Raw genomic sequence first — 144,179 nt, 5'->3', positions numbered from 1 at the left:
AACTCAGGAAGCAAGGTATTATGCACAAGGGGTGTAAATTTGTGAAACCGGGTGAGGTCAAGCCTGTGGGACACCACGTCCCAAATGCGCCGGTAATGATATAAGAGAGACTTGCTGTCCCCCCTGGTCTCAGCCCCCCACAGACCACCCAACAAATCTGAGAGGGGGTTGGCAGAAGAATGGGACCACGCGGGACAAAGCAGAGCAAAGAATCGTGACCTGTCCATCTTGTCAACGTGAAAAAGCTGGTATAGTTGGGACGCCAGATAGTACAGGTACAGATCGATCAGCAGGGTTCTTAAGTTTTTGCCATGACAGTTTGTGCCTGTTACTCCCCCACACAAAGGGCTTGAGGAGGGATTCCATCTGTTTGAAATGCTTGAGGGGTAGATACACTGGGGAGTGCCAGATCATGTAAAGGATCTTGGGGAGAAGAACCATTTTGATTAAGTTAACTCGACCCATTACTCTGAGTGGCAATCTAGCCCAAATTTGCATTTTTGTTTTAATTAAATTAAATAGAGGCTGTATGTTGTCAGCGACATAGTCAGATGGTGTATTGGTTACCTGTATGCCAAGGTATTTGATATGGTTTACCCTCTGTAAAGGAAGGGTAGTGGTGTTGTGGGGGGGGGGGGGATTTCAATCGGTAGTACCTGAGATTTGTCCCAGTTCATTTTGAGGCCTGAGAACACTCCAAACTGTTCTATTAGAGTAAGGGCCGTAGACAGGGAGACTGTTGGATCTGCCAAATACAACAATGTATCATCCGTGTACATGCTAATTTTTTCGGTCAGGGGACCCATGGTAAGCCCTTGGATCTCAGGGTGTGTAGGTTTAGCAATAGCTAAAGGCTCTGCCACCATGGAGTACAGCAGGGGAGATAAGGGGCAGCTCTGTCTATTTTCCCTTGTGAGGGGAAAATATTCAGATTTCCACCCGTTAGCCAGAACCTTGACGCACGGGTTGTGGTATAACACCCACCGTACGAACCTAGGACCGAAGCCGTACCCTCCCAGGCATTCCCACAGGATGCTCCACTCGACTGAGTCAAAAGCCTTGGCCTTGTCGAGCGCCACCATGACCCTAGACCCTGCGTTGTCGTGATTGGCCTGCAGATTCATGTAGAGTCTCAGCGGATTAAAGGAGGTGTTCCTGCCTGACATGAAGCCGGATTTATCCTCATGGATCAAGGAGAGGCTCACACGGTTGAGACGAATGGACAGTACTTTGGCTAGAATTTTGATGTCCACTTGCAATAGAGAGATAGGGCAATAAGGTCTGGGGAATTGTGGGTCCTTGCCAGGCTTAGGGATTAATACTATTAATGCTTCCCGCATAGAGGGGGACAGGGTTCCAGTGTCAAACATATGGTTAAAGAGATTGAGCAGGTGGGGGATCAGTATGCTAAAGTATTGGGCGTAGAACTTGACAGGCAATCCGTCCAAGCCAGGAGATTTGGACCTAGGGAATGTCGCTATGGTGTCGGCTATTTCATCTACTGTGAGTGGAGCCACCAGTCCACGGATTTGGTCGTCTGAGAGCCTGGGAAGCTGGACGGTAGCCAGAAATTCCCTAAGAGCAGTGGTGTCCGCAAGGGCTGTGGAGTTGTAAAGGCCCTGGAAAAATTCCTGAAACCGTTGCACAACCACTTCAGGTTCCGTGACGGGGTCTCCCTGAGGGGAACATAAGGTGATAACTTCACTGTGAACCAAGTAAGCTAGGAGTTTACCTGCCCTTTCCCCATGCTTAAAGATTTTCTGCTTTTGAAAAAAAAGTTTAGTGCATGCTCTCTCAAATTCCAGCTGTTCTACCTTTCTAGTTGCTAATTTAAGGAGGGCAGCATTAGAGGGGGAATGGTCAGAGACAAAGTCTTGCTCCGCATAAGAAAGCAGACGAGCTGCCTGGGAGAAGGTCGCCTTGGAACCATTCTTTAGTTCCTTAATTTTCGCAGTATACAGGGACCTTATGATTTTGAACACTTCCCACACAGCAAGGAGGAAGGCAGAATCCTCGTTGTCTGCAAAAAAGAGTTGCAGTTTGGCACCCAGGCTGCATTCCTCTGAAATGAGCTGGAGCCAGGCCGGGTTGAGCCTCCAAGCAGCTGGCAGGCGATTTGATTGCAGATGAAGTGTTACCCAGTAGGGGCTGTGATCCGACAACATTGTAGAGGAGAAGCCTGCATCCTTAAGACTAGGGAGTTGGGTCTGTAACATCAAAATATAGTCAGTGCGGGACATGGAGTGGTGTGTGGAGGAGAAACACAATTAGGTCCGGGTAGAAGGGAACTTAGCGCGCTAAGTGTCCACTAGATTAAAGGCAGAAATCAGTCTAGCAAATCTGGTTCGAGTCGGGAGAGGGCATGCCTGTGAGGCCGCATTTAGTCTACCAAGTGCAGGGTCAAGGACATTGTTAAAGTCCCCCAGCCAGAACACCGGTACACCAGGATAATGTGACATGAAATCCAGACCCTCCAAAAGGATTGTGATCTGGAATGGAGGGGGCACGTAGAACGCCATAATCAAAAGAGGCTCCCCGAAGACCGTGGCATTAAGGAACACAAATCTGCCGAAGGGGTCCACTAAAGATCTCTGGAGCACAAAATGAACTGATTTTGCAATAATAACTAGGGATGATCGAACTTTTCAAAAGTTCGGTTTGACCAGAACACCCGAACTTCCCGAAAGTTCGGCCCGGATTTCAGAACCCCATTGAAATCAATGGGACCCGAACTTCGGTAATCAAAAAACACCATTTTGAAGCCCTAAAACCCAATAAATGCCCCTAAAAAGTGCCTAGGGTTCTGGGTCATGCCCCAGGGACTATTAATCACACAAAAAAAGTTCTTAAAAATTGTCATTTTTGATAGAGAGACAATTATTTAAAAAATTATTGAAAAAAAATTAGATTTCTTTGGATTTAGTGTCTGGGGGGTCTAAAAAGTGTACCTGTGAAGTTTCAGCTCTGTAGCATGTCCAGAACCAGAAAAAGAAGTTTGTTTGTATTAGAATTAATATAGAACAGGGATATGGCTCCGCTATTTTCACACCTTGCCGGTTTTGTAGCAAGCGTTTTTTTGGGCATTTTTTGTGGGTCTTTGGAGGCAGGCAAAACCTCTGAACTTCTGTATAGGGGTATATATACACACACACTTATATGTATTTATACACATACACACATATAGGTGTGAAAGTAGCAGAACACTATGCTTGCGCTAATGAAATAATTAACACCCATATGGCTTCTCTGCTATAACACCTATATGTGTGTATGTGTATAAATACATATAAGTGTGTGTGTATATATACCCCTATACAGAAGTTCAGATGTTTTGCCTGCCTCCAAAGACCCTAAAAAAATGTCCAAAAAAGACGCCTGCAATAACACACCTGGGCATTTTTTTTTGGCGCAGGCTTTTTTTGGGCATTTTTTGTGGGTCTTTGGAGGCAGGCAAAAACATCTGAACTGCTGAGCACACTGCAGAATTCTTCCCTCACCACCAGGTGTATTTCCCTGTCGGTAGAGTCCGTAAAGAGTCCCAAAGGATACGATCGTGCCTGAAAAAGGGGGAAAAAGGGGGAAAAAAAGGGGGGTAGAGGGGATGAAAAAAGATGAAAAAAGAAATTGAGTAATAGGGTAACTCCCTCCGTTCTGAGGTCCAGGTTCCATGAAGGCAGATAGTAGGAATCCAAGGCATTGCCAAGGACCCAATCTCCAAGGACTCCCGTGGAAGTGACAAAGTTCCAGTAAGGGACAGCATCAGACTGTGGGAGGTGTGGACAGTAGAAGTGGATAGGTCAAACTTTGTATAGTGTTCAACAGGGTTTGTAAATCCAAGGAGGTGAGAACTGACCTAGGTGTCCGGAGAGGCAGAGGTATCAATGAGACAAGGAAAAAAACTAGGTAGAGGAACACCTCATTTGCGTGCCTCCAAATGTTCGAGCCAGGCGAAGACTGCTTCAGGGTCTTCAAAAAAGTTGACGCGGTCCTCTCCTTCCAGTCGCAGGTAGGCCAGGAAGAGCATAGCATACTTGATATGTTTAATCTGGAGCCATCACTTCGCCTCAAGGAAGGTCCTGCGTTTCTTCTGGACCTCAGCGAAGAAATCGGGGAACACCGCAATTCTGCCGTTGCAAAATGGAATATTACCTTTCTCCCTAGTCAAACGGAGGATGGCGTCCCGGTCCCTTTAGTTCAAGAATTTTGCTATGAAAGTGCATGGTGGCACCCCCTGTGGTGTTGGTCGGCCCGTCAGTCTATGCGCCCTTTCAACCACAAAAGTAGCTGCTGTAGGAAGTTTGCTGGATCGGGACCCTCTGCTCCCTCCAGGAGTCCTATAAACCAGAGGTTGCAGCGCCAGAATCTATTCTCCATGTCATCCTGTTTTAGTAAGATTTGGCTGACCTGTAATTGTAGACGATCCAGAGTGACCTGCGGGGGGGGGGCAGAGTCTTCAACACCACTTATTCTATTCTCAACCTCGGTCACCCTCTCACGGAGCTTCTGTAAATCCTGCCTCCCCAGAGAGATGTCAATCTTTACTTCCTCCATCTTGGTAGTGAGGGTGGCTTGGCAGGCAGAGTTGGCCTCTAGGACTCTGGCTGTGTCTGCTCCCGATGTGCCCACCTCAGAGCCAGCATCGGCTCTATCTTGAGGAGAGAGCTCCTTGTCTTGCCAGTGAAACTTTTGAAGCTTGGCCCTTGTGTCTGAAGTTTTCTTTGGCGGGGACATGATCCAGTGAGTTCAGGCAACCTGCGGGGTATATGTAGCTGACTTTCAAGGTGCGTGGGGAGTCAGGATAGATGTAAATGGAGATCGGGCCGACGGAGCTCCCTTCACCCGCATCCTACAGCATGCTGCTCCAGGCCATGCCCCCTCTACTTTAAAGAAATGTCTTTAGATATGGTACTTTAAATGTCTTCTAGATCTTGTAAGGATCTGTGGGCCTTGTAAAATACTGTATACATACTATACTATTGACATAAACACCTACACACACACCATTGGTTGAACTAGATGGACTGGTGTCTTTTTTCAACCTCACCAAGTATGTAACAGTAGACTGTGTTAATCAGTCTTTTCATGGTATGCTTATTTTGTCATAAGCAGAGACTAGTGCTGAACTGTCAACATACTGTACATTTCATATATGTATAATGTTGCTTTATCAGTCTAACAATGGTGTGTATTCTTTAATCCCCTCTATGTCATTCGAAAGCATTGTATACATGCCACAAGTCTTGCCCTGCATACTTGTTTTGCTATGTATCAGTACTGCAGAGTGATCATTGTTAATGTTCATCTTGTGGTTTGTCATGTAAGACTATCTAGCTGTGGCAGCAGCCTCTACTATCTGAAGGGGACATTCCATGCAAGTGTCAGACTGTTACTTATTACCGTGCCGCCATTAGTCATGGAAAAATTGACAGTCTGTCATCACTCTAACACAAGTATTCATATTTCATAAACAGAGTGTGAGAGGGTTTAGTTCTGGATTACTTGGGGTTCATTTTTTAATGATGCTCCAGCTTCTGATTTGTTACTGCAAGCTATTCTCTGCTGCACCTTTATAAATCCCAGATAAACAGGAGACATCAAAAGAATCCTCGGGGAACTAGCTGAGGATTATATATGAGAGATGTTTAATGTGTTTCCATCCTTAGGTGATTAACTTTGAAATATGTATCACAGTGTATGATGTGTATCCACGGTAATTAATTAGGATGGTTCTTTGCAAATAAGGGCTTCTAAGTAAAAGGATTTAGGGTTACATGGGGAGAATTTGTAGAAAATATCTAATAAAAATAAATGATGTTAAACTTTACCTTTTCATGTTCTTTTCTCCCTAAACAACTTGTTTACTTTTTTTTTTTGAACTGCCAATAAATCATTCAACTATTACATTATTTTCACTTGTACAATTTATGTTTTTTTAATGTTTTTTTTGCCCAAAAGCCAATTTCTTTTTAGGCTAATATACATGCAGTATTTTTATTCGTATTTTATTATTATTTTATTTGTATCATAAGAATAACTCCTTGTTGACAACAGGATGTTTTTTCACAATATATGTGTTGCATACTTTACAGGTATCATAAGGATGGATTTTATAACAGGTGAAATAAATTAGTTTTGTCCACAGGTTTGTTTTAGACATTACACTGTTGTGCTGTGGATTGGGAGGCAGTTTTTAGCCTACATGTTATATAACTTTAGTACAGAGGATAGGGAGTAAGTAAGGCTTTTCTGTGGGCTATGCTAGGAAACAAGACCCCTTATGTTACATGACACAAGCCTCCCTATGTTTGCTTCTGCAATTGTGCAGCCCCTGGGGTCAACTTACTGTGTCAAATCATCTGTTCATTTATCAAGGGGATTTTCCTTTAGCTTAGTGCAGGGATCTCCAAACTACGGCCCTCCAGATGTTGCGGACAGGGATCTCCAAACTACGGCCCTCCAGCTGTTGCGGACAGGAATCTCCAAACTACGGCCCTCCAGCTGTTGCAGAACTACACGCCCTATTGAGGCATTGTAAAACTCTGACATTCACTGACATAACTAGGCATAATGGGAATTGTAATTCCTGAACAACTGGAGGGCCATAGTTTGGAGACCCTTGGCTTAGTGAATGAGGTGATGCTCTGTTGACTTTCATTATTCAATCGTGTGCACAGTTTTCATTTTACTTTAATGTTATTGGGTTTTCTTTGAAAAGTAGATTTTCACTCCTCTCAGTTAGCTAATAGAAAATGTCCCTGCAAAGTGAACAGCCTATTGGCCTTTAGTAAATTAACCTGCCTGTATCTGTTGCTGAGCAGACTACAGAAAAGTATTCTCAGGGCCGGTGCTTCCACTAGGCAAACTAGGCAGCCGCCTAGGGCAAATTGCAACCTAGGGGCGCAGCCATGAGTCGGCACTCTCTCCATCATGAATTATCCTTGTGAGCTGAGGGGAGGGGGCGGCAGTGGTGGAGGAAGAATGGAGAGAGGAAGATGCCAGGTGTCTGGGGCAGTGGCTGAACTACCAGGCCCTGGCTTTCCACCACTTTTGGGGGGGGGGCCAAGAGGCAGGAAGGGAGCCCACAGGAGTGCTGCCTGCATGATAAACCTCTTTGGCTGGAGCTGAGTGGTGTAAACCCTGGGCAGGAAGTGACTCTCTGCACTGAGCTGGTGGGCAGCCGTTCATTTCCCTGGGTCGGTATTAAGCAGGGAGCGGAGGAGAGCTGAACCTGACCCCAAGCTTGGCACTGGAGGGCGGCACCTTTACTGGAGCAGAAACGACGAGGCACCGGAATGGTCTGAGGAGGTTGGGGATTAGGGACGTGCGGAGTTCTCTGACTGCTGCTTCTCCCTTCACAAGGAGCCGGTTGGAGCTGTGGTGAACACTGTGGTCCAGAAGAGGAGCATCCTAGGAGAAGGAATCAGCAGGATCACGGTGAAGGAGGGCAGAGTGCAGGCCACTATCTTCATACCACCCAGTGAGTGTCCCCAGAACAGGGGATCAGGTCCCTGGGTGTGACATGGAGGTTCCCTGGCGTGAAAGGGAATCAGGGTCACCAGGTGCGCCATGGGGGATAGGGGTCACCGGGTGTAACAGGGTTTCGGGGTCACCAGGTGTGCCATGAGGAATTGGGGTCCCTGGGTGTGCCATGGGGGACTGAGGTCCCCAGGTGTGCAATGGAGGAACATCAGGGTCCCCAGGTGTGACATGGAAAAACATCAGGGTCTCTGAGTATGACATGGAGGAACATCAGGTGCCCCTGGTGTGACATGGAGGATCATCGGGGTCCCTTGGTGTGGCATAGAGGGACATTACGGTCCCCAGGTGTGACATGGAGGAATATGGGGGTCACTGTTTATGACAGCATAACATAGAGCAGCCTTCCCTTTTTATTTTATTTTTATTTTTTTGGGGGGGGGCACAAGTAGCTGGTCTTGCCTAGGGCGTAAAATAGTCTAGCACCGAGCCCTGAGTATTCTATTTCTGTAACAAGGTTCTCAGAAAAGTTTCTCTCTGTAACATTGCAGTTTGAGCATTAACTGTTGAAATAGACAGTCTCTCTGTACCCTGGCACACTCTGGCTAGTCCCTATGAATGTATCAGTCTCTGTGCAGATTCTCTGTAACTTCACTGTCTCTGACTTAACAGTCTCTAACCAACCAGTCTGTTATCTCTCAGTCTCTGTGCATATTCTCCATATCTCAGCAGTCTGTAGCCAGTCTTTCTATAATCAGTAGGTACCTACATGGGCTCTCCATAAATCTTCAGTCTCCAACCTATCTCTATGTTACCTAATGGTCTCAGTGTGAATTTTCAAAAACTTTACAGTCTCTAGGTCAGTCTCTGTAAGCAGTCAGTCCCTACATAGACTCTCCATTACTCAACAGTCTTTGATCGATCTCTTTGTGCCTTACATAGATGCTTTTTAACTCATCAATCTCTAACCAATCACTCTGTAACATGTCAGTCATAAGCTTTTCCTAATTCCACAGTCTTTGACCTTTCTTTTTTGTAACCCACCAGTCTCTGTAACCCACCAGTCTCTGTATCTCTCTTTCTGGTGTTGGACCAGCTGAGGGCCCAAATAGTGATAACGGAGCCGGAGAATGAAAGGTTCAGAGGTTTTTACCTGTTTTCAAGCATCCATAGACATCAAGGATGCATATCTTCACGTACCTGTATTCCAGGCTCATCAAGGGTTTCTACGCTTTACAGTGGCAAAACGTCATTTTCAGTTTGTGGCCCTACCCTTCGGGTTAGCTATGGCTCCAAGAGTGTTCACAAAGATCCTAGCTCCAGTGTTGGCTGTTCTAAGGTACTGAGGGATATCTGTAATAGAATATCTGGACAATCTATTACTTATAGATTGATTGGCTTTGACTCTAAGCTGAAATGTCCTCCAGACAGTACAGTTCCTAGAATGTCTGGGTTGGATTCTGAACTTGGCAAAGTCAGCATTACAGCCGGTCCAGCGTCTGGAGTATCTAGGTTTCCTTGTGGACACAGTACAGGCAAAGGTATACTTGCCAACAAGAAAGGTCACAGACCTGAAGGATCTGGTTAGGTCCGTAGTAAGGCTGAGATATCCTTCTGTACATTTTTGCATGAAGTTATTGGGGAAGATGGTGTCCACATTCGAGGCAATTCCCTATGCTCAATTACATGCCAGACTCTTGCAGAACAACATTCTGTCTACATGGACCAGAAAGGTTAAGTCTCTGGACTGGTCCATGTCTCTGGTACCAAGAGTACATCAGGGTCTGATTTGGTGGTTGGTGACCAGAAATCTGCAGAAGGGGAAGTCCTTCCTGCCAGGCCAGTCTCTCCGGCTAGGGAGCAGTTCTGGAGGAAGCCACTGTCCAGGGGAAATGGTCTTGGGTAGAGAAAGGTCTCCCTATCAACATTCTGGAAATCTAAGCAGTCAGTCGGGCTTTACTGGACGCCAAGACTTCGGGGTCGCCCTGTCAGGGTGCAATCCGACAGTGCCACAGCCGTGGCTTATATCAACCATCAAGGAGGCACAAAGAGTCAGTCAGCTTAGAAAGAGGTGGATATCATCCTCTCCTGGGCAGATACGTTTGTTCCATGCCTGACAGCAGTTTTTAATCTAGGAATAGAGAATTGGCAGTCAGATTTTCTGAACCTTCAACAGATGTTTCCAGTGGAATGTTCCTTACATCCTGAGATTTTTCAATCAATCTGCCTACGCTGGGGGGATTGATTCTACGTTCACACTCAAGTTTTTTTGCCCAAGGTGGTGTCCACCTTTCATTTGAATCAGGACATTATACTACCTTCCTTTGTTCCAGATCCTCACAGAGGTGGAAAAGTTATTGCATTCTCTTGATGTAATGCATGCACTTAAGTTTTACTTGGTAAGATCAGCTCAGATTCGTAAGACCGATCTCTTGTTTTTGCTTCCAGAAGGGGCCAGGAAAGGGTTGGCAGCATCTAAGTCTACAATTTCTCATTGGATTTGCCAGATTATTACCCAGGCGTATAGTTTAGAAGGGAAGGTTTCACCATTTCCTGTAAAGGCACATTGTACCAGAAGAGTAGGTGCCTCTTGGACATTTCCCCATCAAGCCTCTATGGCTCAGATTTGCAAGGCCGCGACCTGGTCGTCAGTGCATACGTTCACTCGTTTCTCTCGAGTGGATGTTGGGACCCAGGAGGAATCTGCATCAGTGTTCTGCAGGCAGCGGTGTAGTCCTTTTTGTGGTCTGTTGGCGGTATTTTTGATGTCCCCCTCCCCTCAGATGCATTGCTTTGCGACATCCCATATGTTATGATTTATGGCTCTTTGTCCCATGATGTACGAAAAGAATAATTGATTTTTAATACATACTCACCTGTAAAATTTTCTTGAAGTACATCACGGGACACAGAGGTCCCTTCCCTCTTTTATGGGGCCTTTATTGCTTGCTACAAAACTGAAGTACTTCTTGTGTGGGAGGGGTTATATAGGGGGAAAATCCTTTCTAATTGGTTGCCAGTGTCCTTCACCTGTAGGTGGCTATATAACCCATATGTTATGATTTATGGCTCTGTGTCCCGTGATGTACTTCAAGAAATGGATTTTACAGGTAAGTATGTACTAAAAATTAATTTATTTCAGTCTATAATTAGTCACTATGTAACCAGTCAGTCATAAAACTTACATTAGCAGTCTTTGACTAGTTGTTTTGTAATCCATCAGTCTCTGTATAGAGTCTCCATGCAGAATCTCTATGACTTGGCAGCCTTGGACCAGTCACCCTGTAACATATCATTCTTTAAAGCAGAGCTCCGGCCTCGGAAACTATTTTTCAATAAAAATACCCCTGGGACAGTCAGGGATAGTACATTTCATAATGGATAGCCTCTGAACTGTCCCAGGTTGCACTTACCTTTTAGAAGAAATACTCTTCGGTCCCACAATGTCCTGCACCGGCCCCGCTTGTCACTTCAGGGCAGGCGCGTCATCCCGGCACAGCTTCTGGGCTTGCCCAGAAGCTGTTTAGCAGGGAATGACGCGCCTGCACCGGAACTGACGAGCCAGGCCGGTGCAGGGGCATTGATTCCTGGGAACGATGACGTTCAGCTCCCAGGAATCAATGCAAGCAGGAAGTGACAGCGCGGGCCTCGGCCGCAGAGGGAGGAAGTGGAAGAAAGGTAAGTATATTTTCTTCAATATCAAGGCAAGTAATTGAAAAAAAAATTGGGACTATCCATTTCTTTTTTAGGTGACACTGAGCAAGCGGATGGCCCAAAGTGGATTTTGAGGCCGGAACTCTGCTTTAAGGAGATTCAATGTAAGTTTTCAGTTTCTGGGCAATATTTCTGTAATCCTAGACTAGCCAATAATTATAACAAATTATAATTCTTTGACTTGGCATTTTTTTTTTACCAGGGTTTCTTCAATTCAGCGGTGAACTTTTGCAACATGGCAGTACCAAAAATGTTTTTTTATAAGTAAGGTTTTGGGTACAAATCAATTGTGAGTTGATTTGGGTTACAGATTCATTTGGTTACACAAGTTGAGTAATTGATTGCAGGTTGCAAGTATGGGTTGGTTGCAGTTATATAGAAACAGACTTGCACATACACTATATTACCAAAAGTATTGGGAGGCTTGCCTTTACAAGCACATGAACTTTAATAGCATCCCAGTCTTAGTCCGTAGGGTTCAATATTGAGTTGGCTCACCCTTTGCAGCTATAACAGCTTCAACTCTTCTGGGAAGGTTGTCCACAAAGTTTAGGAGTGTGTCTGTGGGAATGTTTGATCATTCTTCCAGAAGTGCATTTTTGAGGTCAGGCACTGAGTTTGGACGAGAAGGCCTGGCTTGCAGTCTGGCTCTAATTCCTCCTAATTGTGTTCTAAAGGGTTGAGTTCAGGACTCTGTGCAGTCCAGTCAAGTTCCTCTACCCCGAACTCACTCATCCATGTCTTTATGACCTTGCCTTGTACACTGGTGCACAGTCATGTGGGAACAAGAAGGGCAAACCCCAAACTGTTCCCACAAAATTGGGAGCATGAAATTTTCCAAAATGTTTTGGTATGCTGACGCCTTAGGCGTTCCCTTCACTGGAACTAAAGGGCCAAGCCCAGCACCTTAAAAACACCACACCATAATCCCCCCTCCACCAAATGATTTGGACTAGTGCACAAAGCAAAGTCCATAAAGACATGGATGAGCGAGTTTAGGATGGATGAACTTGACTACTCCTGACCACAACCCAATAGAACACATTTGGGAAGAATTAGAGCACAGACTGCGAACCAGGCCTTCTCTCTGACATCAGTGCCTTACCTCACAAATACGTGTAGCACCCTACAGGTAGGTGCTAGGTTAATGTATAGTGGGCCTTGTCTGTCTAACAGCAGGGTTGTGATTTGTTTAGACAGGGTGTCAGGATTTCCAGATGTGCCTGCTGAGGGGAGAAGTATCTCCACTGGCTCCTGTGAGAGGCTTCTCATAGGGCAGTGTGGGAAGCCCAATCAGGGGACACATCCCAGCTTGTAACTACCCCAGAAGGCAGATTAGGCTGCATAGGATTCTGGGAGTGGGTATAGGTTTGGGGGGAAGTGCGTGGCACAGTGTCTTTGGTGGGAGCAGTGTCCCAGGAAGGAGAGTGCGGCTGTCTCTCCTCCTGTCTGAGGAAGGCAGATGTCTCAGGGTGTCGCCTGAGTGTCCAGAGAGTGCTGAGTTGAGCTGAGGGGATCCGGTGTGCCGAGAGCCTGCGGAGAGAGAGAGAGGGGTCCAGTCCCAGGAAAGCCTACACAGGTCGTGAGTACTGAGGGTCGCCCCTAGGGGTCTGCCTGAAGTTAGAGGGGACCCCTCCGGAAGAGGTTCTGGGATCCAGTGTCAGCTAGCTGTAAAGGGGGTACCTAGGTTGAGGACCCTGAAGCTACAGAGGGGGTACATAGTCAGTGGACCCTGAAGAGTTCAAGGTTAAAGGGGGCACCTGCAGTTTGGGCCCTGAATTGCACAGAGCATGCCAGTTAAAGTGACAGCTATACAGAGTTCTACTATATACTACCTCAAGCTGTGCCAGGCGGCGGAAATTATTCAGTGACTTTCATAGTACAACAGTGTCAGGAGTTCTACAGTTCTCAGTCTTTGATCTTCTGGACTATAAGTCGAGGATTCAGCACTTCTTCTGTTCTACAGAGTGTTCTCAGTATCAGTGAGCGTTGGCTGGCGCCGGCTGGCGTCAAGGAAGCGCCAACGGGCATTTCAGAAGTAAAGTCCCAATTATAATCAGTTTAAGCCTCAAGGAGTATCCCACTCATTCCCTTCTCCCATCCCCTTTATTCCAATAAAAAAAAAAACACAAACAGAGTAGCCAGAGTTGTCGCCGCTTCAGTTGTCACACCCAGGGTCGCAGCTCACATGGGCTGGAGAGATTACCGGTACTAATGGCAGACCCATATCAGGCCATAGGCCTGGAAATCTTGCTACATATACTTCTGGAAGAATGGTCAAACATTCCCACAGACACACTCCTAAACTTTGTGGACAGCCTTCCCAGAAGATTGAAGCTGTTATAGTAAACTTAATATTTAATCCTATGGACGAAGACTGGGAAGCCATTAAAGTTCATGTGCGTGTAAAGGCAGACGTCCCAATACTTTTGGTAATATAGTGTATATCCCAAGTATATTACATAAACCTAAGCTGGCCACCTTGGCTGTTTTCACACCATGCTATTAGCCATTCACTCAGCTCCAATATATCTCTTAAAAGAAAGGTACATATTTATTCTATTTTGTTGACTTTTATCCCTCTAAATTTAGCTTAAAGTGATTGTAACCTCTCGCCTTTGGTTTAAAAAAAAAATAACATGTTATTCTTTTCTGCTCTTTGCAGATGATTTTGCACAGAGCAGCCCAGGTCCTCATCTTCTCAGGTCCCTCATCGGCTCTCCTGGCCCCTCCCTCCTGTTGGGTGCCCCCACAACAAGCAGCTCCGTGTATCCATTCAGACACGGAGCAGCAACCCGCCCCTGCCCCCTCTCTCTCCTGATTGGCTGAATGGGTTTGATTGACAGCAGTGGGAGCCAATCATGCCTGTGCTGCTGTCTCAGCTAGAAGGAGGGGAGTCCCAGGAAGCCTAGGCACTCCTGCAACATTGCTGAATGAAGACAGGCTCGGGTAAGTATTTGGGGAGGCCGAGGGGGCTGCTGAACACAGAAGGTTTTTTTATTTTAATGCATAGAATGCATTAAGATAAAAAACCTTCTGCCTTTACAATCCCGTTAAGGTTATTATTAAACAGCTCTGCATAATCAGCTGATACTACAATCAGGTTTAAACACCTGGCAATAAAAGTAAAAGTAATAAAGTGTAATTTTACATTATACTTGGCATGTTGTTTTTTTTTTTTTTTTCTTTAACTCAGTGTGCTATTCTCCAGCATATTAACGTACAAATGTATGTACTAGGAACCACAGCACAGATATATTAATGGAAATTCTCAGCTTGTACCATGGCAAAATAAGATGTGCATTACCTTTGATGGACATTGTTAAAGCAATATCACTTGCTTTATGCTCATTAGCATGGCCTCAAATAACACAACTGGGTGCCACTAGTTATGCAATTTAATCTGTCTTGTTATAGCGATTCCTACATTTGTCACTCGAAACTTTGCTATGGTGTAATAAAGTAAAGGTCTCTCCACTTAAAAGAAAATGACTGTCCTAAAATGAAAATTGGTGAACTATTCTGCTATCTTGAGTTAAGATTTAGGTTAAAAACTGAAGCAGTATTCTTACATCAGAATTTAAAAATAAAAGTAAAATAATTTATTTTAAATAATATTTAAGTTTACATTTTGTGGTCATTTTTTTTTTTTTTTTTTTAGGATTAGCCATTTCATTAATAAAGCAGCTCATATTTAAAGGATACATGAATCAATATTAAGTGCAGAACTGTGATGAAGGAAGTATGTCAATGCTTCTTAAAGCAAAGTCTAGTAAGAATCATGTAGAAAAATGTATTTTGGGGGAGAGGAGAAAAAACGGAGATAAAGATTATCAGATTTGTCAGTAGGTCTTAACATGGGCTTCCGACCCTTAGTAGCCTATTTACTCAATCCTTCAGTTTCCCAGAACGTAACTCATCTATAACTGTCATGGAGACAGCAAATATTCAATTTGCAAAGTAAGGGCCGGTTTGCATCACATGCAGTCCAGTGCGTTTTTTCTGCATAAAAAAATGCATGGATAGTAGGTTGTATGGTTTTCAATGGCATAGTTCACAACAGGGTGTTCAGTTCCAGTGTGCTCCAGTTCCCTAAAAAAAGTAGAACACATACTTATGTGTTCACATACCATAAGACAGTGGTTCTCAATTCCGGTCCTCGGGACCCACCAACAGGCCAGGTTTGCAAGATAACTAAATTACATCACAGGTGATCTCATTTGCTGCTCAGTGATTGCAGTATTCTAGTCTGCATCCCCCAAGGTAATACTTAAAATCTGGCCTGTTAGTGGGTCCCGAGGACCGGAATTGAGAACCACTGCCATAAGATATACTAATACCTTTATTAATTGAAATAAAAAAAGGACAGTTCTCATTATTTCTACAGCATTTTTTTTTTTTTAATCAAAATTTATTAAAGTTTTTCAGACATTACAGGCATACATGAGAATAGAACATAACCTCCATCATGGACACTAGCTAGGTAATACAATACTGACAGAAAATTAGGTAGAGGTGAAATCGAACTAAACATATCATACGTATGACCTGTGGGGGGGGGGGGGGGGGTGATGGCAGGGAGATGGGGGGGGGGGGGGAAGGAAGGAAAGGAGGGAAAGGGAGGATATGTAGTAGCAGGGGGGGTTGGACGGGGGAAAAGGGGGGGTTGGGTGAGGTGGGAGAAAGGGAAGAAGAGGGGGTGTATAAGAAGAGGGGGGGGGGGGGCATGTCATTTGTAATATGATAAAAAGTCAACATCAACACATATAACAATCAAGAGCAAAGCTGGTGTCAAGTGAAGGTCAAAATGAACACTGAGTCGAGGCAATACCCTAAGGAAAATAACCTGAGAGTGGGCCTAAGCCCGAATATACCATCAGTACCTTTATGGGGAGTTAAACACCAGAGACGATGACTGTCATTTGAAGTCAAATAAGAGTGCACTGCATTAAGTTGCAAAGGTAATGGAAGGAACGGTGGACCCAGGAGGGTCAGCAATCAGGGAGTGAGCGTTGCACTAGTCCCGTGACACATAAGTACTAGGGTTTCCGAGAGAGGAAGTCTCAGGTTCGCTTGGAGGGGTCAGTGCAGAATGGACCAGGGGGATGGCTGTGGAGCAGAGCTGAGAGCCCAGGTGGAGGGGACCTTCCCACTGTATTTGCAGACCAAGGGACCAGGCCCCGTAGAGAGGTCTGTGGCAGAGGGTATTTTTCCACGTAAGCAATCCATTTGTCCATCAACCGCGGATTCGGGTGTGGAGAGTGGTAGGAGTCCAATAAATCCCTCCCCAGAAACTTGTTTAGTTCCGTAAGTACCTCACCAATCGTAGGGGGGGAGGTGAATATCCACTTGTTGAGGATGGCCCTTCTGGCTAACATGAAGAAAGTAGAGAGCCACGGTCTATGTTGTACCATCAGAGAGCATTGAGAAGTAGTAAGAGACAAAACTTGACCATCTAAAAGTCCAAATAGCAGCATTAAAGGGTTATGGATGATAGGTAAGCCCGTGAGAGAGGAAGCAAAAGACTCAATCTCACTCCAGAAGTTAGCAATATTTGAACAGAACCACAACCTGTGTGCTAAAGTGGGCCTATGAGCCAGACACCATGAGCATTTGTATGGGACATTTGAGGTGGTTGAGGTTGAGAAGGGTGTATAAGCCCTGTGTACGATTTTTAATTGCTGCTCCCTCCAAAATTCATTGACCACATATTTCCGCGTGGTATGATATCCTTTAAGTATATGAAGTTGGAGGTCAAAATGAAAGTCTTTGGACCAAGGTGAGGGTGGTGGAGGGTCCCGCTGTGAGAGTCTGAAGGATTGGAGAGGCCTGTAGATGTCCGAAATGCTCAACTTCGGAAGGTCCAGGAATTTGTTGAGGAGTGAGCTAGGAAAACGTTTCCATTTATCTGGACACAATCGGGTGATAAAGGCAATTGATTGGCGCAAATGTAGAAAATGACTTGAAGGAACGAGGTAAGTGTTAGTGATATAGTCCGTGGGAAGGGGGTCGCCCATTCCTGGGTCAAAGAGCTGGCGGAAAAATTTTAAACCATTGCTCGGCCAGAGGGAATAGGCTGAATATTTCCGAGGATGCGGGAACTGGGGATGACCATCAATAGGTAGGAACCTGGTTATGGTGGGAGAGAGTTTCAGCAATTTGCAGGTTTCCCTCCATGCCACAATTGTATCTCTGAGCAGGCAATTAGATCTAAGGACAGGTGGGATAGAGACCAGGGAGCAATGTAGAAGAGCTCCCAACGAAAGGGGTACAACCATACTTGATTCAATGCTATAATTGGAATACCTCGAAAGACCTGAAACCCAGTCCATCCCAATACGGAGGAGGCAAGCGATATTGTAAAGTTTAACATCAGGGAGATTTACCACCCAAAACTTTTTGGAAGGGACATTTTAGTAAGGGAGATACGGGGGCGTTTTTTCCTCCAAAGAAAAACCTGTAATGCTCGGTACAGCAGCTGGGTGTCCTTTTGCTTCAGTAGCAGGGGTATGGTCTGGAGAGGATATAAGAGTTTGGGGAAATACATCATTTTATAGAGATGGCATCTGCCAATGAGAGAGAGAGGTAGTTCCGACCACGCTTCCAACTGGGAAATGATCTTTTTGAGGACAGGGGGGAAATTTAAAGTGTAAATGGAAGAAGGGGATTTACCGATGTTGATCCCTAGGTATTTTATGTGGGACTTTGCAATTTGGAAAACTGAGTTTTGTGCCCAAGGCGGAGACCTCGCGTGAAAGAGGGGGAGGATTTCACTCTTGTTAAAGTTGATCTTTAGCCCCGAGCAAGTCCGAAAGTTTGTGAATATGTTGTGGATGCAAGGGATATCGGTGGATGGTTGGGAGGTAAAGATGAGAATATGATCTGCGAACATTGCCGTCCGGATCTCCTGATCACCCACCCGAACCCCGTGGAGATCCAGGTGAGAGACCAGGAACCGGGAAAGTGGCTCCATGGCCAGGTTAAACAAAAGGGGCGACAGGGGGCACCCCTGTCTGGTGCCCTTGTGGAGAGGGAAGGATTCCGATGGATGCCCATTGGTAATGACCATGGCGCTGGGGGATGCGTACATAGCCTTGACAAGATGCAGAAAAGGCCCATCGAAACCAAACTTCTGGAGCACAGTAAACAACCAGGAGAAGACTACATTATCGAAGGCCTTCTCCGCATCCAAGGTGATGATAGCTATGTCAAGGGACGGGTCCAACTTAGCCTGTTCAAGTACTGCCAGCACTTTCCTAATGTTGGTCGTGGCCAACCTACCCTTTGTAAATCCAGCCTGAGCCGGGTGAATAATGTCAGGTAGGATGCAGGCTAACCTGGAGGCCATAATTTTTGACAAGATCTTAGAGTCTAAATTTAGGAGGGATATGGGGCGATAAGGTCCTGGTTCTAATGGGTCCTTGCCTGGCTTCGGAATGAGTTTGATATGGGCTTGGAAGCCCGTAGGCAGGTAATTTCCCCCATCAAGGATATGTTGGTAAACATCTTGTAAGGTAGGGGCTATCGAGGTATTCAGCATTTTAAAAAATCGGAATTATACCCGTCCGGGCCTGGAGCTTTTCCGGAGGACAAGGAGGTGATCACCTCCGAGATCTCTTCAAGCGTGACCGGAGCATTTAGACGCGCCAGATCATTCAGATCCAGCGTGGGAAGCTGTACGCTATTCAGAAAGTGATTAGCCTGGTGCTCATCGACCTTGTCCGGGCCATAAAGGGAGGAATAGAAAGATTGCATCACCTTGGCTATATCCTGGGGTGAGGTAAAGAGGTTTCCCTTGGAGTCTCTAATTTTGGGAATGTGGACCGGGGCGTGGGAGCCTTTGCATAGGTGGGCTAACAATTTCCCTGCTTTGTTACCAAATTTATGAAAATTTAGGTCTTGGATCGATTGCCGACATTTCTCTTTGGACTCTGCCCAGTGGTCGAAAGCTAGTTTAGCTTCCTTCCACTGGGCTCTGTTGGCCGATGAATTGTGGTGGGAAAGTCGAAGTTGGGCTGCACGGAGATTATCACTAGCAGTTTTAAAATGCGCCAGGGTTTTCTTTTTGTGGGACGCAGCAAAGGATATTATCCTGCCTCTGAGAACCGATTTACCAGCCTCCCATAGGAGGATGGGATCTGAGGTATGCTGGGCGTTATCGCGGAGGTAGTCCGTCCACGTCTTCGTGAGGACATCCTTCAATTCCTTGTTGTCAGAAAGATACGAGGGGAATCGCCAAATCCTAGCAGAAGGGGGGATCGACTGGTCCTCCACCATCAGAAAGATCGGAGCGTGGTCGGAAATGGCAATCTCTCCTATGGTAGCCGAGGACGTGTATGTAAGCATGGGCTGGTTGTAGAAAAGATAGTCAATTCTAGAAAGGCTATTACGAGGGTGTGAAAAAAAGGTGAATTCCCTACCTAGGGGGTGGGAGAGTCGCCAAGTGTCTGTGAGTGTCAGTGATGATGTAAAGTCCGGGAGCGGTGAGACAGGGCCTGGAGAGGAGGGCGTTACAGAATTCCCTTTGGACCTGTCCTCGGAAGGACTCATGATGGAGTTAAAATCCCCACCTACTAGCAGAGCAAGGCGGGAGGTCAAATTTTGAAAGTATGATTTGGGAGTTGGGGGCATACACATTGGCAATGGCATATACTATGTCACAAAGCAAGGTGGGCGGAAAAGGGGGAATTTAAATGAGGGCATTGTATAATATACGGGAGTTTGCAGTGATTTCTTAGAAGGCTGGTGCAACAAAACACAGATAGGGTGACTAAAAAGGCTTGCCTCAAAGCCGATGGGATGAAGAAGGTAGTCTAGTAATAAGAACAACCGTAGTGTAAAAAAAACAATCACATACCCAAGGAGTCTTCTCTTTTTTCCCATTGAGACTCATGTTCCAGTCATGGCGTTACCGGAGTGGATCTGGTTGCGGCTGGTCTCCTGATAGGCGTATCCGGAGCCCCGGGGAGCGCCAGTAATGAGCTGACGTCTCCGCTAGGTGATGAAGAGAGGAGGGACAGCTTCCAGAGGGGGGCCCTCGAAGTCAGGCAGAATCGCTCCGGTAAGGCAGTGAGGGGACAACCGAAAACTACAATGCATGGAAAAACAGAGGAGAGAAAATCGTTAAATAATGCACAATAGAAATGGTAACGACATACAATAGACTCATGTCAGTATAGTAGTTGCGGGCAGTAGTAATGCGAGATATCGCAAACACGGCAATCAGATAAACCCTAAGGCTAACTGGAGAAAAAAAAAACAAAACAAACCATGATGTTCCAAAGATCTCTGAAAAAGAAAAAGGAAAGCTGAGCGGGGCCTTTCCGGCCGAGCTCAGCGCGGCCTGTCTCTACGAGAGTTGGAGGAATATCTAGGCCTCTTGGGCGAGTCCTTTCTGGGGCTGCGGAGGTCCCTATTTCCAGGAGAAGATGCTGGATTCGGAGAACTTTGCGTTTCCATTGCAATATGTAAGTGCGCTTTCAGGAAATTTGCAGCGTCGTCCGGATGATGAAAGGCTTTGGTATCGCCATTATCAGTGGTAAGACGTAGGAGTGCAGGGTAGGCCAGGGTAAATTTTATACCATTTTGGTATAAATCAGAACAGGTGGGCTGAAAGGCCTTGCGCCGTCTTGCGACTTCCTGAGAATAATCGGCAAAGAGAAGGAACTTATGGCCATCCACTTGCAAAGATTTGGCGTTTCTAAATGACCTCAATATAGCTACCCGGTCAGCATAATTGAGGTAGCGCACGATGACAGGGCGCGGAGTGCGCCGCTCGTTAGACGGGAGGCCAATTCTATGGGCTCTCTCAATTGTGCAAGGCATTGCGAGCCCTAAGGCCTGAGGGATGCGGGCTGAGCAAAGTTCTGGAAGTGCCCCAGGTAAGACAGTCTCAGGAACACCGATAATGCGCAGGTTGTTCCTGCGAGAGCGATTTTCTAAATCCTCCAGTTTATCAAGAACATACTGCTGGGCTTGCGCTGTCTTTTGATCCTGCAACATGTTCGACTGGAATTCTTCCTCCACATCCGAGAGCCTGTGTTCAAGGTCAGCGATGCGTTTGGAGTGGTCACCTAGCTCTCTGTGCAGCTGTGCAATGCCTGCTGTGACTGCTGTGTCCACTGCTGCATTAATTGTAGGCGATAGAAGAGCAGCCACAGCCTGGGCAATTTTAGCATATTGATCCTCCTCAGGCAGTGGCAAAGGGTTCCCTGCTTGTGGCTGTGTGAGCGGGACAGACCCCGCCGATGCCTGCATGCTGCTGGCGGCCATTTTGGAAAGTTCAGGAGCGGGAAAATCGGCGGCCGGGCGGGTTTCCCCAGAGCCCGGAGTACCGTGTATCACGTACCGGTCCGTCGTGGAGGTACAGCGGAGCGAGCCTGGATCGGTAGCGGGAGTCAGCGGGCGAAAGTGAGCCTGTAGCGAGGTCTTGTATGCAGAGTATGCCGGAGCCGCCGTACACACTGCCTACCTCATCGGGCGCTGGAACCGGAAGTCATCTCTACAGCATTTTTTGATATGATGAACACACATACTTTACAATATAACTCCAATTTTTTGGGGGATGGAGAAAGGTTTGTCAGAATTGTATTGCTTTTGGGGATACTTATCTGTGCTCTCTGTCCCCTAAGACACATCATAAAGGTAAGTGGGTATCCCCTCAAAATTAGAAAAATCCTTCTTCTAACAGTTGCCACTGGAACAACTGTCCCCACTGGAAGATATTACCTCTACTCCAGTTCTGGTGACAACCATAAAAATGTGAAATCCCAATCATATATACTCCCAATGGTAGAGGTTCCCATGACAAATAGTAGACATATGCAGAATGGAAAAATTTGTTTTGTTTCAGGTAGATTTGTAATGTTATTTTGTTTATTAATGAAATATTAAACGAATTCCGAATTTTCGGAACTAATTCTGATTCGTCGAAAAATGATTTACTGATTCAAATTCTGTGTAAAGAATAGCTGGTTAAGGATCATGCAGGGAAGCCAGCTGCTGCGTCCTTAACAAGTCAGGGGGGCTTCCCCCGCTGAGAGCTAAAATGTAAACAAAAGAATGCCGGCAGTAGAATATAAAAAAAAAAAAAAACGTGGGGTCCCCCCAATCCATTCCAGGCCCCTGCCCACGCCAAAACTTAAAAAGAAAAATGGTGTGGGGTCCCCCCCAGAATCCATACCAGGCCCTTATGCAAGCATGCAGCCTGGCAGGCCAGGACAAGGGAGGGAAGAGCGAGTGCCACCCCCTCCTGAACCATACCAGACCCCACGCCCTCAACATGGAGGTAGTGCTCCATCGTCTGACACCTGCCCCCTCCACCCCAAAGCACCATGTTACCAAGTTGATGGGGACAAGAGCCTCTACCACACAATCCTGGGCAGTGGTTGTTGGGGGCGGGGTCATCACAAGGTGACATCATCGGGTGGCCCTGGCTCTTAGCTATTTAACAAATGTCAGACGGCTGAGCAGGAGCATTTGACTAGATCAAAGGTTTTTTTGGGGGGGTCTGGTGGTGAGGCAGGTGCTGTTATTGATGATGCATCTACACTGGGGGGACATTATTAAATTTTTTTTTATAAAGGACTTTAACTCGTGATGTGTCTTTATTCACTTTTAACACTTTTTTGGTGAATGGGTACTCATTCACGTAGGGGAGGGTAGGATCCAGGGGGCCCCTTGTTAAAGGAGGTTTCAAGATTCTGATAAGACCCCCATCCACAGACCCTCACAACTACTGCCCAGGTTGTGGGAAAGAGGCCCTTGTCCCCAACATGGGGACAAGGTGCTCTGGGGTGGGGGGTAGAGCCTCCCTGCCCCAAAGCACCCCCTCATCTTTAGGGCATGTGTCCTGGTATGGTTCAGTAGGGGGGGCTCATTTGTTCCCCCCCTTTCCCGGCTTGCTGGGCTGCATGCTCAGTTAAGGGTCTTGTATAGACTTTGGGGGGGGGGGGCAACACTGTTTTTTTTTTTAATCCATACCAGCCCCGAGGGGCCTAGTAGGGATTAGGGGTAGCCCCGCCTGTTTTCTTTTTCTGAATTTTCTATTGCCAGCCTTCTTTTGTTTACATTTCAGCTCTTAGTGGGGAAGCCCGCTGACAGCTGATGAGTCCGTGGCGGCCAGCTTCCCAGCCCATTCCTTAACAACCAGCTATTCTTCACACAAAATTCGAATCGGTCAATCATTTTTCGACCGATCCAAATTCAAATCATTCCGAAAATTTGGAATAAATAAATGAAATGAAATTAAATGAATTTCAACTAAGTTTATTACTATTTTATTTGGAGATTCATATACTTTAGAATAATCAAAAATGTGTCCGAATTTTAATTCGGACCAAAACAAATTGAACATTTCTAACAAATAGTGAGGTTTGACTTTCCCAGTGGGGACACCAATCAAAATCAAACACTCTCACAATATATTGAAAACTATACAATTAAAATATAGCATGAAGTTAAACTTTTAGTAACATTTAGAAAACTTGGTAATAAACCTATCATTTTTAACCTAGATATTTTTGCATTTATTCACTGCCTTGATGTGGTTTTGGGATGTGCATTGCAGTGTATCTTTATTTATTTATTTTTTTTACAAATATTCTTTATTGAAATTTTAGCAGATAACAGACAACAAACAATTGAGCGTTAACAGATGCTCGCTCGCATAATGCACAAAGGGATGAAAGAAATTGAGCAATGTAGTACATACAACAGAATTTCAGTAGCATACGGAATCTATACAGACTTATTTAAGTATACCATACAGCTTCCTAGAATTGAGTAACAAGGCTTCCAATAGCAGATGTTCGTTAAATTGGGTTTTTAGGATACCAGGACACCCACGCTGACCACTGCTTGTCGAAAGAGTCAATAGATGACGACGTCCTAGCCGCTAACAGACGTTCATATTGGTGATTGAGGTTCACCTGGATCAATACCTCACTATGACTAGGGGCTGAGCTGTCTTTCCAATGCCTCGCTATAATCAGCTTTGCTGCAAGTAGGATGTGGGTAATTATGTTAAGGTATTCTCTTGGATATTCTTGAATCCCTATTTGAAGAACCGCGAGAGAGGAAGACGGTTGTTTAAATATTCCTGATACTTCCACCATAATTTGGAAGATCTTTTTCCAGTAACCAGAAATACCCACGCAAGACCAGAACACGTGGTAAATGTTTGCTGCTTGGCCACAGCCACGCCAGCAAAAGGTGAACAACCAGGTATGAATTTTGCCAGTATGACTGGGGTTTTGTACCATCAGGCTACTATCTTTTGGGATAGTTCACAGTGGTTCACACAGTGCGTCGCGGTTGCAACCGCCTGGAACGCTTGTGTCCATTGTCGCGGTGAAAATTGTACACCAAGGTCCTATTCCCACCGCGCCATCGGAGGAGTTTTAGTGAATGTGGACATATCACCTAAGATGTTGTAGAACAAAGATATACCTTTGTTTGTTTCTGCCGGGGAGGTGAAGAAATTCCGAACCCGGTCGTCTACTGTTATTTGCTGGGGGAGGGTATTTTGTTAATTATGTTTGTATTTGTAAGTATGAGTAGAGGGTTGAAGGGGGCAATGTGTATTTTTCGGCTAGATTCATCCAAGGTATTACCTTCTGGTTGGAGACTATTTCGTCCATCCAGCAGATACCGTGGTCCTTCCAAACCTGAGATTTCAGGTAGGGGATTAAAATTTCGAGGGTTTGTATGGGAATTCCTAGCGCACCGGAGTTTTGCATATTAGTAGATGAGGTGGTTATCTTTCTTCAAGTCAATATTGTGGCTTGAGTAGTTGGGGGGAGTGAGTGGATGTTAAGTGGTCTCCATGAGTCCGCTAGGAGCAGTAGGTGCAAGGAAAGAGCTTGGGACATCGCTGCCTCAAGATGTACCCTTAAGTGCCTCTGGGGACTCAAGAAACCACTTCTCTGCTTGCGACAGGAGTGAAGCAGTATAGTAGTCTTCTATCACCGGCCAGCAGGTACCGCCAACCTTTTTGTGCTTAACTAAGTGGGACATGGAGCATCTGGGTTTCTTTCCCAGCCAGACAAAATTTTTTAGGATAGTGGTTAGTTCCTTCAGGTGTTTATTATGGATAGGGAGGGGGATGGTTCTAAAAAGGTATAATATTTTGGGCAGTTCCATCATTTTAAACGATGTAATCCTGCCTATCCAGGAGAGTTCTACTTTTGCCATGCGTTGTAGGTTCTGGCGAATCTTGGCAGTAAGGGGTTTGAAATTGAGGTCAATGTTTTGGAGATGTCGGCCGCCAAGTTAATGCCCAAGTAAGGGATCGATTCCTCAGCCCATGTGTAGGGAAACTGCTTCATCAAGTGGGATTTTGTATGGGTGTTGACCCCTAAGTCTAAAATTAGGGACTTGTGAAAGTTCACCTTATAATAAGATAAGGTGCTGAATTGGTTGAGGAGATCATGGATGCACGGCAGAGAGATTATGGGATTGTTAACTATCAGGACCACGTCATCCGCGAAAAGGTTTATTACGTGGGGCATGCGGTTGATAGTGATGCCGGTGATCAAGGGGTGGGATTGGACAGCTTCGGTGTATCTTTATTTTTTCATTTCGTCCAATGAATGAATGGCAAAGTAAAGTTTAACCTGACCTTTTGGACAAGTTTCCTGTCCTTCCCTCTATTTGATAGATGTGCTATCCTCACTAAGCTTAAATAGGCTTCCTTTTTTCACCTCTTTTGGATAAGTGTCCTATCCTCACTAAGATTAACTAATCTTCCTGTCCTCATCTCTAATGGAGAAGTGTCTTGCCCTCAGGTTCATTGCATAGGTGTCTGGTCTTCAACCCAACTGGATAAGTGCCCTATGCCAAACTCAATCAGATAGGTGTTTTGTCCACACCTCTGTTGAATAGGTATTCTATTTTCACTTCTACTTAAGAGTTGTCCTCCTAACCTCTACTTAATAACTTTCCTGTCCTCATCTCTATTTAATATTCTTTCTTTCCTAAACTCTATTGGACATGAGTGTTCTGTCTTCACCTCTATTGGATAGGTGTCCCTTCCTCACCTCTATTGGATAGTCGCCCTGTCCTGATTTTTATTTTATGGTCAGTACAATGTGTACTGACCATGCCCCAGAAACATAATTTCCTGCTTGTGTGATTGGCTCACCAATTTTTCCAGAAGTCTGCTTAGATACAAGTCAGATTTCTGGCATCCCCTGCAACAAAAATGTAATTTTTGGTGAGATACTCCCAATAGGAACACGTCTAAAGGGATGCAGGCCCAGCAGCTTTCCTCATTAGAGCCCTGCAGCTGCCACAGCTGATAGATTATTATGAAACCACTCCCATTTGACCCACTCAGAACAGAGGTACAGAGGAACAAACAATGATTTCTTCAGAAAAAAAATAGGTAGGAATCTGCAACAAAGTTTGTTAAAAATCCCTGCAATGTACAGAGATCTCCCAGAGGGGAATGTTTTTTTCTCAGCAAAAGTGGAGTTACGGTTTAAATCTCTGTTACATTTACCAACAGCTATTTAGTACTAGAATGTACTGTATCAACATAATCCATTACTGTATATTATATCTTTTCACATAAGCCTTCACAATGAATAGTTATTGGTATTCTTCAATAAATTGCACAATCAGGTTGTCTTGTTCCCTTTTAGACCAGTGCTGGTCATATACACAATAATTTTCTGGCAAATTGAACCACTTTCAAATCTTTCCACTTTCCATATTTCTATAGCAAAAGTGACTCAGCATTTAAAAGCAACCTGCCACCAACAACGGTACTGAAATCGCGAAACAATGAAATGCTTAAAAACAGGGTGCCATCAGTTTGGTCATTTCTGCAGTAGAAAGCTTAAAGCGTAACTCCATTTTGTTGAGAAAAAAACATTCCCCTCTGGGTGATCTATGTACATTGCAGGGATTTTAACAAACTTTGTTGCAGATTCCTACCTATTTTTATTCTGAAGAAATCACTGTTTGTTCCTCTGTGCTGAGTGGGTCAAATGGGAGTGGTTTCATAATTATCTATCAGCTTTAGCAGCTTCAGGGCTCTAATGAGGAAAGCTGCTGGGCCTACATCCCTTTAGACGTGTTCCTATTGGGAGTATCTTACCAAAAATTACATTTTTGTTGCAGGGGATGCCAGAAATCTGACTTGTATCTTAGGCAGACTTCTGGGAAGATGAGTAAGCCAATCACACAAGCAGGTTTCTGGGGCATGGTCAGTATACATTCTGTGTGGAGAACTCCTCCAGGCAGCCATATTGCATTGCATTTTCAGAAAATGACAACAGCTGCAAATTGAAAAGGAAAGGTAATTTTTAATAACATTCAATTACAATATGATTTGTGTCGTAATTGTGTACGCTATATTGTTTTTTCTTTATTTGCTATTTTTTTCCCCAAGAGTTACCCTTTAAAGAAATTGCCTGTGTGCATGATCAGCATAAAGGTTTGAGAGCTTTTTTGGACCTTCTGTATTGTTTCTAGATATCAGCCTGTGGAATGTGTAATATTAACTTCAACTCCACTGCACATGTGCTAGTAGGCATATTATAGAATCTATAGAATTTATCGATTAAGGATTTAATAATATTTATTGATCATTTGTATCTTGAGAAACAGTTAAATCTGTGGGTTTAGTTTAACATGTGATAAGAAAACCCATGAGGCTAACGTGTTAAAACAGAAAACAAAATACACAGAAAAAAATGTGAGTTGCCTGTAGCCTCCATTCAGCTTCCAGCTGTCATTTCTACAGTCTGCAGATTAAAAATGATCCAAGGATTCTGACAAGTTGCTATGGGCACACTTTTACTATATCAGCGCCACTGTCACTAGCTAATAATTTAAATCTATGATGATAACTAACACCTTGGCAGTCACATGTGCTTGTTCTAAAAATGTCCATTTAATGTAATAGTCTCTTACAAGTGCATAATAATAAACAACTTGTTTGTGCTATTGTAACAAAAAAACAAGGGGCAGGGAAAACTGCCCAGCAGTGCATAACCCCCGGAGGGGTTGTTGTGAAGCTCACTGCAAAGCAAGTGTATGTAACACAATTCCCAGCATAGGTGCTGGCTTTGGGTCCCCCTGGGTCACCGGGTGCAACAACAGTAACTTTGAACATGTTTCTCTAATGACGCTTTTCCACTGCATGGCACAGCTCAGTATGGCTCACTTTAACGCTTTTCCACTGCATGGTACCGCATGGTATGTGTTTGAAGTGTTCGGTATGGTTTGGTACAGCGGCGCTTTTCCAATACATGGTACGGCTCGCTTAAACAGTACCACCTCGGTTGGGGTTCCAAGCGGGCCGTACCTATACCATATCCCACAATCCTTCGCATGCAGCCTTGATTGTTTGTCACTACTAGCCACTGATTGGTCAGGAAATCGTTGTAATCCCACCCACTTACTACTTTAGTGGAAAAGCAAACCGAGCCGAGTAGAGCCTATACAGTGCTGAAACGTGCCGACTCGCACCACGTAGTGGAAAAGCGAACCGAGCCAAGCTGGGCCGAGCTGGGCCAAGCAGTGCCGAGTGGAGCCGAGCCGGTACTCGCAGTGGAAAAGCGCCATAAGGGTGAGCACTGAAACAAGGACCAGTCCAGTATCTTTGGGTTTTTAGGTTTATTTAGGAACTTGGATGGGAGAAGGGATGAGTGGGATACTCCAACAACTGAACTCTACACACTTAGGCAGGGACTGGTTAACGCTGGCGGAATGCCTGTTAACGCTGACTTGACACTGTGACTTTGCCTTTGACTATTAAAGTCCTTTTTAGCTCCCTGAGGTATTCCTTCCTGAGGTAGCTGACTGTACACTTTGACTGTACTGCTGAACTCTTCAGGGCCCACACTGGTGCCCCCTTTCACTTCCCTATCTTCAGGGCTTTAAGACTTGGCACCCCCTTTCACTGCCACAACTACTGGCTAGCTGGCTCCTGGATCCCCTTGACCTTCTAGGGTGGTTCCCTTTCCTAGGCAGACCCCTGGGCAGTTCCTAAGTACTCAATACTGTTTTTCCTGAAGACTTCTGCCCAGCAGCTCCACTCGGTCAGCAACACTCTGGATCCCTCTCTGCAGCACAGCTCAACCTCTGGTCCCCTTAGGCCAACTGCCTGGACCACCTTCACTCTCTGACAGGAGGAAAGACAGCTGTCACCTCCTCCTGGGATTGATGCTCCCGCCAAAAGACCCGCTTTCACATGCTCCCCACAGATTTATATCCAATCCCAGAGAGCATTGCGGTAAACCCCGCCCACTGGCACAGTCATAAACCCTGGTGTGCTATTGGCTAGGTTTCCTCCATTGACCAACAAGATCCCTCATTGGACACAGTGGGGAGACTTCCCAGACTCAACAGGTCACACCTGGAAATATGTAACAGCTAGCTAACAAGTCAGGCCACCTGATAAGACAGGGCCACATATACATTTTCCTAGCACCTACCTAGGAAGGTGCTACATGTATAAAATGGGAAGATGTTAAAACAAGCTACACAACATCTCCTCAATCTCTGCCAACTGCCCTCTGAAAAGTTATCCCCTGCAAAGTGCTCTTCAAAGTCTGTCCAAAATGTGTGATGGTGATGTCCTTATTGATATGAATGAAAGGGTCTCAAGCAAATGTACGTGTGGCAATGTAACAACTTAGATGATTGCAGAAGTTACAAAGTAAAAACTGAAAGACAAAATATAAAAAATGAGGCGGGTTACCAAGTTGACTATAAACATTGCCACTGATTACTAGCTAGAAGGTGTGGTTTGAAGCAGATATGGGTGAATGAAAAATAACTTAAATAGTCTGGTGGGCTACAATGGTTATTCACTTAAATAATCAAAATAAGTGACAAATAGTAAAACCATAAGAGTAATTCAGCAAATGTGCCTTAAATACGCAAGTGTTAGTCTTAACATAAAACACTCCTAGTGCAAATAAAGGTCCAAAATTCTTTTAAATGTGTAAAAAGTCTCATTCACAGTGTTGCAAAATATAGTCCAAAACTTCAAACGATGCAACACTCAAGTGTGAACCACTCTGGGTGACGAAATGAAATACGATGAATGGGTGCTCCAAAAACAAAAACACGTATCAGGTGCCTGTGTCGGGTGTCCCACCACCATAGGGATTTACTTCTTACAGAGGGTAGAAGTTGTATGGGCAGAAAAACAGCCACCTCAAAGATATTGACTTCTGGTGTTGTGAGGGGTGATACACTTTTCCCACACCTCGTGATAAGGATGTGTAAAGCCTCTTACCAGATGGACGTAATCAAAAGCATTATATCTCTCCCTTTAGCAGGGCTCCCTCCTCCTGTCAATTCCTGGGTAAGGTGCAGGGGATCTCTTATGGCTAAAATTTCCTTTTCTGGTCTCCAATTACCTCACGGATAAGGAACAAAAGGATAGCCAATAGTGCATTATCCCAGATGATTTACTAAATGAAAGTTAAAAACACTTACATAATCACTGCACAAACTGGCCGTTTACAGTATATGGGTCCGCGGTTAGAGATGTCGCGAACATAAAACTTTATGTTCGCGAACAGCGAATGCGAACTTCCGCAAATGTTCGCGAACGGGCGAACCCGCCATAGACTTCAATAGGCAGGCGAATTTTAAAACCCACAGGGACTCTTTGTGGCCACAATAGTGATGGAAAAGTTGTTTCAAGGGGACTAATACCTGGACTGTGGCATGCCGGAGGGGGATCCATGGCAAAACTCCCATGGAAAATTACGTAGTTGACGTAGAGTTGGGTTTTAATCCATAAAGGGCATAAATCACCTAACATTCCTAAATTGTTTGGAATAACGTGCTTTAAATCATCCAGTGTGTGAACACGATTAGGTATGATGTTGTATCGATCAGGTAGTGTAAGGGTTACGCCCGCTTCACAGTGACAGACCAAACTCTGACAGACCAAACTCCCCGTTTAACGCACCGCAAACAACCGCAAACAGTCCGTTTGCAGTGGGCACAGTACAGTCTGTGGGCCTGACACTCACTGGCAGGCAACTGCAATTATATTACAGAGGAAAAATTAAATTAATTTTTTATCTGCAAGGTGCTGTGCCACCCTATACGAGTGGTGGGCAGTGGGCACAGTACAGTCTGTGGACCTGACACTCATAGGCAGGCAACTGCAATTATATTACAGAGGAAAAATTAAATGAATTTTTTATCTGCAAGGTGCTGTGCCACCCTATATGAATGGTGGGCACTGGCAGTGGGCATAGTACAGTCTGTGGACCTGACACTCATAGGCAGGCAACTGCAATTATATTACAGAGGAAAAATTAAATGAATGTTTTATCTGCAAGGTTCTGTGCCAGCCTATATGAGTGGTGGGCAGTGGGCACAGTACAGCCTGTGGACCTGACACTCACTGGCAGGCAACTGCAATTATATTACAGATGAAAATTTAAATTAATTTTTTATCTGCAAGGTGCTGTGCCACCCTATATGAGTGGTGGGCAGTGGGCACAGTACAGTCTGTGGGCCTGACACTCACTGGCAGGCAACTGCAATTATATTACAGAGAAAAAATTAAATGACTTTTTTTATCTGCAAGGTGCTGTGCCACCCTAAATGAGTGGTGGGCAGTGGGCACAGTGCAGTCTGTGGACTTCACACTCATAGGCAGGCAACTGCAATTATATTACAGAGGAAAAATTAAATGAATTTTTTATCTGCAAGGTGCTGTGCCACCCTATATGAATGGTGGGCACTGGCAGTGGGCACAGTACAGTCTATGGACCTGACACTCACTGGCAGGCAACTGCAATTATATTACAGAGGAAAAATTAAATGAATGTTTTATCTGCAAGGTTCTGTGCCACCCTATATGAGTGGTGGGCAGTGGGCACAGTACAGCCTGTGGACCTGACACTCACTGGCAGGCAACTGCAATTATATTACAGAGGAAAAATTAAATGAATGTTTTATCTGCAAGGTTCTGTGCCACCCTATATGAGTGGTGGGCAGTGGGCACAGTACAGCCTGTGGACCTGACACTCACTGGCAGGCAACTGCAATTATATTACAGAGGAAAAATTAAATGAATTTTTTATCTGCGAGGTGCTGTGCCACCCTATGAGTGGTGGGCAATGGCAGTGGGCACAGTTCAGTCAGTGGGCCTGACACACACTGGCAGGCAACTGCAATTATATTAAAGGGTAAAAATGAAATTACTTTTTTATCTGCAAGGTACTGTGCCACCCGATATGAGTGGTTTGCACACAGTACAAACTGTATATATATGTATATATATATATATATATATATAGATAAAAAATAAAAGCAGACTGATATACCAGCCCTAAAAAGGACTTTTTGGGGTGCGGTTAGGATGCTGTCCTTACAGCAGGAGTGGACACAGAACACTGGCCTAGCTAATGATTTCCCTATTAATTTAGCAGCAGCAGCAGCAGCAGCAGCAGCAGCAGCAGTAGCACTCTCCCTGCTCTAACTAACTCTGCAGCTTCAGAATGAATCTAAGATGGATGCTGTCCTTGCTTTTTTATAGGAGGTGGGAGGGTCTGGGATGGAGGGTATGCTGATTGGCTGGAATGTGCCTGCTGACTGTGAGGTACAGGGTCAAAGTTTGCTCAATGATGATGTATAGGGGGTAGACTAAACATTGCATATATTCGCCCACCGAGGCGAACGTGAACAAGCGATGTTCGCCAGTGAATAGTTTGGGACATCTCTATCCGCGGTTGCCTGCAGTGCAAGCCGTGGATACGCATTTCCTCCCTACATGGGCCTCCGCTGAGATAATAGTGGAATTTTAGCCATAAGAGATCCCCTGCACCTTACCCACTAATTGACAGGAGGAGGGAGCCCTGCTAAAGGGAGAGATATGCTTTTGATTACGTCCATCTGGTAAGAGGCTTTACACATCCTTATCATGAGGTGTGGGAAAAGTGTATCACCCCTCACCCCCTACTTATGTAAGTGTTTTTAACTTTCATTTAATAAATCATCTGGGATGATGCACTATTGGCTATCATTTTGTTCCTTATGCGTGAGGTAATTGGAGACCAGAAAAGGAAATTTTAGCGATAAGAGATCCCCTGCACCTTACCCAGGAATTGGCAGGAGGAGGGAGCCCTGCTAAAGGGAGAGATATAATGCTTTTGATTACATCCATTTGGTAATAAAACATTCATTTAATTTTTCCTCTGTAATATAATTGCAGTTGCCTGCCTATGAGTGTCAGGTCCACAGACTGTACTATGCCCACTGCCAGTGCCCACCATTCATATAGGGTGGCACAGCACCTTGCAGATAAAAAATTAATTTAATTTTTCCTCTGTAATATAATTGCAGTTGCCTGCCTATGAGTGTCAGGTCCACAGACTGTACTGTGCCCACTGCCCACCACTCATATAGGGTGGCACAGCACCTTGCAGATAAAAAATTAATTTAATTTTTCCTCTGTAATATAATTGCAGTTGCCTGCCAGTGAGTGTCAGGCCCACAGGCTGTACTGTGCCCACTGCAAACGGACTGTTTGCGGTTGTTTGCGGTGCGTTAAATGGGGAGTTTGGTCTGTCAGAGTTTGGTCTGTCACTGTGAAGGGGGCGTAACCCTTACACTACCTGATCGATACAACATCATACCTAATCGTGTTCACACACTGGATGATTTAAAGCACGTTATTCCAAACAATTTAGGAATCTTAGGTGATTTATGCCCTTTATGGATTAAAACCCAACTCTGCGTCAACTACGTAATTTTCCATGGGAGTTTTGCCATGGATCCCCCTCCGGCATGCCACAGTCCAGGTGTTAGTCCCCTTGAAACAACTTTTCCATCACTATTGTGGCCAGAAAGAGTCCCTGTGGGTTTTAAAATTCGCCTGCCTATTGAAGTCTATGGCGGGTTCGCCCGTTCGCGAACATTTGCGGAAGTTCGCATTCGCTGTTCGCGAACATAAAATTTTATGTTCGCGACATCTCTAACCGCGGACCCATATACTGTAAACGGCCAGTTTGTGCAGTGATTATGTAAGTGTTTTTAACTTTCATTTAGTAAATCATCTGGGATAATGCACTATTGGCTATCCTTTTGTTCCTTATCCGTGAGGTAATTGGAGACCAGAAAAGGAAATTTTAGCCATAAGACATCCCCTGCACCTTACCCAGGAATTGACAGGAGGAGGGAGCCCTGCTAAAGGGAGAGATATAATGCTTTTGATTACGTCCATCTGGTAAGAGGCTTTACACATCCTTATCACTAGGTGTGGGAAAAGTGTATCACCCCTCACAACACCAGAAGTCAATATCTTTGAGGTGGCTGTTTTTCTGCCCATACAACTTCTACCCTCTGTAAGAAGTAAATCCCTATGGTGGTGGGACACCCGACACAGGCACCTGATACATGTTTTTGTTTTTGGAGCACCCATTCATCGTATTTCATTTCGTCACCCAGAGTGGTTCACACTTGAGTGTTGCATCGTTTGAAGTTTTGGACTATATTTTGCAATGAGACTTTTTACACATTTAAGAGAATATTGCACCTTTATATGCACTAGGAGTGTTTTTCCGCCGACCGGTTGTCCCTCTTTTGTCCAGAGTGGTGTCTGTTGCTTGGAATGTACTCTAGAATGCACACGAATTTTCCCGCACAAAAGAATTCTACTTCAGAAGTGATGTCATGTGTTGGATTGCTTTCTTTGTGTTCTTTCATCTCTGAGCATGCCTAGTCTTGCTCATAAGATTTCCCCCCGTCAAAATCTGTACTATTGAGACGAAAATGGGACGTGTTTTGACGGTCGACAAAAATTATATAGCCTGCACACCAGGATTTTTTCGGCCGAAAAGTCGGAGTCGGTTGTCGGAAGCACCATACTAACAATCCGAAAATCGTCAGATCGGTCGTCGGACGAAATTTCCCGGCCGAATTTCTACTCGTGTGTACGGGGCTTTACACTTGTGTATTTAAGGCACATTTGCTGAATTACTCTCATGATTTTACTATTTGTCACTTATTTTGATTTTTTAGGTGAGTAACCATTGTAGAGCACCAGACTATTTAAGTTATATTTCATTTCCAAACCAATATTGAGATATGGGTGAATGATGTAACACTATGAAAACTAAAGGGAAAAAGACAAGCGCAACCTCCATAGTGTAGTAAACAAGGTGAACAATATTTATTAATGATTAACCACTTAACGACCGGAAGGTTTTCCCCGCTTAATGACCAGGCCATTTTTTTTGTGATTTGACACTGCGTTACTTTAACTGACAATTGCATGATCGTACGACGCTGTTCTCAAATAAAATTGATGTCCTTTTTTCCCCACAAATAGAGCTTTATTTTGGTGGTATTTGATCACCTCTGTGATTTTTGTTTTTGGCTCTATAAACCAAAAAATAGCGACAATTTTGAAAAAAAAAAAAAAAAACAATATTTTTTACTTTCTGCTATATAACATTCCCAAAAAAAAAAAATCAAAATCAAATTTTTCATCATTTTAGGCCAATTTGTATTCTGCTACATATTTTTGGTAAAAAAATCCCAATAAGTGTATATTGATTGGTTTGCGCAAAAGTTATCATGTCTACAAGCTAGGGGAAAGATTTACAGTATCTCACAAAAGTGAGTACACCCCTCACATTTTTGTAAATATTTTATTATATCTTTTCATGAGACAACACTGAAGAAATTACACTTTGCTACATTGTAAAGGCAACAAAAGTGAGTACACCCCTAAGTCAAAATGTTCTCAGGTGTGAATGGGGAGAAATGTTAAATTTGGAGTTATCGCTCTCACTCTTTCATACTGGTCACTGGAAAATCAACATGGCACCTCATGGCAAAGAACTCTCTGAGGATCTGAAAAAAATAATGTGTTGCTCTACATAAAGATGGCCTGAAACTGAGCTGCAGCACGGTGGCCAAGACCATACAGCGGTTTAACAGGACAGGTTCCACTCAGAACAGGCCTCGCCATGGTTGACCAAAGAAGTTGAGTGCATGTGCTCAGCGTCATATCCAGAGGTTGTCTTTGGGAAATAGACGTTAAATTTGGAGTTATCGCTCTCACTCTTTCATACTGGTCACTGGAAAATCAACATGGCACCTCATGGCAAAGAACTCTCTGAGGATCTGAAAAAAATAATGTGTTGCTCTACATAAAGATGGCCTGAAACTGAGCTGCAGCACGGTGGCCAAGACCATACAGCGGTTTAACAGGACAGGTTCCACTCAGAACAGGCCTCGCCATGGTTGACCAAAGAAGTTGAGTGCATGTGCTCAGCGTCATATCCAGAGGTTGTCTTTGGGAAATAGACGTTAAATTTGGAGTTATCGCTCTCACTCTTTCATACTGGTCACTGGAAAATCAACATGGCACCTCATGGCAAAGAACTCTCTGAGGATCTGAAAAAAATAATGTGTTGCTCTACATAAAGATGGCCTGAAACTGAGCTGCAGCACGGTGGCCAAGACCATACAGCGGTTTAACAGGACAGGTTCCACTCAGAACAGGCCTCGCCATGGTTGACCAAAGAAGTTGAGTGCATGTGCTCAGCGTCATATCCAGAGGTTGTCTTTGGGAAATAGACGTATGAGTGCTGCCACCATTGGTGCAGAGGTTGAAGGGGTGGGGGGTCAGCCTGTCAGTGCTCAGACCATACACCACACACTGCATCAAATTGGTCTGCATGGCTGTTATTCCAGAAGGAAGACTCTTCTAAAGATGATGCACAAGAAAGCCTGCAAACAATTGGCTGAAGACAAGCAGACTAAGGACATGGATTACTGGAACCATGTCCTGAGGTGTGATGAGACCAAGAAAAACATATTTGGTTTAGATGGTGTAAAGCGTGCGTGGCAGCAATCAGGTGAGGAGTACAAAGACAAGTGTGTTTTGTCTACAGTCAAGCATGGTGGTGGGAGTGTCATGATCTGGGGCTGCATGAGTGCTGTCGGCACTGGGGAGCTACAGTTAATTTTGGGGAAACATGAATGCCAACATGTACTGTGACATACTGAAGCAGAGCATGATCCCCTTCCTTCGCAGACTGGGCTGCAGGGCAATATTCCAACATGATAACAACACTAAACACACCTCCAAGATGACCACTGCCTTGCTAAGAAGCTGAGGGTAAAGGTGATGGACTGGCCATGTCTCCAGACCTAAACCCTATTGAGCATCTGAGGGGCATCCTCAAATGGAAGGTGGAGGAGTGCACAGTCTCTAACATCCACCAGCTCCATGATGTCGTCATGGAGGAGTGGAAGAGGATCCACCATGATCGCTCCCGAGGAACGACTTATGGATACGGTGATTCGTGCAGCCGAGCCACTTTGCCGCAGTATATCTGAGACGGGTGGTCTGCAAGAGGTTAAAAACACACTTACAAAACAGGAGCTCGTGCAAAGCAGTAAAAGTCAAAGCTGCTGCCTCTGGGGCCCGGAGCCGCTGTGGAATTCCCTTGCTTTGGCTGTGAGCAGGGGGAGAAGAGTACAGGCAGGAGGGAGCCGCTGCTGCAGGGAGACAACCTGACCAGGGATGGAAGCCGAAACCCGGATGGAGGGGATGCTTGAGACCGCTAGGAGTGCACTGGGAAATAGAAACGTGTTTCAAAGCATGACGCTTCTTCTTCAGGAGGATGACCTAGCCTGATTATTGGAGCGTAGTAATATGATAATATTTTGTATGTAACCTGCATATGCACATTCTGGGAAGGGAAGGTGGAAGACGTCAGAGAGACATCATTGATCATCGGTTTATGTGATCTAAATGAAATGAGCAATATCCTCACTGGACTTACAGTACATCTTCATCCCTGCTGGCATATCACATTGGTCTCCTCACGCTAGTAATATATTAGTATCCCAGGTATAATCATTTTACAAAGGTTGCAACTCATTGGTTAACCAAAAGATAATACAGGAATAAAAGATTGAAATGACCAGGACCAAAGATGGTAACCTGCACGTTCACATTTTAAACTAAACGGATAAATATTTTTTTTCATTTCTTTAATATGAGAAGCATTTCTTTAATTGTGCAATTTTCCACATTAAAGGATCTCATTGTTTAGTTTGGGGGGCCAAAGGCAATTTAACACCCATTAACCCCCTTTTGACCATAAATGTTTCTGCATTTTGTTGCAGCAGCTGGTGTTAAAAAGTTAATGATTAAAAATTACAGATTGCTCCCAGCTGAAACTCTAATAATTGTCCCTGTTGTGGTTAAATCACTTTGTAGAGCATCTTACACCTAATTAGTTCTGACATTAGTCAAGGTGAATTGGGTTTCAGACTGAAAGAGCAATACTGAGCTCTGATTTTATGCCAAGTGCTTAGCAAGTAAATCAGTAATCAAATCTGAAAGCTATAATCAGAGCATAATTCTCAATATCATACTAATGTTTATCAGATGTATTGGACAGCAGAGACAATCATAGAATAGATTATCTGCTTGCACAAAAGTTTATCGGCAGCTCACTACCTATTCAGTAAAACGATCAATAATACAAAATACAAAGTGTACAAATTTGTACTAAACAATTGCATCAAATCAGCAATAAGCATGTGTTTGTTTAAATAACAGAATGAAAACTCTGGCAACTTTAAGTGCCGGTTCACACTGAAGCGGCACGACTTTCGGGGCGACCTGTGAAGTCCCGTGCACCGCGACTTCGGCACGACTTGCACGGACTTCATAAAATGAATGTCTATGCAAGTCGCCCCGAAGTAGTACAGGACCCTTTTTCTAAGTCGGAGCGACTTGTGTCGCTCCTATTAGAACCGTTCCTGTACTACACTAGGGGAGGCGACGGTGCATGACTTGTCAGGCTGACCAAGTCGCCTGACAAGTCATTCTAGTGTGAATGGACACTAAGAGTACTGCATTGTTTTCTATTTGCAGTGTGCGTGTTGTGTTGTGTGTTTACTGCATCATGGCCAGATTTGGCAGCTCGCTTCATCACATGAACTTTAATGGTATCCCAGTCTTAAGGCTCGTACACACGATACGAAAATCGGAAGGAAAATTTCGTCCGACGAACGATCTGCCGATTTTCGGATTGTTAGTATGGTGCTTTCGACAGTCGATTACGATTTTCGGACGACAAAAACTGGATGTGCAGGCTATAAAATTTTTATCGTATGTCAACACAACGTCCGATTTTCGTTTAATTAGTACAGTTTTTTCCCGAAAAAAAACGTAAGAGTAAGACTAGGCATGCTCAGAAAGGAAAGAACACATACAAAACAATTCAACACATGACATCACTTCAGAAGTTGAATTCTGTCGTAAGGGAATTTCCGTATGAAAGTAACCTCTTCACTTTCCATATGAGACTAGCATGCAACAAAAAACGGACGACAGATCGTTCGATAATCTGATCGTGTGTACGAGGCTTTAGTCCGTAGGGTTCCATATTGAGTTGGCAAACCCTTTGCAGCTATAACAGCTTCAACTCTTCTTGGAGGGCTGTCCACAAGGTTTAGGAGTGTGTCAATGGGAATGTTGGACCAGTCTTCTGTGTTGTAGCAGAACTGTGTATATCTCCAAACTGGATGGACAGAAATAAAAAAACTTTTGGAAGGTAATAGATTCCATGTATTTCATTGATATTCTTAGTTAGTTGCCTAGAATTCACCTTTATAAAGGACTCCCATAATCATGCCAGTTTAGGGTTAAAGCTAGCATTTGCTAGTATTTGAAGCAGAGCTCCACCCAAAAGGGGACGCTCCACTTATTTGCACCCCCCCTCCTCCTCCTCCACTGCCACATTTGGCACTTTTTTTTTGAGGGGGGGGGGGGGGGGGAGACATCGCTGGATCCCTGGAGAGGGAAGTGTCCTTTTATTAAAAGTCAGCAGCTACAGTATTTGCAGCTGCTGACTTTCAATTTTTTTTTGCCGCCCAGACTGGAGCTCCGATTCAAGTTGAAGGCAGGTCTGCAACAATCAATATACTTTAAAGAGTATCTTTCTTTTTAGATAACAGCTAAGATTATTTTTAAAAATGCTTTTAAATCATTGTTTTGTATCATTGACCGCCAAATCCTTACTCAGTCTTCTTCCTAGTGTGGCAGTGGGAAGCTCTAATGATGCTCTTCTGTCACTTCCCAACGTTCAACGGAGGTAACTGGGAGCAGAAAAACAGTAAATGAAGCCTCTATATTGGTGAATGTGGCAACGTGATGATGTCTCTGCCTAGCTATCTGCAGAGAGGGAAAGCAGAGAGCTCACAACGCTGAAAATTCATAGTAGTATCATTGGCCCAATGCAGGAAATCAGGTCCCAGAAGGTGCGGCTCACTGTTCAGGGTTGACAGTGGGGGGATATTGGAGACACATGTCTACAACAATCAGCCTGTAAACTATAGGATTATCCACATGTGCTTGCAATGACTTTGGCGCCTGTTTTCTCCCCATGGATTGGCCCCTGTAGTCACATGATGGGGCCATTTCTTATATATATACTGCTGGGATTTCACTGCTGCTCATGACTGGTCAACATAGAAGTGGTCCTTGAGTTTTATAATTTTGTGAACTGACAGACCCCTCATTGGTAAGCTCAGGCCTTGGGGATTGATTCATATGCTCCCCTGTTTTTGTATAGCCACTCTGTAAATTACTTTGAGTCCCTAAGGCTTGCTTTTTATTTCAGATCTCTTAGGGCCATCCTAAGCTTGTCTCTCTGCTTAGGCAGGAGGATATGTTTTCCCGTTTGAGGCCTGAACCTTTTTCATGGGAGATGTAGATACTAAACTTCAGGTACCGACTCACCATATTTTGTCCATAGATATGCACAAATTTTCAGTCTATTGTCATTCTCTCTCATGAACCTTTTTATATATTCATTTGTTGGGAATATACCAGTTGTCCAGGCTGATTTTCTCATTACCCTTGTGCTTTGGACTTATGTCCGCAGATTTCAGGCACTCTTGCCCTATGCCCTTGGGAACTATTTAGCATAATATTGGGTGGTTGTAATTTTGATCATGTAAGTGTACTTTAAATATCTGCATTCTTCAATGAGTGTATTTTGAATATATGACATCTTGGATCTACTTATGTATTTTTTGCTTTGTTTACTTACCTATGTATGTATTTTAGAGATCCTTTCGTTATGCTAAAAGCTACCATCCCCCTGAGGAATACTGAATTAGTCGAAACACGTTGGGGCTCTTGACTTGGGTAATCTGGATCACCACACTATATTTTATGGTTGATTGTCATTCATTGATTAGGTAATATGTGATATTGTATAGATTTGTGATACTCTGTGCAATTTTTCCAGCTACATTTTTTTAGGTTATTTTTATTGATATCTTAATAAAGAATTAGATTTTCTCACACATGTCCTTTATCTTGTGGGTATCAAAAAGTCCCTCGTTTTCCCCTTTCCTCCCCTTTGTGGCTTTTTAACAGGTCGGAGGAGCACCACTGGCAAAAAAAATTGAAATACTTAGAAAGGGAAAATAAATAAATAAACAGCACATCGAAAAGTATGTAAGGAAAGGTTCATTTTTATTAAAGGAAATGTTGTATTTTGCACAGAGTTCCACCTCTTTTATTGGGATATATTGAGGAAAAGAAATTTTGTTAAAAACTCATATTCAATCACAGTCTGTTTAGCATTGTATAAATTATCCAGGACACTACAAGCAGGTAAATATATATGACACTTTCTGTAATTACACTTTGGTGTTATACCTTCAGATACTCTAGTGACATCCAGGATGGCACCTTTTGAATCACTTTCAGATAAACAACCCTTATGTGTCTGTCTGTACCATAAAAATTCAGCCATTCACTAATCGGCGTCAGAGAAAAAGCCAGTTGCTCAGATGTGCTGTACCATTCAATTCTCTGCAGCTTGCTATTTGCAGATATAAATAGCAATGTCTCCTGCAACTTTCACCGTCTCTGGACTTTCACTCCTATCTTTCTCAGGCTGTCCTCTTGCACTGTCCCTCCCTAACAGAAGGTCATTTATCTCTAACATACAATGCCAAAAAATAGCTGCCAGGCTGTTCCCAGTCCTTTATAGACAGCTCTGCCTCTTTTCCCTTGCAACCCCTCCCTGCTTACAAATCATTGACAATCCAGTCCATGCAGGGTCTCCATAAACTTCCCTGGTGCCTACACTGCTAATGGCAGCAAAAAGCACAGTGATACAACACTACAAAGTGAAAGGTGTTGTAGCTCAATGCTGTGCTAGCCCACAACAATACTGTATATTCCTAGTGGTAAGCAACAGGGTTAAAAAAAAAACGATCAGTCATACCATAATGGCCACCCGCCTAAAATTAAGTGTGGCGCCCCTGGCTAAAAGAGCCCTGACCCATTGAGGCATGGACACCAATGTAACATCCCACATGAATGGCAGGACCCAAGGTTTCCCAGCAGAACATTCCCCAAAACAACACAATGCCTCTGCCAACTTGCCTTGATATAACGCATCCTGCTGCCATCTCTTCCCCAGCTAAGTGACGCACACGCACCCAGCCATCCACATGATGTAAAAGAACATGTGATTCCTCAGACCAGGCCACCTTCTTCCATTACTCCGTAGTTCAGTTCTAATGTTCATGTGACCATTGTAGAAGCTTTTGGCTGTGGACATGGATCACCATGGGCTTCATAGCCCCATACACAACAAACTGCGATACCCATTTTTTCTGCTTCCATTACATCAACTTCATGGACAACATTTTCACTTGCAGCCTAATATATCCCGCCAATTTTCAGATGCCATTGTAACGAGATATTCCCTTTACCTGTCAGTGATCATAATGTTAGGGCCGATCGGTGTACACATCATGAGTGTATTACTATGGTAAAATAACACAGACAACAACTTGTGGACATATTAGATGGGCCATTCTTATAGTGTGCTATTTCTGAATATCATGTTGTCAGCTTGTTAAGGTGTTACTAAACTCAGGAGCCTGCATTCACTATATCTGGTCTTTCACGATACACAGAACATGGAAATGCAATAGTTTTAGTAAATATAAACTGCTTAATACCTTTTCTCAACAGCAATATATAGCAGTTTTGTGACATCTATCAGTGTCTGGTTAAAGCATGTAGAAGGAATTTTCATTCTTCTCTGACTGTCCTATAAAGCTGTGGGACCACTGACCCTCTCTCTGGACAGTGCTGATTGGCCCTGTGCTGATCACATTCACCCTTCCAAGAAAAAAAAAAAACTTTCTAGCTATACACATCAAACTGAGCATGTTCAGAGTGATTCCAAAGGCTATGTACTATCAGCACATGGATTGGGGACAGTGGAAGAATGGGAGGATAAGATAAACCAGGATCAAACAGCCTTTTTACCTAATACGAAATGATTAACCCCTTAGGTTTCACAGGGAGTATAACAAGCATGCTTTACTACATATACAGACTGATTTTACTGTTGTGGGTTTGTTTTCCACTTTAGGCAGTCACATGATCAACCTGTGTACTGCACTTTATAATATTAAAGGTAGTAGTAAGTCACATTAAACTAGCCTATTTTACTAACGTTGAAGACCTTTCGAAGTTCACCCAATTGGCTTTGCATTAAGGTGACTAAATGACCTAGTGAATATAAATGCTGGGGTATGATACAGGCACACATTATAGTAGAAGTCACGCAGGTGAGTGGCGAGACATATTCAGCATTACTAAATTAGTCTAGTTGAATGTAGCTTATTCTTACTAGTTAAAGCATGACCATCTCTAGCTTCAGTATTTTGAGTCTGTAACCAGGAGCAAACGTACAGATTAGCAAGTGAGATACAAATTACAGATTAGAGTGTGAAACCAGTACTCTGGTCTGCAAATTTGTTCTAGGTTTAGAAGTACCAAGGCCATCTCATCAACATTGCAGCCAGCCAACTAGCCATTTTAGAAAGGGATGTTAGTAGTGGCAGCCTATATTCTTTCAGTACATGCTACATTTAAGATCCAGGCCTGGCTAAACTGAACAATCTCATTTGTTTAATTAAAGTAGAATTAATGCCTGAAAAAAAATGGGCCCCAGGAGTTTCTAGGCATAATGTGATTATTAGAACATTATGGCAGACTTTCCTGCCACTGTCATCACTACCATCGGTCACAGGTTCTACCATGGCCTTCCAGTCTTCCTCCTGGGATCCGACTCTTTGGCCACTTGGTTGGCCAGTCTACAATGGTGTCATTGCCACGTATATGCACAGGAGTCACATCATCAGGCGTGACCTATATTGACACTGAGCTATGTATGCACAAACCCTGAAAGGCAGGGAAAGGGTTTATGACAGATAAGACTTCAATAAACTTTTCATGGAAAAAAAAAGACCGATAGGGTCCCTTCTGTTATAAAAATCTTACCTGTCAGCATTTCTTTTTTTTAGGTTTAATTCTACTTTAACTCCTTTCCCAGTGTTAAATGCTCTACTCTGACATGGATTGTTAAATTAAAGCTGAACACCAGGCAAATAGCTAAATAAACAAATAAAATGCATAAATGGAGGCCTTTTTTTTACCTGTTAAGGAATTTGTATTTTTGCCCATCTAGCCCTAAGGGCTACACAGCTCTTTCTGGCAGGAGCGAGACCTGATTTTTCCATGCATTGCAAAGTGACACATTGCTTTGATACTTCTTCCTCTGTCGCAGCTGATGACACCTCCCGTCCTTTCTAGATAGGGGCACTTGTAACCTATTCTCTGGTTACAATACATGGGCATAGCAGCCAATCCCAAGGCCCAAGGACTGGCACATGACCTAAGTAATAATGCCACTGCTTCGCACTGGCATCAGTTGTGACGGGGGAAGGAGCAGCAAGTGATCACAGGCCAGTATAACATTGCCTTTGCAGAGACAGTGTCATTTTGCCTTGCAAAGACAAGGTGAAAGTGCCTTTTTAAGTAAGGCCCCTTTCACAAAGGGGAGTCCGTCGGCGGACTCCGTTTTTCTCAGTGGGGAATCGATCTGCCAATCCCCCACTGAGCGGGTGGATGGCAGCTGAGTCTCCGCGCTGTGTGCAGAGACAGAGCTGTCAGGTCCACGCTGTTCTCTATGGGGGAATCAGATGAGAACGGACCATCTGTCCGTTCCCATCCGATCCGATCCGCTGGACGGATGGAAAATAGTGTTTCCATCCATCCAGATTTAACGGATCGAATCAGATGTCAGTGGACATGTCTCTGATGACATCCAATGCCCCATAGTGATGCATGGGGCATTTGTTCAGATCCGCCAAAAAAACAGACAGGCGGATCTGAACGGTCCGCCTGTGTGAAAGGGCCCTTACACATACTGGTCTTTTGCCTCCCCCAGCCTGAGACTGGACAATGAAAAGAAAAGTAGCAGACCAATTAACTCATCTCTCTTTGCTAGCTTGTGGTTGCTGCGGCATAGCTGACTGGCTCCTTGCGGTGTGTCTAAAAAATACATTTAATGATGTATTAAAAAACAGAGCTGCATTATTTGTGTTTTTTTTTTTTTTTTTTTTTTACAATCTGTGTATTTTATATCAGCCTGGAGCTCAGTTTTAATAAAGATTTAACCTTGGTTTCCCAAAATAAGGTAAACAGCTGTCAAAAAAAATACTAAGCAGTTTATATAAAAAAAAGATCCAACACTTGTATTCTTATTACTAACAAATGTAAAATACACAAGGGAAACAGCTTTAATCTTTCCAAGTTTCACATTAATATATTCATTTGGTTGCTTGTAACTTTCATACAGTAAGTAGCTCTTCTGTGCCAGAGGCGCCTGGAATACAGAAGTAAAACAATGGGGCCACACTGGCACCCTACCCAAGGCGTCACTCTTCATTTCCTGTTATGGGATTCTGGAAGCAGAAAGTAATTCATGGCTTGAAATATCCTCTATCAACAAGCTTACAACTTGCTTAATTTGGTTGTAAATGACAAAAGGACATAGCACACCTTATAAATATGCATGTTGAAGGAGCACAGGTTTATAATTTATTCAATACCGTAAACTAGGTCTTTTGTGTTTGGAGCAGGCTGCGGCATGAGAAATCGGATTAATACTGATAGTATCAGCTATAATATTAAAAAAAAAAAAAAAAAAGCCAAACACAAACACATAAGGCTTATTGCATGCGTGGGGCTATTTGACCCCATCATATTTGTATATCACCCACACAGATCTTCTAGATACTTGTCTGAATATGAAACGTTGAAAGAAAAGAAAAATGTTTTGTAGCAAATAATCAGTCTTGTAGTCATATCCTTTAAGCTGCCGTGTTTGCTTTGGGCTCAGGTTGTTTTGCATACAGTTGCCGCTTCTGTTCTTCTTGTAGTGACTGTAACATACTAATTCTGCTTTCCAGCCTTTGCTTCCATTCTTCTCGCAGTCTGAAAAAAGGAGAGACATTTTTATTGATCTGAAAAGGTGTTTTAGGAATATTACAGAATAACAGGTCATGGGCAAAAGGGGGTGTGTCATACTCCAAACATGGGGCCAGGGTCCGGTAACACAATACGAATGTAATGGTGGTATGTAAATAAAATAAACTGTTCCTCATTTTTTTATTAAATATTTAACTTTTAATCTCTTTAGTGCAAGTTTGCATGAGTAATGTCGGGGTTTCACACAACATTTGGCACCCAAAGCAACAACATATCAGGAACCATAAACCAGATGAAGACAAAAAGTGCAGTTAAGTTCACTCCTTTGTTCTATGCTAGGAAGGCCATTTTGCTCCGGTGGAAATCTGATAGAGCTACTACCTTGTCTCTTTTTTAAGCAATTAGTCATTTCTGTCATACCTCTCTATCAAGTCACTTATTACTCCTGGGACTTTCCTAAAAAGTTTGAGAAGGTATGGAATATTTGGAATAAATCTGATTCTACCACAGATGATCAAGCTGATCAGGGGCTGACTGGCAACTTTCAGCCAAGGGGGCAAGTACAAACCAGAGGCCCTTGGTGCAGCAACTCGGCCCCCCTCCCTCTCTCTTCCCTGCCTCCTCCTGACCCCCATTCCCGGCTGAAGCTCCGCTCCAAGTACTCTCTACTCACCAGACGAATCCAGGTTCCCGGCCTAGCCAGCAGGGGCAGTTGGGGGAAGCTGTGACAGCTCGGTTGAGGCTTCCTGGGGGAGGAGAACCTCCAGGGGGGCATGGAACCAGCCTCTGCTCAGACACAGTGTACATCATCCATGCTGGGGGGGGAGGTCTGCGCTCTCTCCTCATCTTTATCCCGCACCGAGTAGGTCAGTAGCAGGGACTTTTTACCAGGAATCCTTTAGGCATGTCTGTGGCAGAAGAGGTGCAACCTTTTTTATGGAGCATCAGAGTGGCCAGGGGGGGCAATTGGCCCCCTGCCCCCGTCCTACCCTGAAGCTGATAATCAGTAGACTCTTTGTCTTGAGCCATTTGTTAACTTAACTGGGTTGGCATTTTACTCTGCAGAAAGGTTTTCCAGTCATATTGTATCCTCATGTGTGTAGCAGGGAACTTCATTTATCCTAACATAAGATCCAGATGTGACAAATAAGGGATGGGACATGGGTATGACCTGTTATACTCCTTATAATTCCTTTAAAAGGGGTAGACCTAAATATCTAAGGTTTGCTAAGGGTAGTTTACTCTGTAACTGTTGTTGTGTTAGTGTGTTAAGTGTTGTGCTACAGCCAGGCAATGCCCCAAGGCCATGTTCTGTAACCACTTTCATAACTCTTGAATAAAGAGAAGTTTAAAAAAAAAAGCGAGCCGGGGTCAAAAAACCAGAAGTCAGCGTAGTCAGGAGCAAAAATTAGGAACAGGAATCAGAATGGAAGTCAAACAGGCCAAGTCATACACAGCAGCACAGGAAGTAACGCACTTGAAGATCAGAGCCCACGCAAGGGCAAGGAGGAAATTAGTTAAGCTGCTTAACCACTTTACCACTGAGTACCGTAGTACTACTGCGGCAAAGTGGCTCGTTATCGTCTGACGATGTAGTACTATGTCGTCAGACACTCCCCTTTCTCGGCGGCGCGCGCGCTCCGCCGGAGGCTTGCTCCCGCTGTATTCAGTCACAGCGGGAGTCGGGCCAGGGGAGGAGCAGCAGCGATCGCCTCTGCTCTTCCCCGATTGTCGGGGATCTAGTGTGGAGATCCGCCTGCTTGTGTATTGCACTCGGCAATCATCCTGCAGAGTCACAGAACGACTGTCTGCCTATATAAACAAGGCAGATGGCCATTCTGACAGGAGGAAAGGCATGGATCCTGTGTCTCTGCAAAGCAGGGACTAGGCTCCATGTCTTCCCCTAGTTAAAGGCGCACCCCCCATACTGTAGTAAAACACTGGCTAGGTACTCAGTTAACCCTTTGACCATCCCTGATGTTAACCCCTTCCCATTCAGTGTCGTTAGTACAGTGACCGTGCATATATTTTTGATGCTGATCACTGTATTAGTGTCACTGGTCCCCAAAAAGTGTCAAAAGTTTCAATTAGTGTCAGAATGTATACCGCAATATTGCAGTCCCACTATAAGTCCCTGATCGCCGCCATTACTAGTAAAAGAAAAATAAAATAAATAAAAATACCTCATAGTTTGTAAATGCTATAACGTTTGCGCAAACCAATCGATATACGCTTATTGGGTTTTTTTTTTTTACCAAAAATATGTAGCATATATGTTTTATAGCAGAAAGTAAAAAATATGTTTTTTTTTACCAAATAGTCGGCCTTTTTTTTGTTTATAGCGCAAAAGAAAAAAAAATGCAGAGGTGATTAAATCCCACCAAATGAAAGCTAGATTTGTAAGAAAAACAAGGTCACCTTTTTTTTTGTACAGCGTCGCATGACCGTGCAATTGTCAGTTAAAGTAACGCAGTGACTTATAACAAAAAATTGGCTGGTCATGGGGGGGGGGGGGTAAATCTTCAAGAGCTGAATTAGTTAAAGTTAACTGGGAGCCCATAGAAATGGGTTGTATAGTGATAAGTGTGCTGTGAAGGGGTTAGTTGTGTCAATAAATAAATTCATATATACAGTATACTTTACATTATATTGAATGGTATCAGAAAACATGTGCCTTTACTATGAAGGCTAAACCCTCGGTGTTAGTGGATGCTTTAAATTAATCCATGATATATGAAACAGTTTATCCTCCCCAGAGCGTTTTTTTTTTTTTTTATTTCAGCGATGTCTTAGTTCTGCAAATGTTAGTGCTTGTAGCCAACCCTAACATATTATATGTAATTTTTTTCCAGAAGGGATAGAGGTTGAGTTTGCTAGCAGAATTGTATAAATATAATTTCATAGCTTCTTTTGGAAAGAACTTCAGAAAAAAAATGAGAAAAAAATACATTTTCATGTAATTTTTCCTAGCACAACATTGATATCATTTTCACACCTCCCTTATCCCAAAATATAACCCTCAAAGTCTGCTAAATAACAAGATATTGAATAAGTGTGATTTTTATGTAAAGTAGCTGAATGGTAAAGCTCAAAATAAACGTAGAGCTTTATTACCTTTTTGACATTATATTGCGATGTGCGCAGGAAGAAGAAAAAAATGGTTAGTGTAAACAGTTGTCTTCTTTTTCTTTTCTTTAGAAAAAAATTAGAAAAAAAATAAATTTTCATGTAATTTTTCCTAGCACAACATTGATGTCATTTTCACACCTCCCTTATCCCCAAAATATAACCCTCAAAGTCTGCTAAATAAAATTATATTGAATAAATGTGATTTTTATGTAAGGTGGCGGAATGGTAAAGCTCAAAATAAATGTAGAGCTTTATTCCCTTTTTGACAATATATTGCGATGTGCACAGGAAGAAAAAAATTGGGTAGTGTAAGCAGTTGTCTTTTTTTTATTTAGAAAAAAGAGAAAAAAAATAAATTTTCATGTAATTTTTCCTAGCACAACATTGATGTAATTTTCACACCTCCCTTACCCCCAAAATATAACCCTCAAACTCTGCTAAATAAAATAATATTGAATAAGTGTGATTTTTATGTAAGGTGGTGGAATGGTAAAGCTCAAAATAAATGTAGAGCTTTATTCCCTTTTTGACAATATATTGTGATGTGCACAGGAAGAAAAAAAATTGGTTAGTGTAAACAGTTGTCTTTTTTTTTTCTTCATGGGGGGTCTGGATTTGGTCAGTGGAGACCTGATCTAGACCTCATTATACAGCGGTGCAGCAACAGGTAACTTCTAATAGTGATCTACTGCTGGCCTCAATCAGTATCTATTATAACAATGGTTTATTGCTGCAGGGAGATGCCACAGCTCTGCCCAAGCCTCCATACTAAGAAGAAGGGAAGATGAGACATGTCATCATTTATGACATCACAAGCCTTGTGTTTACAGTGATCTGTTACAAGTGCTCCTACCATTGCCAGGACAAGAGCATCTAGAGCCCAGGGCGAACATGCCAAACTGTGCCCCCCCCCTCCAAGATGTATGAGCATTATTTGTCAGCAACCCCCCCCCCCAAAAAAAAAAAATTGGGCTAATCTGGATGCTTACCCCCTAAGCATAAATTCTCCCTCCTCCAGTAGAAATCTTTGTCCCCTCTCCCCACCCCCAAAAAAATTAAAAAAATCCTAAACAGCCCCCTGAAGGGGAATGACAGGACCTCTTTCTAGTTGCTGGAAACCATTTTCTAGCTTGACCTGTGTAACACCATTTTCTTTCTTACAACTCTGACTTGTAATGACTTGTTTCAGTTAAGGTTACTTTAAGTCTTTAGTTAAACATGAACAATGACCTAAGTAAATCACCCGATATGTTCTGACCCTTCAAGATAAAGATACATCCCCACTTCCTTTGTACCTAACACATTCTGCTTCCTTTTATTCTAAGTTGAGCTATAGGGTCTAGACAAGGCGTATTTTGCAATTTCTAACGAACATTCTGTATTAACCCATTGTTCAACTTTTGTGAGAACTTGACTCTTCCTGAGAGTATCCACTCCCCCTCCCAACTGTATTTCCTGTTCAATACTGTGTATAATAGTTACCCCGCTTTGCAAATAAAGTTAAGAATGTTTTAGACTGAGCAGTGGTTGCACGTGTCTTCTTTAACAGGATAAAACATTCTCCAGAGCTCTGCTTTATTTTGCATAGAACAGACTAGATTTAGCCAATAAGTCAGGGACTTATGATATACATATACATTTAAGGTATCTAGGGTGAATATAAAGAGAAATCACCAACAATATTGGGGGCTCGTCCGGGATCGGAGAGAGAACGGCCATCACGGGTCCAAGGATTCACCAGTCTGGGTAAGGAGATATTTTATTTTATCTGTTTGCCTGTCCGGTGGGACTTGGCCGTTTGGCCCTGGTTCCGTTCTTTGAGCCATAGACACCAAACGCTCAGGGAGCGTGTTGGATAATAGAGCAGCTCTGGGAGATGCTCTGGATCTTTACATATATATATAGAGAAGCTTCAGGGAAGCTTGAATACTAATATATATATAGAGAGGCTTCAGGGAAGCCAGAATAATATTTTTCAGGGAAAGATATTATATGTTAGGTTGTTGAACCTGAATACGTTCTGGGAACGTATCGAGACAGTGTCTCTGGGAGACACAGGATTTGTCATTTATAAGGAAAGACAATATCCGGGGCTTCTGGGAAGTCCAGGGGATTTTTTCTCGAGAAGAATCCCGTTCCTCTGGGAGGGACAAATAAAACGTCTCTGGGAGGCGTTGAAGCTGTCTTCAACGACGACAGTATTTTTTTTTGGGTTTCAGGGAAGCCCAGGGGGTTTTAGGAAAACCCTGTTCCTTTAGTGAATAATAAATAGATGTCAGTCTGTTCTGTGTAGAAAAAAACTACCCCTTTTCTTGCTAACATCTTTCTATCGCATAGAACTGTAAGATTTAGAGTATAAGATAATTTGTTTGTGTGACCTAACAAAAGCTTATTTAGTAAGTAGATAAGTTCGTTCATCACGTGATTGTTTTGTTATTTCATTTTGTTATGCCATTTGAAAATATTGTCATATTGTATTGGAGTATTATATTGCTGGTTTGACATATATGGAAACTGTGTCTATAATTATATAGGACTTGTAAAAATTGCGCCTGCTGACTGTTAATATAACACTGATAGCGACAGTTTCATTATTACTGTAAAAATTGACTGACCGATCGTAGGTTATCAGACAAATCAAGATAAATGTTTATTATGTGTATTGTTTGTTTGTCTATAATGGTGGGAAAGCCTTCTTGATAGCCACTATACCTGGGAGTATAAGGTGTAATATACATACACCAAATGGCTTTTCAGGAGGGTTTTTAACCATAAAGAGGGTCTAATGACCCAGATACATTTAAGTGATTTTGTGAATGTGTAAATCTTAGAGACATGTTTTGTTTATGGTTTTGTGAAATTATACTGAAGGTTTAGGTCTGATGCTGGCCATACATGATACAATTTTCTTATAATTTTCAGTGCAGTTTTCTTGAAATTTACCTTCAGCTATGTAGTACAAACGTCTGCCTAATTGAATACAAATGAATATGTTTAATTTTGACCTCTTATGTGGTTTGTGGTGGATCTAACAGAAAATTGTACGATAAAGAGTTGTCCGGACATGTGTGGCCAGCCTTAGAGATATTAGGATACAAGTAACTCTTTTAGTAAATGTTTAGTTGTAATATAAAGTACATGGAAAAAGTGGGGCAAATTGGTTTATTTATGCCCCGTATTAGTACAATAGAATAAAAAAAAAAAAAACTACGTAGAGCTATTAGAAGTGAAAGTGAAAGTCTTTAAATACGTAGATATAGACCACAGCGATTGCCTATAGAAGACGGGTGAGAATTTGGCATTTTTGGGCAGTGAAGTGTCATTGCTGAGTAGCACAGTCTTAGAATTCAAACATTTGCCGTTAATTTAAAGTCACAGTACATGTTAATTGTAAAACAGCAAGTTTCTGATTGGGCTACTAAAACTTTGTAAGGTTTTCAAAAAAAGCCATAACAGAGAGCGATGTGGCTGGCTCTTTTGATCTGTCTAAAGAAAAGCAGCCTGTCAGGGCGCATTTTCAAGGGCGATATCAGAAGAGGCAAATAAAAGAGTAGGACATTTTCAACATAGGCCCCCCTATAATAATAATATTACCTTACAAATACCCCTGACCACACCTGCACCCCACAGTTTCATTCTCCAAGGCAGGTGTAGTTTTCTTCGTAATGTCAGACGAGCAGAAAATGTTTATGTGTCAGATACATTTAAAACTAGCACATTTCCTTACACGAGGGGAAAAGAGGGGGGGTCACTGCTGCAAATGCACTTCTGCATTAGTTCCCTAATTCAGAATAGTCGTAGAATCCCCATACATATGCAATTATTTTTATAGAATTTTTTAGAAGTTTTGCCATTTATACATTTGTGCCCATCTTGTATGAGCGTAGTAATAATGAATAAAAACACTATTTTACTAGGAAAAAATATAAATTGCCGTTGTCGGCAGGATATTTTGAAGTTATTTTTTTATAGAATTATAGATAATGAAAAATTATATTTTGCAAATGATCCCCTATGTGAAGGGGAGCCTTCCTGCAAAATTTTGAAAATTGGCTATTTGCCAAGAAAGCGTTCAAATGTCATATCTTTATTCCTGTTATAATTATGGAATTTATTTTTGGACAGAAAGGGTTACCACAATTAGTGTGACCATTGGACCCTGTTGGCACAGAGCCAAAAGTTTCAAATCAGATTAACTTTTTATCTGATTATAGTTCTTGAATGATATTTTATGGGTATCCTCTATTAAAAGAGGGGAACCTCTGGCCAGATTTTTGTTAGAATGGCACGGAAAAAAAAAGAAAAAAAAAAGTTTTTTTGGAAAATTGGCACTAAGCCAAAAAGTTTTTTAGTTCTTTATCTGATCATAGCATGCAAGTGGTATCTGATATGCCATCTCTACTGACAACCATACCATCCGATGCTACCCACTGTACAGTGATTGGTTTAAGTAGTGTGTTTTTTTTCAAGCGTCCTATTGGACGAGGAGACACAGCCATCTTTGTTTCTTATTTTTTCAGTCCAGGTAACTTACCTGGTGTAGAAATGCCTTAGGGCCAAGCAGACAATTCAATTGTCCGCTCTATAGTTCTCCAGACCATGCAAGAGGGGATGGACACCTGCTCATGGGTCAGTCCCGCTACAATATGTATATGACATATGTAGTCACTCTGTGGAGGCCAGTCAGAGCGAGTGAGTTTATTGAAGAAATGTACATGTATGTGGACACAAAGTGTCACAGGAATTATGACAGTGGTGTCAGGAAAGTGTTGTTTACCTTGGTTTTGTTCTCACAGGTGATAGTAGAGTCAGTCATATAAGAAGTGGGTCTTGCCAGCCCACAGTGGGTCTTGCCCGCCCACAGGATCATTGTTATAGATCCAGACTGCTCCTATCTATAATAACATTTTGAGACAAACCACAGGTCCAGAAATGTCACCAGAAATGTTAAATGCGTTTATATATCTGAAAAATGCTATGGTTGTAGCGTCTGCACTGGGCCTCCCAAATCATGGAAAAATGTTTTGTGTTTATGCAAGGGACAATTGTAAGACCATGACAGGTGTACTTGCCCAGGAGTATGGTGGTAAACTTTGCCCTATAGTTTTTGTCCAAAGATGGTCGCAGTTCAGGCCTAAAGGCATGCCTGAAGTGACTCTGAACATAGCACAAAGCATCTTGTGAGATGGTAATAGGGATGGCTACATCATTTGCCCTAGGTAGGCCCCAGTTTTAAATGGGCTACTGGTATTAAAGGGTGTGTTACTCCACAACATGATATATAGGCAGCCATAGAGGGAGCAGAGGATGTTTTTGTAGTTAATTTCTTGCTCCAAGCCAAAAGATCACACATTATTGAAGCTACAAACACATACTACAGAACAAGTTTTAGAAAAAGTTGAGAGTAGCCTTTTTCTAAAAGAGGGGAGATCTTGTGTGTATCCCCGCAGCTAGCACCCCACTGTTTATTGCCTAGTATTATGGAATAGGACACAGGGGGTGGGAAAGAACATATGAGGTATTTCTGACAGTTTAGTGCAAGCATATGTTGCTAGGGGCATCACCTGTATTAGGAGCAAACAATCCAAACATATAAGGCCACACATGAGCATCTCCAATACCCATCAAACCCATTCACACATCTACAAATAGATTTCACATATAGGCCCAAAGCAGGGAAGAAGTAAGAGTTCTTTTTAGTCAAATAGTGGACGTGTTCAGCAGATGAGTGGAAGCTTTTAGGACCACAAAAAGGGAGATGACCACACGGTGGCACACATTCTCAATCAGGAGATTATTCCTGGATGGGGGTGCCTGCCTTGAATTAGGTTTAATTATGCTCCAATTTTCATATCAAAAATATGCCAGGAACTAGTTAAAAAATCTTGAAAATAGATTATTATCCGCAGAGTTCAGGTATAATGGAAAGAATGAATAGCACAAATAAGGAGTAATTGAAACTTAAGAATCAAGTGGAACGGAACGAAAAGTTGCTCGCACCTTTTCTTTTCTTTTTACAGGAAAATACCCATCCTTTGAGGAAGGAGACGTGGTAGTAGTGAAGCTGTTGCCCAAAGCAAAGAAGCAAAAGGATTTCACTTACGGCCCAGAGACCACCGTGGTAGCAGTTACCAGGACCGCTGTTTTTGACCGAACACAGCCCTACTTGGATCCATGCCACTAGAGTGAAGTTGGTGCGGACAGGACCTGAGCCAGAGGATCCAGAAGCAAGAGAGGTACTAACGGGGGCAGACCGCCCTGACCTTGAACAGGAGGATCCAGAAGCAAGAGAGGTACTAACGGGGGCAAATTGCCCTGACCTTGAACAGGAGAGTCAAGAAAAGGGGGTACTGACAGGGGCAGACCGCCCAGACCCTGTAGAAAATGACTTTTCCAGTTGCACCGGACTCAGCCAAACTATGGCTGCTGATAATCCTGATTCCATTTTCAGTGTTTTCCCTTGTATGGACTGTTACTAGCTGTATCTATCACCCTGAAAATTTGGGTGTCATGAGAAGTATATGCAGACCATACCCTGCATATGAGACACATAACAGAACAAAGAGAGAATTGAGTATTGAGCATAATGTAGATGAAAATCCACCCACTTTTCATAGTGAAATGTTGCTAACAAAATTTAAATATGCTTATGCGAGGAAGTCAGGTTTTGAGAAATGTTGGATATGTAGCAAACTCCATCCAGAAACAGCCCGCATCCCTCTTATTGCTGTCCCTTTGAATATTACACAGTTCCTTAATGAAACCTCTGCTACTTTAACTAATGTGCCAAATAATAATATCACCTTCCCAGTAGATGGTAGAAGCCATTTTCCAGACTGGTGTTTCAGCCTAGGAAATAACACACGTGTTAACCCTTCCATTTGCAAAAAGTCAATTCTTAATATTACTTCCTGCCAAGTCCCATCAGGAGACTCATGTTCCCTGTTTGACATATCAAGTCCTAGCTTAAATAAGACCATAAGGGATAATTACCAGAATTTCTCTACAAACATACAACAAATACTGGACCACCTTGTGATTGCAGTACAAAATAGACGCCTACAAGAATACGTTGCCCAGAGACCCTTTTCACTGGGAAAGAGTATATATGTATGTTGTGGGAGGGAATGTTACCCCTGGGTCCCCCTCCATGTCTCAGGGTGGTGTTATTTAGCTTCAGTGGTCCCAATTATGGGAGTTGTGGATAATGACAACAATGGGCACATGCTTGAAGCAAGTGCACATCCAAGATACCCCTTGAGACATAGAATCAAAAGAGATCTGTTTAGCACAGGAGACCTCGCGTGGGTGTGGCTCCCTTCCTGGACTGGGTGGTCAATGGATATGATGAGAAAAAATTAAATAATTATTCTGGAATCATTGATGAGGTAATGGAAAAGAATTCAGATGATATTAAATTGCTAAATCTTGAACAAAGGGCCATTAGGAAGAAGTTAGAATTACATGATCTAGCTATAGAAAGTATGAGTGCTGCATTAACTGGCCTCTGTGAGCATACTGAGGACTATGAATGTTGCACTTGGATATACAATACCACTTTGGAAGTGCCAAATTATTATGACATAATTGCCCAACACAGAAAGGAGGTCAATAAGTTGCAAGAAGAAGCCCGTAACATTGCTAAAAGCTGGGATCCCTTTGTAGGTATGGGAGGTTTTGGTTTTGGAGGAATGTTTTCCTGGTTAAAAGACATTGCTATGATGATTGTGATGATTTTACTTTTTCTATTATTTTTATATGCATGTTTTAAGCTTATTGTGTGTTTAATCGCTAAAACCACAAAGAACCCAGACTCAGCTAGCAGAGGGGGATCTTATGTAAGTTTGTACTTTAACAGAGATGCTGAAAATGTTGACACATTTCTAACAGCTAGACAAGGTGTTCTGATCCAACAAACCCAAACCCCTTTCGATTACCAGGAATATGTAAAGTTTTATAAAGCTAAGAAAGCTAAGTCTACCATTTAGGTGGGCAGGTTTAGGTCCTTATTTGATTATACTAAGGAAACAAAGGACATTGTCGCCTAACCTGCTATTCCTTTCCAGAGAGGCCTGGTGTCCTCTGATGACACCGTATAAATGATAAGGAGAAAAATCATGCATATGAAATTATGATTTTTTAGAGGGGATTGAAGGGGAATGACAGGACCTCTTTCTAGTTGCTGGAAACCATTTTCTAGCTTGACCTGTGTAACACCATTTTCTTTCTTACAACTCTGACTTGTAATGACTTGTTTCAGTTAAGGTTACTTTAAGTCTTTAGTTAAACACGAACAATGACCTAAGTAAATCACCCGATATGTTCTGACCCTTCAAGATAAAGATACATCCCCACTTCCTTTGTACCTAACACATTCTGCTTCCTTTTATTCTAAGTTGAGCTATAGGGTCTAGACAAGGCGTATTTTGCAATTTCTAACGAACATTCTGTATTAACCCATTGTTCAACTTTTGTGAGAACTTGACTCTTCCTGAGAGTATCCACTCCCCCTCCCAACTGTATTTCCTGTTCAATACTGTGTATAATAGTTACCCCGCTTTGCAAATAAAGTTAAGAATGTTTTAGACTGAGCAGTGGTTGCACGTGTCTTCTTTAACAGGATAAAACATTCTCCAGAGCTCTGCTTTATTTTGCATAGAACAGACTAGATTTAGCCAATAAGTCAGGGACTTATGATATACATATACATTTAAGGTATCTAGGGTGAATATAAAGAGAAATCACCAACACCCCCCTAGCACAAATCCACTACCCCTCAAATTGCCTACGCACCCTCTCTCCAGGACCCCTCCCCCCAATTTCCCCTCCTAGCAGAAATACCTTCCAATCACCCCTACCAGCACAAATCACCCTCCCCCCCCCAAAAAAAAGTGCCCTCCTACCACAATGCCCCTCCCCCTCTATGATAACACCTCTTCTACAACAACCCCCCCCAAAATTCCCCCTTCCTCAGCACAAATCCTCTTCCCCTCCCAACACACATCCCCTAAATCACCACTCCTAGCACCCCCCCCCTAAATTTCCCCTCCTAGAAAAATTCTTGCCTCCTGGCCCCCCTCTCCCAACACAAATCACCCCCCGTCAATCTCCTTGCAGTGCCCCCCCACCTCACATGATACCACAGTGCCCAGGGCAGCTGCCCCTCCTGCCCACCACTTGTCCCGGCCCTGGCTCCTACTGCAAGCACTGCGAAGCAAGATCCAAAGCCCAGGAGCCAATTGTTTCAGCTCCCAGGCTTAGAGCTCATTGCTTGAATTCTGCATATAAACATATTTATATAGTAATATCAGGCTGCTCTAGCCTGCTACAAATGTACTTGTATTAAAGCAGATTTGCTGCTATCACCAGAGTTATTCACCGTATTAATCAGCCTTTAACACTCAAATTGCATTCATTTATAAGAGTACTGTGTGCTAGTCATTGTAAAGAGTTGCTTTCCTTTCTCATGAAGCTTCAAGGGAATGGCTGAAATGACAAAGCAGAAGAGTTGATTGGAAAGTATCTTGTCATCAGGCTTTGCATTTAAATAAAGAGTAAAATGATACTGTGTGTGAGAAGTGGCAGCACGCTGGAAGGAGATCACGATGACACCAGTACATATTACATATTACAAGACTGCTTGTCAGCACAGTCATGAGGATGTGTCACTGCAGAAGTCCAGATGACTATCGTGTACCAAGTTTAGAATAGTTTTTTCCCTTGTTTGTTAATGATGACAGCATGTGAAAGTACAAGTGTATATATTGGAAACTATTTCCAGATGCATTCAATTGATTGTCATCAAGGCCAAGTGTTCTTCCTTTGCAGGATCAGTCCCAGGGCTGAATATTCCTGGAAATCTCCCTCTGTTTTGACACTTTTCACACCAAGGATATACCTATCCCTGAGGACAAGTATGAAGGCGGGCCTTTGGCCAGCCTGTATTTGTAGGAGGAGTCTGGGGGGGTATATATTCCTCCTTCTCCGGCAGACACATGTCGGTTTGTTTCCTTCTGGTTCTCTCCCATGGCCAGATTAAGAGTATCATAAACTTGGTGCTGAGGATTTTGAAGGGCCTTAAGGGCCGTGCCTCAGAAGGAAGGGTGCAGCTGCGCAGGCCTAATGCAACAAGGGATGCCCTCTCTGAAGCCCATAAACACATCCATGTATTGGCAACTGTCCCTCTGTAGCCAAACTTTGTGCTGTGTGGAGAGGTTCTGAGGGAGCTTCCTGGAGAAGCGTGCTTTCACTTGTAGCACAGAAGCTAGACTTGTGACAATAAAGAGCGGTAACAGTGAATCTGGCCAGCCCGACCCTATGTTAAGGTAGGGGCCTGGAGCTGCAGCTCCAATAGCCCCTACCTTTATCCGACCCTGACTTAGAGTATGCCCTCTTTTAGGTATACTGAACAGCACGACTTTGGCACACCTCAGGTTGGGGTAGTTACTTGGAACACCTATTTTGGGCAGTTTCTCCCATTCTTCTTTTCAGGACCTCTCAAGCTCCAGAAATGTGTATGTGTGTTTTCAAAAAAATGTACATGAGAAATAAGATGATTGTCTATTGTTTTGTTAGGAACTATTAAAAACATTTTGCATGCTCTTTGCTTTGGTCTTGATTAAGCATTAAATACTGTGCACTGATTCCCAAAAGTAGTTTCTGTGCTACTTTTGACGACTTCGGGGGCGATTTCACTAGACGTCTGTGCTGGAACCCTCACTGATGTCTGTCAAACCCACCCTCAGTGTGAACCTACCCTAATGCCTCGTACACACGCAATGATTATGGGCCAACCGATCGGCCGTCTTTTGTCCAGTGTTGTTGTGTTGGTTGAAATGTGCTCTAGACTGCGCACAAATTTTCTCGGCCAACAAAAACCAACTTCAGAAGTGATGTCATGTGCTGGTTTACTTTCCGTGTGTTTTTTCTTCTCTGAGCATGCCCAGTCTTGCTCATCAGATTTTTGTCTGCCGAAATCTGTACTGACTGACGGAAAAAAAGGCCGTTATGTTGACGGCCAACAAAAATTTTATAGCCTGCACACCAGATTTTTTTTCGGCTGAAAAGTCGGAGTCGGTTGTCGAAAGCATCATACTAACAAGCCGAAAATCGGCCGATCTGACGTTGGCCAAAAATTCACAGCCAACTATCGATGCGTGTATACGAGGCATTAGGCCCCTTTCACACCTTTCTGTTTTTCCGTTTTTCATCCATCCGTTGACGGATGAAAAACGGACATCAATGCATCTCTATGTAAAAATGGATGACAACAGATGATCATCCGTTAACATCCATTTTCATCAGCTTCCGTCAATGTCCGTTTTTTGGAATGGATGAATGCCCTATTTTTCATCTGTCAAAAAACGGATCGGACGAAAAATGGATGTAAACGGTCCGTTTTTCATCCGTTTTTGCATTGGTAGTGGATGTAAAAAAAAAAAACGGATGAACTGAACGTGTGAAACGGAATGTGTGAAACGGTCTTAGGTTGATTTATTACAATTGGAGAGTGCAAAATCTGGCACAGCTCTGCAAAGAAACCAATCAGCTTCCAGGTTTTATTGTCAAAGCTTCATTGAACAAGCTGTAATTAGAAGCTGATTGGCTAATATGCACAGCGGAACCAGATTCTGAGTGCTCCAGTTTTAGTAAATTTCCCACACAGTCAACTTTGCTTCCCTAGCTTTGTCCATTCCGCAGTTCCGATTAAACAATGCAGTCTCCTCCAGATTTTTTAGCATTCGTTTTTTTTTTTTTTTTAAGCATGTTGGATATCTATGTTCCCAGTTATACAATGTGGCTTTATCCCCCAACCCCTAAGTCACTGATCTATCCTGTATTGATGTAGGGATTAATGGAAGGCACTATAGCATGTGGTGGGGGACACATATAACTCCTGTAAGTGTCAAAGGCTGAACTGAGGCTGCAACATGTAACAGAAGGAAGGTAGTAGACATAGGCCGCTGGAGAGGTAAGTATAATACCTCTTCTATAGTAGGGAACTGCCTGTTAGAATTTGTTAGGCAGCTTCTCTTTTACCTCCATAACCTCTTCCTTGTGCACAGACAGAGAACACATAAGTTATCAGCCCACAAAAATTTTGGCAAAATTAACAGGTATTTTTTGTATTTATTAAACAAATTTAACAAAAAAATTAATCGGCATATTAACACTAGGTTCACACCTATGCGCTTTTTAGTGCATTTCCTCCATAACTGTTAGCAGCCGATTGCTAATGAGTGGGCAGCCGCTGCATCCATCCTTAACAACAGATAAGTCATCAGCTGTCAGTGGTGTTCCCCACCGGAAGCTGATTGAAGAATCGGATCGGGTGAGGACATTGCTGGATTCCTGGACAGGTAAGTGTCCTTATACTAAAGGTCAGCAGCTACAGTATTATTTTCCAAAGGAGCCTGGAGCTCCTCTTAATGAAAGAAAACAAGAGAAGTGTATTCTTAGAGTTTACAAACACTTTAACATTTCACGTAATGTTGCTTGGATGGGCTGGGTTTAAGTGACAGAGCGATCACATGGTAGTGGAACCAATATCCTGTACTTCTTGAATTCTTTAAAATGAGAGTTGTATTTGATAAGACAACATTGCCTGATTACTATGAAAAAGGTTAGGAAGGAACAGGAGACAATAGGACATACAAGGCAGTACGAGGTAGCATTTACCACCAACTAAAAATATCTGACATTTTTTAGTATAGAGCACCAAAAGTTTGCATTCACTGTTTATAATTCATGAATTGGAGAGATCACAGTCAATTGTTAGTTTACAAGATGTGCTGATTTGCCCATCTCAACTTATAAGCCTATTAATGTACATCAAAGAGCAATACTGTAATGTCAACCAAGTCCTGGTAAGCATGTGCATGTCCCTCCCTAACTTGCTGTCATTCTCAGTGAGAGACCTACATAAATATGGCTACTCTTCATATCAGAAGAAAATTGTATATGCTGTATGTTAACCAGTAGTTGGGCCATGTTTTATAGTCATCCAAATATTTCAGTGGTATCCAGATTGATTACCCTTTGACATTATGGTGCTTTTGGTAAAAGCAGGCTCTCTCTGTGTGGTTTATTAGGAACTTTACCTGTACAGATATCTGTTTATAGAGTGTTTTTTTTTTTTTTAGTCAGTATGTTTTTTGGGTAGTTGAAATTTGAAAGCATGCATGGGTCGGTGATGTCACAAAGGGTGGGGGACAGGGCCACCAGGTGACATCACCAGGTGGCCCTGCCCCTTACCTGTTTAGAAAGATCAGGCAGCGGAGGAGGCATTCGGGGGTCTGCCTTCGACAAGTGTGGTGAGTTTTTTTGTCTTGTTTTTGAGTCCGGCGGTGTGGCGGGCGTCATTATTGACGATGGATTTACATCGGGGGACATTGTTTTTTTTTATTTTTTAATATATTTTAAATAAAGAAATTGTGAAAAACCCTTGTAGTGTTTTTATTTTTTTGGACAGTTTTTTTAGTGAATGAGTAGGGGTACAACCCCATACTCATTCACCTGGGGGGGGGGGCAAGATCTGGGAGCCACCTTATTAAAGGGGGCTTCCAGATTTGGGTAAGCCCCCTGCTCGCAGACCCCCACAACCATCGCACAGGGTTGTTGGGAAGAGGCCCTTGTCTTCATCAATATGGGGACAAGGTGCTTTGGGGTGAGGGGGGGGGGGGGGCAGAGTCCTTCCTGCCCAAAAGGACTCACCACCCCATGTTGAGGGCATGTGGCCTGGTATGGTTCAGGGGGGGGGGGGGGCGCTCACTCGTTCAACTCCCCCTTCCCGGTCTTCCAGACTGTGTGCTCAGATAAGGGTCCTGGTATGGAATTTTGGGGGAGACCCCATGATGTTTTTTTCTTTATTTTTTTTAAATAGCCAGTTGCTGGAAATTGCAACCCACAAACCAATTTAAATGTGGTTTGAATAATTTTTTTGTTCTATACATGCTACAGATGCGCCATTTTACAGGCAGACTAAGGGGACCCCCCATGCACTCTATTTAAAGGAATTCTTCACTTTAAGCTTTATTAAAATCACTGCTCCTTTAAAATAATAGTTTTAGAAAAACATTTTTGTATTAATACATGTCCCCCAGGGCAGTACCCAGACCCCCATACCCTTTTTTTTTGCCAATTACTTCAATATAAGCCTTAAAAATGGGGACTTTTCATTTCTAATGTTCGACTTCCATAGACTTCAATGCAGTCCGCGGTTTGGGGCCAAACTTTTCCCCTGTTCGAGAGTTCTGCTGCGAATTGAACAGGGGGGTGTTGAGCCCATTTCTACTGTTCACCTCGCAAGCAAAGTTGCATTTTAAAAGGGAATTTTAATCAGAGCTTAGTGAATGAGGTGAAGGTCTGCTGACTTTTCACCATCCATTCATGTGCAAGCAAAAATACCGCTTTTATATTTTCCTCGCATTTGATTGGGTTTTCAAAAGTAAAACTTCACCACATTTAGTAAGCTTTGGGGCAAATCCCCTTGCAAAAGTGCAACTTCCCTAACAAAGTGAACAGCTATTTTGCTTTTGGTACTAACCCTAGTTACCTAATAAAACTACTTGTACAAGATACAGGACAAGAAGCTGGCTTACAGTTTAATCAACAAAAGTCTGTTAAATCATAAAAAGTTAATAATAAAATAATTATTGTAAGCATGTTTTTTTATACAGAGATGTACCGCATGTTTAATGTACTTTACTGGTATGATTTTCTTTTTAAAGCATCTCAGATGTGTTTTCAATAATATGCACAAAATATCAATCATTTATGAAAGGGAAAATTGTTTTGAGCTCTGCAATCAGTTTTACTTCCATTTTCTACAAAGGTTTAATAATATTTTCAATCTGCTACATGTAGGAGGCTTAATTGGTATCATCAATATGTATAGAAGAAAAATGTCTGGTTTCAGACATGGTAAAAACGTCATTTATCAATCACATAAATCAATAGTGTTTATGAAGCAGTAATTTTATCCAATATTGTGGAGTGTACATTTCTGTTGAGCTGTTTTAGTTGTATTACATGCCTACAGGGCTTGCATACGTATATTGTTCCACTTTTACTAACATCAGACTAATATTGAATTTTTATTTTATAAGCTATACGCTTCATTTTGTCCTGATTGAAATACCTCTAGCTGTACAGGAGTTTTAAAATGTGTATAATATTTGCATAATATTGTATATCTATTTTTCCTGAGACTGATATACTAAAGCAGACCTGGAAAGTTTAATTTAGTGCAGTTTGCCTGTAAACTTCCCCTTGGCCAACCCACACTATGATGGTGCAGCTGGAAAGAGATGAGAATTACCATTTACTGAAGTTACATTTTTAACTGTAATTTGGGGTTCATTTACTAAAGGCAATTAGACTGTTCACTTTGCAAGGGAAATTGTACTTTGCAAAATAATTTTTCCTAGAGATTAATAAAAGAGGTGGACATTTACTTTGCAAAGAACGCCCAATGACATGTAAAGAAAATAAACAAAAACAGCATTTTTGCTAGCACATGATTGGATGATGGAAGTCAGCAGGGCTTTACCCTATTCACTAAGCTCTGGGGAAATTTCCCAAAATGGCCAGTCTATTTGCCTTTAGTAAATAAAACCCTTTGTTTTCTTTTCCAGCTTCTAATCATGTATAGAAGATCTTCCCACTTTTCTAAGCACATAATTCAGTGTATAAAACTGAATATATATTATTATTATTATACAGGATTTATATAGCGCCAACAGTTTGCGTAGCGCTTTACAATGTGAGGGAAGGCAATACAGTTATAATACAATTCAATACATGGGGAATTGGAGGGCCCTGCTTGTTAGAGCTTATAATCTAGACTATATATATATATATATATATATATATATATATATATATATATATATATATATATATATATATATATCTTCTAGATTGTAAGCTCTAACAAGCAGGGCCCTCTAATTCCCCATTCCCCATGTATTGAATTGTATTATAACTGTATTGCCTTCCCACGCAAACTGTTGGCGTATGTATGACAGTTATTTTGGTACTCATGCAAATCAGTTTATGACTCCAGACCAATAATTGTTATCGCATTATATACAGGTTCCTCTGTTGGGGTACTTTCTGAGTTAGGACAATTCTCAGAAATATGACTCTTCTCATAGCAAAGTGGCTTAGAGTGACATTAAATGATATCCTTATTCCCCAAAAATAAAACATCCACATCCACTGCCTAATAGCCCTGTAATCTATGTTTAAAGAGGAAGTAAAGTCAAAAAAAAAATCCGAGAAAAAAAAAGCCCTGTAAAGAGAAAGGCATAATGAGCTAGTATGCATCGCATACTAGTTCATTATGTAGTACTTACCTTAAAACGAAGCCCCCGCCGTGCCGCCACCTCAGCGACAGGACGGCGACATGTCCTGCCGTCCCGCTTCCGGGTTCGCGTCCTCCGGCCATCTGATTGGCCGGAGGCGCGATTACATCACTCCCGCGCATGCGCGCGGGAGCCGCCGTTCACGGCCCTGAGCTCTGAAGGAACGGCACGGGTGGCTGTTCCCTCAGAGCGCCTGCGCCGATGACGTCATCGGCAGTTTGCGCTGTAAATATCTCCTAAACGGTGCAAGTTTGGGAGATATTTATAGCACCTATAGGTAAGCCTTAATATAGGCTTACCTATAGGTAAAAGTTATACAAGAGGGTTTACAACCTCTTTAAGAAATGGTTTCTTGCAGTGTTTTTTTCTGCTTCCTTGTAATGTCCTCTGTAGCTCCAGAACCTCTCCTTTTCTCCTTCACATCTATTTGTTTAAAACTAGCAGTGCACGTTCCTTGCAGTCAAGTGCACTACTCAATACACACTGCAAATCCTGTAGTCCATAGCCCATCTTGGGAGTGAAAAAAAAAGGGTGGCTACGCTCCCTAAATACAATTGGACTATGGAAAGCAAATATAGCTACTCTGTAACTCTGTACTCTGTAGAAGTCTGATCACAGCAGCAAATTAAAAAAAAAATGGTGATTTGGAAGAGGCTGAGAGAAAAAGAAGAGACTTTTTAAAGTTAAGAATAGATACTTGAATAAAAACTTTACTTTTAAACCAGTGTTTAGTGTCGCTTTAAGACTGTAAATAAGGCCGGCCATACACGGTTCTAATCTTGGCCGGTTCAGCAGGAACCAGCATAGATTCAAATCAATAATGGCCAGGCTGAATGTACCAAGTTGATTGATCGATCGATCTACTTGAGTGCAACCAGCCTGCCGAATTTTTATGCAATTATTGCTATTGACTGCTATAGCCACTAGCGATAATCACTGTCTTCTCCTGACAGAGACAGCTTTCCCCGCCCACCCCCTGCCAAGAGAAGACAATTGCCTGGTAGGAGTGATTCCCGTCAGCACTGTCTGTGTTGATAGGGGATTTGTGCAAATTTTTATCCTGCAAAAAGAAATTGATACCGTGTATGTCATGCCTAAAGATCAAGAACAAGCGTTTTTTTTTGTTGTTATTTAAAGATTAAAATATCTGAAAAAAAATCTTCTTTAACCACTTGCCGAACCAGCCGCCGTAGTTTTACGGCAGCAGGTTGGCTTTATTGCGCGAAACAAAGTACATGTACGTTGCTCTGTGCCATAACCAGTGGGAGCGTGCATGATCGCTCCCCATAGAGACAGAACGGCGGTCTGCCTATGTTAACAAGGCAGACCGCCATTCTGTCACAGATGAACACAGGGATCCTGTATTCCTGCTTTTCAGGAACACATCTCTCTGTGTTCATCTAGTGAGTCCATCCCCCACACAGTTAGAAAGCACCCCCTAGGGACACATTTAACCCTTTGATCACCCCTGGTGTTTATCCCTGCCCTGCCAGTGTCATTAGTACAGTATCAGTGCATATTTTTTGTACTGATTACTGTAGTAATGTCACTGGTCCCCCATAAAGTGTCAAAATTGCCAGTTAGGGGTCTGATCTGTCTGCCGCAATGTCGCAGTCCCACTAAAAATTGCTGATTGCCACCATTGCTAGTAAAAAAATAAAAAATAAATAAAAATACCATAAATCTATCCCCAAGTTTGTAGACGTGAGAACTTTTGCATAAACCAATCAATATACACTTATTGGGTTTTGTTTTATCAAAAATATGTGGCAGAATAGATATTGGCCTAAAATGTAGAAAAAAAATGTTTTTATTTATTTTTTATTGGCTGTGTTTTATAGCAGAGTTTTTTTGTTTATAGCGCAAAAAATAAAAACCGCAGAGAGATCAAATACCACCAAAAGAAAGCTCTATTTGTGGGAAAAAAAGAAAATCAGTTTTATTTGGGTACAGCGTTGTCAGTTAAAGTAATGCAGTGCCATATCGCAAAAAATGGCCTGGTCAATAAGGGGGTAAAACATTCTGGTCCAGAAGTTGTTAACCTATTAGCACATGGTGATACTGTAAACACGATTGTCCTGTATTTTTAGTTTGTACATTACAGTAACTGAACCTGTGTCTTTCAGCTGAGTCTTTTTAATGATAATGATAGTCATTGGTTTACAACATTCTTTCGTGATATCAATGAGATGCACTTTCTTCTGTTTTTATTGACATCAAGGTAGAAAAATACTCACTTAGAAAGCGCACTTTTGTTTCTTCGTGCATCCTCAATTTGATGTGCTATAGTTTCTTTTTCTATTTTCTTCTCCCAAAAGTTCTTTAATCCATCTGCATCATGGGATGTTATCTCGCGTAAACCCAGAATCTTTTTGATATCCATTGTCTAAAACAAAGTGATAATTCAAAATTGGCATCTGAGATACATTATTTATTTATAGGAACACTTGGTAAAAGCAGTTTGTTTTAAACTCAAAAATGTTGATTTACTACTGAAATAGAAACTGATCACTTAGCAAAATAAATGTTCACTGAGCTTAGTGAATAAAGGAAAGCTGTGTTCATTATAGTCATCCAATCGTTTGCAAAAAAATCATGTTTTCTTGCAAATAATTGCTTTTTTAAAATTGTAGTCATCTTATTCACTAAGCTTAGTAAACTTTCATTCTGCAAAGTGAACTAAGGCTGGCCATACATGTTCAATTCTCTTGTACAATTTTCCTTTAGATTTACCAAAAAACATATAATATGAGGTCAAAGCTAAACAACTTTCAATTGTATCCAATTATGCAGGCCCTTGCACTACATAGTTTAACCACTTAAGCCCCGGAAGATTTTACCCCCTTCCTGACCAGGGCCTATTTTGCGATTTTTTACTGCGTGACTTTAAGGGACAATTGCGCGGTCGTGCGACGCTGTACCTAAACGAATTTGACGTCCTTTTTTTCCCACAAACAGAGCTTTCTTTTGGTGGTATTTGATCACCTGTGCGATTTGCTGATCATGCGCTATAAACAAAAAAAGAGCGTCAATTTTGCAAAAATAACAATATTTTTCACATTTTTTTATATGAAATTCCCCCCCAAAAAAATGTCAAAATCCAAATTTTTTAACATTTTTGGCCAATTTGTTTTATTCTACATATATTTGGTAAAAAAAAATTGCAAAAAGCGTATTTTGATTGGTTTGCGCAAAAGTTATCGCGTTTACTAACAAAGGGAAAGATTTTTGTCATTTTTGGGGTTTTTTTTTTTAACGAGTAATGGCGGCGATCTGCAATTTTTTTGCGGGATTGCGACATTGCGGCGGACAGATCGGACCCTTGACTGACATTTTTGACACTTTTGGGGTTACCAGTGACATTACTGCAGTAATCAGTGCTATACATATGCACTGTTACTGCAAAAATGACACTGGCAGGGGGTTAACTGTATTGGAGAGGGAGGGGTTAAGTGTGTCCTAGGGGCGTGCTTCTAACTGTGATGGGACATGGCTACTAGTGTAAAAACAGAGATCAACGGTCCTACATAGTAGAACCGTCTGATCTCCATTTTTACACAGGGGAGAATGACAGGCGGCTTGTTTACATTACCTGCCTGCCTTTCTCCCTTCCCGCCGAACGATCGCGAGTGACCAGCGGACATCGGGTCCGCCAGTCACACGCACTGACTTGTCTGGAAACGAGCCGGGGTGAGCGCGCGCCTCAGCGGGCGCGCGCTCGCCCGCTATTGGCTCACAAGCCAGTGACAGGCTAGTGACGTACCGGTACGTCACTTTGCCTGGTCGGGGCTGACCGCCGCAGTATATGTACTTGCGGCGGTCGGCAACCGGTTAAGGTATTTCCAAAGAAAATTGAACATGTATGGCCAGCCTAAGTCTCTACTTGAATGGATCAACTTCAACTATTCTTAACCGATTACATATAACAACTATTTGTCACTGCTGATTTAAACACAAGTATAAAAGATATTATGTGATGTGATAGAGAATATTAACATCTGAAACCATCAAAGAAAGATGGTACACCTGCACATCCATATATGACTTATTTCATGGAAGTTCCATGTTCTGGAAAATACATCATAGATTATACACACATATACCGGTCACCACTGATGCAAAAGAGCATTGGCGTTTTCGTATTGCCACTTCTATGGTTGGCTGTATGCATCACTTGCCGCTTCCCAGGCGCAGAAAAAATGTGCAACGTTTTAAACTAAAGCTCCCTTGCATCTGCAAATTTCCACGTACCCATTAAGCTAGCTATACATGATAAAGTCTTTGTAAACTTTCCTAGATTTACCAACAGTGTTGTGAGAGTGCTTAACATGGAATTTCTGCTTAACCATAACTATTCTTAAAAATGTCCACTCCCCCCTCCTGCTACCTATCCTGTCTACCCTATGTAAAAAAAGAACTGTATACATACCTCTTTTCAGCCCGTTCCAGTCTGGTCACATGATCCCCTTTGTCAGTGAGTGGCCAGCTACAGATGAGAGGACTGAGCTCTAATAATGACTAGGAATTCTGGTGATGTCACCCATAAACTCCTATAGCACAGTCAGTCCCTCCTCTCCCTTGCAGCCTGACCATAGAGTAGACAGGAAAGGTAGTTGGTGGGGGGGATTTTTAAGAATAGTTATGGTTAGGCAGAATTTCAATTTAAATACTTTAAAGGGATTGTAAAGTTTTGTTTTCTTAAAAAAAAAAAAAACATGCTATACTTACCCCTGTGCAGTTGGTTTTGCACAGGGCGGCCCAAATCCTCCTCTTCTCTGGTCCCTCGTTGCTGCTACTGGCCCCTCCCTCCTGCTCAGAGCCCCCCACAGCAAGCAGCTTGCTATGGGGGTGTTCTGCCGAAATCTCCAACAACGTTATTTCCGGTGAGTGTACACCAGGAATAATTAGAGATTTACACCGGAAACCTTTACACTCTGGTATATGCTATAATTAGTGGAGATTGTCTTTGGAGGCGGCCATGTTTTTGGTTGCTAGCAGGCGGACTAACAATCTTCACTATATATAGCATATACCGGAGTGTATAGGCTGCCTGGGTTCTGTGAAAACACCAAGTGGTTGATATCTCCAATTATTCCTGGTGTACACTCACCAGAAATAACGTAGTTGGAGTTCTTGGCAGAACAAGGTCACCCGAGCTGAGCTGCAGCTCCATGGGTCCATTCAGACACGGAGCTGCTCTTTGGCCCCACCCCCTCTTTCTCCTGATTGGCTCACTGAGTGTGATTGACAGCCAGCAGGAGCCAATGGCACTGCAGCTGTGTCTCAGCCAATCAGGAGAGAGAGTCCCTGGCAGATGAGGAACTCGTGGACATCGCTGGACAGAGAGGGGACACAGGTAAGTATTAGGGGGTACTGGGGAGGCTGCTGCACATAGAAGGCTTTTTATCTTAATGCCTAGAATGCAACCTTCCTGCCTTTACAACTCCTTTAAGTGTTAGTAAAGGCTAATAACAATATGTCTTAAAAATGCTGCCTTCCCATTTCCCCTACTTATCCTGCTTAGCCCATATTAAAAAAGAACAGTGTAAATACCTTTTTTTTATCAGGTCTAATCTAGTCACATTATTCACCACCTTATGTTCCCATATATAATAGAGCGTTGGACAATGGCTGTAAATTCCTAGAGCTGTAAAGTCACTCCTAGTTTCCCCTTGCCCATTTTGCCAGTCCTTCCTCTTTCCTGCAGCAAACGTTCTCTGACACAGGGAAGCCAGAGCTCCTGGATCAGATGACCAGGCTGGATTTAAGAAAGGTATTTACATGGCTGTTTTTCTTAAAAGTTATGTAGCATAGGTAGTAGGAGGGATGGAGACAGCATTTTTAGGAATATTTGTTATTGACCTTATCTTCCACTTTATCCAATTCAGCTCTGGAAGGTTTTAAACCCTTCATGACCAGGTAATTTTTTGCTATTCATCACTGCACTACTTTAACTGGCAATTTCACAGTAATGAAATACTGTAGGCAAACTACATTTTTATCAGAAACATATCCAATAAAAATCTAATTTCATCATAAATTTAGGACAAAATGTATTCTGCTACATGTCTTTAGTAAAAAAAAATCTCAATAAGTGTATATTAATTGGTTTGTGTGAAAGATATAACGTCTACAAACAATGGTTTATATATTTGAAAATTCAATTTCTTAAGGCCACTAAGTGCCAGGACAATATAATCCCCCCCCCCCCCCCCCATGTGACTCCTTTTTGGAAAGTAGACAGTCTGAGGCATTTAGTAAGAGGCATGGCGAGTTTTTTGAAGTTGTAATTTTTTGTCACAATTTTTTGGAAAATGAAAAAATAATTGTTTTTATCACAATTTTTTTTTTTAACATACTGCCATCAGTGCAGTACAGTATCAACATATGACTGATGTGTCGGTGATCAGGGACTCTGACTGCGGACAGTATGTTAAAGTGGTCACAGGGGGTTGGGGTGGCGAAGGTGCCCTCTTAAACCCAGGCAGGCAAAATCATGTACATGTACATGATTTTGCCTGTAGGTGCTGACCAGCCGCAGTAAATGTACTGTGGCTGGTCAGCAAGTGGATAAAGCCATTCAATTTATATCCAAGAAAGAATGCCCTGACACTAAACAGTTGTTGTATAAGGAAACTAGCATGAAGCATATGTAACTTATTTTATTTCATCCCTTCTGGTCTGTTTAATATACCATTGAAAGTGTTTCGTTATGTCGGTTTGATAAGCGCAAAAAACACCAGTTGATCACGGTAGAAATCGTGTGAGCTTATTCCTTCTTGTGCTTTCTGCCTGTCCTGAACTTTTTTCAGTTCCATTCTTCCTGGTTATCTTTGAGGACTTCATAACCCTCCCTGCTATGTTAAGTAAAAGAACAATGGGGTAGGTGTACTGAGGTCCTGCCCTCAGGTGATGATGCTGCTTCTTCATAGGTAAAGTATGGTGAGGTTGGGTGTCTTGTCACCCTAGGACAAAAAGTGTGTCACTGGTAGACTTAACAGGTGAAAATAAAGGGAAAATAACGTTTGCAAAAATGATATAGCTTATAGCTGGAATATATTATATTTTTGTTCTTGAGAAACTCAAGGGGCGGGCTATCTGGTGGCATCTCTTTGCATTTTCTAAATTACTTTCTTCAAAGTCAAAGTGCAGCTCGCAGGGTAAAGATTAAATCCTGACTGACATACTACAGCCTACAATCAACTGAGCCATCCAAGGCCCATTGGATGGGCTCTGCCTTCTCAAATGGTGACGCCTCCTCTTCTGCTCCTACATCCTGTGTGGTCAGGAGCCTCTGTCTTGGCCAGTCTCACACCTCTAATATGGTGAGAGGAGAGTCATTTATGCCAATATTTTGGACAAATGCTTCTCTATAATGAGCCAATAAACAATCTTTACAGAGAACCAGCTTATTCTGACTGGGTGACAACACTTTATATGATATGGAAATTTCAAATCTCCTTTTAGGGAGACTTGAGAATAGATAATTTTATATTAACTACACTTGTTTTCAGTATGAGTAGATTAATGATGTAGAGCTTTGAGTTACTTTTGTAAGAATTTTACGTTAACAAGAAGCCCAGTGTTTGTTATATTTAAAACATTGACCATACAGACTTTCACCATGGGGGCATATCAACAGCACAAAATGACAACTTGCAAGTAGCAGAGGAGCTACACTTGTTAATGATGTCTGGAGGGGACAGAGCAACAAAATAAGAATAAATGGAAAAAGGAATTTGACCTTTACATCTCTTAACCTTTTCACGTTTGCAACTGCTGCAATTACTAGCCCCTACATCATTAAATTCAATGGTTGTTCTATGCAAGCAAACAGATTCATAGATTATTTCTCAAAATCTGTTTCATGTACTTCTATTCCCTCCAATGGCTTTCACCTGCCCAATGCATAAAATCCAAAATATTGACAACATACGAACCATCCACAACTCTGCCCCAAGCTAAATCAACAGCCTTATCTCAAAATATCACCCAAACCATCCCTCTGCACCTTCCAAGAGCTCCTTCTCTATAGCCTCCTTGTCACCTTCAATCATGCTCACCTTCAGGTCTTCTTTAGAGCCTCTCCTATACTTTGGAACTCCTTACTCTAATCTGTCCTGCTATCCCCAACTTTTTTGATCATTAAAAACTCCTTTGTTTAGAGTACTAATGACAGACAAAAAGCTGAATTTTAACTTTCACCATCAGCTCATCCCTCACAATCATTGCCTTTTGTATCACTTGCCCCTCCTTTTAGATTGCAAGCTCTCATGAGCAGTACCCTAAGAGTTGGTTCACACTGGGGCGGCACGACTTTGTACTACTTTGGGGGCAACTTGTGCATTACCATGCACCACGACTTCGGAGCGACTTGCATGGACTTCACATAATGGAAGTCTATGCAAGTCGCTCCGAGGTCGCCCCGAAGTAGTACAGGACCCTTTTTCTAAGTCGGAGCGACTTGTGTCGCTCCTATTAGAATGGGTCCTGTAGCAGTCAATGGACCGTGAGGGAGCGCGACTTGCCAGGCTGACAAGTCGCCTGACAAGTCGCGCTAGTGTGAATCGAGTCTTAAGCTTCATGTTTTGACTTGTATTGTAATGGTATTGTCCCTCTCTGCACAAACTGTTGTTGCTAAATAAATCCTGAATAATAATAATAAAAATAATGATAATAATGTACGTCATATGGACTTACGACAATATAGTACCTATGTTTTTGTTTTCTGTTTTTATGCGTATAGTACCTATTTTTACATTGCAAAGTGATATGTTTAAAGTGCTTGGGAAGACATCTTAAAATATTTAACTGCACTTATAAATCTAAATTTACAAGCAAGAGACTGATAGCAAAATAAAGCACAGCATTTTTTTTTATCTAGAGGGTGATGTTTCAAAGGTGTCACATTAAGGTCATGGTATCTTGTAACTGTCAAACAAGGCTTGTAAAATTACAGCATTTTCTATTTCTAATATTTGAAAAGTGCATGTTTACTTTCCTGGGCTGACCTTTCAAAAATGCAGAAGGGTCTAATTAAAAAGAGACGTTGTAGCTGTACACAACTTAATTGGACTAACTGGATGATTAATCTATTTTATGTGATAAAGCTGATAGTGACCTGCAAGGAAATGTCATTGTTAATAAATGTGATAGTTTACACTTAATTATTAGTTACTATAATTCTATTATGGGTAGCTACAAACTGGAAGGCACTTCAGTGGAAATAAAGAGCCCCCGCTCTACTTAACCTCTTCATACTGAGACCGGAGGATCATTCTGGATGGGAAAATAAAATATCACAATAAATCAAATGTAAGCATGAATTTATAAAAAGTTTTCTCTGCAGGTACAAAGTTTGACACTATAATGAATGCCATCCGTCTGCAAAAATAAAACTGTAGCTTGACAAATTAAAGATTTTCTAAGAAAAAATATATACGCTGGAGATGTCCTAAACATTTGTATCAATTCAAAAGGGGGGGGGGGGGGATAACTGCGCTAACTCCTCTGAATAAGCAGCAACTTAAATTGCGAAAAACAACTAAACACGATACATATAAATAAGTTGCGCTAAATTGAATAATGTTATAATAAAAAAATATTAGTCAGATATGAAAAGTAGTGATGGTAAAGCCATACACTAAATGGTGTGAAACCACAGATACAGTGTCCAAATGTTCATGGAATTGATCCAAAGATCTGGAATCTGCACAAATCCAAGGTGAAAATAATGAAGCCACTAGGTGTACAATCTCCTTACCAAATGCAGGTAAAAAATGTGCCCAAATATCATCAAAGTGGTAATTCTAATCCAGCGACTTCCAAGTGACTCCTCAGATTTATATGATGTCTCAGTAATCAAATGTCAAGTGCATGTGAAAAAAGAAAAAACTTCCATAGCATAATACTGTTTCAGTATTGTCACTAATCATGCAAATCACCCGAAGTGTGTGCCACCACCAATGCTGACTGCTAACCAGACATGTAGTGAGTAAGAGTGAAATAAAGCACCAACACCCTTAAATCCAATCTGCTTACCAGAGGACAGATATATAGCCTGAAATCAGAAGAAAAACAGCCTAGATTGGCCACCAAAGTTCAAAGGGACCACCACCGACAACACAGCCGCTTGCCAGACAAGGGTAACAAATGCGCCAGTAACAGTCTGATGGAGATGTCTTTTAAATTATGCCAAGATGACTGAACCAAATGCTACCAGCATCAATGTTTTTTTTCGTTGCCAAAAATGCCTTCCCTTTAGAAGTCTTTCAGCTCACTGCTCTCCTCTACTCACACAGCTTCAGGAGGCTTCAGGAGGCTTCAGGAGGCGGCTGTTGTCGGTGGTGGTCCCTTTGAACTTTGGTGGCCAATCTAGGTTGTTTTTCTTCTGATTTCATGCTATAGATCTGTCCTCTGGTAAGCAGATTGGATTTAAGGGTGTTGGTGCTTTATTTCACTCTTACTCACTACATGTCTGGTTAGCAGTCAGCATTGGTGGTGGCACACACTTCGGGTGATTTACATGATTAGTGACAATACTGAAACAGTATTATGCTATGGAAGTTTTTTCTTTTTTCACATGCACTTGACATTTGATTACTGAGACATCATTCAAATCTGAGGAGTCACTTTGAGGTCGCTGGATTAGAATTACCACTTTGATATTTGGGCGTATTTTTACCTGCATTTGGTAAGGAGATTGTACACCTAGTGGCTTCATTATTTTCACCTTGGATTTGTGCAGATTTCAGATCTTTGGATCAATTCCATGAACATTTGGACACTGTATCTGTGGTTTCACACCATTTTGGGGATGGCTTTACCAACACTACTTTTCATATCTGACTAATATTTTTTATTATAATATTATTCAATTTAGCGCAACTTATTTATATGTATTTGTTTCAATTACATGAACAGTGATTGGATTGCAATGTCATCATCACATTGTTTAAAAGTACTTTTGGACATTACTTCATGCCAACAGCAAACTTTTGTCTACAGAAATAATATATTAACAATTACTAGAAGAAGAAAGAAAAACAAACATGCAATTTACCTTAATTTACTTGAAGTGGAAGGCTACATTTTTTACCCTAATGCATTAAAGTAAAAAAACGGTGCAGCACCCACAAATACTTACTGGAGTGCAATCTCGATCCAGCACTGTGCCTGTGTGCAGGGGCCATTGGCTCTTGCTTTCAACTAAACCCAGTGACAAGGGAGCAGGGGGGCAGGGTCAGTCCACACTGTGTTAACCAATAAATGCACACAGTGCGACTGGGGACTGACACCACATGAGTGTCCCCATAGTAGGTAGCTTGCTTTGGGGGCACTCAACTGGGGGAGGAGCCAGGAGCACCGACAGGGGACCCCAGAAGAGGAGGATTGGGGCTGCTCTGTCCAAAACCACACAAGTATAACATGTTTGGTATTTTAAAAAAGGGGACTTTACAATCACTTTAACGTATAGCTAAACTCAATAACAAAAATGTTATAAATTGCAGCCTACCGGTACTTAGATGTGGTGGCTACATTACTTTCCATTTTTAGTGCATTTTTCCTTTATTTTCACCCGGTGATTCTGCAAGCAGCACACTTCCTTTCCCTTGATGGCAACACTAAAGCCCCGTACACACGTACCGATTGTCGGCCGTAAATATTTGGCCGACGACCGATCGGCCGATTGTAGGCTTGTTAGTATGATGCTTCCGACAGCCGACAGTGCATTTTCGGCCGAACAGAATCTGTCGTGCAGGCATTAAAATTTTTGTTGGCCAACACCAGAATGGCCGATTGTTCGCCAGTCAGTACAGATTTCGGCCGACAGACAGCCGATTAGCAAGACTGGGCATGCTCAGAAAAGAAAAAAGACAAGGAAAGTTAACCATCACATGACATCACTTCTGTAGTCGGCTGTTATTGGCCGACAAAATTTGTGTGCAGTCTTTTGCAGTTTTCAACAGACACGACAGCCCTGGACAAAAGACGGCCGATCATTCGGCCGACGATCGGTACGTGTGTACGGGTCTTTACTCACTGCACTGTAACTAGGGAGGTTGCTATAGTGATTGCCAAAGCTATATTTAAGACACATCTTTTTCATTTCATGAATGGTATATAGGGGTCGGGGATTAGTAGTTTATTCAAGGAAGATAACATTGTTTGTTCAGTCAGTGCAGTTCACAGAAAGTGACAAAGACACTGCATTTCTGGCAAGATCAACAGGTGTTTTCTGTAGTCTCTGAAAATGTTAGCCTAAAAATGTAAACAAATGCTGCCATCACATCCAAGGACTGGTAACCTGCAGTTTATCTTTTAACCACCTAGGCGGTAATCCCGAGCGTGACTCGGGGTGGATTTTTCATTGCAGGAGCGGTAACCCCGAGTCACGCTCGGGGTGGATTGCAGAGAGCGCAGCGGTGTTCTCTTACCTTATCCTGGCGATCCAGCGATGATCTCTCATTGCTGAGATCGCCAGCCGAGAGTCCCGCCGCTCCTCCGTCCACCGTCGGTCTGATCACTTCCTAGTTCCGTTCCCTGCAGCAGCAATGCTGCATGGGAGCGGAACAAGGGAGGGAAATTCAAAAAAAAAAAAAACGTTACACAAAACACATTTTATATTATATATATATATGTATATGCATATATATATATATATATATATATATATATATATATATATATATATATATATATGCATATATATATATGTGTATATATATATATATATATATATATATATATATATATTTATATATATATGCACACACACACATATATATATATAAAATTATATTATTGATTATCAACTGTTTTTTGAATAAATCTCAAGGGTAATACACTATTAGCCCTCTTTTTTCCTTTAATACACGGTGGTTTTGTGAGCTTGTAAAGAAGGATGAGGCTGTGTTTCTTGCTGGTACTCGTTGCCATCTAGTGGAGAAAGAAAGGTAGAGCGGTTCTACATCCCACTTCAGGATTTTAAAGAGGAAGCAAGGCGGTGGTTTCACTGAACACACGTACCAATTGTCGGCCGTAAATATTTGGCCGACGACCGATCGGCCGATTGTAGGCTTGTTAGTATGATGCTTCCGACAGCCGACAGTGCATTTTCGGCCGAACAGAATCTGTCGTGCAGGCATTAAAATTTTTGTTGGCCAACACCAGAATGGCCGATTGTTCGCCAGTCAGTACAGATTTCGGCCGACAGACAGCCGATTAGCAAGACTGGGCATGCTCAGAAAAGAAAAAAGACAAGGAAAGTTAACCATCACATGACATCACTTCTGTAGTCGGCTGTTATTGGCCGACAAAATTTGTGTGCAGTCTTTTGCAGTTTTCAACAGACACGACAGCCCTGGACAAAAGACGGCCGATCATTCGGCCGACGATCGGTACGTGTGTACGGGTCTTTACTCACTGCACTGTAACTAGGGAGGTTGCTATAGTGATTGCCAAAGCTATATTTAAGACACATCTTTTTCATTTCATGAATGGTATATAGGGGTCGGGGATTAGTAGTTTATTCAAGGAAGATAACATTGTTTGTTCAGTCAGTGCAGTTCACAGAAAGTGACAAAGACACTGCATTTCTGGCAAGATCAACAGGTGTTTTCTGTAGTCTCTGAAAATGTTAGCCTAAAAATGTAAACAAATGCTGCCATCACATCCAAGGACTGGTAACCTGCAGTTTATCTTTTAACCACCTAGGCGGTAATCCCGAGCGTGACTCGGGGTGGATTTTTCATTGCAGGAGCGGTAACCCCGAGTCACGCTCGGGGTGGATTGCAGAGAGCGCAGCGGTGTTCTCTTACCTTATCCTGGCGATCCAGCGATGATCTCTCATTGCTGAGATCGCCAGCCGAGAGTCCCGCCGCTCCTCCGTCCACCGTCGGTCTGATCACTTCCTAGTTCCGTTCCCTGCAGCAGCAATGCTGCATGGGAGCGGAACAAGGGAGGGAAATTCAAAAAAAAAAAAAAACGTTACACAAAACACATTTTATATTATATATATATATGTATATGCATATATATATATATATATATATATATATATATATATATATGCATATATATATATGTGTATATATATATATATATATATATATATTTATATATATATGCACACACACACATATATATATATAAAATTATATTATTGATTATCAACTGTTTTTTGAATAAATCTCAAGGGTAATACACTATTAGCCCTCTTTTTTCCTTTAATACACGGTGGTTTTGTGAGCTTGTAAAGAAGGATGAGGCTGTGTTTCTTGCTGGTACTCGTTGCCATCTAGTGGAGAAAGAAAGGTAGAGCGGTTCTACATCCCACTTCAGGATTTTAAAGAGGAAGCAAGGCGGTGGTTTCACTGAACAAGTGCATACCTATTACCATCTGGTAAGAGGCTAATTCTTGGTGATTTACACGTGGTGTTTGTTCCCAAGGAGATTGGATATTTTTTCAGCACAAGAAAATATAGTTGCACCTTATTTATTTCCGTTTGCTAAGGATGAATTTCACTCGGTGGTGGATACACGTATTATTCGGATAGAATACAATTCTACTCACCTGCAAAATATTTATGGACACTTATGAACTTTTATGTTTATGCACCAATTGATTTGCATTATTAATTGGCTTCACAAATTGATATATGTTATATATATTTACTTTTGTTGATTTGGTTCACACATAGATATATGTTATATATTCATTATTTATTTGTTGTTTAGCGCACCCCACACCACATAAGCAAAATATCAATGCTTATTATCTACATATCCATTTAACATAAAATTCCCTTCCGGAGATTCAGCCAAGTATCCACAAATCCCCCCTGTATATAAAAAAAAGGAAAAAAAAAAAAAAACACACCTTTCCTCTTTCTTTGGTACAGGTCTATAATCTTATAGACTATATAATGTGATAAAACATCCTTAGGGTATACCAAACTCAAAACAACAGATCCTCCAATCAATCTCTTGTGTATCTCATCCTTCCCTCCACCCCCACCCATGACCACACAATAAAAAAAAACAAATTCATATTTAGTTATTTCATCGGCACATAATTTGGTATTCAAAGTGAACATACAGTAGGTACAATATTTTGAGTGAAGACACTCAACTCCTTTAGTAAGCAATCTTCCATATATCAGCCACACAGGGAGTGAATTGTTTTCAGTGGGTCAGCAGAATTGAAGACTTACTTTATGAGTAGGAGCAGTAAAGCAGAACCATTGAGTAGTGCCACAAAGCACTAATAAAGCGAGTGCCCTCATGTACATTTGTAATCACAAACAATGCATGAAAACAAGGCTTTTATATTATTAATGCACATTCATTATCATAATTTCTATCAAGATCTTTCTTATGTGTATGTATGTGTGTGTGTATATATACTGTATATACTGTATGTGTAAATATATGTCACCAATCAGCCATAACCTTATGACCACTGACAGGTTAAGTGAATGACATTGATTATCTTGTTAGAATGGAACCCGAAAGTCCATGGGAAATATTAGGCAGCAAGTAAACATATTGTCCCTTAAGTTGATGTGTTGAAAGCAGAAAAAAATGGGCATCACAGTTTGCTGTATATGGAGCTGCATAGCCGTAAATTAGTCAGGGTTCCCATGCTGACCCGTGTCCACAGCCAAAGCTCCTACAGTGGGCACATGAGCACCAGAACTGGACCACATAGCAATCAAAGATGTGGCTTGATCTGATGAATCATGTTTTACTTCATAGGTTGAACTGGATTCCATAGGTTGAACTGGATGGAGTGATGTGTTTTTTCAACCTCACTAACTATGTAACTACTCTACATCATATGGATGGCCGAGTGCATTACCTGGGGAAGAGATGGCACCAGAATGTAGTATGGGAAGAGGGCAAGCCAACTGAGTCAGTGTAATGCTTTGGGCAATGTTCTGCAGGGAAATCTTTGGTACTGTCCTTCACATGGATGTTACTTGACATATACCACCTATCTAAACATTGTTCATGTACCCTTCATAGAAATGGTATTCCCTGATGGCAGTAGGCTTCTTCAGCAGGATAGTGCACCCTGCCACACTGCAAAAATGGTTCATAAATAGTTTGGGGAGTCCAACAACAAGTCTGAGGTGTTGACATGGACTCCAGATCTCCAGAATCCAATCGAGCGCCTGTGGAATGTGCTGGAAAAACAAGTCCAATACATGGAGGCCCACCTCACAACTTACAGGACTTAAAGGATCTGCTACTGACAGCTTGGTGCTACAGCATACCTTCGTAGGTCTAGTGGTGTCCATGCCGTAATGATTCAGGGCTGTTTTATAAGCAAAAGGGGGACTTGGCAAATATTAGGTGGGTGGTCATTAAGTTATGATTTTTATATATATATATATATATATATATATATATATATATATATATATATATATATATATATATATATATATTTCCTTTAAAAGAGCTGTTAATGCCATTTTATTGTCAAAGGAAAATTACTCCATGCATCTCACCATATTAAAGCCCAACTCAAGCTCCATAACAGTAATTGAAAAAAAGTAGTTCCGCCTGCTATACTTACCTCCTTTCTGATACTTTTTCCCACAGACTCACCTCAAAATACAGCACCACTACTTTCAAGGGTGAATAACTCTCATGTGGCATTCACCCAATTTCCTGTGAAGCTAGCATGTCAAGAGCCTGCCCACCCACCACCACCCTGAACTCACAAGAGAATGCTGCAGCATTTAGGATCCAACCACCTCCACAGGAAGAAGGGGGACCCGTGATATCAATGGACCACACCAAAGACACCTAGAAAAAGGGTAAGTATATTGATTGAATTATAAAAGGGCATAGGGGTGCTTCAGTTGATGTGGGAGGCAAATGGCAGAGGTTACTCGCAGTTGGGATTTAAGTAATTCTGTGCATGCTATTGTAAACTCAAACACATGCTGAACTAATGCCTACTGAACTAATGACTTGGTAGCATTACTTGCCGTATTATAGATATTGTTCAGAGCGTATAACTGAGAAAGTTAATGTCAATTCTCTTTTCTTGTACTGATCAGTGACCTGTAAAACATGAAATGTTGGCGTCAAAATCCCAGCTCATATATCAAGTTGGAAATGCTAAAGGTGACAGATCACAAGCAACTCCTCTCTGCGCACTGTACACATTCTAACCCAAGCCTAACTTTACTTTAAAGAAATCTGTTTTTATCATAAAAATATGTTATTTGAGCTTCGACTATGATACATGGCCTGATTTCTTGACCACTAATCTCACTAACATACAGTTTTTTGGAACAAGAGAGCTGCAGCCTTTGGAATTTGGCAATGAGGGGGAAATGTATAGTAATTTCAATCGTTTTTAGCATATATATGTGAATGAGATCAGCTTAAAATTAATAATTATATGGTTGTATGTTATTTAAAAAGTAATTTAGATGTGTAGTTTGTAAGTATATATACAGTATATGCATATGGGGACAGCTATATTGGCTAATTACATACTCTGCTTTCTGCTTTGCAGTGCTACACAATAGCGAATTAGACCTCAACAATTAAGCCCAATGTGGGTGAAACATGTCAGAGGGGCATGACCGATTTGAGCTGAAGCCTGTCTTTTATTTATCTTACTCTAGAATTGCATATAGTACCCGTGTACCATATTACAATACACAATAGCTATGCTATATTGCTCCTTTTCATAATGTTAGTCTATGAGTGATCCAACTCATTTACTGTAAATCAATGCACTGCCTGTGTGGCTGTAATTTTATGTCAACAGCTGTAAAGCAGAGGAATTAAGGTATCTACTCTGCCTCTAGCGTGATTTTATTTAAGCATGTATTAGGTATTTGGTATTTGGATCTCCTAACATAGACAAATATGAACTAAGGTGTTGTGTAGCCTTTCAACAAATAGTTTTTCCTTTGTATTTAATACTTGCCAAAGTTGAAAGTATGTGGTTATTCAGAAATTAGTTTTAAAATATTAAGCTGTATCTTTAACCTATCACTTTAAGCTAACAACATATGTTCAATATTCTGTACATCTCTCCTGATTATCAGTACTGAAAGAAAGTAATAGGGAAGGCATGGGTATTTTTTAATATCTATTTAAAGATGGTCAGACAACTGGACAAAACCTTCTAAATTAAGATGATCAGATTTTTAAAATGAAATCTGGGAACGTATTTTTTTTTATTGACAAATGGCACAGGACTGCATGATACACAGAGCACTGGGTACAGGACTACATAATACACAGAGCGTTGGGCACAGGACTACATAATACACAGAGCGCTGGGCACAGAACTGCATAACACACAGAGAGCTGGGCACAGGACTACATAATACACAGAGCGTTGTGCACAGAACTACACAACACACAGAGTTCTGGGTACAGAACTATATAATACACAGAGTGCTGGGCACAGAACTACATAATACACAGAGCGTTGGGCACAGGACTACATAATACACAGAGTGCTGGGTTCAGGAGTACATAATGCACAGAGCACTGGGCACAGGACTGCATAATACACAGAGCACTGTACACAGGAGTACATAATATACAGAGCACTGGGCACAGGGATGCAAAATACACAGAGCACTGGGTACAGGACTGCATATTACACAGAGCGTTGGGCACAGGACTACACAATACCCAGAGCGCTGGGTACAGGACTGCATAATACACAGAGTGCTGGGAACAGGACTTCATAATATACAGAGTGCTGGACACAGGACTGCATAATACACAGAGCGCTGGGCACAGGACTGCATAATACACAGAGTGCTGGGCACAGGACTACATAATACACAGAGCGCTGGGTACAGGACTGCATAATCTGCAAAACGCTGGAAACAGGCCTGCATAATACACAGAGCGTTGGGTACAGGACTTCATAATATACAGAATGCTGGACATAGGAAGACATAATACACAGGAGGGTGTTAGGCACAGAGTGCAGGGTTTAGAGGTTTGCTATGCAGAGAGGACACTTCTCCCCCACATTCATATTTCAACTCTGCGCCCTTCTCTCAAAGATTATCTCTTCAGCCACCTCTTAGCCCTTCCCCCACAACAGCTAAACTCTCCATCTCTCCATGCAGCTGCATTAGCTCTGACCTCTGCTCCCCCACTGCCCTCACCTGTGTATAAACACACAGACCCCCCCCTCCATCTGCTCACCTCCCATTTTCAGCCCTCCACAAAGTCAATTTTTGGCTCTGCCTATCCTCTACTGAACTGCAGCAGGAGTGTGGCAGTGAGATCGTCCAGCAAGGCAAGCCACCATGCTGTTTCTCAGCCAGCATGGGATGCCCTGTCTACGTTAATCAGCCCCTGAATCCGGGGACAAAACCAGGGACAGACTTGGTCCAGGGTCAGTGTCCTCAATCCGGTCACTGTCCCTTGAAACCAGGGGTGTCTAGTCACCCTATTCTAAATGCAGAGCCAACTGTTGTTGCTCCAATACTAAGCCAATAAAATTATTTTTGCACTGTACATGGTGAGATTGACATACAGATTGTAGGCAGGTTGCCTACACGGGAATGTTTTCTGTTAGCAAGTGAGACAGGCTGCCCAGGCTAGAAAGGGGTTAAACCTGTTTCGGCAGTTTACCGGTCCTTTCTGAGCTCTATCCCCCTCTTCTTTACTGTAAATAAAAGAGGAAGGGCTCTGCACACAGAGAGCTTCTGCATGGGATGAAGACGGAGACACTGAACAGACATGCTGCGAATCTGCTGCGCTTTGCAGTCCGCTAAAGGAATCTGGGTTTTCAGAAGACATCCAGCCATGGACAGTTTCTATTATGAACTCTCCCCTGAGGTATGCCTAGGGCACTAAAATACCATTAGAGTCAGGGGAAAGATGTTGTTCATTAGATGTTATGAGCCTGGTCTGAATTCATCCAAAGGGGTGCATGTTGGTTCTGGCGTATCAAAAGAACTTGGGTCAGTAAAGCACAGAGGGGTATGAAGTAACAACTCTACAAATGGTTAACTCAGCAAGATAAGGAGGAAGAGTATAGTTTATATGGGTAACCAAGTGAAGGAACAAGCTTTAAGTAACCAATCATTAGGAGTGGTACCTGGTAAGGTGACAGGTCTTCCAGTAGCGAGGGAGTTGTTATCTGGCTCCCTCCCTAGCTGTTGGTTTCCAATAACAACCAGAGCTGAACGCACGTTATAGAGATCTATGGCCTGGTCAAGATGTATGGGAAAGAAAGAGTTAATGAGCATGCATTCATGCTAGCTGCTCCATGGGACCCCACTCTGTTACTGGTAGTAAGGTAAAAAGTAACAGAGGTACGCTGGACTGGTGGAGTGGGCGCAGGCTCAGCACATCCCTCCTAATGCAGCATACAAGTTGCAAAGTGTAGTGACATGGGACAAGTAGCTTTTCAGAGGAACTCTGCACTTTATTACTACACATAGTGAAGACTCATCTCTAAGTTGGGAAACTGCCCCAATATTGGATTTTTCACATGGCCGCAGTCTCTGCATAGTCCCAGGGATTGATGAGCACGCTCCACGCGAAAAGTACCCCCATATGCACAAGCGCAGATAATCCCGCCCAAAAGATCATGTTGTTCTATCTGTAATGGATCAATTTCCAATATTTTTGGTTCCTGGACACTTCTCTTTGGCAGTCATAGGTTGTTGTAGGCAATTTAGTCCTGACTCTGTAATGTAGATGTGTCAAGGAACAAGTACAGAAGGCTCTCCCATGACATCTGTCTCACATTTATGTAGTTTTTATTGTACTGTACTGTATATAAGCATAAATATTATTTAATACTAATAACAGAGTGAAAATAGCGTGTTATATTGTAAAATATAGGTTATTTACATACAAACATGTATGTTTTTTTTCTCTGTTATGTGCCATTATAAATTGAATTCATTTTGTTTGGACAATGTTTTATCAGTATAACATCTCATTCATTATTTCTTACAAATTGTATCCCTTTGAATGTTTTCCTTGGAAACAAGACATTTTTTGCCCCTAGAAATGTTTTTTTTTACTTTTCAGTAGAACTAACATTTTCTGTATACTTTAAGATCTCCCAAAGGCTCCTGAAGACTTTCATATTGTAATACAGTAATAGTTGCTAGAGGACAGTGCTTTATCATATCTGCCAATGCTCTACCATAAATGAATACAGGGTCATGGGTATTTATGGCCTACTGCTTGCATTGCTATAGAGGGTTTATTATAGAAAGTGGATGTAAATTAAATATTAATATAGTCTCAGCATTAGTGGTTTTAATGTAGCTGTTCTCGTGTTCATTTAATTTGGCTTTACACATTGATGCATTGATGTATGTATGTATATACATTACTGTACCAACTTAAAATGGGTCACATCCATCTGCATTCTGAAAAATGTAAAGCCATAAATACAGATACAGCTCTGTTGGTCCACTCTAAAAGCTTTCACTACAGTCACTACACTAGTTCTACTAAACTAAAACCCTAGTTATTTCTAGTAACATACAATACACATTATAGCATTGCCATGCATTGTGCGGCACTACAACACACGTTCATAAACTAATTGCATTAGGATTCCATTCAGAATGGGTGGCACCGCATTGCACTTACTCATGTACCATGCAGTGTCGTGCGTTACCGCATCACAATGGTGTGTGGCAGGAAGAACTGACATGCACAGTCATAGGCTTCTCTGCTTTCAGAAGTAAAGTCAACCAAGTGGGAAACGGAGATGATTTACCAACTGCCCAGTGTGGAGGGATGTTCTTTCCAGTTTTAGGCTGGAAGTATGTTAGAAATGTCCTGCTCTGCTAGTCTTATTTACATGAGGCGAGAACTACCACCTTGCATGGCAACTTTCTTGGCTACGACCTAATAAACCACTGTTATAGGAAGAGGACTAATGCAGCCCTGATGAGGGGAATGAGAATAGAGTATCATGCAGACCAAGGAGGATGTATGTAGTTTTGTAAGCATTAGAAGCTTGAATAAAATTAATACAGCAAGCAAAACAAATTAAAATATCACCCCCTCTTCTACATAAAATACAAAAAAGGGATATAGGCTTGATACATTCTTTAAGTTTTTGACATACTTTGGCATAGTTGTCTCATTCATCCAGCACTGTTTGTTTAGCTTACCTCTCTACAAGTTTTTTTTGGATCTTTTTCTAACTGAGATTTCTGTTACCTTTTATGCTGAAAATGTTTAAAATAAAGAATGAAAAAAGCATTAAAGATAGTAGTTAATTACTGATGTTATAGTAACTATAATACTTTAAAAGCCAAATTTGTATAATTACTGGAAACCAAATTGCATACCCTGCATCATTTTGCCTTGTTCAGACAGGAGTTGTCACCCTTACTGCATGCATGCAGAAGGCATTTGTTTTGGCATCTGCATCTGCCCCAACTGCGTGCAAGCCACCTATGGAAGTGGATGCAGATGGACACAGCAGCATGTCACAACTTGACAACCGTGCAGGAGTGGTGCATTGCCCTCAACACAGACATTTTATGTTCGGGGCTGTGCACCCACTCCTGCACTCCTGCATCCACCTTAATAGCCTGCCTATAAATAGCTAGATGCAGATTTGAGGCCAAAACAAATGCCTCTTCTTTGCAGTAAAGGTGACAACACCCGGCATTAGGATGTAGGGTATGACATTTAGATTTGCCAGCACCCATCTGATCAAGGCCTACTTATAAATTCAGTTTAATGGGAATGACAACGTTTTATACATAAGGTTTTGAACTCTAAATATGCCAATTAGGAAACTAGTTTAGCCCCCCTATATTTTATTGAGTGCCTAAATGTATCTTTCCTGAGTAGTAACATACCTATGACAATTGCTAGATGCTCATTTGGTTTCTCCCTTATGGTTTAGAGTTGCTGGAGTATCCTACTGTTGCTACTAGGTGTATTTGACACCAAGAGCTATAGTTCTGTGGTTTAGCAAGTCTTTTGCTATGGAGCCTTTATAACTCTTCTGGCTCCCGCTAGTAGCCTTTCTACAGTGGTGCATGCTGAGAAAGGTTATAAAAGCTCAGGGAGTGGCTTGGTGAGCCTGGGGAGGAAGTGTTCAGAGTTTGTGCTGTGGAGGCCTGTTTGACCAAGGAGGGTGCGCATTGGTACAGGAGAGCCTGATGGATGTCTGTTGGAGGGGAACAGGGTGCCTGCTTACTTCACTGTCATGAAGTAATGGAGTCTGAAAGCCTGGTTGCTACTGGAGACTTAACCCTAACCTTCTCTTCCTGTGAGCAATAAAATTTTTAAAAATCCTAAAGTGACTGGCGCCCTTCATTGTCATGTAATGCTCTCTACCGTGGCAATGGATCCACCGTGGGTCAATCTTAACCTTCTTCTTACTGGAAGTGAGTACACTTTCCCTCCCCATACAGGAGGGGTGCTACACTAGATGTTTCCTTATTGCTGCAATATGTTAAAATATGGAACTATTAGCCGGTGTACTGAGGTCCTTCCAGACAACATATATAGCAAAAAGGTCTTTGTTGTTTTTCAGTGAAAGGGCAAAACATATATTTTTTTTTGGTAACAGACTGCATCTTATCATTCATTTCAAGCAGGGAGATGATACATACAGCACTCTATTGACCTTTACAATTTGAGATTAATATGGTGTGATGACCTAACAATATAAGGTCAATATGGTTTGATGATTGTAAAAGTTTTTGTTCTTTAAGTATAATATGATGGTTTGATGAGTACAAGCAATTTCTTTTCATTATCCTCTTGGTGATGATTGACACCTTCCTATTACCTTGAGCAAAGCTATGAGTTTCGTTTTGCTATCTCTTGGCTGATTGAAGGAGGAAGCACTAGAGGTGGGCTCCAAAGCCACTTATAAGGAAGACAATGAGAAAGCGATAAAGCAATCAATTAACTATTCACCCTGAGCAAGGTATTCTGCAGTAATGAAATTAGTCATTCATTTGGCCTCAAATCAGGGGCATTCATCAACCATAAAGGCATGGTAACACAAGGATATTTCAAGGATATGAGCACGCTGATAATTAGCCACCTATACAATGCCAAGATGCTATGCCATACCAGAATTGTGTGTTTGTGAGTTGCTACACATATAGTTAGTTGGTTTGAGTCTTTCTTGGTCATGCAGTACCTAACTAGTAAGCTAACTGCTAGTTTTCTCTATATCTGTAATAAATAAATAAACAAACAAATAAATAAATGAATCTAAGGTTAATGAGATCTGTTTGACTAGCAACGCAGATCAACTTTGCAACCAAAAAATATCTACAATAGATTATATCATTATCTTTTGTTTATATATAGGGGGTTGCAAAGTTAGGCTCCATTTGATACTGAGAAAGTGATAAAGTAATGAATGAAAATTGAAAAAATTAAAACCATAAAATAAAATAAAATACAAACATAATGAAAAAATGAAAATGAAGTTAAAACCCCAAAGGTAATAGCCTACAACTTCCAGCTGGCCTCTTCACATTCAAAGGCATTTCCACGTTTGCAGCCAAAGTGGGATAATACCTTTATATTTGTTACACGTACCCATTCATATAGCAAAACTTAAAAAAAGTTAAATCATTGCATCTTACCTTTTTATTAGATCTCCTTTTCTGAAACATCAAGCAAGGACGATTTCTACTTAGTTTGTTATGAGGGACACTTGGAAGCTGTTATTCAAATTGTTAAATAGAATAATGCAGGGCTATGAATACAGTGGGTACGGAAAGTATTCAGACCCCCTTAAATTTTTCACTCTTTGTTATATTGCAGCTATTTGCTAAAATCATTTAAGTTCATTCTTCTTCCTCATGAATGTACACATAGCACCCCATACTGACAGAAAAACACAGAAGTGTTGACATTGTTGCAGATTTAATAAAAAAGAAAAACTGAAATATCACATGGTCCTAAGTATTCAGACCCTTTGCTCAGTATTTAGTAGAAGCCCCCCTTTTGATCTAATACAGCCAGGAGTCTTTTTGGGAAAGATGCAACAAGTCTTTCACACCTGGATTTGGGGATCCTCTGCCATTCCTCCTTGCAGATCCTCTCCAGTTCTGTCAAGTTGGATGGTAAACGTTGGTGGACAGCCATTTTTAGGTCTCTCCAGAGATGCTCAATTGGGTTTAAGTCAGGGCTCTGGCTGGGCCATTCAAGAACAGTGACGGAGTTGTTGTGAAGCCACTCCTTCGTTATTTTAGCTGTGTGCTTAGGGTCATTGTCTTGTTGGAAGGTAAACCTTTGGCCCAGTCTGAGGTCCAGAGCACTCTGGAGAAGGTTTTTGTCCAGGATATCCCTGTACTTGGCCACATTCATCTTTCCCTCGATTGCAACCAGTCGTCCTGTCCCTGCAGCTGAAAAACACCCCCACAGCATGATGCTGCCACCACCATGCTTCACTGTTGGGACTGTATTGGACAGGTGATGAGCAGTGCCTGGTTTTCTCCACACATACCGCTTAGAATTAAGGCCAAAAAGTTCTATTTTGGTCTCATCAGACCAGAGAATCTTATTTCTCACCATCTTGGAGTCCTTCAGGTGTTTTTTAGCAAACTCCATGCGGGCTTTCATGTGTCTTACACTGAGGAGAGGCTTCCGTCGGGCCACTCTGCCATAAAGCCCCGACTGGTGGAGGGCTGCAGTGATGGTTGACTTTCTACAACTTTCTCCCATCTCCTGACTGCATCTCTGGAGCTCAGCCACAGTGATCTTTGGGTTCTTCTTTACCTCTCTCACCAAGGCTCTTCTCCCCCGATAGCTCAGTTTGGCCGGACGGCCAGCTCTAGGAAGGGTTCTGGTCATCCCAAGCGTCTTCCATTTGAGGATTATGGAGGCCACTGTGCTCTTAGGAACCTTAAGTGCAGCAGAAATCTTTTTGTAACCTTGGCCAGATCTGTGCCTTGCCACAATTCTGTCTCTGAGCTCTTCAGGCAGTTCCTTTGACCTCATGATTCTCATTTGCTCTGACATGCATTGTGATCTGGAAGGTCTTATATAGACAGGTGTGTGGCTTTCCTAATCAAGTCCAATCAGTATAATCAAACATAGCTGGACTCAAATGAAGGTGTAGAACCATCTCAAGGATGATCAGAAGAAATGGAAAGCACCTGAGTTAAATATATGAGTGTCACAGCAAAGGGTCTGAATACTTAGGACCATGTGATATTTCAGTTTTTCTTTTTTAATAAATCTGCAACAATGTCAACAATTCTGTGTTTTTCTGTCAGTATGGGGTGCTATGTGTACATTCATGAGGAAGAATAATGAACTTAAATGATTTTAGCAAATGGCTGCAATATAACAAAGAGTGAAAAATTTAAGGGGGTCTGAATACTTTCCGTACCCACTGTACATACAAAAATATGACTATGAAATTAATAAAGACATAAAACACAAATATGATGCAGTGTCCTTAAAGCGGAGTTCCGGGCACAAAAACAATATTTTTTTTTTGTGCCCCTCCGCTAGTTCAACATTACCTGAAAAGGAATTGGATAGTTATTTTTTTTTTTTTGTTTACTTACCTTTTAATTGAAGATCGTAAATACTCACCTCAGAGTACTCCCTCCATCGGAGCCGCGGCTCACCCCGTCACTTCCTGTCTCGCTATGATTCCTGGGAGCTGAACGTCATCGCTCCCAGGAATCAATGCGACTGCACCGGCCCCACTCGTCACTTCCGGGCGACGCCGCATTCCCTTGCTAAACAGCTTCTGGGCATGCCCAGAAGCTGTTTAGGAATGCGGCGCCGCACCGGAAGTGACGAGCGGGGCCGGTGCAGGCGCATTCTGGGACAAGAAGACGCAGAAGAAGACACAGAAGAGGACCGCGCCGGCTTCAGCTGCCCACAAGAGAGATGGAAACGCTGTGGAAGAAATTTTATAAGTAAGTATTTCTTCTAAAAGGTAAGTGCGAACCGGGACAGATCAGAGGCTAGCCATTGTGGAATGTGCTAGCCCTGACTGTCCCGGGGGTATGTTTGTTAAAAATTGACTTCTGTGCCCGGAACTCCGCTTTAATCATAAAAAAGTGTCCACTGAAATCAATCCAAGTGACAAGGAATAAAATTAAATGTTGCCAAGTGTACAAAATATTCTCTGGTGTCAACCATGAAATCTTGCCTTCACCAAATAGCTGAAATGCAAACTCACCAGAATTAATTGCTGTCTAAATTATGGGACAGCAAATGCACCTTCAGCTAGTTGTATTTCCTCTCTGGTTGTCACTGTCAGACTGACAAGTGTAATAGATCTCCCAATCTTCAAGATGAGACCATCAAGGATTTCTCAGCCAGCCAAACAAGGTAAATCATCAACCGCAAGAGAAAAATATATTCATAGTGTATAAAGCGAAACAAATATAAAAATTATAAAACACGTAAAGTAAAACAAGATAAAAAATCGTTAACTTGTATCATCAAATCGCCAGACCATAGTACAAAAAAAAACTGGCGGTAAGATTAAAAGCAAAGGTCCATAAAGTGCAATACAGGACTTGTAGTGCATAAATACACTTACATCTGGTGCTGCCACACTAAAAAGCCGCCATTCTATGTTTAGTGTGGCGGCACCAGATGCAAGTGCATTTTTGCACTACAAATTCCATATTGCACTTTATGGACCTTTGCTTTTAATCCTACCACCAGTTTTTCTGTACTATGGTCTGGCGATTTGATGATACAAGTTACCGATTTTTTATCTTGTTTTCATTTTGTTGTTTTATCATTTTGGCATAATAAATACTACACTATGAATATATTTTTCTCTTGCATTGGATGATTTATCCCGTTTGGCTGGCTGAGAAATCCTTGATGGTCTCAGCTTGATGATTGGGAGATCCATTACACTTGACAGTCTGACAACCAGAGAGGAAATACATCACTAGCTGAAGGCGCAATTGGTGGAGGCAAGATTTCACGGGTGACACCAGAGAATATTTTGCGCACTTGGCAACATTTCATTTTATTCCTTGCCAGTTGCCACTTGGATTTATTTCAGTGGACACTTTTTTATGATCAAGGACACTACATCATATTTGTGTTTTATGTCTTTATTAATGTCATAGTCATAATATCGTATGTATTCATAGCCCTGCATTATTCTATTTATCATTTATCTACATGTTGGTATATTTGCACTTATTGCACGCTGCTGGTATTGGTTCAATAGAGCGCTGACTTTACACATACAGTATTTTTCATTTTTGTTATTCAGAATTAACCCTGTTTGAAGGCAGACATCTCCTCATTTGTACTAGATCTGTCTTATCAATTTAAGAGCTGGGCTTCTTCATTGTATTTTAATGAAAACTGGCCCAAGCAAGTACCTAGCCCAGCTATTGGGACAGATCACACTGAGCTAGATGAGAAATTCTTGAAGTTAGCCATGACACCTTCTCTTCAGAAACATCTAAAATGTAAGAAATATATATATTTTAATTCTTTTAGCTATGCTGTGTGAAAAGGAACACATAACAAACACGTTGTGGCATTTTCCCAAATTTGACTACATAAGTAGGAATACACCTTAAATCAGAACTTTGCCAATAACAACTTGATAAAAAAAATAATGTTCCTTAGCAAGGAAGATACATTCCACATTATTAACTATGCTACCAAGATGAGTGTGTACTGTAAACTGCATCCAGCATTGCTCCTGTTTCTTCTCGCTGGAGGCAGCCATTTTGCTGAAGCTCAGAGCCCATGAGCAGCAGTAAATATTTAGGCTGTACAAAAGAGAGAGTACAAAAAAGAGAGTGGTAGGCACAAGAGGTAAATTATCCCCCCTTAGTGGGATAAAAGTTAATATAATTATGTAAGAGTCCATACAGTCCACCACTAGGGCAAGCTGATCCAGGAGTAGAATCAAACTCTATGCCACACAGGAAAAAACAAAAGGAAAAACACCTCTAAGTGTAGTAATACTAAAGATTTATTATACCAAATGTAGGGTCACCCACAATCAGTAGGTAAAAGACAGATTTATCAATATGTCAGGGACGCCAAGATGAAGATTCGCCAAATGACAGAAGCTGGATCTCACGCCAGTCTTTCTCAAGGGGATGGAATGGAAGTCGGCTGCTTTTTTGCTTGAAAATAGAGCGCGCATCTCCACACGGCATTCCAGGGACCTCAAGGAAGAAAGCAGCTGACTTTCATCCCCTGGGGAAGGACTATTTTGAGATCCAGCTTCTGTCATTTGGCAAATCTTTATCTTGGCGTCCCTGACATATTGATAAATCTGTCTTTTACCTACCGATTGTGACCCTACATTAACCACTTTAGCCCCGGAGGATTTGGCTGCTCAATGACCAGGCCCTATTTTGCGATTCGGCACTGCATAATTTTAACGGACAATTGCACGGTCATGCGACGCTGTACCCAAACTAAATTGATGTCCTTTTTTTCCCACAAACAGAGCTTTATTTTGGTGGCATTTCATTACCTGTGCGATTTTTATTTTTTGCGCTATAAACAAAAAAAGAGCAACAATTTTGAAAAAATAACAATATTTTTCACATTTTTTTATATGAAATTCTCAAAAAAAAGTGAAAATCAAAATTTTTTTAACATTTTAGGCCAATTTGTTTTCTGCTACATATTTTTGGTAAAAAAAATCACAATAAGCGTATTTCGATTGGTTTGCGCAAAAGTTATTGCGTTTACTAACTACGGGAAAGATTTGCAATTTTTATTGTTTTTTTGGTTTTTTTACTAGTAATGGCGGCGATCTGCTATTTTTTTTTTTTTGCGGGACTGCGACATTGCGGCGGACGGATCGGACCCCTAACTGACATTTTAGACACTTTTGGGGGTACCAGTGACATTACTATAGTAATCAGTGCTAAAAATATGCACTGTTACTGTAAAAATGACACTGACAGGGAAGGGGTTAACTGTACTGGTGATCAAATGTGTCCCTAGGAGCGTGATTCTAACTGTCAGGGGGCGTGGCTTGTGAAGTAATCGCAGAGACATATGATCCTATATAGCAGGATCACATAGCCTCTGTGATGAATTCAGGGAGAATGACAGATGGCTGTGTTTACATCAGCCGTCTGTCCTTCTCTCTCTGCTGTGGGAGATCGCGAGTTACTGGTGGCCATCGGAGCCGCCGGTCACACGCGGTGGCTCCCCAGCTAACAAACGGGGGCAGGAGCGCGCTCACCCCTGGCGGTGCACGCTCGCCCCCTACAGTCTCCTGAGTGAGCGACGTAGGGCTATGTGAGTGCCGCAGTAAATGTACGGTGGGCGGGGCTGAAGCAGTTAAATAAATCTTAAATCTTTAGGCTGTCAGCAGATCGCCCTCTAGTGGCTCTGATCTACAGCACAATGCCAGAAAGGGAGTGCAACTAAGCATGTGCAGAACAGGGTGAGGCAGTGTATTAAACTGTAGAGGCACTTATTTGTAATGTTTTATTTAGCTATACCTGATTAATAATCCACTTTAAGTGGGAAGATGGGATTGAAACATTTAACCGCTTGCCGACTGCTCACAGTATATTTACTGCGGCAGTCAGCCCCTCACAGGCAGAGTGACGTAGGTCTACGTCGCTCGCCTGTGAGGCTCTGGGGAGTGAGCGCGCGCCCGCGGAGGCGCGCTCCCGCTCCCGCGCGGTCACGGACCCCCCCGCGCGTGTGACCAGCGGACCCGATGTCCGCCGGTCACTCAGCGATCGGCGGGGGAGAGGGAGAATGTCAGGCAGCTTGTATAAACAAGCCACCTGTCATTCTCCTCGCTGTAAAGACACTGATCACACGGATCTAGTATGTAGATCCGTTGATCAGTGTCCTTACAGCTCAAGCCACAGCCAATCACAGTAGAAATCACGCCCCTAGGGATACACACAGCCCCTCCCTCCCAAATAAAGTTAACCCCTTCACTACCAGTGTATTTTTACAGTAACAGTGCATATGTATAGCACTGATTACTGTAGAAATGTCACTGGTAACCCCAAAAGTGTCAAAAATGTCAGTCAAGGGTCCGATCTGTCCGCCGCAATGTCGCAGTACCACAAAAAAATCGCAGATCGCCGTCATTACACGTTAAAAAAAAAACAACAAAAATGACAAAAATCTTTCCCTTTGTTAGTAAACGCGATAACTTTTGCGCAAACCAATCAAAATACGCTTTTTGCGATTTTTTTTACCAAACATAGGTAGCATAAAACAAATTGGCCGAAAATGTAAAAAAATTTTGATTTTTACATTTTTTTTGGGGAATTTCATATAAAAAAATGTGAAAAATATTGTTATTTTTGCAAAATGTACGCTCTTTTTTTGTTTATAGCGCAAAAAGTAAAAATTGCACGGGTGATCAAATACCACCAAAAGAACGCTCTGTTTGTGGGAAAAAAGGACGTCAAATTCGTTTAGGTACAGCGTCACACGACCGCGCAATTGTCCATTAAAGTCACGCAGTGCCGAATCGCAAAATACCCCCTGGTCGTTTAGCAGGAAAATCCTCCGGGGCTTAAGTGGTTAAGGCACATGTGTCAAACTCAAGGCCCCACTCCCACTGTTGCAATTTGGCCACACCCATTGTCCAATGCGGTTTTGGGGGGGGGGGGATAAAATTATATAGTCTTACAGATACAACTGGCCCTTTGAGGGCAACCATAATGCTAATGCGGCTCCCGAGGTAATGGAGTTTGGCACCCCTGATTTAAGGTCTTGTGCTGTGCATTACCATTCATCTTACAACCTGTATTTTGTTGAGTCAAACGTGGATAAGGATTCTCATTCTAAATGAAAGCAGATAATTAACAGCATACACTATATCTTCTTTACTACCTGTATATGTAAAACAATAATTTGGGTATAGTATAAACATAAGTTGTATTTCTTATAGTAAGACATATTGATAATATCCCTTATTTTTATGTTTGTTTTGTTTTAGGCTTGTTTAAGAGTTCACTTAATGAGCTGAAATAAAAAGTATAATAGAAGTGTATAAAGACTATGTGGAGTGAATTAATTTGTTTTCTGGAATCCAAAATATAAATGGCTAGGCACTTTAAAACAAAAGGCTGTAAAATTGATTGTTCATCCATTGGCCTGTGTACATAAACTAACGTGCACTTTCTCCTAGTCTACTACACTGCATTATATAACCCACTGCTAATAGGACTTCATAGCTGCTGCTGACCTGGCAGATTTGCCCTGTACAAGGTTGTTGAAAATGTTGCCATAAAAGATCATGTCCTATAGCTGAACTGTATACAGTGAACACAGTGGAGTGCAGGGTATAAAATGTCTAGAAATGAGCCTTCTGTGAAATGGCATCTGGGGAGTAAAGCCTTGTGGAGTCATAAAACGGCTCCATGTAAATCAGATTTATGTTTGTCGCCAGTTGTCTGACCATCTGACTGTAAATATACAAGACGTTTTTACAAGCATTGACTTTAGTAATCCAGAGTCATTCCTTTTTTATTCTTTTTGTCATAGTCTTAAGATTAGATAAGTAATGAAGTCCTTCAACTGATGTCCTTTATATATAACTGTCAGCAGCACTTAACAGCTACATATATAAAAAGATTTTTAGATCATCGTTATATGCCATTAAGACAAAAAGAAAATCACTGAACAAATGTAGGGGTAGAGGAATCATCCGAGGAGCGCCTGGATATAACTGCACCTACTGTCAGTGTTAATTTCGTTGACTAAAATATTTTCATCGACTAAATTAACACTATTTTAGTAGACTAAAATATGACTAAAACTAAAACAATTCAAATGACAAAAATACGACTAAAACTAAAATGACATTTTAGTCAAAAGGCTATGACTAAAACTAAATCAAAAATTGACATCAAAATGAACACTACTCTGCTGGCCATCTCTAAAACTACCACATAAGCATAGGTAAGGGGCATCTACTAAGCTGCTGAAAGATAAAACATTTGAAAAAGTATTTTCCTATATTTTCTATTAATAGTTATTATTGGTAATATAATATAATTATATATATATATATATATATATATATATATATATATATATATATATATATATATATATATATATATACTGTATTTATTCATATATATATATATATATATATATATATATATATATATATATATAAAATAAAAAATAAAAATATATATATATATAATATGTGCAATTCCATTACAGCCAATAGAGTTGATATTTGTTTTGGGTGTTTTGTATTTTAATATTTTAATGTTGCACTTCTGTTTGTCAAATAGCAATATTTTTATTTGTTTATGAAATGTGGTTTTATTTATAAAGATGTTATATATTACAACAATGGCTAAATCTGTGTCTATAGTGCATGTTCAAACCCTAAAATCATAAATAATAACATATTATTAGATTTTTACTCCAGGAGTATATAATTAGTTTGGAAATTCTAGAGAAATGTTTAAATAATGCATTACAATTTACCTAAACCAATTCGATTTGTAGTTGACTAAAATGTACTGGATATTTTAGTCGACTAAAATATGACTAAAACTAAAACAGTTCAGATGACTAAAATACGACTAAAACTTAAAATAGCATTTTAGTCAAAAAGACTTAAATGCGACTAAAACTAAAATGGCATTTTAGTCAAAAGACTATGACTAAAACTAAATGGAAATTTGCTGCCAAAATTAACTCTGCCTACTGTACATACATTGCTATCAATTGGAATGAACGGTCAGATTTCTGTTGTGAAATTGCCAATTTTACCATTAGCGAAATCTTGCTGAAGCTGGAACAGTTTCATTCATTGAGCTGCTTTAGTGAAATTTGCTTTGGAAAAAAAGAAGATCAAATTTTACTTTCTTTATCTGGAGGGGTTTTTGGTGTATTTGGGGTAGGTTATTTTATTTTTTACTGTTCTTTGTTTTTTTTTTTCCTTTTTTGAACATTTCAGTCTTTGCTCCTTTAGTAAATTACCGTAATGCTCTCTTTGTTACTGTTTGTATGCTACAGAGAATACACACATCAGTGCTCTTTGTCAGCAGTTTACAACAGTGATAGATGTAGCTGTCCAAGGAAAAGAGAACTAACATTACCTAAAGCTTAGCATTGCTTGAAAGCAATGGCCCAAAGTAAAAATCTCATTAGTAGACTCCCTTATCCAAGCAAAGTAAGTTAATTAATTTAGTAAATACAATCACTGTCTAGCACTGCAAGGCAGGAAGCAAAGCCTAATGGCATAATTATTATTATTTATTAGTACAATGATCATATATGACTGTCCCCATGTTCATATACTCTGTGTATATAATGACAAATTAGAGATACAAGCTAAGTTTTCTATAAACATCAAAATATAACTCCAAACAAAACTCTACTAAAAAGTTTTAGAGCCGGTTCACATTACCGCGACGCTACTTGCAGGGGCGACCACCGAGATCGCGGTGCGAGCAGCGCGCCGCGACCTCGGAGCGGCCGCCACGGACTTCATAACATTGAAGTCTATGGCGGTCGCCTCCTGGTCGCCCCAAAGAAGCTCCGGACACTTTTTCTAGGTCGGAGCGACTTGTGTCGCTCCTATTAGAAAGGGTCCGCAGCTTCCCTATGGGAGGCCAGGTCGCCTCACAGGTCGCCCCAGTGTGAACCGGCACTTAGGGTTAAAACCGCTGTAAAGTTTTTATTTCTGTTTGTCCTGGCGATGCCTGTTTTCACTAGAACAGGAAGTGCCAATATGCCAATATCTTCTATGCAGGATGTGGAAACCTTACAAGCGGATCTGAACAAAATAATGGGGTGGGCAACTTCATGGCAGATGAGGTTTAATGTTGATAAATGTAAAGTAATGCACTTGGGTGCCAGAAACCAGAAAGCAAGCTACTCACTAGGGGGGGGGGGACCTCTGGGGGAGTCTAGGATGGAAAAAGACTTGGGGATACTGTTAGACAACAGGCTTGGCAGTTGCATGCAATGCCAAGCCGCTGCAAGCAAAGCCAACAGAATACTGAGATGTATAAAAAAGGGGATTCACTCCAGAAATAAAGAGATTATTCTTCCACTCTACAAGACTCTGGTCCGTCCACATCTGGAGTATGCTGTCCAGTTCTGGGCACCGGTCCTCAGGAAGGATGTGCTGGAACTGGAAAGAGTCCAGAGAAGGGCAACAAAAATAATTTGGGGAATGGATGACATCAGCTATGAGAAAAGACTACAAGCACTGGACGATTGAGGGGGAATATGAATTCAATGTACAAATACTGTACTGGCGACCCTAGCATAAGGAACAAACTTTTCAGAGAAAGGGAATACAATAAGACACGTGGCCACTCACTAAAACTAGAGGAAAGGCGGTTTAACCTTAATGTACATAGGGGGTTCTTCACTGTAAGAGCGGTAAGGATGTGGAATTATCTTCCACAAGCAGTCGTATCAGCAGGGAGCATCGAGAGTTTCAAAAAACTATTAGATGGGCACCTTAAAGACCACAACATACAGGGGTATACAATGAACGGTTAACAGCAAACACACACACACATCATAGGTTGAACTGGATGGACGGGTGTCTTTTTTCAACCTCACTAACTATGTAATTGAGAAGAAATCTCTCATTGGAGACACTTCCACCTGTCATAACTGTTTAAGGCCCCTTTTACACCAGAGGACCACCCATTGATCTTTATGGGGTGGAGGATGTCCGCTGACACCCATCGGCATTCCATCTGATCTTGGCCACTAAAAATCAGATGGATGGCAATATGTTCGCCATCCGTCCGGCGGATCAGATGACACTTGGATGGAAACAGACATGCAGTCCATTTTCATTCGATCGCCCCATAGAGGAGAGAGGGTTGTGTTCATGTATGCTCTTCATAGTGGAGCGGACAGGGACCTGTCATCCGTCTGCTCAGCGGGGATCAGCGTACAGATCCCCTACTGACCAGGCAGATCTGCTTAGACAGATCCACTCTGTCTGAAAGGGGCCTAAGAGGAGATTTCTCTCAAGTGATTTTCTCCCACTTTTTGTTTTTCCTCTGGGACAGGAAATGAAAGATTTTCCCTAATAGAACAAAAAAAAAAAAAAAGAGAAAATTACAGGGATCGAAGCATTGTGTACTATAAGCAACCCTAAAAAGAAATGCTTTAGCTAAAATAATTACACCTAAAAAACATATTTTTTTTTTTGCATTTACATATGTATTAAAAAAATGTTAGGAAAATACATTGTTCTGGAAGAGAAAGTTAACAGTCAGAGACAATTCTAAATTTAGGACCCTCAGGATCTTTCTGCTATAATGTGCAAATATGCATAACATATGTAATGATTGTACTAAGTGTTGTAGGTGTCTCTTAGGCTCTTGCATGCAACACCATAGTTAAAGCATATATGGGTAAAAGGAGGGAAAAGTCTCAGGTTTTAATTAACAATGCCCCTTTAAGGACCTCCCACTGTTAATGCGTGTTGGACAACACCTACTATTTGACTGCTCTCCCCCCCATGGACGAGGGGAGATGATGCGTACCTTCACCTATTCTCTGCTGAAAAAGTCACTTTGCTGACCAGCTATTTTCTATTTAGTAGTAGCAACCATTGGTGTTGTTGATGATTCTGACATACCTAGTGACAGTGAAATACAAAGCAATGCCTATGTTTGACCAAAGAAGGCAAACTAGTTATGGCCTATGCATCAGCAACTGAATCTGGAGGGGAAAAACATGGAGATATGGGACTTTCTTTGATTTCCCTCTGTAGTGCCATAATCCTTCCCATCCCCTGATGTGGCCCCACCAACCAGTTCAATACTCCATCCTTCTATTCCTTACTACCCTCACTCAGCACACTGAGTAATATGCTATAGCAGAGGCAGCTATTGGTGCTTCTTAATGCCCCACCCATCCTTTCTTTCTTGACTTGTCCAGACGAAGAACATAGTTTAGAAATGTCACCTCCCTGCTGAAGTTGCTAAGTTGGATGGCTGCTCGTAGCTAATGAACTTGCTGGTAGTTTGCGATGGCACATGGAAAGATGAGTGTGCCTAAGTCATGCACTTGGGATAATTTTTTGTGGAAAAATCTATCCTTTTAGAAGCTTATGAAAAAAAAATGGGAACAGTGTCAGCATGTTGCCACTACTGATTCATTTCCTACTGTCTCTAAAAATGCTAGCTTCCAACCAGTGCTTTAAGTGGCCCAAAAGAGGTGCCGGTACTCTATAATAGCCTATAAATTCCCCCCCACCCCACACCAGGGTCCCCACAGAGCACCCCCCCCCCCCTGGCCTGGGCTGGGACTCTGGAGCAGGGGGACTCACTGGTGGTGACTGGTCTGGCTCTGGAGTGGGAAATATTCTTGGGGGGGCAATTGAGGGTGCAGATGTCCAAAATCAGCGTACTGGTACGCTAAGGCCCACGGAGAGGTGGCGGTATGCTCAAGAGCCATATTTGGAAGTGGCGGTACTGAGTACCAGTGCATACCGGCCCACTTAAAGCACTGCTTCCAACTCTTATTTTGGTTGGCTGGGAACTGAAATTGTTTCTGCCATGTTCAAGTACACCATCCTTCTTACTTACTGAGATCTAGATGATCACTAGTCACCATTTATACTACTGTTGAATTTCAGCAGAGGGTAATAGTAGTAAGAATTTTTAATATTTTGCCAATGATGCTTTTATGAGATAGATAGATGGATTTGTATTGTCTAGATAGTTGTGTTTAATAAAGCTGATTTCTATACTGTACATGTGTCAGATCACTGGGTCTTGTTACACTCATCTATGGATACAACATACAGAGTGTATATTGAGGTTGAGCTCAGTTAGGCTTTTATGTTTCCTTTTTCTAATAGTAGTAAGTAGTAATAGTAGTAAGATTACAAGGCACATAAGTATGTTAGTAGGTTCTTTAAGTGGAATTTTACTTAAAATGAATTAAATTGTTAGTATGTTAGTAGGTATTCATGTTCATGGTGGTCCAGCTATTCAAAACAGACAAAGAGTCCCGAACTAAGTAAGATGGAAGCATTAGCAATGGAGTGATGCACATCACTAGAGGGGGACTATGCGTGCACAGTGTGTTAGTGTGCACAGTGTGTGTGCATATGCATGCACAGTATGTGTGTAAATGTGTGTTTATAAACTGTTTTACTTTTCAAAAGATTTGTAATTATGTTCAGCTAGTGATCCAATAACTCCAACCAGGCAGCATAACTAGATCCCAGACCTCCAACTTGAAAGACCATCATCCAGCCTACTAACTGGTCAATAAAGAAGCAGAATCGTACCAATAAGATCCTCTATGTGCTCTCCCCTACTGTAAGAATCTCCATAGTCCATAGACTTAAAGCAAAGCGCTAAGCAGTAAAACCACTCTTTTTTATGTACCTTGGGTTAGGCTTTTGTAGTACTCACCCCCCCAATGTAAATGCTGTATTATAAGAGGCTCTCATGCCTTTCCTAATGGTGACCCGTCCTGTAACTATGCCCAACAACACACTGACCCACCACTGTCAACAATCAGGATACAGTGTCTTTTGTTTTAAAGGATTATTTGCTCAAAAAACTTGTAAAGGGTTATGTACAGGGTAACCTAAAATATGATGCAGTAAGATCATAGGTGAGCACCCTCTCCTCCTCCATGGATCCTGGCTTGGGGGGGGGGGGGGGGGGCATGGTGGTTGGTGTGTGGACAGACCTTCAGATCTGATGGCCCAGAACACACAGGAACTGTCCTCACCCCCTCACCCCTCGCAATCCTCCTAAATGTCACTATGTGTGTGTTTCAGTGGTACAGACAAGATCAGTGCCGCCCTTTGTATGATGGTCGCTTGCTGTTCCCTGCTGATGGACGAAAATGAGCTACTGCCTCGGCTCCCAGAGATGATGGCCTCCCCCACCTTCTGTTCACCCTGCTGCCACCGTCACAGCTGCCTCTGTCTGAGCCTTCCTGTGTCACCAGAAAGATCATCTCTGGATTGTAAGAGCCAGAGCGGCGTGTTGCCACTGTGTCTCTGGATCTCTGCAGCAAGTGCAATGTCATGTGGATGCTGGCCAAGAGGAGACTGTAGATGTAAAGGTTTAAGAAAGTGTTCCAGGTATTACCCCTTCTTCTTCTAACTCAAGACTGCTATCTGAGTTGTGATGTTGAAAGATAGTTAGTGCACCTTAGTGCAGTGGTCTCCAAACTGTGGCCCTTTAATTGCCTTTATCAGGCCCTTTGGGCACTATTCCTACAACTGACATTAACGGTGGGACATAATTCCTACACTGACATCAATGATGAGGCACTATTCCTCCCACTGACACCAATGATGGGGCACTATTCCTCCCACTGACACCAATGATGGGGCACTATTCCTCCCACTGACACCAATGATGCGGCACTATTCCTCCCACTGACACCAATGATAGGGTACTATTCCTCCCACTGTCACTAATGATGGGGCACTATTCCTCCCACTGACACCAGTGAGGGGGCACAATTCCTCCCACTGACACTAATGATGGGGCACTATTCCTCCCATTGACACCAATGAGGGGGCACAATTCCTCCCACTGACACTAATGATGGGGCACTATTCCTCCCACTGACACCAATGATAGGGTACTATTCCTCCCACTGTCACTAATGATGGGGCACTATTGATCTTTTATTGAAAAGAATCAAGCAACATATTTTATACAAAAGTAAAAAACAGAACTATAGTACAATATTCCAACAAAAAAAAAACAAAGGAATTCACATCCATGTGCAGAATATATACAATATATACATAATCCACTTCCAACATTCTTAGAAAACTATTTACATAAAGCAGCAGAGAGGGCCTAAGAGGCACAGCCCATCACCTATGTATGCAGCCATTTATCAAAAACTGAGCATTAAGAAAAAATCTAGGGTGATAAGAGACAGAAAGCCACACCCGGGAAAGAGACTCCTGGCAGTCAGGGAGGCCTGAAACCCCTCCACGCCTTCAGCCAAGCCCTCTGACCCCACTTGTCTCTCTCAAGCGCCCGAATCTTCCCCACCTCATGCAGAATGTCACACACCACCACCTGAACAGGAAGGATTTTACGCCGAAGGGTGACCTGACACCGTGCGTTCCATGTGTAATAACGGACTACTAAACTAACTAAAAAAAGTGTATCCAAACAAAAGCCCCCACCAGTATTGAATGCTCCGTACACCCACTCAGCATAACCCAGCCTGGAGAGGAAAGGAACACCGAGGGCCCGCCCAACCTGTTTGTATACCTCTATGTTAAAAGGGCAACGAAGCAGAAAATGGTCCATAGTCTCCTCCTCACCTGCACATTCCTCCCGAGGACAACCACGATCCATCCCACTGCGGAATTTCAAATTGCCCCGAACATAAAGCCTCCCGTGGAAGCACAACCAGGCCAGATCCCTGAATTTAAGGGGGACTCTAGCCAAATTAATCAATCTTAACCCTTCCCTCAAAATTGGGCCTGGGCAATCCCTTAAGGCCAGTGGGTCATGAAAGACTTCACTCAAGACTCGGCTCATAAGGACTTTCCTCGGAGCGGATCTGAGATCTTCAGCCGACAGTCGCCACTGCCGCAGCAACTTCAGACACGGAGCGACATAGGCTGGGAGCTGACCACGATGACCCCTGAGATTCTTCACTTGGCCACCTTCTTCCCAAAGTCGCAGAAAAGGCCTAAACCAAGATCTAAACATGCCTGCCCATCCAGGAGGTTTCACTGCAAGCATACTACCAATGTTAAACTTGAGAAATAGCAGAGAAAAGAAAAGAACGGGGTTGACCATACCTAAGCCACCCTCCCTCCTGGATAGATAGGTGACATTCCTCTTGATGGGGTTCAGTCTGTTCCCCCACAGCATCTGGAAGAACACACTATAGATCCTAGCATAGAGAGACACTGGCAAGATGCAGACAGGGCTGACATACAAGAAGATCGGTATCAGGTAAGTCTTAATCAGATCAACCCTTTCCCTCAGAGATAACTTCCATCTCTTCCAGCTGACCACCTTAGTATTGGCAACTTCCAGCATGCCTTCCCAGTTTTTGAGGCCATAATCGCCAGGTCCAAATTCAATGCCTAATATCTTAATTTTTTCCTGGGGCACTGGAAAAGTGTCCGGGAGATCAAACCCCTCACCTTCCTTTTCCATCCAAAAAACTTCACTCTTTTCCTGATTGATCTTGGAGCCTGATGCTTCAGAGTACCGTGATGTCAGAGAGACCACCTCCTCCGCTTCATCTGTCCCAGTGACAATCACTGACACATCATCCGCATAGGCAACAACCCTCAAAGGCGGCTCACCCGGGATTCCCACTGGTACCCCACACAACATGCTGCTCTCTAGCCTCCTGATGAAGGGGTCGATTGCAAACACATAGAGCAGGGGACTCAGCGGACAACCCTGGCGCACCCCAGAACCAACCTCAAAGGACTGTCCAACCCAACCATTAACAAGAGGGAAGCTTTCTGCCCCCTTATACAAAACTTTTAACCAATCGACAAAACCACCCGGCAGACCGTACTTACTAAAGAGCAACCACAGGTACTCATGGTTGACACGATCGAAAGCCTTTGCCTGATCTAATGCCAGTAGATACTTTCCCCAGCCTGCAGCCCTGCACTGCTCCAAGGCCTCCCGGACAGCTAAAACCGCTGTGAAGGTGCTCCTACCCTGGATCGAACAGTGCTGATGGCGAGAAAGCAAAGACTCTGCTACTGCCGATAGGCGCCAGAAAAGTATCTTCGCCAGCACCTTTCTATCGACATTGAGAAGGCTGATGGGGCGCCAATTCTCAATCATCGAAGGATCTTTACCTTTTGAAAGAAGAATCACAGCTGAGTGTCTCATGGAAGTGGGAAGCACCCCCTCAGCAAGACAACTGTTAAAAATCTCTACCAAATGTGGGGCCAGAATAGACTTAAAGGCTTTGTAAAACTCAGCCGTCAGACCATCCGGTCCAGGTGACTTCTTGATGCCAAGCTGTTCAATTGCCCTCGTCACCTCTTCAACTGTGATCTCTTCTGTCAAATTCATCAAAGGGACATCTCCACCATTTAGACCTGGAATAGAGTCCAAAAAGCTTTCCATCTTGTCTCGGTCAAGCTCCTTCCTCCCAAGAAGTTCAGCATAAAAAGACCTCACGACCTCCAGGATCCCTGACCTGGACTTTGTCAAGGAACCTGTACTATCCTTAAGGCCAACGACCATCTTAACAGCTACACCCTGTTTGCAGTTCTGGTAAGGGTCAGGCGAGTGGTATTTCCCATAGTCCCGCTCCAGAACCAAAGAGGTATGCCGGTCATATTGACACTTCCTGAGGAGGATTTTCACTTCAGAGATTGCCCCAGGATCTCCTCCTCTCGAGACAAGAATATCCAGCTTCCTCCGCAAACGTTGGTAGGTCATGTATCTATTAAAATGTTTTTTATTGGCTAGGCCCCTGAAGAATCCAGCAATCCTCTTTTTGGTCAGCTCCCACCACTCAGCCTTGCTGCTACAAAAGTCCAGGATGGTCACCTGTGCCTGAAAGAATTCCTCAAAGGATTGTCTAACATGTTCTTCCTCAAGGAGAGTCGAATTTAATCTCCAGATGCCTTTGCCCCTCTGAGGGAAATCTGAAGCATTCAAGACCACAGATAGCATACAGTGATCAGAGAACTCCACCGCCTGCACCACTGGGGGTGAGAAAGCAGAGGCCTCCTTCAAAAAAAACCTATCTATCCTACTCTGACTATTACCTCGATGAAAGGTGAACCCTGTGTCATCCGGGAGGTGCTTAATGTGCACATCCACAAGACCAGCATCCCTAACCATACTATTTAAAAAAACGCTATCATATCCCAGCCGGTCATTGAAGTCCTTCCTGTCCTTGGGCCTAGTCACAGTATTAAAGTCACCTCCAAAAACCACTTGCCGGGATGTAAAAAGAAATGGCTTGATCCTTGTAAAAAGGCATTTCCTGTCCCACTTTGTGTGCGGCCCATAAATATTAATTAGGCGCAGGTCCTGCCCTCCCACAAGAACGTCTAAGACCATACATCTCCCAATCTCCACCTCAATAACCCGCCGGACAGTTACCATGCCGGTTTTAAACAACACCGCCACCCCGCCGTAAGGCTCGGCCGCAAGAGACCAGTAAGATGGACCATACCTCCACTCTCTCTTGGCCATATGAATATCTGCCAAGGAGGTGAGCCTAGTCTCCTGCAAAAATAAAATTTCAGCATCTAATTGGCTGAACAAAAATAAGGCCATAGAACGAGCTCTTACCGACTTAATGCTGGCGACATTTATTGTCACCACTTTTAACGGAGGGGGAACCGCCATTTGGGTTATTGGGTGGATTCCTTCTTAGCTCCCCTCTGCTGCTCATCACCAGAAGCCTCTCTCTTTCTTGAAGCCTCCTCCAACTCCATTTCAATATCTGAATTCTGCTCAGAAGAATCCCCAGATGAGGAGATATCCCAAGCAGAAGCCCTAGAACGGTTGGAGACAGTCACTGAGGCATCCTGTCCCTGTTCCGTCCTCACCGTCTGTCTCTTCCGCCTCACAACCTTCCTTCTCTCCTCCAGGTACTGAAGGTCAGATTCAGAGATGCTTTCATCTCTTGTTTTCTTCTTCTTCTTTGAAGTCTTCACAGAAGACTTCTTTACAGAGGAAGCCGCAGCAGCACCCTTTTTGGTACCCTCTACCACTCCTGGTGGGTGGGGGGCTTCTTTAAGGTCACACTTAGGAAGGGAAGACTGATCAGGAATAACTGACTCAGGGGGCACAGACTTGGCAGATTCTGACACAAGAGGAGCCGGTACAGTAGGCCGGGGGGACACAGGGACAGACACAGAAGGAAAACTTACAGATACAGGAGGGGTGGGCACAGGGACTAGGGAGGGATCCTGCACAAGACCAGGGGGGTCAGTCACCGCAGAGGAGGGTGGTACAACAGGGGCCTCATCCTCCATCCTGTCCAGCCTTAACAGATCATCTATCACCTCTCTATCCATATTATGCCAGGCTTCAGCACATCGGCTGTAGGGGTGGCCAAGGCGCAGGCACAGGTTGCACCTTATCGCCTGGGTGCAGTCCCTGGCCACATGACCCTGTCCCCGACACACTGAACAGATCAGTGCTGAACAAGAGGAGCTAAAATGCCCCTTTTCTCCACAGCGGTGACACAGTTTTGGCTGACCGGGATAAAAAATAGTCATCCTATCCCTCCCTATAAAAGCAGAGGAGGGCAGGTGACGGACAACATTCCCATCCCTAGCCAACCTGACCGTTACCGACCAACCCCCGGTCCAGATGCCACGCTCATCATGAATTTTATCCGGCCTGGTCAAAACATCCCCATAATTTCTCAACCAGACCTCTAAGTCCCGAGCAGGAACACTCTCATTTGTAAGGACAATAGTAATTTTCTTCACTGTTGACCTTTGGGAAACTGCCACTGGCACCAGACCTTCCCATTCGGGTCTTGACCTGCACCGAGCCATATATCGTTCCCAGAACAAGTCAAGACCCTCTGGTCTGGTGAAACTAACTGTGTATTCCCGGCTTCCAGCCACATGTATCAGGGCATATAGGTCATTAGCCCCAAAACCCATATCTAAGATCAGGTCCACCACCATACGCCTTGCTAGAGGGACTGCACCACCTTCCCATTTAAGGAGGACTACGTTCCGCCTTGGACCCCCAGCAGAAGCCATAGATCCAATACCAGATCCAATGGCGCTCATAGTGGCAGCCCGCGAGGGAAAACCCTGATTAGAAGCAGAGATCCTCCTTGATTGTAACCCTGGCTTGGTGATATTGCCAGGAGCACAGCTTACCACCTGTGCAAATGTAGGTTTTTTAGGGCCAAGACCCCACACTGATGTCACATTATCAGGTACACTACTATTATTATTTTTACCAGCTTGGCCTAAACAAGCAGCATTATCAGTTCCACATATAATGGTGGGATCCACCATGCCTGCAATGTTATTAGGGATAACTGTTTCTGATGCAGTACCAGATGTTTCCTGCTGCTGCGCTGTAGAGTCCTGTACAACAGTGACTGAAATAGTTTTAAGCTCAGCAGAAGGGGGGTTAATCGGCTCTTCTGGGTTTTGTGGTTCTTCAGCAGAAATGTCATTTTTTAAACACAACTTTTCCTGTTTAGAGACATCAGCAGCAGGCACAACATTGCTGAGCATAGGGGAATCACCCTGAGTGTCATTAGGAAACCCATCACTAGGCAAGGTGCTAAAAGGCACAAAAACTGTTTTATCTGTAAGCTGGGGCTTTATATACTTTACTTTATCAGGCACACTCTCAGGTAAGTCCTCCACATCACCAAACACCAGCTGATCTTCCTGCATTGGAGACTCCATTACCTGTATAACTTTCAACATGCCTCCTGAGCCCTGAGATGGCAATGGGCTGCTTACCTCACCTTGAGGGGGAAGGGGGTCAGAACCGGGGGTCTCCTCCTCCACCTCCATCTTTGCAAACCTCCGTTCATTGCAAAACTTCTCCCTGAAGGGACCATCCCTGCCTTCCATCATGGCCACGATAGTTTCTTGATGATCCACACGGACTTTCGCTAATTGGACCTCTGAATCCATGGATCCACGGTTCTTGCTGAACAAGCCTTCACGCTGCTTTCTCAGGCGCTTTAAATCCGCTCTAAGCTTGTAGAGCTTGTCTCTCTCCTTATTGAGGACTTTGATCCCGGCCACCACTCGCTCCCGAATGGATCCAGCATCTTCATCCTCACCAGGTGCAGAGAGATCACCAACCACGGGCTGCACAGGAGCAGGGGTGCCATCCATCCGCCCAGGGGATGTCTGAGAGCCTCCAGCAGGAGAGGCCCTGCTGGCCTCCATGGCTTCCCCAGAAGGGGGCCAGGAGAGCTGGGAGGGATTTCACCTCACACCCTCTTACACAGATCACCTGGAGCACCAACAGACACACAGCCAGAGAACCTTCCAGCAGCCACACCCGAAGCTGAATGATGGGAAACGACTCCTCCCACTGACAGCAATGATGGGGCACTATTCCTCCCACTGACACCAATGAGGGGGCACAATTCCTTCCACTGACACTAATGATGGGGCAATATTCCTCCCATTGACACCAATGAGGGAGCACAATTCCTCCCACTGACACTAATGATGGGGCACTATTCCTCCCACTGTCACCAATGATAGGGCACTATTCCTCCCATTGACACCAATGAGGGGGCACAATTCCTCCCACTGACACTAATGATGGGGCACTATTTCTCCCACTGACACCAATGAGGGGGCACTATTCCTCCCACTGACACCAATGATAGGGCACTTTTCCTCCCACTGACACCAATGATAGGGCACTTTTCCTCCCACTGACACCAATGATAGGGCACTATTCCTCCCACTGACACCAATAATGGTGCACTATTCCTCCCACTGACACCAATGATGGGGGCACTATTCCTTCCACTGACACCAATAATGGGGCACTATTTCTCCCACTGACACCAATGATGGGGCACTATTCCTCTCGCTGACACCAATGATAGGGTACTATTCCTCCCACTGATGCCAAGAGGGCATTTTTTACTTCCACTCACACCAGGACATTTTCTACTCCCGCTGGCCACAGTCTGCCCCCTTTAATGTCTGAAGAACAGTAAACCAGCCCTTTGTTTAAAAAAGTTTGGAAACCCCTGCCTTAGGGAAAGAAATGTTCAGAAGAAAGTTTTTTGCATACATCCTAGCTATACTTGGGTTTATAATAGCATCGCCGTATATCCACGTACAGAAAACGCACAGCTATTCATGTCTATGGAAAACTGCATGCTGCACCTAGACTGCCTGTGTGGAGGAAAGATACTGGCATTTCTGTTGAAATGGGCCCACCCGCTCATGTGCAAGGACCCTTAGACTATTCAAAAACAAAGGGATAATTTATTGCCCCTCTGGAGTACATGGTTTTTGTACCGTTCATTCCCTTTCCTACTTATTCATAAATGATTTTTAAGCATCCTCTGAGGACATACAATTTTATTGTTTACTTTTTTTTGTTAACTATTCACTGACTCTATTACCAACATCATAGTGTTATTCCTTTCTAATTAGACAATTAGGACACTCCAACACATAATTACATCTTAAAAAGCTGTTTGCTGTATATTTGTTATTACTGGATTAAAGAACCCTGAATAATTTATCCAGTGCACTAATCTATCAATATGCACCTTTGGTTTGCTAGTAAATAAATGGATACGCTGCCATTGTTTGCTTAGGTATATAGAGTATGTATACTATATATCAGTGTAATGTTAATATAAATTCCTTCTCTGTGTAATGTTAACATCATTCCAAATCACACTGGAGAAATGTTGAAGCACTGTCAAAGCATATGCATGTCCTAGCTGTATTAAAATCCCATACATTTGGCATGCTGATCAAGCTGTTTCAGTTAGTGAATGGGCTGCAAAACAGTGAATGTAGTAAACTTCAACCCTTTTATGTACCGTTTACTAGATTTTACATTCCCTGACTAAAGCATAAATAAATTACTGTCACATTGCTATTTAGTGAGCCACAGAGACAAAAATATTTAAAATGTGACCTATTTGCTGCTACCACTGAAAAACATAGCATTTCAAATAAATCAACTACAGCTAATGAATATATATTTTATATGCTGCTTTAATAAGTTACTACCTCTTGACATAGCGGAAAATTATAAGCACAGCAAATATTTCTGGGAAGTCACATAAACCAACTATGCAGAAAACCCTCAAAAGAAATATATAATTTTTTCCAAAAATGAACAAACAAAGCTTATGTGCCAGATACAGATACATGACAGATTAAAAATCCATCTATGGTGACATTTTGATAGCATTAAAACACGTGTGAGCAAGTCTAAATCAGCCTTGCCCTTTTATAGTTGTTGAGCTTTCTTGGGACAGAGATTTGCAATTAAATATTTTACTTAACTATAAAAAAAAAATGCGGCACAACCATTTTATGCATGCGTTTTACTTTATAAGACTTTTCAGACTTTAGCTCCCCGAGTAATGGATGGAAGAATGGGATAGAATGCTGTTGCTTACTATAGTACAAATTGAGATGGTAACTCTTCCATGTAAGTATCAAGAGGCATCCCAATTAAAATGAAGAATTTCTTGCATTTTTTGGAAATCCCTTCTGTAGGCTTAAAATCTTTAATGGTTTTGAGAGGTACCTGGTATAATGAATAATACAAACCTGGATTTCAGAGCAGCTAATCAGTAAATCAGAAGCAGGATTGTCGTATCTGTAACATGCAATTTAAACTCTTGATGCTCTCTTTTTTTTTGGGGGGGGGGGGGTTTATGAGAAATGGCCCTCCCCAAACAGAATATTGCACTAAACCTGTAGGTAAATAAGAGAACCAGAACCTTTGCTAAGTGGGAAAGCGGGTTTAATAATAAAGTTGGTGGTGTCTCTCTCCCAGGACAGGGACCTCTGAGGATGATGTGGCATCTGTCATTGTATCTGAGGCCTTAAGGCAAAATCAGCAGTGGTGATCCTCCAACTGTTGTCCAACCAGCCAAACATAGCATCTCACTGGCAGGAACAGCCTATCTAATTTTGTGTTTTTGTCCCTCCCTAACAGTTTTGGCTGTCATGCGACCAGACCTCTAAGACTATGATCCTGACATGGTCACTGGAAGCCTACCCTGGCTCTAGCCTATGCTGGTTATTAAGCCCTAAGCTAAAATTAGCTATATAATTCCAGACCAGAAGGGACAGTGTTAACAAGAATACCAGGAGCTGCTTATGAACTATATTGCAATAAACAGGTTCATCTACCAATATACAGTGGTGATCGAAAGTTTGGGCACTCCAGGTAAAAACTTGTATTAATGTGCATAAAGAAGCCAAGGAAAGATGGAAAAATCTCCAAAAGGCATCAAATTAAAGATTAGACATTCTTATAATATGTCAACAAAAGTTAGATTTTATTTCCATCATTTACACTTTCATAATTACAGAAAACATAAAAATGGCATCTACAAAAGTTTGGGCACCCTGCAGAGTTAATATCTTGTACTGCCCCCTTTGGCAAGTATCACAGCTTGTAAACACTTTTTGTAGCCAGCCAAGAGTCTTTCAATTCTTGTTTGAGGTATCTTTGCCCATTTTTCCTTACAAAAGTCTTCCAGTTCTTTGAGATTTCTGGGCTGTCTGTCACGCACTGCTCTTTTAGGGTCTATCCATAGATTTTCAATTATGTTGAGGTAAGGAGATTGTGAAGGCCATGGCAAAAACTTCAGTTTATGCCTCTTGATGTAATCCCCCGTAGATTTCGAGGTGTGTTTAGGATCATTATCCATTTGTAGAAGCCATCCTCTCGTTAACTTCAGCTTTTTCACAGATGGCATCAAGTTACCATCCAAAATTTGCTGAAATTTTATTGAATCCATTTTTCCTTCTACTCGTGAGATGTTCCCTGTGCCACTGGCTGCAATACAACCCCAAAGAATGATTGATCCACCCCCATGCTTAACAGTTGGACAGAGGTTCTTTTCATTAAATTCTGTGCCCCTTCTTCTCCAAATGTACCTTTGCTCATTCCGGCCAAAAAGTTTAATTTTAACCTCATCGGTCCACAGAACTTGTTTCCAAAATGCATCAGGCTTGTCTATATGTTCATTTTCAAAGTTCAAATGCTGATTTTTGTGGTGAGGACGTAAAAGAGGTTTTCTTCTGATGACTCTTCCATGAAGACCATATTTGTACAAGTATGTCTTTATAGTGGAATAGTGTACCACAACTCCAGTGTCTTCCAGATCTTTCTGGAGGGATTGTGCAGTCAAACGTGGGTTTTGAATTGTTTTTCTCACAATCCTGTGAGCTGTTCTGTCTGATATTTTTGTTGGTCTTCCAGATCTTGCTTTAACTTCCACTGTTCCTAAATACTGCCATTTCTTAATTACATTCCGAACAGAGGATATTGACATCTGAAAATGTCAATATCTGAGCTTTGTGAGCGTCAACTATTTTCAGTTTCAGTTTTCTAGACAACTGCTTAGAAGATCCCATGGTGCTGATTGTTGGGGCAAGGTCAGATGAGTCTGGGCATTTAAAACCTTTGAGATTGACATCACCTGGTCTTCCCAGATGATGATTGAGAACAATCCATGACACTGGCAGGTCTCAGCCTTGCAAAGGGGGCAGTGCATGCTATAAATTCTGCAGGGTGCCCAAACTTTTGCAGACACCATTTTTTTGTTTTCTGTAATTTTGAAAGTGTCAATGATGGAAATAAAATCTAACTTTTTTTGACATATTATAAGAATGTCTAATCTGTAATTTGATGCCTTTTGGAGATTTTTCCATCTTTCCTTGGCTTCTTTATGCACATTAATACAAATTTTTACCTGGGGTGCCCAAACTTTAGATCACCACAGTACTGAAAGGTGACAACTATACATACAGTAGCGCAGACCTAGCTATCTGGCATTGTGAATGTGAAATACAACATAATACCAAGGACAGAGCAGAGCTACTCTATGTCAAGGTCCTACCTTGCCTTCCTGTTGGCAGCCATCTTGGACATGTGCAGACTGCTGTCTCTTTTAAACTCTGTTACATCATCACCTGTCTGCTGCCTGGGTGTCGCTCAGTGATGATGTTGCACACCTGACTATATAAATATCACCTGATGGCTTTCAGACCTTGCCCGTGCATTTGTGCTCCAAGGTGCATCACTGCTAACAGTCCTCTGGCCTCTGTGGTTTCTCTGTGCATGACTTGGCTTGGCTGATGACCCTCCTGGCTCTTGATTCCGCATCGGCAGACAACACCGCACTGGTTGACGACCCGGCTTTAGCAGACTACCTGCTTCTGGACTCTATCTCGGCCTGGATGACTACCCGTTCCTGGACTTGATCCTGGCTTGGATGACTATCCGCTTCCGAACTTGACGCCGGCTGTTCTTGATTTCGCTTCTCTCTCTTGCTGTACGATTATTATTGTTGCATTAATAAATCGCTTTATTTACTGCATCTTCGTGTGGTCTGGTTTCCTGGCACCCTGGCATCTTTCACAAGGATTTACATACACACTCAGCAGCTGCAGCTATACTATTAGATCATAGGAATACTTGCATAATAGCCCCTTCTGGCTTAGGGTTTAGCAGCATGGACAGGACATGTGGCTGAGACCTTCTCTCTCTCCACTTCCTTCTTCCAGGGTTTCAAAGCCAACGGCCCAGGGAACAAAAGTGCATAGAACATTTTTTACAGGCATTTACAAATTCAGACAGTAGAGGGCAGCAGATCCTTATGCAATACTTTCCTCTGAAAACCAAACTCCAAACTACTGATTAAAGCTCCAATTTAATCTTCAAGCAAATATTTTTTTTCCATTCAGTTTATAATAATATACAAGGAAAACGGGTAAAACAAAAAGTTACATGAGTCATGATGAGTGACTGTTCTGCGTGGGATTCGGTAATTATAAAGTGAATCATAAAAAGAAGCTTGTTGGTAACATTTGCCATGAGGTGTTCTATTCTCATTTAAGAAACAAAAGAAAAGAAAACAAGAGTAGAATAAATTGTATGAGCATAAATTGTGAAAGGTGTAATAGAATATGATGAAATAAGTATTCCTTAAACAACAGAGATCAACACTGGCTTAATTTGGTGAGAAAAGAAACCATGTGTCAGTTAAAATGGGACTCCCAGATGTAATCCCTCTGTAATGATCAATTTACAGAGGGGTTAACATCTGGAGAGAAATCCATTTATGTCAAGAAGAATTTGTAGCTTGTCACATCAAAGTAACATTGTAGCCCAGTATATCATAACCAAGAGATTGGATTGATGGGCAGGTAGCACCAGATGCATACACTCTGTGTGCAATACAATAACTTTACTGAAATGGTGCATTATGAGCCAGCCCTTTCAAGATCATTGGGTAAAATGTACGAGGGGGCAGAGTCATGACTGACGAGAGAGAGAATGTCTGTCTGCCCCATCTGGTACCAATAACACTTGCTATAGGTTACAAAAAAAAAAAAAAACAGCAGAATGTGTGTTTGCAGTCCTGATCAGAACTTTTTATTATCCAGGAGCATTGATGTACACCATCCTTGTCAGCCCAGGTCTTAACAAGACACCTAGAAGTTCAGAATATTGCACAATGATAAAGTTATACAGTCCTGTGTAGCATGCCATTTAAAAGTAAAAGCAGTCTGTAGCACCCTCACAAATTGAAACAGAATTACCCAAATTTGGTTCTGTAAGAAATCCAAGGCAGGTCAGTCTTGGAATCATTGGTTTAGCAGGGTTTCTTTCACCTGATTACCTCTCAGAGCAATTTCTGATATAGCCTAGGCAGAACTGCACAGTCTATAGGCAGTGAATTCCCATATCATCATATTATCCATATTAACATATCATTCCCATAACTATAACAAAAAGAACTAGCATTACTCACCCCTCATCAATGCCAGCTAACTACAATGATCCTGGGAAAAATGTATCTCTCCAGGGCTCCCCTGATCTCTGGGGGTAGGGTTGTACATGCAGTCAACTCGAAATGTTAAATCCTCATTTTAATTAAGCAGGCACTGGCATCTCTCACAAAGCCCAAGGCAACAGATGGCTGTCCAGTGTTATTTACTAACACTTACCCCTAAAAATGCTTAATTTCCTGCTTTGCCATAGACCTAATCTTACGCCAAAAGCTATCTGTGATAATTACTAATTAGTATGAAATTCCTGAATGCCATGGTAGCCACTGTAACCTGGCAGCCATAACATAACATTCTGAACCTTATCTGTCATCCTTTTTCATACAGTATACCGTGTATATATAATATCAATCCTTTGGACAAAAAAAGGAGCAAAAGACCCACACATGTTCTTAAAGGAAGCTTACAGTGAAGAAATAAGGAGGCTGCCATTAATGACCTCTTCCATTGAAAATGCTGTTTGCTCCAATATCATAGTGATTATTTCTAAAGCACATACTTTGAACAATCTATGCAGGTTAGGAGTCCTGACTTGACTCTGATTTTTCTGAACTGCATACTTGTTCCAAGTCTGAGTCTTTGAAAATATTGAATTGAAAGACAGCCAGGCAACTAACATCTTTGTCTACTGTAATAGGTTGGTATTTTTAGTAGGCAAACTACAAGTATTTGGTTTTACTTTTTTTTAATAAAAAAAAAAAAAAGAAATAGAGAAGAAAAAATGGCTTCATTAGGTACCAGCGAGCATGTGATTGACACCAGACAGATCAGATCACAGGAGAGGATCGTAGCAGAGCTAGATGAGCTGATTTGTAACTGTCCACTCATGTCTATATGATATTTGCTTATGTGGGAATGTACACTTTACAAGCCAAGAACCTTCAAAGAAACCTTCAGAGAAAGATGAGATAGATGCTTGTTACTTAAGCTTAAATTCTCGTGACATTTCTTATAATTCCCTGAACCCACTCTTCTACTTCAATGGCTAGACAGCAACAAAATGAATACAAATTTTAAATGTTAAATTAGGGAAAAGACTGGGTTTACTCTAATTATTGCAGGAGAATGTTTAGAGTTACAGAAAAGGCTTCAAGGGTCAAGCTTGCTTCTGTTATTTTAGTTTTCTTAAATGAATAATGAACCAAAAATAAGGTTTTTGGAAATGCTTGAATGAAGGAACATCCTATAGATGATCCATTGCCAGCAGTGTCCACCAGCAAGAACTTTTCCCTGGAGTCTCAAATTTGAGCACAAGAAAGAAGTGTTTGACACAGTATATGTTCAATTGCTTGAAGCTACGGTATTCAAAATATTACTGGTGTAAAATGTTTAGCAAGTCTTACATTGTACGTTTGCTTAGGTCTGTAATTTAAAAGACTGTTCTTCCTTCTCCTTTCTAGTGGTGAGTGCCCGAGGTCTACCAGCACTTGTATATCCAGGGGGAAGGACAGTTTTTATCCTAAGATTTTTAACTTTTATATGGGCAGTGCTTGTATTTTACCTATGTATTATTACTTTAAAGATTTATTAATATACTGATGCTATTTATTATACAATTTGTCTGTTTATGTGTTGTCTACTTTTGTGTTAGACTATATAAATACACACAGGTGAGCATTTCATTATACTTGGTACTGACTGTTACTTTGTGCATAAAACAAAGAACATTGAACCTCATTGATATGTGTAAATAACCTGGGAATCCCCAATCATGCGGTCCTAGAGGAGAGCACACCTTCCAGAAACACTGAGCAGAGAGGGGAGATTTATTGGGGAGAGGGGAGATTTATCTTACTGGTGCACATAGAATCTGGTACAGCTGTGCATAGTACCCAATCAGCATCCAGGTTTTAGGGTGCGTTCATACTGAACGCGGGTTTGAAATCATGCAAATTTAGCTGAACTCGCATTATTTCAAACCCACATTTTAGTGCAAGTTCGGGGGTGATTTGAAAGACATATGAGCGGACTCATGCACAGATGTCTATTGAAATCGCCCCCAAAGTTGCCAAAAATAGTGCAGGAATTACTTTTGGAAATCGGTGCAGCTCCGCAAAGTGTAACGTAGCACCAATTGGGACAGTGCCGTTGCCGGCAATAGGGTCCTTTCACACGAACGATCAGATCAGATCACATCCGCCTGTCAGTTTTTAAGGCGGATCTGATCGGATCCTCCATGCATCCCTTTGGGGCAGCGGATGTCAGCGGAGACATCTCCGCTGACACCCGCTGCTATCCGCATCCGATCCTGTCCGTGAAATCCGGACGGATGGAAACCCTTTTTCCATCCGTCCAGTGGATCGGATCAGATGTGAACGGACAGGCGATCCATTCTCATCTGATCTCTCCATAGAGGACAGCAGGGATCTGACAGCTCCATCTCTGCACACAGAGCGGAGACTCAACTGTCATCCGCCTGCTCAGTGGGGATCGGTGGATTAATCCCCCACTGAGCAGAATGGAGTCCGCCGGCGGATGCGGACTGTGTGAAAGGACCCATAGGTTGCGATTTGGCATGTGATTTGACATGTCAAATTGCTTGTCAAACCACCCCAATGTGAATGGGGACTTATTGTCAAAGCCTGATTGAACAAGCTAAAGTTAGAATATGATTGGTTACTATGCACAGCTGCACCACATTCTGTGTGCATCAGTTTTAGTAAATCTCCCCCTACTGTATCATCAAAACCATCAGGAGGAATGCTGCATATTGTGTTCAGTTCAGCACAGCACAGCAAACATGCAGCGAAGTAAATGATTTGCTGTGTGCTGGTAGGCAAAGGGGTTGTTCACTTCGCAAGGGATTTTTTCCTTAGTTTAGCAAATGTGGCTAAAATTCACTTTGCAAAGACTGCCCAATCAGGTGCAAGAAAAAAAATGCCTTTAGTGAGTCAACCTATGTATTCTCTGTGTACAGTCAGAGCTTTGCAAGCGTTACAATAAAGACATTTCTGCCTAGAAACAATATTCATCAATACTCATCAATATTCAGTATTTTAAGAAAACGACAAAAAAATCATACGCATCGCTCAAGCAAAGTAAAGCACAATTCAAAGCACATTCTCTTTGTAGATACTAACACATCTTTGTAAAAAAATGGCATAATGAATTCTTTGAAACTGGAAAACTATGTGCTTTATTACTGTGAAATGCAAATTATAACTATAATATTATACACACATGTATGTGCGAGCAGTAAGTCTAGAGCCTGGTAACACCTAATATTAAATAGTTAAAAAGAAATTGATGGTAACAGTAAAAAAAAAATCAGTTTGAGGAAATAAAACAGCAAGCACATATGATGTAATAATATGATGTGATAATATAAATATAAAACACTAATGCCAATAGTAATAATGACTGTATAATCATCATAATACATTAAAAAAAGTTTTCTCTTCTAAAAGCTTCTTGTTTGTTATATGAAAGATATCAGATGGTAATAGAAAAAAAATAAGAAGATGAAATGCTACTACAAATGTGCTACTACTACTGCTAGCGCTACTAACATCTACTACTGATATATGTTTAACACCATTGTAATTGTAAGTAAAGGCATGAAATGAAAGGCATGTTACTCTTACTGTGGTGCTGTTTGTCTTGCAGGCTCTGTTAAGCATACACGGATTTAGGAGTGCTCTGTCCCAGAGAGCTATATGTCTTAACAGTGAACATGTGGGAGTGACCTCATCTGTCAACTCTGTCTGCAAGGTTTTGAATGACAGTCGCTATTTTAAAGGAGCACACAAGTTCCATTTCGCTTAATTTCTAGGATGTCTAACCCTGCCTCTGGCTGCAGAAGGATAGAATGCATTTCAAACAGCTGACAAGTGTCATCCTAACTTTGTTACCATTGACTGCGCTGAATAAAATGTACTGTCACTTGATACAGAAATCAGCCATCGGGCAAATAGTTATGATATTACGTCCCATAGTTATGATATTATGACCAGTTTCAATTCAGTAAGCTGTTTGCCTTCTTTAGAATTCATTCAATATACTATAATGGTACTATAAACGATTCTAAAAACAGGTCCCGACTGTACGTATGGTTACAATAATAGCAAAAACACATTATGAATGTATTATTATATCTCATAAAACATTGTGGGGACCAGGCAAGGCTGCTGCCTTTAGAATCCATGAGATCTTTATAGCTGCCATTAAAAAAAAAACAGCATCCGAGGACTTTATTACACTAACCACTAAAGCCTGGTACACACTGTTATTTTTTTTTTTATTCAACCCAGTGAACTGCATAAAAAAAAAAAGGAGGAATTTGCTGTACTAACTATGTGATGTTAGTACAGTGATTTTCCTGCTGAACTATTGTGTTCTGACAACTGGTTGCAATCATTGATTGGATGCCGATTGGCTGCTGTTTTTCCAGCATGCCTGTTTGTAAGAAGCCGAAACATTAGTCTGGCTACTGTAGGACAGGCTGCTGTACACAGGGCTGAATGTGGGCTGGTTTCTGAAGAACTGGCCTGTGTGTATCCGGTTTTAGATGAAATCAGGTTAACAGGTGAGAATTTGGCTTCATTAAGGCTCGATTCATACCTATCCATGTTGCTTTTGAGCATTTCTGTAGTGATTTTTGCTGTGCTTTCCATTTTTTTTATTTTTTACTGCGATTTTGCCAGAATTTTGTTGTAATTTTACAGCGATTTGTGTTTTGCGATTTTTATGCCTTTTTTGGGGAAAATTTGTTGTTGGGCAGATTTAAAAATGCAAATCGTGGTAAAAATGCACTACATGCTTTTCTGCAGCTTCTCCATTGCAGTCTATTACACAGTTACACAGTTACACACAGTTACACAGTTAGTGAGGCCGAAAAAAGACACAAGTCCATCCAGTTCAACCTATGTGTGTGTGTTTGCTTTTAACCGTACATTGTATACCCCTGTATGTTGTGGTCTTTAAGGTGTCCATCCAATAGTTTTTTGAAACTATCAATGCTCCCCGCTGATACGACTGCTTGCGGAAGAGAATTCCACATCCTTACCGCTCTTACAGTGAAGAACCCCTTACGCACTTTAAGGTTAAACCGCCTTTCCTCTAGTTTTAGTGAGTGGCCACGTGTCTTATTGTATTCCCTTACTCTAAATAGTTTGTTCCTTATGCTAGGGTCGCCAGTACAGTATTTGTACATTGATATCATATCCCCCCTCAAGCGTCTCTTCTCCAGAGAGAATAGGTTCAGTGCTTGTAGTCTTTCCTCATAGCTGATGTCCTCCATTCCCCTAATTATTTTTGTTGCCCTTCTCTGGACTTTCTCCAGTTCCAGCACATCCTTCCTGAGGACCGGTGCCCAGAACTGGACAGCATACTCCAGATGTGGCCGGACCAGAGTCTTGTAGAGTGGAAGAATAATCTCTTTATTTCTGGAGTGAATCCCCTTTTTTATACAACCCAGTATTCTGTTGGCTTTGCTTGCAGCGGCTTGGCATTGCATGCCACTTCCAAGCCTGTTGTCTACCAGTACCCCCAGGTCCCTTTCCATCCTAGACTCACCCAGAGGTTCCCCCCCTAGTGAGTAGCTTGCTTTCTGGTTTCTGGCCCCCAAGTGCATTACTTTACATTTTTCTACATTAAATCTCATCTGCCATGTAGTTGCCCACCCCGTTATTTTGTTCAGGTCTGCTTGCAAGATTTCCACATCCTGCATAGAAGATATTGGCATGCCTAATTTAGTATCATCTGCAAATACTGAGATTGTACTAGATATCCCCTCCTCTAGATCATTTATGAATAAATTAAACAGGATTGGTCCCAGGACAGAACCCTGGGGGACCCCACTTTCCACACCCGCCCAATCCGAGTACTCCCCATTAATCACCACCCTCTGTACTCTCCCCTGGAGCCAGTTCTCTATCCAGATACTCACCTTATGGTCCATACCTACCTTCCTTAGTTTGTACAGTAAGCGTTTGTGGGGAACGGTGTCAAAGGCCTTTGCAAAGTCCAGATACACCACATCCACAGGCTTTCCTTTATCTAAGTGGCAGCTCACTTCATCGTAGAAGGTTAATAGATTGGTTTGGCATGAACGATTTTTCATGAATCCATGCTGATTACTACTTATAATACCGTTTTCATTACTAAAGTCTTGTATGTGGTCCCTTATCATCCCCTCCAAAATTTTGCAGACTACTGATGTTAGGCTGACCGGCCTATAGTTACCCGGGATATATCTCGGCCCCTTTTTAAATATTGGTACCACGTTGGCTTTTTTCCAATCAGCTGGCACCATACCTGTCTGTAAACTATCCTTAAAGATCAAGAATAATGGTCTGGCAATCACCTGACTGAGCTCATTTAGAACCCTTGGGTGCAAGCCATCCGGTCCCGGGGATTTATTTATGTTAAGTTTCTCTAGTTTAGCTCTAAGTCTATCCTCTGTTAGCCATGGCGGCACTTCCTGAGGTGTATTATTTAGTTCGGCCTTACAAGCGGGGTTCGTGTAGCCCCCCGATTCCTTTGTGAAGACTGAAGAAAAGAAATTATTTAACACTTCCGCCTTTTCTCTGTCCTCTGTGGCCATTTTTCCTTTATCATCTTTTATGGGGCCAATGTGTTCTGGCCTCGCTTTCTTACTGTTTATATACTTAAAGAATTTCTTGGGGTTCTTTTTACTCTCCTCCGCTATATGTCTCTCGTGTTCTATTTTAGCCGCCCTGATTTCATCTTTACATTTCTTATTACACTCTTTGTAGTGCTTAAATGCTGCCAATGACCCCTCAGTCTTGTATTTTTTGAAGGCCTTTTCTTTAGCTCTAATATACATTTTTATGTTGGAGTTTAGCCACCCAGGGTTTAGTTTTGCTCTTTTAAATTTATTTCCCTGTGGAATGCACTGGCCCACCCCCTTGTTAAGTATGCTCTTGAAGCACTCCCATTTTTCCTCCGTGTTCTTTGTTCCCAGGGTTCTATCCCATTTGATATTTTCTAGCAGCGAGCGCAGTTTAGGGAAATTGGCTCTTTTGAAATTCAGTGTCCTTATATTACCCTTGTGTTTCCTATTACTGTAATTAATACTGAAACCAATTGACCTATGGTCACTGTTCCCTAAGTTGTCCCGTATTTCTATATCTGTGAGCAGGTCTGTATTGTTGGTAATCAGTAGGTCAAGTACCGCATTGTTTCTTGTCGGTGCATTCACCATCTGACCCATGAAATTGTCCTGCAAAACATTTAGGAACTGCCGAGCCTTGGCTGAATGCGCGGTTCCTTCTGCCCAGTCTATATCAGGATAATTAAAGTCCCCCATTATAATGACATTTCCCATCCTTGCTGCCAATCCTATCTGTAACATGAGGTCCACCTCACCCTCCTCCCTCTGGTTTGGGGGCCTATAGCATACGCCCAATATTACCTTCCCCACCGTGCCTTTCCTTTGAAGCTCTACCCATAGGGATTCTGCCTCGTCCATAGCTCCATTATTAATATCATCCCTCATATTTACCTGTATACTGTTCTTAATATACAAACATACCCCTCCCCCTTTTTTACCCTCTCTATCTCTGCGATAAAGGGAATACCCCTGAATGGTCGCCATCCAGTCATGAGAGCTGTCAAACCAAGTCTCAGTTATCCCCACAAAATCTAAGTCCTCCTCAAACACCAGCAGCTCCAGCTCTCCCATCTTGTTGGCCAGGCTTCTGGCATTGGTATATAAGCCTCGTAATTTTGATGTTTTTAGGCTGCTCTCTTGATTTTTCCCCGTACCCACCCTGGGTATAGGGGCTCCGAACACCCTACCGCTAATGCCCCCATTTCTGCCCTCTGAAACTTGCTTTCCACTGGCTAATTCTACATCTGTACCCTCCCCCCCATTCCCTAGTTTAAAAGCCCCTCTAACTTTTTGGCCATCCTCTCACCCAGTACGGCTGCACCCACCCCATTTAGGTGCAATCCGTCCCTACCAAAGAGCCGGTGACCGACTGAGAAGTCGGCCCAGTTCTCCAGGAACCCGAAACCCTCCTTACTACACCAGCTCCTCAGCCACTCGTTAACTTCCCTAATCTCCCGCTGCCTCTCTGGTGTGGCTCGAGGTACAGGTAGTATTTCGGAAAATACTACCTTGGAGGTCCTAGTCCTCAACTTAGCGCCTAAGTCCCTGAAATCGTTTAGGACTCTCCGTCTTCCTCTGCCTATGTCATTGGTACCCACGTGTACCATGACAGCTGGGTCTTCCCCAGCCCCACCCAGTAATCTGTCCATCCGATCCGCAATGTGCTATTGAACTAAAAAAGCAAAAAAAGCACAGTTTTGCATTTAAAAAAGTCCCTGGCCCTTTCCAAAAATGCAGAGGCACACAAATGCATTGATGTGAATGTGTTCCATAGGAACCTATGTTTTAAAAAAAAGCGTCCTGCATTTCTGCAAATAGCAAAATGCATTGAAAAAACGCGTTGGTGTGAATGGTGCTTTAGAGTGAAGGTCATTGCACAAATAGAGAAAAATAAATACTCAAGTTTAATGGTCTATCATCCTAGGTGCATCCTTTTTGATTGATGATGTTCCTTGAAAAACTAGCAGCTTAGGAAACTTTCAGCAAATATATGGTATATGTCTTTAGTCCTCCTTTAGTGATTATGCATTTTTTTTTCATTGCATGGAGTCGCCAAAGAGTCCTATAAAAGTTTGAATTAGGCTTGCAGCCCCCTCTGCCCAAAAGCACCTCCCCATGTTGAGAGCATGTGGCCTGGTATGGTTCAGAAGGGAGGGGGTGCTCATTTGTGCCCACCCCCTTTCCTAACCTGCTGGGCTGCATGCTCGGGTAAGGGGCTTGTATAGATCTGGGAGGGGGGGGGGGGCATGCCATTTAAAAAATTTAGATGTGGGATTTCCCTTAAAATCCATACTAGACCCGAAGAACCTGGTATGGATTGGGGGAGAACCCCCACACAGTTTTTTAACCACTTGCCCACTGGGCAATTATACCCCCTTCCTAACCAGGCCAGTTTTCAGCTTTCAGTGCTCTCACACTTTGAATGACAATTACTCGGTCATGCAACACTGTACCTACAGTTTATGAAATGTTTGTCCTTTTTTCACTCGCAAATAGAGCTTTCTTTCGGTGGTATTTATTCATCACTGTTTTTTTTTTTTCGCACTATAAATAAAAAAAGACCAAAAAAATGTCTTTGTTTCTGTTCTATAATTTTGTAAATTAGTAATTTTCCTTCATAAATTTTAACAAAAATGTTTACTGCTACATTGCTTTGGTAAGACCCCTTTCACACTTGTGTGACCTAAAAGTCGCACAATTTTGCTGCAATTTTTTGCCGTGATTTTACTGCGATTTTGACTGGACTTGTGCCTGTGTAATCTTGAGGTCTATAGACCTCAAAACACATCAAAAACCTCAAAAAGTCGGACCAAGGTAGTGCAGGCACTACTTTGAAGTCATTGCAACTTGAAGTCACACAGATATGAACGGTACTCATTGGAAATCATGGAGTAGGACTTGTCATGCAACTTTGGCCCCTTTCACACGGGCTTTCCGATCTGGTCCGCCTGTCAGTTTTTCAGGTGGACCTGATGGGACGCTTCACGCAGCCCTATGGAGCAGTGGATTTCAGCTGTGACATGTCTGCTGACGCCCGCTGCTCTCCGATCCTGTCCGTGAAATCCAAGTGGATGGTAATCCTATTTTCCATCCGTCTGGAGGATCAGATTGGATTGGATCGGATGAAAATGGACTGGCTGTCCGTTTTCATCCGATCTCCCATATAGGAGAGCCAGGCTATGACAGATCCGTCTCAGCACAGTGAGCAGAGATGGACCTGTTAACCGCCTGCTCAGATCGAAGATCGCTTCCCTGCTGAGCAAAATGGAGTCCTCCGGGCTGTGTGAAAGAACCCTTTGCAGTCCCATGTCGCAGATTAAGATTTTTTTTTTTTTTCACAAAATTGTCATATCAACATGTTATATCACTTACATGGCATATGCATACTTGTAACTACACCCAAAAAAACATTCTGCTACTCCTCGTGAGTATAGAGATACCACATGTGTGAGACTTTTTCACAGCCTGGCCACATACAGAGGTCCAACATACATGGAGCACGTCAGGTGTTCAAGGGACATAAATTACACATCTAATTTCCTGACAACCTATTATACTTTTGAAGGCCCTGGAGCACCAGGACAATGGAAACGCCCACAAAATTACCCCAGTTTGGAAAGCAAACACCCCAACTTATATTCTAAAAGGCATAATGAGTCTTTTGAACATTTTTTTCCACAAGGTTTTGGAAAATGTGGAAACAAAATGAAAACGTATTTTTTTACACAAATTTGTCTATTTATAAGATATTTCTAAGACATAGCATGTACATAGCAAAAATTAAACACCAAAATACATTCTGCTATTCCTCCCGAGTATGGCGATACCACATGTGTAAGACTTTTACACAGCCTTGCTACATACAGAGGCCAAACTTGCATGGAGCACCATCAGGCTTTCTAGCAGCATAAATTACACATCTAATTTCCTGACTACCTAACACGATTTTGGAGGAAAACATATTTTTTTACACATTTTTACAGCACTGACGGGCACTGATGAGGATCCACTGATAGGGTGGCACTGATAAGCACTCGTTGATGGGCACTGATGAGCACTAATAGGGCACTGTAGTGACACAGATGAACACTGTATTAGTACTGATGATCACTTTAGTGGCACTGATGATCACTTTAGTGGCACTGATGATCACTCACTGATGGCACTGTAGGTCACTGATGAGCACTGATAAGCACTCACTGATAGGCACTGTGGGGCACTGATGATCACTGTAGTGGCACTGATTAGCAGTGTAGTGGGACTGATGAGCACTGTAGTGTCACTGATGAACAGTGTAGTGGCACTGATGAGCACTGTAGTGGCACTGATGGCACTGTAGAAGTAATGTAGTTGCACTGATGGCACTGTAGGGGCACTGTGATGCTTCTGTAGGGGCACTGTGACAGCACTATATGGACACTGATGGCACTGTAGGCATGTGATGATACTGTAGGGGCACTGTAGGCACTGTGATGGCACTTTATTTGGCACTGATGGCACTGTGATGGCACTGTACGGAGCACTGATGGCACTGTAGGCACTGTGATGGAACTGTGATGGCATTGTAAGCACTGCATGGGGCACTGTGATGGCACTGTATGGGGCACCGATTTAACTGTATGGGGCACTGTGATGGTACTGTATGGGGCACTGTAATGGCAATGTATGAGGCACTGATAGCACTGTATAGGGCACTGTGATGACACTATATGGGACACTGTAATGACACTGTTTGGGGCACTGATGGCACTGTATGGGGCACTGATGGCACTCAGGATCATCCAACTCACACTGCTGCTGTGTTTCTCTCTCCTCTCCTCACACCGATACAGCATGCGAGGAGAGGAGAGAGAAACACTGCAGCAGCGTGAGCTGAACCGGGTATGATCCTGGTTTGTTGACAAAGTGATCGCTCCGTCATTGGATGGAGCAATCACATGGTAAAGGGCCACTGTGATTGGCCCTTTACCCCGATCTGTGATGCACTGGGTCCCAAGGACCCAGCCATCATGGACACTTCTGGTTGCGCGACCCAAGGGGCATGCGAGAAGCGCGAGCACGCACGCTGTCATATGACGATCATCCAGAACTAACCGGCCACGCTATAGCCGAATGACGGCAAGTGGTTAAAATTTTTTTAATGACAGCATTGATTTGCTTACAATCTGCTGTCAGCAAGTAATCCTGCTGAGAGCAGGTGAGTCATGGTTGTTAAGGACGCGGTGGCTGGGAGGTTGCCCCCACTCCCTAACAACCAGCTATTCTTCACACAAAATTCGAATCAGAGTGATATTTTCAATTCAATTCAAATTCAAATCCATCCTAAAAATTGCTATTTGCTCGAAAACGAATAAATAAAAAGAAACTAAACTACACAAATTCTGAAACAAATCAACTAAATGAAATTGGTAACATAATGAATCTAACTGAAAATAAACTAAAAACATTTTTCTGTTCCGTACATGTCTAATTGAGGCCCACACATTTTAATGATTGCCTTTTTTCTGGCTATGTCAGATTCCAAATGTTTGCCTATCTATTGCTGTTTGCTTAGAGGCCCATTACTATAGTTGAATCCCATTGTTATTACTCACTTACTTAAAATGGACATACTGTACCACTATTAAGCCCTTTAAGTTGTCATGGCATGCCAATCACTCATTGGTTGTTATGGGTGGTAAGACATTTCTCCTAAATCCCTCCACTTGTTCTTATTCCACTGGCTGTACTAGAAAAAGCCTAGTTTTGGAAAAATTGTAGTTGGGAAAAGATTGTTCTAGTTAAATAGTACCAAATACCATTTTACCTGAAAAAAAAAAATGAGTACAATAATATATAACAGAAAGAAAAATGGAAAGAACTGGGTTTTGAAAGGATGTACCAACCATGTTTAGTAATGTGCCTACAACCTACATTATAAAACCTAACTTTTACATTTACCTCTAATAGACTTTTCCATGGACACATTTTTTTTTCTTTCAATCACATCACCTAAGTTGCTTATATTGCAAATAGAAACACCCTAGACAGGTCAATTTGTGAAAATTGCAATGATTGTGGCTGTTCATTTGAGGTGGAAATACATCTCTGGGTGCTATTTGGAACACCTGCTGCATCTTACAGTTTTTAGGACTGGATGTCTTTGTAACATCAGGGGGTCTTTCTGAACCCTTGGGGAAAACATGCTTTATTATATAGAGACTATTGCTGTTTACGGTGCCGTTTGTGAGTCTGAAGAAAAAGCTGATAGAAATATCATCTTTTTTTATATAGCATTTGCTATTGCAGGATATTGTAAAGTGTTACACGCAGATGATGAAACCAGCCAGGTGAAAAAGCTTTTCTGACTTGTTTCTCAAATGTAGACCATTACATGGATTTTTTTACTTGCCTTAAATGTCAAAGTTGTCAGAGGCTTCATATTTGCACTTTGAAAGTTTTCTTTTTTTTTGTATGTGTGGAAGTCTGTGACTTGGAGAATAACTGCAGTGTGTGTGTGTGTGTGTGTGTGTTGTGTGGGTGTGTGTGTATGTTTTTTTTTTTCACATATGTATTTAGTAAAACCGAACTGTACATTTTTTAAACTCTGTGACATTATAGCTTCCAATGACAAGGTAACTCACTTCTGCCTACTGTGTGGTGCTGGTTGGAGAAGCTACAATTTCTATCATGCAAAAAGAATGGGTGAGAATGATGACAAGATTGGAGGTAGGTATAAATGTGACAGACCAGGAGACTCCTGGCCTGCTAGTCAAAGTATTAGGCCATGGTAGGTGGAACAAACCAGGAGTCTCCTGACCTGTCAATCAATTGACATATTATAGCGCTACCCCCGAAGGAGCCGCTTAAGTATGATTGGTTCCGCACTCTGCCTCTCAACCCCAAGAACAAGCTCCACCCCTCTGGCACACCTGGCAATAGTGTAAGTGCAAGACCAATGAAAACACATGTTATGATAAAACACAGAAATGTCTTTACTATAAGGTTTCTGTGTAAAATTAACAGTAATAGTGTATTCTTGAATGAATTAGCAATCACTGAGATTAAGAGCAATATAACTCAATGTATTATATCAGACTGATTCTAGGGGATTCCACATCCATAAACTACCCCAGAAGCAGTGGCAAGAACTTAAACAACAATGAATCGCAATGTAACAATTTAACACAAGCTTAGTTACCTCTACTTAATTTAGCGCTATGAGTCCAGGCAGGAAGAGAACAGAAGAATTACTTTCTCTTATGTCAGACCTCTCTCTTCTCTCCCCTGACACCACAGGCACAACTACAAACACTGTATCTTATTCTGTGCCTAAGTGGCTTAACTCCCAAGTCAGACGACACTACACATACACTACATATACAGAGCCCTGAGTATGTGTGTGCATGCCTGTATGGCACCAGTACCTTCAGTCCCTTGGAAGAAGCATGAGGCCTTGTATCTTCGGCTAGCCACTTAAGTTAATGTACTTGGAACTCCTGTTTGGCAAAAATGTAACTGTGGTATGCTGACAGTATCCGAATAGCAAGGCAGATACTGACTGCTTAACAGGGCTTAAATAAGACCCAGGTTCTGGCAAGTGAGGGCCAAGGGAAGTGAGGGCCAAGGGAAGCAAGTGCCCTCTCACCAATCCTGTGGTTAAGGCCCAAACGCATGTCCTGGAACAGGCAGGCTCTTCTGGTAACCTGACTGGTCACCTCACCCTGGAGCGATTCACTCAGCCGATGCAGGTGCGTCTGGATAGGCACCCAGGATTCCCATTTAATCAGGCTGGACGTCTGGAGCACAGCAATGGACTGACCTGGGAAGCAACACCTCTCCCCTAGGTTCAGTCTCTCCCCCTGCCTCATGGTGACTGACTTCTCCTCAGCAGACAAGATGGTTCCTTCATTCCTTCCTTGCCAGAGAATACTGGGGTTTGTAGTCCTGTCCCCAGTGATTAGAATGGAGTCACTTGTTTTGGGAACCACATATCCCATATTTCTTTGCAGTTCTTCAATCCTCCCTGGATTGGCTAGCTCCTCCTGCAAATAAAAAACATGGGAGGGTACTGAGTGTCTGTGAATTCCTCTCACTCACTGCACAGTGAGAGGAGGAGAGGGAGGGGGAAAATTCCCTCGCAACTGCTGGCAGGCACTGTCTCCCTTCAGTGAGAGCCTCGGTCAGCTTGGCATGGCTGTGGGAGATGCGAGGCACCCGCTACACATAATAGGTGGAGGGGACAGAAAAGTAGTTTGAATCACCTAGGTCAGTGCCCACTATTGTGAGCGGCTACATAATTACAATGCTGGTCAATGTTCCTAGGAACTACAAAGGGAATTGTATAAGATGGCTGGGGGAATGCTGGAGGAATAGTGGGCAAAGTGACCACTGGTTCTAATAAAAGGAAATACAAGAGACTAAGACCTGTTTAAGTGGTATTAAATACAAAACAAAAAATGTAATTTAATGCAGCTTACTAGTGTTGAGCGAACACGGACTCTATTATTCGTGTTCGTACCGAATAATTGGATTTTTTGTACCCGAACACGGACACGGACACTTTACTGTATGTTCGGGTAAAAATCCGTGTTCGGTCGTTTTATTTCCGGGTTTTGCATGCTTTGGCGCTCTTTTCATGGCGGGCTTTCAACAGCCAATCAACAATCGTTTAACTGGTGTGCCTTAAGCCATCCCAGCCATGCCTGCAAATGTCTCAGTAGCTGTGATTGGCCGTCTGAAGCATGTGACCAAGTCTTTATAAGTTCGAGGCAGCCGCAGCGGCGTCATTATGCTGCTTAGATTCAGGGACAGAGCACACATCAACGTGCTGGCTGCTGATTAGGGAAAGATAGGCAGGAAAAAACCATTTGTGTCCGGATAGAATTGAGGGACAGGTCGGAGTGTTTAGGCAGGGCGAGTTGTAGGCATTTTAGGGATAGAGTCTGCTGAATTATAGGGTCAGTGTCTTCTACAAACTACAATCGATATTGCTGTGTGGGGGGTGGGGTCTGCACTCAATCCTGATCTACGATCTCTTCTCAATCCTGTTAGGGACAGAGTCTGCTGAATTTTAGGGAAACTGTGTTCTACAAACTACAATCGATATTGCTGTGTGGTGTGGGATTGGAGATAGGCAGGTGTCAGTGATCCACATCCATTTTTCTGTGTGTGAGCTGCAGTGAACACAATCTTTTTGGGCTGCAGTGAACACAATCTTTTTGGGCTGCAGTGAACACAATCTTTTTGGGCTGCAGTGAACACAATCTTTTTGGGCTGCAGTGAACACAATCTTTTTGGGGTGCAGTGAACAAAATCTTTTTGGGGTGCAGTGAACACAATCCTTTTTGGTGTGCAGTGAACACAATCTTTGTGGGGTGCAGTGAACAAAATCCTTTGTGGGGTGCAGTGAACACAATCTTTTTGGGGTGCAGTGAACAAAATCCTTTTTGGGGTGCAGTGAACAACATCCTTTTTGGGGTGCAGTGAACACAATCTTTTTGGGGTGGAGTGAACAACATCCTTTTTGGGGTGCAGTGAACAAAATCCTTTTTGGGGTGCAGTGAACAAAATCATTTTTGGGGTGCAGTGAACACAATCTTTTTGGGGTGCAGTGAACACAATCTTTGTGGGGTGCAGTGAACACAATCTTTTTGGGGTGGAGTGAACAACATCCTTTTTGGGGTGCAGTGAACAACATCCTTTTTGGGGTGCAGTGAACACAATCTTTTTGGGGTGCAGTGAACACAATCTTTGTGGGGTGGAGTGAACAACATCCTTTTTGGGGTGCAGTGAACAAAATCCTTTTTGGGGTGCAGTGAACAAAATCATTTTTGGGGTGCAGTGAACACAATCTTTTTGGGGTGCAGTGAACACAATCTTTGTGGGGTGCAGTGAACACAATCTTTTTGGGGTGGAGTGAACAACATCCTTTTTGGGGTGCAGTGAACAACATCCTTTTTGGGGTGCAGTGAACACAATCTTTTTGGGGTGCAGTGAACACAATCTTTGTGGGGTACAGTGAACAGAATCTTTGTGGGGTGCAGTGAACACAATCTTTGGGGGGTACAGTGAACACAATCTTTGTGAGGTGCAGTGAACACAATCTTTGTGGGGTGCAGTGAACACAATCATTGTGGGGTGCAGTGAACTCAATCTTTGTGGGGTACAGTGAACACAATCTCATACTTCTGAAGGTTTGAGGGTGCTGCCTGTTCCATACTCCCCCTACTCCTCATCTAGCCTTTTAGGGGTACAAACAATAGTAATTGGGGCCTAGTGTGGTTGTGTACGTGTGATATACATACACTTTTTTGGGATCATATTTTCTATTCCGCTATTTAATCAAAAACCTTTGGGGATCAGTTAAATTGGGGGATAGTCTGTGTTGGTACGTGTGAGAGAGATCCACCTTTCCAAGTTGTTGGGGTTCATCTCATACTTCTGAAGGTTTGAGGGTGCTGCCTGTTCCATACTCCCCCTACTCCTAGCCTTTTAGGGGTACAAACAATAGTAATTGGGGCCTAGTGTGGTTGTGTACGTGTGATATACATACACTTTTTTGGGATCATATTTTCTATTCCGCTATTTAATCAAAAACCTTTGGGGATCAGTTAAATTGGGGGATAGTCTGTGTTGGTACGTGTGAGAGAGATCCACCTTTCCAAGTTGTTGGGGTTCATCTCATACTTCTGAAGGTTTGAGGGTGCTGCCTGTTCCATACTCCCCCCTACTCCTAGCCTTTTAGGGGTACAAACAATAGTAATTGGGGCCTAGTGTGGTTGTGTACGTGTGATATACATACACTTTTTTGGGATCATATTTTCTATTCCGCTATTTAATCAAAAACCTTTGGGGATCAGTTAAATTGGGGGATAGTCTGTGTCGGTACGTGTGAGAGAGATCCACCTTTCCAAGTTGTTGGGGTTCATCTCATACTTCTGAAGGTTTGAGGGTGCTGCCTGTTCCATACCCCCCCTACTCCTCATCTAGCCTTTTAGGGGTACAAACAATAGTAATTGGGGCCCAGTGTGGTTGTGTACGTGTGATATACATACACTTTTTTGGGATCATATTTTCTATTCCGCTATTTAATCAAAAACCTTTGGGGATCAGTTAAATTGGGGGATAGTCTGTGTCGGTACGTGTGAGAGAGATCCACCTTTCCAAGTTGTTGGGGTTCATCTCATACTTCTGAAGGTTTGAGGGTGCTGCCTGTTCCATACCCCCCCTACTCCTCATCTAGCCTTTTAGGGGTACAAACAATAGTAATTGGGGCCTAGTGTGGTTGTGTACGTGTGATATACATACACTTTTTTTGGATCATATTTTCTATTCCGCTATTTAATCAAAAACCTTTGGGGATCAGTTAAATTGGGGGATAGTCTGTGTCGGTACGTGTGAGAGAGATCCACCTTTCCAAGTTGTTGGGGTTCATCTCATACTTCTGAAGGTTTGAGGGTGCTGCCTGTTCCATACCCCCCCTACTCCTCATCTAGCCTTTTAGGGGTACAAACAATAGTAATTGGGGCCTAGTGTGGTTGTGTACGTGCGAGATACATACACTTTTTTTGATCATATTTCCTATTCCGCTATTCAATAAAAACCTTTGAGGATCAATTGAATTGCGGGATAGTCTGTGTCGGTACGTGTGAGAGAGATCCACCTTTCCAAGTTGTTGGGGTTCATCTCATACTTCTGAAGGTTTGAGGGTGCTGCCTGTTCCATACTCCCCCTACTCCTCATCTAGCCTTTTAGGGGTACAAACAATAGTAATTGGGGCCCAGTGTGGTTGTGTACGTGTGATATACATACACTTTTTTTGGATCATATTTTCTATTCCGCTATTTAATTTAACTGGGCCTCCATGCGAGACCTGTGTGCCTTGTTGCGCTGTTTTGAGTACTCCACCAACATGGCCAGTGGCAATGACGCCGTTCTCAGCTTAACTATCCCACTTCTATGCCTCCTTGAAAAAACAATTCGGGCGATGATGGAAGAGGATGTGGCACAGGATGAGGAGGAGGAGGAGGATGAAGAGGTAACATTTCCAAGGCTTTCAGGGCAGTCATTCGCAAGGGGCTCCGAGGGTGGGTTCCTGCACACGCAAACGCCAGGGACGCAATTGTCCAGCAGGGGCACAGTTCTGGAGGATGAGGAGGATGAGGAGGAGGAGGAGCTGGAGGAGGAGATGGAACCATGTTCACAGCAGGGTGGCACCCAGGCCAGCTCATGGCCATCACTGGTGCGTGGCTGGGGGGATACAGAGGACACGGACGATACACCTCCCACAGAGGACAGCCTTTCGTTGCCTCTGGGCAGCCTGGCACACATGAGCGATTACATGCTGCAGTGTCTCCACAACGACCGCCGAGTTGCCCACATTCTAACTTGTGCTGATTACTGGGTGGCCACGCTGCTGGATCCCCGTTACAAGGACAACGTACCGTCCTTAATTCACTCACTGGAGCGCGATCGCAAGATGCGCGAGTACAAGCGCACGCTGGTAGACGCCATGCTGCTGGCATTCCCATCTGACAGCGGGGCCACAGTGGAAGCACAAGGCAGAGGAGGAGGAGGAGGAGGTCGCCAACGCAACCAGGGCACCGCCAGCACCTCAGAAGGCAGGGTTAGCATGGCCGAAATGTGGAAAAGCTTTGTCAGCACGCCACAACAAACAGCAGCACCAGCAGCTCAGATGGAACGTCTTAGCAGGAGGCAGCATTTTACCAACATGGTGGAGCAGTATGTGTGCACACGCCTACATGTAGTGAATGACGGGTCTGCCCCCTTCAACTTCTGGGTCTCCAAATTGGGCACATGGCTTGAGCTTGCCCTTTACGCCTTGGAGGTGCTGGCGTGCCCTGCAGCCAGTGTATTATCTGAACGGGTATTTAGCACGGCTGGGGGCGTTATAACAGACAAGCGCAGCCGCCTGTCCAGAGACAATGTGGACAAGCTCACGTTCATTAAAATGAACCAGGCATGGATCCCACGGGACTTTTCCGTACCTTATGCAGAATAGCAATGGATACCGACCTTACCCACCCATTGTTCCATTTTTGCTCTTTCTCACTCTTTTGGGGTGTACCCTCATTTAAAATTTTTGAAAAGAAGCAGTGTTGGCTACCTCGTCCTCCTCCTCAGGGCCAGATTAATGTAGGGGCTATTGGAGCTGCAGCTCCAGGCCCCTACCTTTTATATAGGCCCCGGGTTGGCCATATTCACTGTTACCGCTCTTCTGTCACTTGTAAACACAGAAGTCTGGCTTCTATGCTCGCTTCCCCAGGCAGCACCCTCAGAACCTCCCCACACAGCGTGAAGGCCGGACAAGGAGGGACAGTTGGCGATGCATGGATGTGTTTATGGGCTTCAGAGACAGCATCCCATGTTGAATTAGGCATGCATGGCTGCACCCTTCCTCCTCTGGGTGCATGGCAAGGCACGGCCCTTAAGGCCCTTCAAAATCCTCAGCACCAAGCCCATGATGCTGTTAATCCGGCCCTGGTCCTCCTCCACCGCCGCTTCCACCTACACCGCCCATAGGTGTGCGCAGCCTATTGCATTAAGGTGTGCACCCCAAAGTTGAAATACACATGCATGTGTTTGCCAGCAGGGAGAGTAATGTATCGGGGCCATGTACCTGTAGGCAAGGAGAAATAGAGCAGAGCAGGTCCCAGGGAGATCTTTCCCATCTCCTCACTGGCAATGCTATGTGCCCTAGGTGATTAGGGTGTGCCCAGGCACACCCAGCACACCCTGTGCGCACGCCTATGTCACCGCCACATCCACCACCACCTCAACCTCCCTCCTACTCCATATGGGCCTCGTCCTTCAGAGATGAAGAAGAACATTGTTTTATTTTTCTGTTTTTTTTTTGTTGTTTTAAGTTATTTCCCTATCCACATTTGTTTGCAGAGCACTTGCCATGCTCTTAATTACGTTTTGCTGCCATTTGCAGCACTCTAGCCCTTTCCTTTGGTGTTTTAGAGCCATTTTAGTGCCTTAAAGTTCGGGTCCCCATTGACTTCAATGGGGTTCGGTGTCCGGGAAAAGTTCGGTAAAAGTCCGGGACACGGACCCGGACTTTTTTTTAAAGTTCGGCCGAACCCGTCGAACACGGACATCTAGGTGTTCGCTCAACCCTACAGCTTACCAATCATTAGATGTATTTAGCAGGCTCCTGCGCTAATGAGCTGATCCTGCATCAGAAAAAAATATATTTAAATGATTGTGCTGCTGCTTGAAAACAAACAATATAACAAAAAAGTGAAACATAAAAATAATCCCACCTAGCAGCGCTCAACTCAAAAGAGTGCACACAATATATGTGAACAAAATAAACAAACAATTAAATCAATATATATATATATATATATATATATATATATATATATATATATATATATATATATATATATATATATGTATATATATATATATATATATATATATATATATATATATATATATATATATATATACATGTGTTCAAATAATCACTGAAAATCCAATCCCAAAATTAATTGGTGGACAATGAATCAAGTGAAAAAAATCAGTGGAAAAATTCCAGTGAAACACACATGGATAAATCAATGTATAACTAAAAGTCCAATAGCAAAAAGTCCAATAGTAAAAAGTCCAATAGTAGGAGAATAGTGATATGTGATGATCCAGTGAGATACCAATGTAAGCTGAACAGAAACACACTAACAAAGTGTCTGCCACCTTTGTGCTCCACTCCGCTCAGCTAGAACCCTCACCCCGACTTTTTGCCCTCCACTCTCATGGATATTGCTGATAACGCTTTGGAATATGCACCATTGCACAGGATATAGGGAATAATGGATCCTTGGTGATTCTCAAGATGCCGCTCCACATAAACCATAAAAGAAAGAGGAGAGCAAACTAGTGCAATAACGTATGAACTAGTTTATTCCATTTAAAATCCACTAATATGCGCGTACATGGGATATAAGTATGCAAAGCACATCATAATCAAGAGTGGGGATCAGGGTGCTCACTTGCTCCGGACGTGTGATGTACCAGCTTTCGGGTCCAGGACTCTCCAGGACTCTCCGGTGAGACACAGCCGCTCACCCGATCAATCACCAGGCACGTCGTATGGCCAAACCCCTGACATTTCGTCACTTACTGATTTTTTCAAAGGGGGTCTTTCGAAGGGGGTTTTTTAATTTTTTTGTTTATTTTGTTCGCATATATTGTGTGCACTTTTTTGAGTTGAGTGCTGCTAGGTGGGATTATTTTTATGTTTCACTTTTTTGTTAAATCATTAGATGTAGTGGTTGCATTTGTTTTCTTTTTGTAAGCTTTTTTCCCTCTGTTTTCACCTGGCAATCTGGCCAGTAACGCACCTCCTGTATTAGAGTGCCCTCACACTGGATGAAGGAGCACAGGGGGCATCTTTGAACAGCAAAATATATATTAAAATTGATTTACTATCCCTACGCATTAATCAAATATTTCATCTAAGTGTTTATGAAGTGCAAAAGTGCTGTTCCAATGTGATTTATTATTTGATTGCAAACCATAAACATACAGTGCAAAAAAAAAAAAAAAACCAACAAATATGACATCACCTACAGCAAAAGCCCAATTTGTGGCACCTGTATAGCACATGCAATTTCACATTTGTATGGAATTCTTACCAGCAGGTCCTTTTCCTGCACCCAGCAAGAGTAACTGCGAGGGCTTGGTTACAGTGTTCAGGCACCACCTGCAGCAAAGGCCTAATTTTTGGCACCTGTATAGCACATGCAATTTCTAATTTGTAGGGAATTCTTACCAGCAGGTCCCATTCCTGCACCCTGCAAGAGTAACTGGGAGGGCTTGGTTACGGTGTTCAGGCACCACCAACAGCAAAGGCCCAATTTTGGCACCTGTATGACAAGTACATGCAATTCCAAATTTGTATGGATTTTTTAGCAGCAGGGCCTGTTCCTGCACCCAGCAAGAGTAACTGTGAGGGGTTACGGTGTTCAGGCACCACCAACAACCAAGGCCCAATTTGTCTGCACCCGTATGACAAGTACATTTGATTTGAAATGACTGGTTAATTTTGATAAAAGTCAGCTGGTCAACAGAGTCTGTGGACAGATGCACTCTTTTGTCCGTCACAAAATCTCCAGCAGCACCGAATGTCTGTTTGGAAAGCACGCTGGAAGCAGGACAGGCCAGTAGCTCCACTGCATATTGAGCAAGTTCTAGCCAGTGGTCCATCCTCAAGACCCAGTAAGTCAATGGATGCTCAGCTGGTAAGTCTGCTCTTGCGCCTAGATAATAATGCATGATATGATGGAGACGCTGCCGATGGCTGCTTAAACCAAACAGCCCTGGGTGCTGCTGAGGACAAAAAAACTGTTTAAAGGCATCGGTCAGCCGGCTGCCTTCTCCACCGCTCCTCCTTTGGCTGAATGATGCCTCAGAAACAAGTCCAGAGAATGTTGACTTACCAAGGAGGTACACAATTTTTTTTCAAGGCCTCCTCAAGATGTTTCATTCTCTGCTCCCTCTGCGAAGGCAGGATGAGCTCTGCAAATTTACCCTTGTAACGTGGATCAGGAAGGGTTGCCAACCAGTAATTATCCCTCTCCTTGAAAGCACAAATCCTCGGGTCCTTTCGCAGGCTTGGCAGAATCAGGGAGCCCATGCAATGTAAGTTGGAGGAGGCACAAGCTTCTGAGTCCTCTGGGTCACTAAGGATGACATTGTCAGCAGGAGCAACCTCTCCCCAGCCACGTACAACTCCTGGGGTTTCTGGGGAATCAAATCCATTCCTTGAAGACTGCTGTATGCTATCCTCTACATCCATGCTGCCGAAATCCTCATCCTCCTCCTCCTCTTCCTCCTGTGTGTTTTGTGGCTCTGCAAGAATGATATCTGCATAAAAGGGGCCTTGTGAGGAAAGGAAGTCTTCCTCTTCCTCCCGCTGTTCTGCCTCAAGTGCCCTGTCCATGATTCCACGCAGCGTGTGCTCCAGCAGGTAGACTAACAGGATAGTGTCACTGATGCATGCATCGTCCCGGCTCACCATCCTTGTGGCCTCCTCAAATGGTGACAGGATGATGCATGCATCCTTAATCAAAAGCCACTGGTGTGGCGAAAAAAAGGCAAGCTCCCCTGACCCTGTCCTTGTGCCATACTCACACAGGTACTCATTGATGGCCCTCTGCTGTGTGTGCAGCCGCTGCAGCATTGCCAACGTTGAGTTCCACCTGGTGGGCATGTCACAAATGGGGCGGTTGGTGGGCAGCTTGAATTCCCATTGAATGTCAGATAAGCGAGCACTGGCATTGAACGAATGGCGGAAATGGGCACAGACTTTTCTGGCCTGCCTCAGGAGATCTTGGAAGCCCGGGTATCTGCTCAAGAAATGCTGCACCACCAGATTCAGAACATGTGCCAAGCATGGAACATGTGTCACGTGTCCCTGTCAGAGGGCGGAGAGAAGGTTGGTGCCATTGTCGCATACAACCATTCCTGGCTCAAGCTGTCATGGTGTCAACCATCTCTGAGCCTGCCCCTGCAGAGCTGACACAATCTCTGCACCGGTGTGACTCCTATCCCCTAGACAGACCAACTGAAGCACAGCATGGCATCTTTTAGCCTGACTGATTGCGTAGCCACTTGAAGGCTTAGGGAGCACTGCTGCTTCAGAGGACAGTTGAGCAGAAGAGGACATGGAGGAGGAGGAGGAGGAGAAGGTGGTGGAGTAGCTAGATGTGGCAGAACCAGCACCAGCTTTTTGAAGGCGTGGTGGCAAAACAAGCTGCAACACCAGACCCTGTCCTGCATCCTTCCCAGCTGCCAGCAGAGTTACCCAGTGTGCCGTGAAAGAAATGTAACTTGCCTGTCCATGCCTGCTGGACCAAGAGTCAGCAGTAAAGGGCACCTTCCTGCTAACCGCTTTGTCCAACAAGGCCAAAACACTACCTTCCACATGACGGTAGAGAGCTGGAATGGCCTTACGCGAAAATAAATGCCTTTTTGGGACCTGCCACTGTGGTGCAGCACATTCCACAAATTCGCGAAAGGGAGCCGAGTCTACCACCAGATGAAAAGGCAGCAACTGCAATGCTAGCAATTTGGCCAAGCTAGCATTAAGACGCTGAGCATGTGGATGGCTGGGACAATATTTATTTCTACGGTTAGGCAACTGGGGTAGTGAAATTTGCCTGGTGCTCAAATCAAGCAGTGGTGTACTGCTAGCAGAGTGGGTGCAAGTCTCTGTGGCACTCATTGCAATACCATCATCCCTCTCAATGCTGGTATTTGATTAGGCATGAGGTATATTAGGGTTAGAGATCACAGATGAGGAGCAAGGTGATGTATGCTTGTTTTGATCTGGTGCCTCTTTTAGGTGCTGTTGCCAACGGACTGCATGGCAGGTCGTCATGTGCCTTATCAAGCATGCCTTGTCAAGGTGCCCAAGCGGCTGGTGTTCTGGCCACGCTTGATCCACTTTAGACAGATGTTGCAAACAGCAACGCTGCAGTCTACTGCACAGGTACTGAAAAAAGCCCACATTAATGAACTTTTTGGAGTCCGCTGGGATTTTGCCTTACTCTGCACCTGTAGAGCTCTGTGCTGTGACACAATAGATTGCCTACTGCTATGGCAGCCCCTGGAGCACATCCTGCCTTGTTGGAGTTGTGCGTACTCCTCATCCTCCCCCTTCTCCCCATCCTTCTCCTCCTCCTCCTCCTCTATCCTGTCAGGCACCCAAGTACAATCAGTGACCTCATCATCCCCTCCCTCCTCGTCACTGGAGCAAACTTGGCAAAATGCTTCAGCTGTGGCAACATGACTGCTGGTTTCTTGTCCGTAATTGCCACCCCCTCTCTCTAGGCTCACATTATTCCCTTCATCAACCTTCGAACCAACATCACAGCTTTCAAATTGCTGCGCATCCTCCAGCAGCATGTCACTGACACTATGATTAAATAGTTCAGGTGACACCTCCGTGATGGTGCGGTGACTGAAGGAGTAGCTGTGGAGAAGGAGCCTGTGGAATTGGCCACTTTGGCAGCTGTGGTGGAAGGCAAACTAATGTGAGCATGGGTGTCAGAGGACAAGAAGGATGAGGACGGCTTATTGATCCACTCCACCAACTCTTCCACATCTTGTGGCTGAATAGCACGGCAG

General features: G+C 42.6%; 1 protein-coding gene across 1 annotated transcript; it reads right to left on the bottom strand.

Moving 5' to 3' along the window:
• Window positions 1-45,648: 45,648 nt before the first annotated feature.
• On the bottom strand, window positions 45,649-122,074 carry LOC309569936 (protein FAM240B-like). Its single transcript, XM_082275931.1, has 3 exons — window positions 122,047-122,074; window positions 68,256-68,404; window positions 45,649-46,528 (listed from the first exon to the last, which is right to left on the bottom strand). Exons 2-3 carry the CDS (start codon window positions 68,399-68,401, stop codon window positions 46,405-46,407), a joined length of 270 nt encoding a protein of 89 aa, XP_082132057.1. The 5' UTR covers window positions 68,402-68,404; window positions 122,047-122,074; the 3' UTR covers window positions 45,649-46,404.
• Window positions 122,075-144,179: the final 22,105 nt, after the last annotated feature.

The sequence above is a fragment of the Pelophylax lessonae genome (assembly GCF_965119305.1).
Source record: "Pelophylax lessonae genome assembly, chromosome: 1".
NCBI lineage: Eukaryota > Metazoa > Chordata > Amphibia > Anura > Ranidae > Pelophylax > Pelophylax lessonae.
The sequence above is the reverse complement of the archived record's forward strand: the minus strand, read 5'-3'. Positions and strand labels throughout refer to the sequence as shown.

Bases quoted from the DNA above. Each gene is read 5' to 3' on its own strand.
- LOC309569936 (XM_082275931.1), bottom strand. From the start codon at position 68,401: ATGGATATCAAAAAGATTCTGGGTTTACGCGAGATAACATCCCATGAT. The intron at 46,529-68,255 runs GTGAGTATTTTT...TCCTTTTTTCAG, and splicing joins AACAAAAGTGCGCTTTCTAA to ACTGCGAGAAGAATGGAAGC.